Raw genomic sequence first — 142,362 nt, 5'->3', positions numbered from 1 at the left:
CCAGCTCATGCTGGGTGGTGCCATCCCTAGGCTGGTTGTCCTGGGTTCTATAAGAAGATAGGCCAAGCAAGCCATAGGAAGCAAGTTAGTAAGCAACACCCCTCCCCCCATGGCCCTCTGCATCGGCTCCTGCCTCCAGGATTCTGCTCTGCTTGAGTTCCTGTCCTGGTTTCCCCTAATGATGAACTTGCTTTCTGGTCACACAGTGTTTCATCACAGCTACAGAAACCCTAACTAAGATACCCACTAAACACCCACGAGTCAAACTCAATGTGTAAGCTCGCTAGTGTGTGGCACATACGACTTCAGCGATCACATGTCTAGGGAAATGTGGTCTTTGAATCTCTGGTCTACTGGGAATAGCATGCTGACCAGCTCTGGACAAAACAGACTGCCAAATGATTCTGTTTGGCCTGCATAGGACTGACAACTATCAACATTGAAAAATCATGATGTTACATTAAAAAAGAGAAGAAACAAGAGAAAAATGCAGTTACAAAGATCAAGATATTGTAAGGAAATTAGGTGATGAGAAAGGAATTTTCTGCTAACTTCTCAAGAACAGTATTTCTCTCGGGGAAAGCTCTACCCTGGCTTATAAATGTGCACACTCCAAGGGCTACAGCAGCAACTGCACCAGGCAGTTCACACACTCAGGCTATTTCGTTGAGCCATATACTTGGCAAGACCTACCTTTACCTAAATTACCTACAGTTCCCTAAAAGCCAGTCTTCAAAGAGATGAAAGAATGGGTTCCAATTAAGTTTGCTTCAAACTTTAGATTATTTTTCTAATCAATATTAGTTATAAAAGCTAGTGAAAACCAACAGTTCTATGATGCTGAAAACTGAATATGCTAAGATAGCCCTGAAATAATGAGAATTCTGGGGTGTCATAGTTACCCCAAATAAAAGCAAAGACTGCCTCCAGAATTTGAAGAAGCTTCATGTTTGAACAGCTGCTTTCCATTAAGGATAACTAAACTACAGCTCCTACCTGACCCTCAAGGCTCGCTGCCTGCCCAACATTAGCCAGAGGGGTCTCATCTGCTGCTCCTCCCAGCTTTATCTTAGTATAAAATAAAAGGATAACAGGCTCCAAAGAAGAAATAAAATAGAGGGACTTAGAAAATTCAATGTTTTAGCTATTTCTATTTTCAACTGTGATTTTTTTCACTTTAAACAATCTTACATTTTTATGCTGCTGTGTAGTTTAACAGTAATCTGAACCGGGCACTGTGGCATTTGCTTGCAATTCCAGCACTTGGGAGGGTGAGGCAGGAAGATCATAAGTTTAAGACTAGCCTGGGCTACAAAGCAAGTACAAGACCATCCTGGCTATAAAAAACGGACGTTTTGACTTTATTTATTTATTTGTTTGTTTAAATATGGAACGCTTCACCAATTTGTGTGTTATCCTTGCACAGGGACCATGCTAATATTCTCTGTATCGTTCCAATTTTAGTATATGCGTTGCCAAAGAGAGCATGATTTTATTTATTTTTTTTAAATTAATTTGATTACACTGACAGAAACCACAGGAAATGAATCCAGCCAGTTGAGTTTGGCAATCCTGTTGATACAAAGTCTTACATTATTAACCACAGAGGAGTTTGCTCATGGTAAGGACCAGGGATGGGAGACAATCTTTTCTTGGACCTCACTAGAGCAAAAGTGCTGAGAGCACCTGGGAGCCACTTCTGGTGAGCGCCTCTCCTTTGAAGGACACCCTTGGCTCTTCTTCACTCACCTCCACAGTTCCTTAGTCATTGAAACCTCATTCCAGACCTAGAATAAGGAGGGGAAAGACAGGATCCATCAGTCAATAACCACTTAGCACCCTGGCCTGCCAAATCCCATGGAGGGAACAAAGAACAAAGCCAGACTAGCATTCAACAGAGCTCAACCTGGAGCATTCAAAACAGACAATTAAAACCCACCAAATGGGCCAGTCAGAAGAAAAGACCTGAGCCTAGCATAACTGCCATCAGAGAGGCTTCAAACAGCGATTGATATGAGAAGATGCAGAGAGGCACAGCCAAACATTAGGTGGAGCTCGAGGAATCCTTCAGAAGGGGGGGAGGGGGGGAAGAAGGATTGGATGAGCCAGAGGAGTCAAGTACACCACAAGAACTGGCCAACAGAGTAAACTAAGTGGGGCTCATATGGGCTCACAGAGACAGATTAACAATCAAGGAGCCTATATGTGTTTGGCCCAGGTCCTCTGCATATGTTATGTGAATCTTGGTGGTCCTGTGGGACTCCTAACAGTGGAGTAGAGGCAGTCTCTGACCTTTTGCCTGCTTTGGGGATCTGTTTCCTCTTACCCAGTCTCCTTGCCAAGCTTGGTCTTACTTTAACTTGTTTAACTTGTTTAGTTGTTATCCCTGGGAGGCCTGCTCTTTTCTGAAGGGAAACTGAGGAGGAGTGGATATACGGGAGAAAGGAGGTAGGAGAGGAACTGGAGGAGAAGAGGGAGGAGAAACTGCAGTTGTAATACAATACAGGAAAGAAGAATAAATAAAAGGCAAACCAAACCACCAGCAAATGATGAATGAAAGGTTCAGTGGGGTTGAAGAGTCAGGGTCTAGGAACTTGGAGACACAAAGATTGGATCGCTTTTCTAAAGCGATGTAGGGAAACATAATGCATATGCAAATGAGTCATAAATATGAAAAGATAGTTGAGTAATTTGCCTCAGTGAGAGCAGGAGGTTCTGGTTGGAAAAGAAATAGGAAAGGACCCCACTGGGTGGCTTCTGCTCCCAAGCCTCCATGTAAAAATACCAATAAGCCACTTGAGAGTTTAGAATAGAGTCAGAGGTAGAGATCATTTACCTCACTGTGTGATTGTGGTAAGCCCACCAGGCAACAATAGGCCACTACTACTACAATTTTTGGGCCATTGTTGAAATAAGCTTTATCAAATACTGGCCAAGACATGCACACTGGCCAGGTCCATACCTGGTATTCCCAGGGTATGGCACTGGATTACATTAGACCAGGGATTATGAATGCACAACCCATGAGCTACGGACTTGTTGCCTTCATCCAATGAGGGCAAGCAGACATCCCTGATTTGCTTCCTGCACATGTACTTCCCACCTTTGTGTGATGAAGCACATCCCATGTAGCTGAGGCAACCAAATACAGAAGTGAACATATGTGGCTTGTTACCTTAATTGAACAACAGCCCCCAAGCATTCCAGAAAATTATGTGTCCTTGGGCATGTGGGGTTGCAAGAGAGAGGCACTTTTGGTTTATAGATCTCCTACCAACAGTAATTAAAACGTAAAATGTAAACAAAGATGTTAAATAGTCCCTGTAGACAGACTGTTCAGTCATGGCCTCCACTGTCTTTCCATGGTATGTCAGGAACAAGGTGTAGAATGATAAACTGTTACGATGTGAGGTAAGTTGTCCAACTCACAAAATTTTAGCAACTGATGCAAGGAAAAAAGATGCAGGCCCCAAGAAGTGTTAGAGCAAGAATAGTAGAGCAACAGGAAGTGGCTAGGGACACGGGTCAAACTACTACAGGATTAAAAACCCACAAAGGTAGACAGGAAGGTCCCTCAGCTAGTAAGAGTGTGTGGCCAACTCAAGACCCTAGGTGCATCCCCCAGAACTACAAAAGAAAAGAACAAAATTAGATGATGCCTTATCTACATATACATTCTTAGCCTAGGACCTCTAGCTTCACTGCCAGATGTCAACTCTGGGTCCTTTGATGAAGTCTGAAGTGAAAGAACTGAGTTAGCCAGAGCCAGGCTAACTCCATAGCAGGCTGCAAACTGGCTGTTTGGGAGACTAAACCTAAGTTTCTGTTTCCCAGAAATGAGAACTCAGATCAAATAACTTATGGTCAGCCAACCACAACAGTGGACAGCCAATCTGAGGACACCTTGTCATCTGTCCTGAAGTAAGAATAGGTAGTTAGAATGAGTAAGCAAGCCCCTGGGAAGTCTCCAGAGCCTAATGAATTGTAGAATCAGTCAGTCAGGACCCTAGACAGACAGACAGACAGACAGACAGACAAGACAGAGGCACATATACCATACACCTTCCTGAATTCCCCTGACAATAAAAGCTGAGCTTGGGAGTCCACCAGGAGACTCCATTCCCATATGGGGAGACCCCTGCATGCAGGAAATTCAGCTCAATAAAAAATAAAAGCTCTTTGCTTTTGCAAACTGACTGAGTCTCGGGTATCATTCTTGGGTGATTCTTGGACCCTAACAGAAGAGTAAGACATATATACTTGCAGTGTGATGGTTTTGGCAAAGTTGATAAGTTTGGAATGAATGGTATTGGTCTCTTTCTGTGAGTAAAAGTTTTAAAACTGAACAGGCTTGACACTGCAAATCTAAGTGCTGTGTTCAAGCAACTAAGTGTCTAACCTTTTGAACACTTTTGAATACTTAATGAAGAGACACTAAAACCCAAGGCTTGCACTGGGTACTTGGAAAACACATTAAGGGGGGGGGGGATTTTAGCGTCTTTTTGGTTACAGTTCATTAGTTGAATCTGGAAGGAATAAACAAGTACCTTGTAACAGTGATTTAGTGGCCCTTGCATTGAGTCTTTGAGAGGAAGCAAACAGCGGGGAAGAGAGAACACCCAGCAGATGACCAGGCAGGAGCCTGGTCAAGAAGGCAGCGGGAAGGGTAGGGCGGTGCCTCCCAAGGCCACCGGCCAAGCCAATCCCTGGTGGAGATACCCCTTCGCCCCCGGGCCGGCGGAGCGCTGCGGTGCAGCGACCCCGCCTGGGACTTCACCTTGTTAACCTGTGCAGCACTGAGCAGGTCCCGGGCATCCAGGAAGGAGAAGACATGCTGCAGTTCGTGCGGACCAAGCTGCAGCACCATCCTGCTCGCCAAGCCCCAGCCACGCCACATCCACTTCCTCCTGGTTAGATAAGCCCGCCCACAAACGGAAATTGTGCAGTTACTTCCGCTCCTCCGCTCTCCTCCCTGGGCTAATCATCCCAGCCGCTGGCTTTTGACTTGATCCTGCTCTGACCTAGAGAACACTGAAGTTGGAATACCCTGATCTTGACCTTGTTTTTTTTCTCTGCCTCTCCTCTTACAATCAGTCTTTGTCCTTGCCGGGTTCTGGCTTCAGCCTCCTCCCTGCTTATGATTCTGCATTGTATTTATTATCGATTATGCCAACACATATACATTTGGTCTTTTCCAGAAACGGGCTGTGCAGTAAGACAAAGAGTTGGAAGCATACATGTTCTCCTGTAATCCACTGCTTCCTCTACTATTTACTGCAATTTATAGCTGCTGTTAAAACCACGCACAAATAAATTTAACCTTAGAAGAGCAAAAGTCTTGACTACTGTGTGTCTGCAATGGATGCTTCTGTTCTCCTATGGGAGCAGAGGGACGAACTAGAGATGCTGAAATCCCTGACAGGGCAGCTACTAGTGCATACCTCCCATCTTTGGCCATTACTGCCACTGGTGTGTAGGTGAAGACATTTTGCCCAGACAGGGCAGCACCTTCCCTAAGCAGGGTGAGGTCTGTGTGGTTCTGAAATGATTAAGGGAGCATCATCTTGTTTTGACTCTACTTCGTGTTTGCTTAGATAGCTCTCAGTCTGTCTTGGTCACACATTTGAGACTTTCAGTGGTCTTGAATTTGGTCCAAATATAATAGACATGCAAAGTCTGAAATAATCAGTATGCTTTGCCAGTAATGAACACGTCAAGGTGACTTGACCCTCATCTGACTTTGATGTAAGTTATGGTCTTTGTGAGTTTTGCCTTTAAAGAGTCTGCATGCTTGAGGTTAGACACCAGGAGACTTTTCAGAAGCATCTGGCTATCAATAAAAAGGGCTTAAAACCTTTAATTGGCTTAATCAGCATGGTTGCCAATAACTGTCTCATGTGGATCACTTCAGTGCACTGCAACCAAGATGTCTGAACATGGAAAGATCTCTGAATTCTCCAGGGACAGAAACGATTGCTTTGAGTTTATGCTAAGTAAAGCATAACATGAGGTGATCTAAGGCTGTGCAGGAGGGGTGGCCAAGAAGAGTGTGGAGCAGAGAGCTAAGCTGATGGTTGCCCTAGGCCAGGCACTTGGTCATCTTCCTAACAAACTCGACTCCCACTTTCACTGTGGAGCTCCTAGAGCTGGGATGACACACATGGCCTCCCCTCCCATGCCTGCACATGAACCAGCTGTAGAGGGATCTGGAATTGCATACCTAGAGTAAAGAGATGGACAAGATCTATAAATGTCAAATTACTACAGAGTTTTAGAGCCCAGGTCATAAGACCATTGAAGCACCTACATTCACTTTGTAACTAGTAAACTCCAGTGCATTTATCCCAGGGAAGCACTAAGATTCCAGAGTCTGTCATTAGCAGGACTGCTACTGCTTACATTAATAAAGTGAAAAGGGTCTGTTTTATGATAATGTTAAATGTCCTTTTCTTTTTCATGTGTTTGAACCATTGGTATCCCAATGGTTAGCACAGTTTTAGAAAGCTGGAAAACCCTTGAATGTGGAGCCATCTGGTAACATTGGGCTTCTAGGAGGCCTGGAAAACTGTCAATGCAGTGTTAATCAGCTGACTCACACCTTGCTGCCAGTGACACCAGCTAAGCCCAGCACCACACTGTACCTGCCCTCAGAAAGCCTAAGCTGAAATAAACTCTTCCTTCTCTGTGTCACATTTTGTCAGAGTGAGGTGAACAGCCATGAGAAAGTAACAGGAGAAAGAAGAAAGTCATGTGGGTTATAACTTGCCGTGTTTTGTCTATTTTTGGTGTGACCACATAAGGATCCATCATGAGTAGCTAGTGGTAGCTGCTCATATGCGACACTGGCTCTGGTTGGCTTTGTGCTTGTACTTCAGAGATGCGGTTGGTTGTGTGGAGTTGGACTTGGGTGTTGGTTTGATGAACGTGAGCTTTCCTGATTGATCAGTTGGACACTGTCACAGTGCATTTGCCAGCTCATTGATTTTGGATGTTGTGTTTTTGCTTTGTTTTCTTGTCTTTGAGACTCTAGTTCCTGGGCTGGCTTGAACCTATGTAGACCAGATTGGCCTGGAGCTCACTATGTAGAGCAGGCTGGCCTGGAGCTTACAGCTACTCACTTGTCCTGCTTCTAGAGTGATGGGATTAAATAAATGAACCACTGTGGAGGTCCAGGCAACATTAAAATGAATGGCCATATGCTCGTCCTTCAGCCTGGAAGGAAAGCTGTGCTCTCCTGGGTCAGCCACTGCATTGCGTCATGTGGTCCAACCACAACTGTCAGGTGAGTCCCATGGGGGAAACAGAGGTAGAGACACTGAGCAGCTAGCTCAAGTGACCAGAGAGGGTTTGACTAAGCAGATGACTGCAGAGGCAGGCCTGTGGCCCTGTTCACTTTAGTGAAACCAGGGCACGAGGAGGGAGAAGAGGGCAGCTATTGCCCTGCATGGAGCAGGCCGGATGGACGAGAGCATAGGATGGTGGTTTCTGGGAAAGTGTTTTAGTCTCTGTCATGCATAGAGCTGCTTGCGTAGCCTTGTATGACCATCATGTCTGCACTGCCTGGGAGACTGGGCTGGTAGCTTTGAACTCCTACCTGAGGGAAGAGAGGATACCAACAGGCCCAAACCCCAGCATACTCTCTTATGCCCTATCCACGTGTTCCTCACCTGACAGTTGGGAGTGAAGATGTCATTTGAGCTCCTACCTATCAGCCTCCACATGTATCCTAGGATAGCCCACTGAAGCCTAACCTCAGATGGGAACATGCTCTGGAACACCTAAGGGGAGGGGATAAACAGTTAGCTTCTCGAGGAAATACATGCTTTCCATGATGGCACCGTGGAGCCTATCAGTCAGCCCTTTTGGCTGTGATTTTCTGTGTGGCCTCTGACTAGGTTTTGATGTTCAGAATTCAACTCCAGAGATTCTCACAGGCCGTCTTTGTCATCAGTTCTATTGGTTCAGTTGGTTCATGTGATACATGGAGGAACTCATTCTCTCAATGTGCTTCCCTTGTCCCAGTGGACAGATGACAGTCAATTGAGGGATGGCAGTAGAGGGCCCAGGTCCAGGCATGTTGGTGGGAGCTGTTTGTTGCCACTTGTTCCTAGAGCCTGGAACCTAGAACAGCAGCAGAGCTACCCAGGCAACATTAATCACTTCAAATAATGACCCCCCAAGAAGCCCCTGCAGATAATGCACAGAGGTCACAAAGGAAGTCACAAAGGAAGGCCACAGACAGGGTTTATGCCTGTCTCTCTTTAGTCCCTGGAAACCAGCCAAACTGAACTTGCTCTGCTCTGCAGAGAAAGCTGATCTCAGTAAGTTCTGACCATTTATCTACTGCCTAGAATGTTTTCCTTCCCTCACTCTGGTGGTTTTTCTCTTCCTCATTCCCCCTGAAGGCAGGTTAGCCGCAACATCAAATGCTCAGGACAGAATCACTGATACCTGCTGTTTCTGGCTACTCAGATAATTTAGAAAACATGATAGTTGAACACCAAGAGCTCTCCTGTTGGTGAGTACAAAACCAAAATAAACACAGGAGACATAAAGGGAGATGTGTTATCTCAGGAAGGGAAAGCATGGGCATCATTCAGGAGGCAGTGTCCTCCTCCAAGGAAAGCATAAGGATCTTACTCAGGGAACTTATATATCTCAATAATGTGCAAACCATTCCTTAGCTAGATCAGTGAAGCTACCTGCAACCTACATTCTGTGTCTGCCCACAGCCTTCCTGAGCACGATCAGTTTAAGGTGATGGAGGGCCTGCTTGAAGTATTTAAATGATGGACAGAACACCTGTGGGCACACTCAGTGCTCAGCTTGCACTGTGATACTGAAGCTGAATAGGGAAGGGACATGTAAAAGGCTCACTGATGCAGGAGTCTGCCCAGACACTGTGAGCCACACTTTGTGGACTCAGACTGGGTTTTGAAGTTCAGATGTCAACCCCAGAGCATCCCATGGCCACCTTTTCTGTCATCAGTTCTGTTGCTTCAGTTGGAGTGAATATTGTGGCCCCAAGGCTGGTGTTGCCACATTCTTAACACCGAGCTTACAACTTTTTGAAGAATGAGCAGGGCTTGTCCTAGACTTCATATCCCCAAGCTACTGGCCTAAATCTGAAACTTGAAATACACTGTAGCCAAGATGTGGCAAGAAGAAAAATTTACTACAAAAGAATATGAAGGGACTCACTCCTATCCTGCACCCCCATCATACCTGGTCCCTTTTATCTGAACAGATATTGCAGGGATATGGGGCATGGCCCCAGAAGCCCCCCTTTCCCATTATGGCCTTGTTCTTACCATGCAAGAAACACTAATGCCAAGGAGTGATGCCCTGGCCAAGGTCACAGCCCTGCTGAAAAGTGGCCCTGCATGCTACTTCCTATGGATGGCTCCATGCTTGCAGAGGACAAAGGTGTCCAGGTGCTACTAAGTCTCCCCTTTTTCTCCAGATTCCTTCACATTGTTGCAGGACACTGTTCTTGTTTGTTCTGTCTGGAAGCTTCAAGTTTCCTCCTGGTCCCTGGATGTTTGTGAACTAAATGAAAAGTCATATCAGTAGAAATGCTGTGCCATGGCTCTGGGTTCCTTGAAAATGAGGCTTACACTGTATCTGCCTATATAAATAAACCTTCCACTTACAGGCACAGGGTGAAAAGGCCACTTGACTTAGACTACAGATAGTAAAGTGTAGATGGGGAGTGTCCAGGTATTCTTTGGGTCTCCTCCAGTCATTTTTTGAGGCATGGTGTCCCCTCTCTCTGCTCACAGTTGGCAACACTTTTTCTCATAGTTACCTATCCTGCAGCGTCCAACATCCTCATGAGGAATGGTGACAGCTGGGCGGTGCAGCATGTCAGTCTTTCTAGAGAATTACTACAATGCAAAAATAGGTGCCAATTTCCTCAGCAGACCTACACTGATGGTATGTGTCAGTCACAGCCCGAGGTCCTAGTCATTCTATAGTGACAAAGATGCTGTTCTGCCCATGGGCTGAAGTCTAGTGGGTGGGAACACAGAACGTGAGTTTACTGCTTGACGACAGAGCTCACACATGCTGAGCATGAAAGAAGCCCTGGTCAGACTCTGGAACCTATCAGCACATGTGTGCACACCTGCTTGCATGTACATGCACACACAGGGAGAGACAAGGAAGAGCATGTGGGTAAATGCTATGACTTTGAAGGCAAGAGCAAGGGAGACACTTTAGAGAATAGAGCTGCTCAGCATCTGGAGGAGGTCCTGGATAGCATGACATGTCACCTCAATCTGGAGCAGGGTTGGTCTCAGCATAGACAACAAAGAGCAAGAGGTGGGCTCTGTGCTCATGTTCATAGTGTTCTCGGAGGCAAGAAAGTTCAAGGAACACAGAGAAAGAAATCCTCAGCTCAGAGCCCTCCCCCCACAAACACATTTGTGAAGTGTGCAGATGCAGTGCTGGGGCAGGGATGAGGAGCTGTCCTGAGGTGAGAGCCTGAGGAAGAGGGGCTGTGAATCCTCAGAGGGCTGGGTTGTCACCTTTTCTTTGGTGCTTGTGATAAAATGGAAGTCCTTGTTACTCTGTTTCTGAGATACACACACACACACACACACACACACAGCTAAATCTGATGTTTGTCTAAAGACACACTGCCCAAGCTGATCTTGAAATCCTATGCTCCGAAATCCTCCTGCTTTATCCTCCTGACTAGTAGGGACCACAGGTACATGCAACACTACACAGGCCCAGTGGGAAGACCTTACTTGAGCCACTGGGGCTGGTCTTTGTGCCTGGGGCTTGTGGGAAAGGGGTGGGGCATGCTCAATGGGACCTATCTGATCAACTCAGGCTTTGCTTCTGAGCCAGGGTGAGTTCTCATGTGTAGAAGGTAGTAGGGGCAAGATTTGTTTGCCAGGGCCAAGGCCCAGACAAATGTACACAAGCCTGGGGCCGGATGGTACAATCAAGTGAAGCCTCAAAACTAAAGAAGAATTGACACATATCTGCCCCTCTCTCCCTGTACAAGTATCAGTTCAACCTAGAGAGAAGACCAGAATTTAAACCCTGAATGCTGAAGCTCTTGGAGAGGGAAGAAGGATAATGCTGTATACACAGGCATAGGCAGAACTGACTGGAGCACCTATAGCCCAGGAGAGGGTCCCATGTGTTGAAAATGAGATGATAGGAAATGAAAATGCTTCTGCACAAAAAGATGCTATCATTAGGGGATTCAGACCTCCTAGAGCATGGGGTAAGATCATCACTGTGGGTGTTAACTTCTATAATGCACAAAGAGTTGCAAATATTAAACTCTTAAGACAAGTGGTCAATAAATGACTAATGAACTGAACAGTTTTCAAAAAGAAACACAGCACAAGCATGTCCACTGGAAATGGTGGGTGTCATAGAGCTAGCATAATCGCTTGGAACAGTTCCAGCAAGGCTGAGCAGAAAGCTGCAAATGCTGTCGCTCTGTCTCTCACTTTGGGGTTTGGTCTCTGTGTGTGCCATTTCTGGGGACTTTCTGCATGACAATTCAGTTCATGTCTTTTCATGACACAAATTATGTCTGAGTCCCTTTAGGAAAATCCTAAAATTAAATTTATCTGGCCATGATTTGGAAGTCTTCCTTATGCCCTGGAGATCACTAAGAACATATAAACACACACCTAGATAAGCCATTACTCCAGGAACCTTCTTGGGCTTCTACCCTTGAGGAAATGCAAGCTATATCAATGGTGCCAGGTAAACAGAGACAACTGACAAACTCTGACTGGACAGGAGAATAGGTGACAGATTCAAGGCTTCCCTTTACGATAGCTTACTCTTCTTCAAAACTAGTTTATAGATAGGGGGTCATGCAGGGTACACCTCTGGAGGACTAGAATTCAGTAAATTAGATTAACTAAAATGAATGCTTCCTACTTTATGTCTTAGATGATGAAACATATAGTAAAAGGAGTTAGATTTCAGTATTTACAATCATAAAAAGACCAGTTCAGATATTTTTTGTTTGCCTGGAGTGTTTTCAAACTGAAACACTGCCAGCCTAAAATCAGGCTCTTGTAGCAGGTGAATTGTAACAAAACGGCATGCAAATTGGCTACTTTCTGAGCTGCTGCCACCTTGGTGCTCTGTGTCCCTGCTCCCACAAGGCACCAGCTAGCCACACAGGCCTGGGACCCAGGAAAAGCTCTTGTGGCTGACGCCTTTGGTGGCCAGCTTCGTGGACTCTACAGCTCTAAGCATGGCCCCTGCTTCAACTCTGCCACCCTCACAATTCTCAGCTCAGAGCAGACAACGCCCACTAACCTCATGGCACCGGGTAGAAAGAGGACTCTTAAAGCTTAAAGATTATTCAGTGGATTTATATATTTGGAAAGAAAATGCACAATGCACAAACTGCTCACACAATTATAATTGTTACCTAATATCTAACCTTTAATATGAATTGTTACTGGAGCCTGCTAGAGACCCCCACGTCTTCCTCCATGTTGGTAGCCTCTCCTTCTTCTCAATTTCCTCTTCATTTCTCCTCCTTTTCCTTTCTCCTCTCTCCTCACTCTGCCTACCTCTTCTACTGCCCAATCACTGAGCTCTACTGGAAATACAATGCAGCAGGTGAAAAAACTCAAAGCGGGATTCTCACTCAAGTCTCAGGACGGTGCCCACCCACAAACTCACCAGAGATCAGCTTGCTGCAAACACATGAGGCAGTGTAATATCAGAGCTCTGGGCCAGCCCATATCTCTATATCTCACGTAGGAGATGGACTGACCCCGAGGCTCACAGGATTAGGACTTTTTATATGCAAGGGGTGGAGGAAATGGGAGATTTTTATGTGGGTATGAGGTTTTACATCAGCAGACTGTACCAGTCAATGGGGCAGAGGGCAGTTCTTGCAGGCAGAAGCTTAGTATGTAGTTAAATTGTAGTTTCTGGGACCTTGAGAAGACCTCAAAGGGGGGAGGGGAGGGCTTGGAGGAACACCAGATGGCCCATTACTCATTTGGACATATCTCTGTTCTTCTAAGGATGTCCTTGTATACTTTTTATCTTTCATGGTCCAGCCAGGTCCTTGGAAGGCTTAACATGTCTTTGTCCTTTGTCTTATAACTCTATATTTTCTGTAACTAATTAACTGGGCCCAAACCTGCTGACAGGTTTAACTATTTAACAGGTTTAACCATTTTTAACTATTTAGGTTAGGGAAAAGGAATCACAGGGCCCTGCTATTTTATTAGTTTTTCGTGGGACCCATAAAATTTTCTTTCACAGGAAAGTATCCTGCTACATATCACCCTTCCTGTTAGAATAAAAAAAAAAAACTTTTTTCAAAATATAAATGCAGCACAACTATTACCAATTTGCAGTAGTAAATTACAAGATAGACCTAACACTCAGTCCATCATTGTCAATAAAAGACCATTGTCAACTATCTTAACAAAAAAGACTACAGTTCTGTATCTAGCTTATGTCCTGGCTTTAGAATGAATGCCATCTGAAATCACCCTCTCAAATCTATTATCTTAAAAAAGAAAATAGCCTGGGTTGGCTATGAGACTATAAGTCTTCAACCCTGTCAGAAATCCAAGAACAAGTGAATTAACTAAAAATACAGGAAGCACAATGCATAGCTTCCAAAACTTAGCCAATTTATAGAAACCGCTGAACACCTGGACAGTCCCTTATATTTTCAACGGTTGGAGCATCCAATCTTCAGGATCATCTGACAGACCTTTAACGCAGAATATTTAAGGGCTGATCACTCTGTCTATGCAGCTATAATCAGTCGACTATTCTGCAACTGTGTCCTTTTTCTGGACAGTGTTTTGTCTGGAGATGAAAAGAGGCAATTCTTGCCTAGTGGCTGTCTCACCACAACTGGAGTAACTCCAAAGATGCTCAATTTCTTCTTAGAATCTAAGACAGGGAAGCTGTCAGGAGCAGACAGGTCTCTAGTCAAATGGTCTTAAATAAAGATATTTCTATAACATCAATTCTATAGATTTCTGAAGGTTTTGAAAACCAACTATCTATGTAAAGCAACCTGGACTGTTGTCTGTTAATTAATCTCAGCTATTTCTAATTAAAATCTAGAAAACACCCTAACAATAAACTCAGAGACATGAATTTGCTATAGGCCCTTAACTCACAGGCTACTCATCTCAGGTCAGTAAAAAAGGTTAAAGAAGGACTGTGTCTAAGCCTTGTACCCACAAAATTATGAACCAATAGAGGAAATTATCCCAATGAAATCCTTGAATTTGTATCAAAATAAATTTTGCACCATTTAAGAAATTATGAGTTCAGCTTAGTAACAATTATACAGATTTCTACCAATAGATTATGCCTATATAACCAATTCTAGTTATTCAGCCTTGTTCCAATAAAAAAAAAAAAACATTACTAAAATCTCTAGAAAGACAACCTAATAATAACCACCCCAAGCCCCCAAGCCCAGGGAATTGGGATGCTGACTCTTCATTAACTTCTTAAACTGAATTTGGGTGTTGAGATAGTTGAAGAGGGGCAGGGGGAGGGTATATAGGGGACTTAGGTGGCCTTAAGAAGGTCACACTAATGATCGATAAGCCTCTAATGTCTGTGTATAAGTTGGATCCAGCTGGAAGTCCAGGACATCAGGAGTTCAAGCAGGTCAGTTCAGCTTTCCTGACTTGGAGATTCATTCACCAAGGCTGTATATTCTGTAATATACAAATCTCAAAACAAATTTTAGTATCATCAAGATGATTTTTGTTTGATTCTCTGGAATCTTGTCTTCTGGAGGCCTACTTCTGTCATGTCTAATTCATATAAATCTCATCTTTTCTGAAAACACAAAGACAGAAACTTTTTCCCAAATCAGCATGTCCTTGGGCCAGTAACCAGAAAACCTTTATATTGACCTCTTTTCCAGAGGAAAAACATAATAACAAAACTGAAAATCACACCCATTTTGAAATGTAAAACAATCTAAAACAAATGAAGTCACTAAAGTACTGCATCTGCCTATTCTAGGCCTTTGCTATTTTGCCAAGCAGGATTTAAACCCAGAAAAATCTGTTTATAAATCTTTCCTAAAAGCAAATAATTCCAATATTATAAATTCCCAGTTAAATCAGTATCTGCCCCAAGATGGAGGCTTTTTCATTTGGCTCTCTGACTCAGAGCAGCCAACTCTGTTATACCTGTCTGTCTGGAGGCCTCTTCTTAGAGCCACAAATTTTCCCTACCTATCTTTGTTCCAAACCCAGGGCTAGAAACCAAACACCACATGAATTGGACAAAACTGTTTCTAAATCTTTCCTAAAAGCAAATAACATCAATTTTAATTTCCAGCACAAACCTCTCTGTCCTAAAAGAAGGTTAATTTATTCTTTTTGTAACAAGAAATCAGCTTGCAATTTCTCACAGCAGGGGGCCTCTGCCTGTAAGCAGGTTTGTTTTTGTTTCAATGTTTCCTCCTTCCCTAATCCCACCACCTACCCAACTCTACTCCCAGCCCCCATCCTCCCAGTCCACCCCCCACCTGGCTGGAGTCATGTGACTTGTCCCAGCTCTACCCACTCACTTTTTAAAAAAAGAAATAAAAATACGTCTATAACTCTCAGGTAAATAATCTTACATTTTTACTGAGTTTTACCCAAAGTTGGTGTGCCACCTGACAAGGCACATATTTATTAAGGCTACAGTGTGGTCCTATTAGCTACCTGGACCTCCCACCATGTTCCCGCACTAGAAGAGGCCAGAGACCAAGTGTGCAGCAGATAGACCCCCGAGACATTAATAAAGATATGCCTACACACAGGAGTCCTGGAGCTCAGGGGTAAGGACAAGGCATGGACCAAATCTACTTGTGATTTCAGCAGCAGAATTGGAAAGAGGGAGACAGAGAGGACACAGGAGGGGACATTGAGCTAAGGGGCTGGGGAGAGGCTGTGGCACAAACTCCCCTGCCAGTTTGTTCAGTAGTTGTGTGCAGAGAAGAGGAAGAAAAAGAAATTTGGTATCGTGACAGTGAAGATGAAGGTTCCCAGGGAACTCAACCCTCCAATCATCAGGAAGTACTCTAAGAACGCTGTCTCCCCATCTCTCCTCTATCCTTTGAGTCTCTTCTATCAAATGTTAGGGAATAGAATGGCTGAAATGAAAAAAAAAACGGAGAAGAGTGGAAGAAAGACAACCTACAAAGTAGCTAATATCTAGCTACACACAGGTGAAGAGAAAGCCCCACAAAGAGTCTGCAGGAGCTGACAGGCAGGGCAGAAGTGAGAGTGGCCCTGAGGTGTCTGCCTGAAGCTCTCAGAGCATCTGTACAAGGAGGCAGAGAGGCCACTAAGGATGAGTGACACTCCATGGACAGACTGCATTTCTAAGTTGGTGGAACACAGGACAAGCTCAGAGAAAGATCATCTGTCCTCTGTTCAGGTGCTTGTTTTTGTTGGGGTTGAGCTGATGAAAAGCAGGTGAGGAGACCAAGGGTCTCAGATCAGGGCTTGAATCCCCCTTGGTCTGAGGAAACAGATATCACAGAGTAGCCCAGAGGCAGCTATAGAGCTCAGAATTTGGTAGGACTCTGTATGAGGAACCCTGACTGAGGACATCCATGGTAACTGTGACATAGACAGTGCCTTCTGTTTTGTCAACACAGTGACAGGGAAAGGTGTTTATGCAGTGTGATGAGTCAAGGATGGATGAGAGAACACTTCCTGGAAAATGCAGGTTTCATGTTCTCCATGACCACAGAGAGCAGGAAGCTTGTCTACAGAGAGGAAGGAGGGTCGCCTCTTTGTTTCAGGAGTCGGACCTGTGCAGTGTCATGTCCTACCACGCAGAGAAGGATAGAGGCTTCCCTACCAACTGAAAGCCTACCCTGGAAACAGGGACCATATTCAATAACTCTCAAAGGTTATGTTGACCCAAACCACCTAAATCCCATTAGGAAGCACACTGGGAACTTGCCCAGGGTCAGCCTGGATACTAAAGCTATCAGGCCTGCCTCATCCTTACTCAGCACTGTCGGATGCTCCAGCACCATAAGGAGCCACAGGCAACTACTGTGGGAGAACAACAGGGAACCCCCATCAGATTCCTCCCATCCAGGAAACTGACCCAGCTTCAGGGACAAAGCCATGATCATTATTCCAACAGCAGGCCTCAACTCTCTCAGCCTGCCCAGTCCTCCATCCCCAACCCGGAAAGCTGCAACTGCAGCAAAATGATGGGGCCTGTGCCCACAGGGCTGCCTTTAAAGAAGAACAGAAGGAGCTCCTATATACATAATACAATCAGGGAGGGCGTTTGTATTGGGGCAAAAAAAAGGTGGGTTGCCTTTTATGCAGCACTTCTGGAAATGGGCTGAAACCCAGGAATACTGCACTGACAGACAAACTGTCTGATTATGAGCCCTGCTGGGCATCATTCCCTGGTGGACTCAGAGACTGAAAGGAAGCTGGCATCAGACATCATAGAGCCTCCAGGAAGAGACAGAAGGAGATGATATTCGCCCATGCTTGAGCAAGGGATGTCATGCCACCTGGCGTTCCTTACTCAAACCTCCCCCAGGCTGTGTGTCCTTCCTCACTCATCTTTGATCCAGTGTGAACACTATACCAAGACTGTCCCAGTCCTGGAAAATTTGCATCACAAAGATCCAGAGGGACATTGTTAGAAAGTGCACCAGCTGATAGGATGAGGGTGCTGTGTTTATGGATTGGATTCCAGAGGTTCTGAAATCCAAAAGAACCCCTCTACCTGCTGCCAGCCATGGAGCCTCAAAGGCCCATCCAGACCCATTGCAGAGATACATTTCTATTTCCAGGTCGAAAATCCCCAGCAGAGCAGGACTATCCAAGGCACTGGAACAGGCATCCTGCAACCACCTACCAACCCCCAAATGGACAAGCATGCACCACAGAAGAGTTTCAGAAAGTAGACTCAGGACATTTACCCAGGAGTGTGAGGAGTGGAGAAAGGGCTCCAACTTCAGCAGCCAAACAAATTAATACTGTTGAGGTAAAAGAAGAGCCACCTCCTGCTTGGAGAGTGAGTCTGGGATCCAGTGAGATTCACGAAGGCCAGGACATCAATATCAGTCCCAGGGTCTTTGGGTCTTTAGGGGCCAACAGAAGCCCAGGTCACCCCCAAATACCTATGCCACAACACATACAGGACTCAACTCCAAAAACACAAGGGTACAGTAAAATCATTTTCAGTGCAAACAAGCGGCCAGAGGCCTGGTCTTTGAGACAGCATCCTGATGGCCCCAGTAGAGTACACCTTGTTAAGGCCAGCTTGTCTTCACAGCAGTCTGCCCAGGTTCCAGACTAGATGCCAAAGCCCCAAGTCTTCCCTGTCGGGCCTACCATCTGACGAGCAGACACAGGTAGTCTTACCAAGGATAAGAGTCATCTACAATACGGTAACTGAACTGCAATCCCCTGCGAATGTTGTGTTCCATATCTTGGAGAACACTGAAGGGGACTCATCAAAGGTACAAGGGTATGAGATGAATCAATGACATCCTAGCAAGGTGACCCATCCCACTCTTCTGAGAGTCTGTGTGACACAAACCATAGCTGAGCAGCAACCAGAATGAGCTGTGGCCACGCCAGCCCTGACATGCATAGCTATCCCTTCAGATATAGGGGAGCTGGAGACAAACTGCAGTAGGGGATTAAATCCCAGAGAGCCTGTGACCAACATTTGAACCAAGAGAAGAGAGGGATGTGCTTTGACAGCTCCACATGTCCAAGGGGGAAGAACTTCCATGTGAGTACAGGGGAACTGGGGACAAGCAGATGCCAGTTCTTGCTGTCCAAAGACCCATGATCCATGTAGAAGAAAGACTGTAATACACCACTGTCCACCTAGAATCCCTGGGGGGACCAACAATTATTTACATACAGAGATATTGGAGACTTACAACAGCCAGGGTTTGACCATAAAAACCTTGACTCACATCAAATTACAAGGAAAGGTGACAAATGACAAGGAAAGGTGTTTATGCAGTGTGATGAGTCAAGGATGGATGAGAGAGCACTTACTGGAAAATGCAGGTTTCATGTTATCCATGACCACAGAGAGCAGGAAGCTTGTATACAGAGAGAGGAAGAAGGGTTGCCTCTTTGTTTCAAGAGAGGACCTGTGCAGTGTCATGTCCTACCAACTGAAAGCCTACCCTGGAAACAGGGACCATATTCAATAACTCTCAAAGGTTATGTTGACCCAAACCACCTAAATCCCATTAGGAAGCACACTGGGAGCCTGCCCAGGGACAGCCTGGATACTAAATCTATCAGGCCTGCCTCATCCTTACTCAGCACTGTCAGATGCTCCAGCACCATAAGGAGCAACAGGCAGCTACTGTGGAAGACCATGGGGGAACCCCCATCAGATTCCTCCCATCCAGGAAACTGACCCAGCTTCAGGGACAAAGCCATTATTCCAACAGCAGGCCTCAACTCTCTCAGCCTGCCCAGCCCTCCATCCCCAACCCAGAAAGCTGCAACTTTCTGCCACGGGGCTGCCCTTACAGAAGAACATAAGGAACCCCAATTTACAGAACATCATCAAGGAGGGCCTTTGTATTGGGGCAAAAAAGGTGGCTGGCCTTTTATGCAGCACTTCTGGGAATGGGCTGAAACCCAGGAACACTGCACTGAGGACAGAGAAACTGTCTGACCCAAGTCCTGCTGAGCATCCTTCCCCTCTTAACTCAAAGACAGAAAGGAAGCTGGCATCAGACAACATAGAGCCTCCAGGAAGGGACAGAAGAAGACCATATTCGCCCATGCTTGAGGCAAGGGATGTCATGTCACCTGGACTTCCTTACTCAAACCTCCCTCAGGCTGTGTATCCTTCTTCCTCACTCTATAATAAGACTTCCCCAGTCCTGGGAAACTTGCATCACAGAGATCCAGGAGGGACATTGTTAGAAAGTGCACCAGCTGATAGGAAGAAAGGTGCTGTGTTTATGGATTGGATTCCAGAGGTTCCAAAAGCCAAAACAACCCCTCCACCTGCTGCCAGCCATGGAGGCTCAAAGGCCCATCCAGACCGATTTCAGAGATACCTTAATATACAGCGACCTGCTTTTTATTTCCAGGTCGAAAATCCCCAGCAGACCAGGACTATCTGAGGCACTGGAAAAGGCATCCTGCAACCATGTACCCCAGCTCCCACAAGCCAGGGAGAAAGACTTGGGAGAGTAAAGCCTTCTATCTCGCCCTCCACACAGCTCAAGGATACAACAAAGACTTGCATAACAGGAAAAGGGCAGAGTACTTCTAAGAGTTCTTGGAAGAACATTCCAAGGAATGATTTCAGAGATAGAAACGGCAGCACGCCATACAGTGAGACAAGAGATAAGTTTAAAAATGTTCACCCTCCAGCAAGTAATGACCAGACACAGGAATTCTTAACTAAAATCCTCATAATAAATAATATGTTAGCTGAACTGCAATCCCTTGCCAATGTTTTATTCCAGATTTTGGAGGACACCAAAGAAGACCCATCAAAAAGAGAAGGGTGTAAAGAGGAATCACTGATGTTCCAGCAGGGTGACTCATCCCAGTCTTCTGAGAGTCTGCATAACACAAATCATAGCAGAGGTGAAACCAGAATGAGCTGTGGCCATGCCAACCCCAAGATGCATAACCAGCTCCCCATCCCCAAGGGGAAAGAACTTCCATGTGGGTACAGGGGAATCTTGGACAAGCAGGAGCCAGGTCTTGTAGACCCGAGAGCGTGTGGTGCAGGTAAAATTAGACCAAAAGTAGGAATGACCCACTGTCAACATAGGAGCCCTGAGGGGCACAAGCATTCATTGCGAAACAGAGAAATTGGCAACAAACAGCAGCCAGGTGTTGACCATACAGCTTTTGATCCACATCAAAGTACAACAAAAGGAATGGGCTGTGGCTGCTTTCTGAGTCCGGAAAAGAACCATCCTGTCAAGCACTTGGGAAATGACTACTTCTGGTCTTCAGCTGTTGCCCAGTGAGCTTCTGATCCCAGGTAGAAATTACCAGAATAGGTCATGGGGCAGGTGGCTCAGACCATCCTTGCACAGCATCCACAGCAGGACTTTCTAGAACAAGTCCCATCTGCCCAGACATGTTTCCCCCATGCCTCCTGGTAATAAACTTGTTTATTTTCCTACAAAGAAACTCTTTTCCTTCCTGGAGCTCTTCCTTCCCTGCTCATGGCTCCTTCCCAGATAGGAGCTGCTTCCTGGTTCATGCTCCTGCCTTTCAGCACAGTGGTTTCTGTCCTACAGTGATGGAGCAGGGGAAGGTCAGCATTGCTTCTGCCTCAGTGTAATTTATGAAGAGACAGGGCATGTGGGAAGAAGGCACAATAATTAATTGCTGTGAAGTTAGTATTATTCTTTCTGTCCTGACAGAGACAACAAATGGCTACATGTTTTTCAGAATGACCCAGCCATATAAAGACCTTACCTATGTCTGTGTCCCAATGTCTTCCTTTCACTGTCCCACCTTGATGATTTGTCACTGTACAGAATGTTGTACAGAGACAATAATCATAAACTGTCATTCCCAGGTCCAATGTAGGAGAATCTCTACCTGCATTTCTAGAACAGACATGGAGGTCACCTATCCCAGGAGCCCCTATTCACCTTGATGTGGGCTGAGCCCCTGTCATCATTATCTCAGCCTGGGTGATAGGGTAGTGACTGTCCATAGCCTGCCATCCCCTCTGACTGGAGCAGGGTCCGGAAAAGAACCTGCAGTGTGTGGACATGGGTGGTTACTGAGGGACTTGTCACACAGGCCTGCACAGTAACAGAGCAAAGCCTGCAGAGAAACTACAAACATCCCAGTGAGACCACTCTGTGCCCTCCCTGGAGACCTGGGTCCATACTGCCCATGCCATCACCTTGCTGATATGTGGACATGCAGCCCACATGATGCAGCACCAGTGTCACTCCACTTTTGCACAATGTCTGTCAGCTTGTAGATTGTTTTCTGGAGGAAGGTTTCTTTGTGGATAATTTGGAAACCTAAGTTCCTACTTTATGATCCTCCTTTATGGTAGAGATCAAAGTCTCCCAGCATCAGCTGTCTGTCAAAGTTCAACCTCCCCTCTTTCCTCCCATAATATCCTTTCAATTATGCACCCTCTGCCAAGTCCTGAATGAAACAACACATTCTTCATCTCCCACTTCTTCAGCAGATCTCAGCTACATTACTTTTTGCATTTTCTTCATATATTTGTTTACAGTGTAAAATGAAGTTTATACCACAAAATGTATATGTTATGTCAACTCATTAGTATAAAACAAACAAATGTAAAAACACCCAGAGTAACAATGCAGGGTTCTGTCAGATCCTCAAATCCCATGTGCTCCTCTGTCATCTACCCTCCCTCCTACAAAGAAAGCCACCTTGCTGTAGGAACCTTCTCCTCACATTTAAGAATAATCTTGATAATCCTGAGTTTGTCCTGCTCATCTCAGCAGCCTGGCTCGCTCATACTGTGTCTCTTCTCTGTCTGGCATCTCCCATTTAACATGGTAGCATAGGATGATGCAGCCTTGCTCAGTCAAGGATGGATGAGAGAACACTGCTTGGAAAATGCAGGTTTCATGTTATCCATGACCACAGAGAGCAGGAAGCTTATATACAGAGAGAAGAAGAAGGGTTGCCTCTTTGTTTCAAGAGTAGGACCTGTGTAGTGTCATGTCCTACCAACTGAAAGCCTACCTTGGAAACAGAGACTGTATTCAATAACTCTCAAAGGTTATGTTGACAAAAACCACCTAAATCCCATTAGGAAGCACAATGGGAACCTGCCCAGGGTCAGCCTGGATACTAAAGCTATCAGGCCTGCCTCAGTCCTTACTCACCAATGTCAGGTGCTCCAGCACCATAAGGAGCAACAGGCAACTACTGTGGGAGAACAACAGGGAACCCCCATCAGATCCTCCCATCCAGGAAACTGACCCAGCTTCAGGGACAAAGCTATTATTCCAAGAGCAGGTCTCAACTCTTTCAGCCTGCCCAGCCCCCCATCTCCAACCCAGAAAGCTGCTGTAGAGTGAAAAATTATGAAGATTATTTTATAAAATATATACAGGCTTTTCTTTAGACTTTTCTTTAAAGGGCATGGAAAATATAGAAAGTTTTTATGATCCCTAGACCTGAGCAAAAGAATGCAGGTTCACTAGTTCCAAGAAAACAGAACTAAATGTAAGATTTTGGGCCTTCACTGCCCTGGGATACATTCCACATCCTGGGAGGGGTACATTGTCCCTGAGTCAGAGGACACTTGCTAGATTAACATTCAAGTGAGAAAGGGAGGGATTAATTAACATTCCTTAGACCTCAGGGAAGAGAACCCACCTGTGGGTTGGGAAGGCCCAAAGCAGAAGACACATTCCTGACCACAAAGAAAAATGCAAGTCATCTAGGTGGGGCTGAGAAACTAGTAACCATGATGATAGGATGACAGGATGACAGGGCAACAACTGAGAAATAGTTGAGCAAGTGACAAGGCAAGACGACATGTTTGAGAGGAATGGGTATACAGAGTGTTTTCCACATGACCCTGACTCACTTAGGTTGGGTTCCTCTGGAATTCTCCACTATTTTTATGTTATATTTCCTTAGCAACCCCTCACCCCCTTCTCACTCCCCTGGTTTATGGCTTTCCCCTTTTAAAAAGCCCCTCAGCCAACCAGTCTTTGTCAATTCACCTCCTATGTGAGCAAATAAATTGACCATTGACCAGCCAAGTCTCCCTAATAAAGCCTCTGCTGATTGCATCCAGGTACAGTGTCTTGTGAGTTTTTGGGTGACCATGACTTCCTGAGACTTGAGTGAGGGTCTCCCGAGTTTGGGGATCTTCATTGTAACTGTAGCAAAATGATGGGGCCTGTGCTCACAGGCCATCAGAACATCAGAACAGAACAGATATACATATCATCATATGGAAGGGCCTTTGTATTAGGGCAAAAAAGGTGGCTTGCCTTTTATGCAGCACTTTTGGGAATGGGCTGAAACCCAGGAACACTGCACTGAGGACAGAGAAACTGTCTGACCCAAGTCCTGCTGAGCATCCTTCCCCTCTTAACTCAAAGACAGAAAGGAAGCTGGCATCAAACATCACAGAGCCTCCAGGAAGAGACAGAAGGAGACCACTGTAATACACCAGTGTCCACCTAGCAACCCTGGGGGGACCAGCATTCATTTACATACAGAGATATTGGAGACTAACAGCAACCAGGGTTTGACCATAAAAACCTTGACTCACATCAAATTACAAAGAAAGGAATGGGCTGTGGGTGCTTTCTGAGTCCCAAAGGGAACCATCAAGTCAACTACAGGAGAACTGACTGCTCCTGGTCTTCAGTTGCTGCCCAGTGAGCCTCTGACACCAGGTAGACCTCACCAGAATAGGTCAAGAAGCAGGTGGCTCAGACCATCCTTGCCTTCCCACACCAGGATTTTCTAGAAGATGTCCCATCTGGCCAGCCATTGTTTCCACAATGCCTCCTGTTAATAAACTTGTTTTTTTTCTTACAAAGAAACTCTTTTTCTTTCTGGAGCTCTTCCTTCTGTGATCATGACTCTTTCCCAGATAGGAGCTCTTTCCTGGTTCTTGCTCCTGTCTTTCAGTACAGATGTTTGCTTCTGTCCTACAATGATAGAGCAGGGGAAAGTCAGCATTGCTTTTACCTCAGTGCAGTTTATGGAGAGACAGGGCATGTGGGAAAGTGACTATGAGGTGTCACCCTCACAGAGTCCCATTGCTGTGCAGTTAGTATTAATCTTTTTGTCATGACAGAGACAACAAAACATTACTTGTTTTTGAGGATGAGACACCCTTGTGAAGACCCCACCCAGGTCTGTTGCCCAATGTCTTCCCTTCACTGTCCCACATTGATGTGTTACTGTATAGAATGGAGCACGAAGACAATAATCACAAACTTTCATTCCCAGATCCAAGGTAGGAGAATCTCTACCTGTATATCTAGAACAGACATAGAGATCACCTCTCCCAGAAGCCTCTACTCACCTTGATGCAGGCTAAGCCCCTATCACCACTTACCTAAGCTTGGGTGATAGGCAGTGACTATCCACAGTCCACATTCCTCTGACTAGAGCAGGAATAGAACCTGCAATGTGTAGCCATGGTTGGTTACTGAGGGCCATGTCACACAGGCAGGTCCAATAACACAGCAAAGCCTGCAGAGAAACCACAGACATCACATTGAGTCCACTCAGTGCGCTTCCTTGAGACCTAAATCTATGCTGTCCAGGCCATCACCTTGCTGACATGTGGACATGCAGCTCACGTGATGCTGTGTCCGTGCCACTGTGGTTTACACAATATCTGTCAGCTTGTAGATGGTTTTCTGTTGGAAGATTTCCATGCAGATCATTTGGAAACCTGCTTTCCTACTTTGAAATCCTTCAAGCTCTGAGGAGATCAAAGACCCTATCTGCCCCCATTGACTGTCAAATTTCAACCTCCCCTCTTTCCTCCCACATTTTTCTTTCAATTCTGCATCTCTCCCACAAAGCTCTGAATGAAACAAGCCATTTTTCGTCTCCCACTACTTCACCAGATCTCAACTCCACTTCTTTCATGTTCTTCACATATTTGTTTATAGTATAAAATAAAGCATAGCCAAACTTATATGTGATGTCAACTCATTAGTACAAAACAAACAAGTACACAAACACCCAGGGTAAACATGCAGGGTTCTGTCAACCCCTCAAAGCCCATGTGCTCCTCTGTCATCACCCCTCCTCCTGTAAAGGATGTCACCTTGCTTTAGGAACCTCCTCCTCACATTTAAGTAGCATCTTTATACCCTGAGCTTGTCCTGCTCATCTCAGCAGCCTGGCTCACTCATCCTGTGTCTCCTCTCTGTCTGGCATCTTCCACTTCACATTGTAGCATAGGATGATGCAGCCTTGCTCAGTAGAGCCACATCTGAGTCATTTGTATTAAGTAGTTTCAAATTATTTTAATGGGTCCAGATTTCTCTATTCATTACAATGTTGACAGATGTTCACATACCACATTTAATTGCTGTGACTCCCCTGGAATCTGCTTCCTCCATGCCTGATGCTATAAATAGCTTGTACAGCTTTGGGCTCCAGCTCCAGTGTACAAAGTTTTCCACTAGCATATGAGGGGACTCATTTTGTGTCCCTCTGAAACCTCTTTCCCAATATCATCCACTTTAGTAATTTTAGTATTAGCTGATGTGGTCTGGGACTTTATTATGTTTGGTGCCTGTTTATATTTCGGTTTTATTACATGCAGCTGAGCCATTCTCCCACTCTTAACAGCCTTTCTCTTCATTGATTTATAGGAACGTATATTCTGGATGTGAGTATTTATTGGTTGTACATCTTGGGAGGAAATTACTGTATGCCAAGCACTTTCCCCTGGAAATCGAGTTGCACATGGCTGTGAGCCTCCATTCGAGTGTTGGGACTCGATTCCTGTTCCTCTCCTAGGCAGCCAGTTCTTTTAACTACTGAGCTACCTCTCCAGGCCCACAGGTCCTAACATTGTATGGGAGGACATTAACTAGTTCCTTTCTCAAAATAATTTCATTTTCCACTATATTTTTGTATAGCTGCCAAATTCCTAAAAGAAAAAACCTTAATTTTTACCCTGATATTACTGAATCTGAAAATAGTATATTGAATTTTAATTTTCATCAGGTTAGAATACATTTTGATTCCAATAACCAGTACCATTATAAGATCGATTATTTTAAACTGTGAAGACAATGCTACTCTGTTAGTTTAGGACTATTAAATGTATCTTTTTGTAATCATGCATAACTTTACCTTCAAGGCCTTTCTACTTGTATTAGATATTTTTCTAAATGCTAGTCATGTTTTAAAATTCTGACTACTAAACCAGTATTTTTTTGTTTTTGTTTATTTGATTTGCTTTCCTTAAGACTAAAATAGAAAGTTGGGTGGGTAGTGAGGGAGAATTTTTGGGAAAAAAAGAATAGGAACAAAATATGTTGTAAGAAATACTTAAAAACTGAACAAACAATACTTGGGAAAATAAAACCAGATGTGTTAGTAGACCCTGGTCAAATGAAGACAACTAAGATTTCTTTTTGATATATGGAAAAACATTGGATGGCTGCATATTAAACAGCTAACCAGCTACTGTACTCACTTCTCAGAGCTTGCCTCTCTGTTCATTTTCTTATAGATTCTTCTGTTAGGAACGGCATGTGCTATCCCTGCTCCACCCCACTTCAACTGAAACTCCATTCCCTGATGTAAAATGCGCTTGGAACATAATTTAGGAGCATGGAACCTTCTAATTAGAACGATACCCATGTACATAGACATAGAGAACTTCTATGTGTTCTATCATCTATGTGTCGTGGACGTTTGTGTGATATGTGTATTTGTGTATATGGTGTGTGTGTGTTTGTGTGTATGTGTGTGTGAACACCTTTCTCTTTTTCTTCCTTCTATCAGGTGAGTGTATAAATACAAGAGACCCATCTGCAAACCAGGAAGAGAGTCTTCACAACCAAATAATGTTGTATGCAACTCTTCCCTAAATTCACATGGCCTTGCACAGGTGCTCAAGTGTATAGTCAGGAAAGACAAGAGAAGGGGACCTCCATATTGCATAGATGTATGTGGAGGACATCAACCTCCCTGGCTACTAACTTTTCTAGTCATCTTGGCAAGGAGAAACACCGGTACCTCTGTGGGTAACCACTGACCACTGCATTCTAAGTTAACCCTATACACTCATTGATTCCCAGCATGGATCCTGTCAGTGTGTGTCACAAGGACCTTAGGAAGAAGGGTAGATGCTAAGTCTCCCCCTGGGAAGAAATTTTATTGCCACCTAACTGGTAAGCTTTTATTTCCTGTTCACGGGGTGGAAGGTGCTTATTCAGCACATATTTAAGGCTCTAGGTTATCAGGCCCTGTTGTTACCACATCCAACTGTACCTGCCAATATAATGCTGTGATCAGATCCAGCTGGAGAGACCCTCTGTGCCACACATAATATGTTGGGGATCTGACCTCACCACACCACACACTAAACCACCACCATCCATGAACATCTGTGGAGAGGTGACTTGATGGCCAGGACAAGGTCACACAGTTTGATGTCCCTTTCTGAAATACTGTTCTCATTGCTTAGTGAACTGAACAAACCATCTGTGGGAAGATGTGGTAAACCTGTTCCCCCTGTAGACAGCTGACCTTCTCAATGTGGCTCACCAGATCTAGCAATTTACAGAACCTTGAAGATATGTTTTCTGGTGTGGCACAGCTTCATGACTGTGATGATTTGTATATGCTTAGCCAGGGAGAGGCAATATTGGGAGGTGTAGCCTTGTGTCACTGTGGGTGAGGGCTTAAGACCTGTTCTTGCTTTGATGATAATGGACTGAACCTCTGAATCTGTAAGGCAGCCCCAAATATGTGTGTCTTTTGTAAGAGTTGCCTTGGTCATGGTGTCTGCTCACAGCAATAAAACCCTAACTAAGACGATGAAGTCTGGATCCTTCAGAAATTTAAGGATTTCAATTTTAGTCAAGTTGAGTGAGTCATTTTTGTCACCCCTTTCCAGGGTCCTGAACGTGAACATCACCTCCTTGTGAAGGTGGCACAGATCTTGAAAGCTGCTCAGTGGAGGGTCCTGAGGATAACAAGATGATCAGAAAGGGTCACATTTTCAGAGGACCTGCCCTCCAGGTCCAGCTGCATCCTTACTAAAAGCAAGCCTAGCCTTAAGAAGAACATTTTGTGCTAGCCCAAGGTCATTTTCATATCTGAAGCCTACTTCCTTGTTCTAGCCTAAGTTTTAGATTCCTGCCTGAAGTTCCTTCTTTTTTGTAGCCTAATATCAGATTCCTGCCTGAAGCCTACTTCCTTGTCCTTGCCTAAAGCTTGGGCTAGGACAGGGAAGTTGGCTCAGATATTTTGGTCCTCTTGATAAGCCCTTAGAAACAGTGAACAAGGGAGTATTCATGTAATTGTGTTTAATGCCTTGCTTGTTCTTTGACTATTTGTGTTTATTGTCTTGCTTGTTCCTTGACTATTTGCATCTATTGTATTGCTAGACACCCAACCTAGAACTGACCTTAATATATGCATGTAAATAAAATGGTATGAAAGCAAAAAAAAAAAAAAAAAAAAAAGTGGGGGGGGATGGGATAGGAGGTTCAAGGAAGGGAAAGCATGGAAAGGGGATGACATCTAAAATGTAAAATAAATTATATATATATAAAAAAAAAAACCAGAATGACATTTTGCCATTTCCCAGAAAATAAGTGGAAAGACAGATAACGTTATATGTCACAAGCCAAGTCTCTAAAGACAACTGTGGTGTGTTTTCTGTCCCTTCAGAATCTGCACGTTTGGAGGAACCTGAATATAAAAAGGGGACATGAAAGAGGGCAGGGCTCTGCTTCCCTGGAATTGCCCACATGGCATGAGTCCTCTAGGGGGCTGAATGTCTCAGTCACCACAGATTGTCTAGGAAGTGTGTTGCAGGTAATTTTAAACCACAATACATGCTTTCCCAGGACTGGGGCCCACATTCTACCTCTGGTCCAAGATCGGCTGCCATTGGTCCCACTCCTAACTTGTCCCTTACTTCTGGCTTAGCTTAACCAATGGTGTACATCTGATACTAAAATCTGGTTCTCTAATTGGTTCTTGATTTGGTCAGTGAAGAAGGTAGCAACAAACTGCTAGGCAGAGGGTAAAGGTGGGGCCTCGAGGTCCCAGGAGGAAAAGGGGGATGAGAGAAAAACAGAGAGGGGGTTTTGGAGCCACACATTGGGAGGAGTAGAAATAGAAAGCAGTGCTTATGGAAGTCCTTGGGGTACGAGGGCCTGTGGCCTTCACCCCAGGCAGGTGGTTCTCAGATGCTAGCTAATAGCTGATAAGGTTGGGACAAGAGATTCATTCAGTGCCTGGCAGTTGTGCTAGTAGGCAAATTCTAAAAGAGTAAGGCTGAGTGTGGGTTTTTATCTGTGAATTCAAAGGTCTCTGGTGGGGCTGGTAATGTGGCTCCCAGGCAAAAGCAGCAGCTGAAAGTTTGGTAGAGCCAAGCAAAGAGGAACAGGCAAGTCGGGAGTGGGAGCTGATGGTAGCTCAACTCAGAGATAAGTCAGGAGCAGAGGCCACAGTCCCTGGCAAAAGAACAAGCATGCTTCTGAAATTACAACAGGAGGACTACACAGTGTCCTGCATGCTTCAGAATCTAAACTTCTGCAGCTCAGAGGCTTCCATTAGCCAGGCAGTGGGAAGAGAGGGTCGGTGTCTACAACCCAACCAAAGTGACTCAGACAAGCTGGAAAGGCAGGGTGAGGACCCTCCTCACTAGCAAGACTGATATGGGTGGTCCTCTTCTCTCCTCTCAGGGAAGCTCCTTTCCCCCACCTCTCTGGGAGGTTGTTCTCTCTCCACCTGGGTTCACAGAATGTAAAGAACATTGTCACATGATCCTCAGGACAATCAAACTCTGTTCCCCCATTGAGAAACATCCCCAGTGTCTGGAATCCATCTTATAACACAGGTCCAGGCCTCTTCATTTTCAAACACTGTGTTCTGGGGACTCTCCTTGCTGCTGCTCAGTGTTTGACAGGAGTAAAGCTGTCCTTACAGAAGACGTCTCAGGGGCCTGCCTTACTCTCCTCATGCTCTAGTGTGCCTAGAGATTCTCCTGAATCTCCTTTTATTCTTTTATTGTCTTACTTGCACTCTTTGTGTCAGCACAAGGTCTAAACCACATTGCCATCTTTCGATTGGAGCACTCTGTCTCTTACTGCCACCTGCTGTGTGAAACAGTGTAGTGCAAGATGAAAGAATTAAAAACAACAACAACAAGAAAAAAAAAAACAAAAAATTAAAAAAAAAAAAAAGAACAACCGAGAAAGAAAAAGGTGTCCAGAAAGCCTTACCACCAGAGTCACTGAAGATGGAAGATACATTTTCCTCTGAGTGTAGAAGCCAAAGTGACACACACACACACTGCAAGATCTCAAGATGCCATGACACTACCCAGATAGGAGCAATAAACATTTTGTTCCATTTCTTGGATACATCTAGAGCAACCTTCAGGCTGGCAAACCTTCCTGCATGACACTAGGGCCTGGCATACAGTAGAGTTAATGTGTATGGACCATCCAAAGCAACAGGAACTGTCACTATGCCCCTAGGTATGCCCTGATAGCTGCTTATATTCCTGGGGTCACACAATGTCATCCAAGACTGCTTCCAGGGTGCTTGCCCCTAAATTTGAATACCCCAGCAAGATCCATGTATTAAATTCATTGCCAGGCAAACAGGTGACTGTGGACTCTGAGGAAAGACTCTCTACCAGACTTGGCTCTGAGAAAGGGGTTCTGAGTATGGAATCTGCAGACCAACACCATCTCAGACTGCCTTCTGTCAGGGCAGAGAATAGGACTCAAATGTGTGTATGTTGAGAAGTGGGCATTACTAGGAGACCTGGTTCTTACTCTGTTGCTCTTTAATTGTTGGGAGGAATATGAATTCTTTGCTTGTGGGCAGATATCTGGGTTTCATCAGAAAAGATGAACCTGGAAACAATACCACCTGGATGTTGTTGCATAATAGAATTTTTTTTTTTTTTTTTTTTTGGTTATTCGAGACAGGGTTTCTCTGTATAGGCCCGGCTGTCCTGGAACTCACTTTGTAGACCAGGCTGGCCTCGAACTCAGAAATCCGCCTGCCTCTGCCTCCCAAGTGCTGGGATTAAAGGCGTGTGCCAACACTGCCCAATAGAATTTTTCAACACATAAGAGTTGAGTCTCCCGGTCCCTTTGCAAACATATCTCTGGTGTACCTGGCATTGCCAGCACAGAATGCTTGATTCAAATCCACAGCCACACTTTTAGATGAGGAAGTCAGGAGGGAAATGAATCAGCTACAGAAGGCTAGATACAGACCTGAAATGAAAGAGACCCTGGGTGAGTCCTTTTCTGATCTGGACTTTTTTTTTTTTTTTTTTTTTTTTTTTTTTTTTTTTTTGATAAATGTGGCACAGGAAGGAAGACCAGTCTCTTCCAGAGCATGAAAAGATGGTGGGCTCCTTCCAACCCAGAGCAGAGAACTGGGGTTCCCCAGAGCTATGCTACCTTTCCAGGTCCAAAGGACTAAAAGAAACCCTGAGGATGAGGGTGACCAGAGGCATGGTGATCCCTATATGAGGACACTCCAAGTGTGGCTTACATCCTGGCTCCACTGCAGCCTGACAGCTGACTTCCTCGGCCTATGCTCATGAAGATGAGGTACAGCCTAGGTAAGTCCTAGCCTCTTTTTATGACAGTTAAGAAATAATCGGGCTTGCAGGGAATGGAATAGCCACTGACACAAAAGTAGAGACAGGAATAATTAGCATTTGGATGAGTGCATAGCCTGCTGCAACAGCTGTTAGTGCCACCACATCTCCCAGAGCAGCTAGGACCAGGGTCTAGTGACCAGCCTTCATGCATCTCAGGTAGACAACCTCTGTGCAGGGTTTTGTCCCTGGCATGTACCAGACGACAGCACCCACCACTTGTCAAAGAGCCTCCTGGTCTTTCTTAGTTACTAGTCAGCAAATAAGTCACCAGAATGGTACTTCCCAAGTTACATCTATGGCAGAATGATCTGGCCAGGCCTGTTCCCACCTCCTTATCTCAGCTTTCATTAAGACTAGTCATATTGCATGTCAGGAGAGAGGCAGAGGCTGGCTTCACTCCTCCCTCCTGAGTGAAAAGAAAGATATATAATTCTTAAAAGAACCTCCATAAAATCTGATTCCCTAAACTGAGCTCACATGTCCAGGAAGCCAGCTCTTTGAGGATTGCAGAGAAAATGCAGCTGGCCCCACCCCAACATCTAGTAGTTGCAAAAATGCAAAACACACTCCACACTTTCAAAAACAGCTTATCTAGGGAGAACAGATAACAACCCCACCCTGCCTCTCCAAAACCCCTTCCCCACTTCCTGATCACTAACTGCAAAACTCCAGCTTCACATGCAGGTAAATCATCTCGACTTGACATGCTCTGCTGTCCTCCAGCTGCACGTACTATCCTAAGATCCACACCCTCCATCCACATGATGTACTAGAAATCAGGCCGATTACACACAGCAATGGGGGCAGCCAGCACCCTGGTGGTTCACTGGACTCTGATGGACACCTCCACGTCTGCACTACATACTAATAGCTTCCAGTGTATATGGGGTATCTGCGAGGGAGACACCAGCAAGGCCTGATGCCTAACACTTTGTGACCTCCACTCTCCCATGCTGCTCAACCAAATTCAATGATAATTTTCCCACAGGGTTAGACACACTCTTCTAGATCCTCATGAAATCTTTAAAGTGTCTGGACTCAAGGAGAACACACCAGAGTGGCCATACCACTTAATACACTGGATAACAGATATAACTGGACCATGCTAACTCCCAGCTGCTTTCTGAAAAAAACAAGCTAGCTATCAGACCCCGAACCCCATGCCCTGACAAAGCTGCTCATGTATTGACTGCCATATTCAGACCGTTCTGGAAACTCTTCATCATACACATCACATACACCGATGTTTAGATGGCCCAGAAGCTTAATTGATTGATGCCAGTTTCAGTCCTGTTGTCTGTGTCATTTTTGTCAACCTTTTTCAGGATCTTGACAGAAGCCCACACCTCTTTGTGGAGGTGGCACAGCCATGTAAAACTGCCTTTGCCAAGGATCCTGAGGTGACCCAACAGGGTTACACTTTCAGAGATCCTGGCCTCCAGGTCCAGCTGCATCCTCACCCACTGTCTTCACTTGCCTGCAAGTTGCTTTACAATTTCCATCCTAACACAAGCTGACAAAACAATGAGATGAAAACCATGATATCACACACAAGAGAAGCATGTCAGCAAGAAGATTTACAGCTCTCAATTCCCAAATGGAAAAGTTGGAGAATGGTGAGAGGGTCCTACAGTGCACTTCAGGGTCACAGAAGAATAACAATGAATACAACCCCAAGGCAGTACACATATATGTGTGTGTTTGTGTGTGTGTTTGTGTGTGTGTGTGTGTGTGTGTGTGTGTGTGTGTATAAAATGCTTGAATAGGTTAATAAGAAGCAATGAAATAGAAAAGTTAATCAAAAATAAATCAACAAACAATTCCAAGGTCAGACACATACATAAAGCAAATTCTACCAGACATTTAATGAACACCAATATTCCTAAAATAATTTCATAAAATAGAAGGGAAGGGACACTTTCCGATGTGTTCTGGAAGCCAATGTTACACTATAAACAAACCCAGACAAACAGAAAGCTGGCTGCTTCAGTGGGTAGAGCTGCTGACGACCAGACCTGATGACTGAAGTTTTATTCCAGGAGCCCACATGGTGTATGGAGAGAAATGGCTTCACAAATTGTCCGCTGACAGTCACACTTGTGCACACATACCTATACAATTAAAACTACAATAAACCAAATACTAAGCCAATATTTTCATTTAAAAGATGCAACAAACCTAAACTAGAGCCCTTGATACTTCACACTAGTTGAACAACACATTTAAAAGCTCATGTTCACCATCAGTTCACTCGTGAATATACGGTGAGTTTGAAATGCACAGAAGTGTGTATGTGAAGACTATACAGGATAAAAACATGCCTAGCCTTAAGAATGACATATAGCCATTTTCCAGAAAATAGGTAGAACCAAGGATAACACTACATTTAACAAGCCAAGTCTCCAAAAACAAATATGGTGTTCTCATTCCTATGCAGAATCTGCTTGTTTGGAGAAGCTTGGGCCTAACATGGGGACATGAAAGAAGACAGGGCTCTGCTTCCTTGTGATGGCGCACAAGGGTTGTGCTGGGCCAGGTCCTGGGTGTCGCAGTCACCAGAGACTGTCCACTGTGGGCTGCAGGGTCCTGGGAGGTTCAGAAGCCAGACTCCTGCAGCCCAGAGGCCTCCATTAACTAAGCAGTGGGAAGACAATGTCAGTGCCTTCAACCCAATGAAAGTGGTTCCGACAAGCCGAGAAGGCAAGGTGAGGGACCCACATCATTAGCAAGACTGGAAAGACTAGGCTGTACCTGAGTGTTGGAAGAGTAGGCAGGCGCTGCTCTCCTGAAATGGCATGCACCGCCCAAGTTCACTTTCTCTGCCACCGGAGTCCTAGTGAAACCTTAACCTTAGATATAGCAGCCAGGCTACCAACTGTCTCAGCCACCTGACACCAACTGTAACTCTCAGTCTAGGACCTCACTGGTCACATGGCCAGAACTTGGCCAATCAGACTGGCTAGCGAATCGGGACTCTCCTGACTGGTCATGTTGAGGTCATGGGACTCCTGCTTTCTAGTGAGAAGAGACACATCCAGACCACAGGTGGACAATCCTATTACCTCAGAGTTAAGGAAAGCATGCTCTCTGCTCCTTTTCCAGAGCTGTGCCAGCTAGGGCGCACCTCCCCCACCCCACTGCCTCTGTCCACAGGAGAACTCGCCATTGCACTTCCTTTCTCAGGTCCTGAAATACAGACTTGTTTCTGAAGGTCAGATTTTGGGTTTACTCCCGGCTGTGGGTCCCCCTGAGAACCAGGTACTTCAGTCAGGTGTTCAGTCAGATATCAATCCCTGGGGATCACCTACTGGTGCAGAGGTCAACACGACTAATGAATGTTCCTGTCTTCAGGAAACTCGCAGTCTAAAAGAAAATGTGAGTCTCTTTCAAGCAGAGTCTGTGTCTACAGTCTGTTCTGTCCTTTACCTCAGAGAGGGGGCTCTTCCTTAATGCCTGTGCTTCCATGTGAGTTAATACCATGAACTAGTGAACTCCAAAGGTGCACCATAAAATTGTCATGGCTTGTGATATTTGATTTTACTCTCAAGATAACTTAAAATTAGACAGTATTTTCCACTGTCTTTTCCCATCATTTCTTTCACTGCTTTAGTGATGGATCATTTTAATCCAGATTTTTTTTTCTCAGCTTTTGCAACTTTCCCAAATGTTTCATGATTTCTCTGTTTTTCTGGAAAAAATTCAATCACTTACTATCTAGCCCACACAGTCCCTGTGCACCTTCTAGTTTCCTTCAAAACTTCAATTCTAGGTTTTGTCTAAATTAATGATTTCATATATTTTTGAGAACACCAAATAGGAGAATTGTGTCTACTTCAGTCATGATCCTAGCCCTCAGGTTCTCCTATTCCCCATCCAGCTCATGACTTCTTTATTGTTGTGTGTGTGTGTGTGTGTGTGTGTGTGTGTGGGGGTGGGTGGGTGTTAAGTACAGGGTCTGACCTTCCAGTTCTGGGAGACAACAAAAAACAATAGTGACAGCCCGTCTTATTTACAGAGACTGGTGAGCTTGGATCTATCACACAAAGAGAGCTTTCATGGGCATCAGGATTGTTTTAACTGTGGCTCCTCGGATAATCATCAAGTGAAGTGTGATAACTCTTCTTAAGTCAGGTATACACTTGGGCACATAAATGTGTCTTGGGGTTCTGAGATACCAGGCCCCAGTGTCTGTCAGATAAATGATTCATAATCCACACACCAATCTAGACTCAGCAGAAAGGCAATCTCTCATCCTTGGAAGATCCAAACCCAGAAACGGAGCTGCTATTGTTGGCTACAGAGAGAATGCTGGAAAAGGCATTCTTCCTCAGTTTCTCTGGTTTCTGGAACTTTCCAGTGATGAAGTTACCAGTCATGAAGGTGACTTCTCCAGGGAAGCTTTACTCAGCTTCCACAGGGACCAGCCATCCTTACCATGATGTTATCAAAATATGGCAGTGCCACAGAGAGAATGACCTCATGGGAGAGCCTGCACTTAAACTCATCCAACACAGTTACACTTGGGAAGGAGAGTAAACCTTGGGCTGAGCAGACAGTGCAGACTTACATCTCTCCAACCTCTCAGGAGCTGGGAAGTTGGCCATCTTTCCTCTTTCCACTCAACCTGGGGATTCTGCTTATTTTCCTCTGAACCTTCCTCTTTCCATGGGATATCCAATGTAGGTTGGCTCTCTGCAGGGTTCTTACCATCAAACCACATATTCCTCTCAGACATCCCTGAAATGGGGCTGCTTAATGCAGATGAGGAAACTGCAGTTGGTCCTGTATGGAAGGCCAGCAGAAAAGAAGGGCCCTGACCTGTCATGGAGCCACCAGGATGCAGAGAACTGTGTTGTCAACCAGGGTCACTTGACTGTGTGTTGGGAACATCTTCAACAAATATGAGTTACCCACATCCCTAGGATTTCCCTCACCATCTTCTCTGCAACTTCAGTGGGCTGTGTATTGTGCATGATGCTCAAGGTGAGGACACCCAGGCGCCGGCTGGAGAAATGGTGTCACTATCACCAAAGCTCACTCACTACACAGCCAAGCTGCTGCGTCTGCCTGTAGCTCCCCATCGCTCAGGTAAAGGGGTGGCTCTGCTCTCAAAGCCACAGAATTCATCTTCACTCTTAAATGCTGAAACCCTATGCTCAGGAGTTTGCTCAGAAACTCAGGGCTTCTGTTGGATTAGACAAAGTAGAAAAGGGATGCTGTGGAGAACACGTGGCCTGAGCCCTGCTCCACTGAGCAGAAATAAGGACTGTGAAATCTGGAGTTTTCAGAATCTGTGTAGAGTGGACACAGGGTTGGGGGCTGTCTTTGCTTCCACACAGTCCTTTATGTGTCTCTACATAAACAAGAAATAATGTTTCTCTGGATTTTTTATCATCCTTGGTGGTGTCCTCTCTAAGTGTTTCCCTTCCTCTCTCCTTCATCCCCAGAGATCTTCACAGTCACCTCCATATTTCTTGCTGTTTCCCCTTTTATGGCACCTGGTTCCTACCATCCCCCTCTCCACAGTCCCTCTCCTCCCAGTCCCTTTGTACCTTCCTTTTCTAGGGTTTCTCCACTTGAGAGGGAGGAGGGGACAATGCATTTGACAGGGCAAGTTTCTGGGAAGTAGGGTGCCCATTCCTTTGGTAGTAAATCAGTGGGTGGTATGGCCTTGTCATATCTGCATTTATTGTTAGCCTTTTGTGAGTTCTCTTCACTGACCTGCTGAGTAGTTACAATTTGCTACCTATTTTGTTTTGTTAAAGACAGCTTTCCTGTAGCCCAAGCTTGCCTCCAGTGTGCTATGTGGCTGAAGCTTGCCTTGACCTCTTGAACATCTTGCATCCACCTCTCCTATGGTAGGATTTTAGGGGAGTAGGAAGAATTTTTATTAAGAGCTACCACTTGCAAACAAATGTGAGCTTTTCAATTGTTCCAGAGATGAGGAACTCAGCAGGCTCATGACTGCAGATAAAAAGATACTTGGTTACAGCCCTCAACAGGATGAAGCAAGAGTTCCCAGTCATTGTGTTCCATTCTGTGCACCACACATGGCTTGCTTGGTGGTATATACCTGTATCCCAGCACTCAGAGGAGACAGGAGGAACAGAAGCACAAGGTTTCAAGGTAATCTTCTAATATGTAAGAGAATTTAGGCCAACCTGTGACACATAGAGCTCTGTCTTTAAATAAATATTCTTACTCAAGTATGTAAAATCATTGAGGATGACTAAGTCAGATCACCCTTATCTGAGTGATTGAGGAGGACTCAGTGGCCCAGCTCCTTCCTGTAATGCATGGGATGCCAGCTTAGATTTCACAAAATCTAAGAAGGAGGGCATGGTGGATAGTGACCCATAAAGTAGGGCCCTCAGGTGGTGATTGCTGTGAGTATATTCAGTACCATGCATGCAATATCCATTTACTACAGTTATATAATGAGACAAAGGATATCATCAAGCAATGCTTATCTTTTACAGTAACTTGCAAAGTCCCTGCAGATTTAATAATCATTAGTGATAGTTTGGTTATATTTTCTAACTAAGGAAATATATCATTGGCTTCCATACCTGATACTCTATTTTAATTTTACTACTGAGGCTGGGACTGTGGCTTGTGGTAGAGCAATGCTTAGCATGCATTGAACCACAGATCAAATCCCATGCACTAAAACAAACAAAACAAAACAAAACAAACAGGATTCTTGTATTCCTGCTTTAGCAGGCCAGCAAACCCTAGTTACTGGTGGACGCACATCTTCTCTCCTTTCACTGGAAGCTTCTTTCTTTCCAACTCTCTGGGCAGTTGTTACCTTTCCTCCAGGGATCACATAATGTAAATCACATGGTCACATGATCCTCAGGAAAACAAAATTCTGTGGCTCCTTTGAGAAACACCCTCAGTACCTGGAATCCATCTCATAACACAGGTCCCGGCCTCTTCATTTTCCAACACTGTGTTGTGGGGGACTGTCTCTTTGCTGCCGCTCAGTGTTTGAGAGGAGTAAAGCTGTCCTTACAGACTTCTCGGGGCCTTCCTTAGCCTCCTCATGCCCCAGCACCCCTAGAAATTACCCCGAATCTCTTTCCTTTTTTCCTTACTTGCATCTTTCTTCTGAAAACACCAGATCTAAACTTCACTGACATCTTTGGCTAGTGTCTCTCCATCATAGCACCCCATCCTGGTTGGTAGGATGTACTACATGTTCAACAAAGGTGAAGGAGAAGGAGGAAGAGGAGGATGATGAAGAGGAGGAAAGGAAGAATGAGAAGAACAAAAAGAAGAGAAGGAGGAAGAAGAGGACAAAAAGAAACAAAACAAAACTTAGTGGGACCAAGCTGTCCAGAAAGCCTTACACCAGCTTCACTGAAGAAGCAAGACACATTGTCCTTTGAGAAGAGTACTAGATAGGAGGAAAAGTGCTACACAAACATTGTCTCACACACATACTCACACACACAGAGTCACATACACACACATTCACATTCACACATACACAAAACAAACAAACAAACAAACAAACACACCACGTATTTCAAGATCCAAGATGCACTGAATAATTACCAGGAAAGAGCAATAAACTTTCCCATTGTTGGATGCAGCTGGAGCTCACTTCAGGGTGGCATACCTTTCTGCATGACCCCTGGGCCTGGGCACTCAGGAGCATTAATGGGTACCCATTATCAACAGCAGCAGGAACTGCCACTATGTCCCCAGGATTTCCAGATGCCTTCTTCTAAGCCTGGGGTCACACATGAAATCCAAGTGTGCTTTCAGTACATAAACCCTTCAGCTTTAGGAACCCAGCAGGATTCATACATAGAATTCCTGCCCAGGCAAAGTGGAGGCTATTGACTCTGAGGAAAGACTCTCTAACAGGTCTGGATCAGATGCAGGGGGATCTCCAGACCACCACAGTCCCAGCCTGCCTTTTGTCAGAGCCACTAACATCAACCTAGAGGTAGGAATAATCAGCATTTGGATGAGTGCAGAGCCTGCTGCAACAGCTGTTAGTGCCACCACATCTCCCAGAGAGCTGAGAGCAGTGTCTAGTGTCTGTCCTTCAAACCTCTCTGTAGTACCCTCTCCATGCCTTGCTCCAGGAGAAAGCACCCACCAAATATCAAAGAGCCTTCTTGACTTTGATAGATTCTAGCCAACAACCTCGTCATGGGAATGCTATTTCCCAAGTCACATCTATGCCAGAATGATCCAGCAAGTGCAATTCTCACCTCCCAACCTCCCCTTTGCCTATATCCAGCCTCAAAATTGGCAGGCAGGTGCTTGAGCCTGTGAGACAGAGCACATGAGTTGAGAGTTATGGAGAGGACTCCGGTTCTGCCTGCACTCCACCAACAGCTGTGTCGGTTATTGTGCTCCTGAAATGGAAGCGTTCAAAATGGAACGTCTCAGAAAACCAAGCACCAGAAATTAATGAGTGAAAGCAAGAATAACAGAATTCAGTGTATAAAAAAAGCAAGTTTTGCAGGGTACATTCCCATCGGTCCTGTCCCTGCCATCCCTGGCCTGTGCATTGCTCAGCAATGGCACACCCAAGATAGAAGTGTGTGTCTCAGAGAGACCCATTTCGCCCTGTATCTAGTCTATGGTGACAGACAAGGTGTAAGAATATGCATAGGGGTATAATCATTCCAAAAACCTTACAGTCTTCTAGAGGAAAACACAGCAGCATTCTTCACGTGGTCCCCTGGCCAGGAACTCTCTGAAGACTTCACCTTCAGACATCAACCCATGACACCTACTCTTCTTTAGGTCCTGCTTTATGGACCACCCAAACTGAAACCTTTGCATTCTGATTTCAGGGTGGAGTGAACCACCACCTAGTTTATATTCTGACTATTAGCAAACCTCCAGCATTATCTTTCAGTCCTGTTTCACGACCCTGAGCAGGCCCATGTCCTGTTCTGCATGCCCTATTTTAGGGACAGTTTGTCAGTTACTCCAGGAGCTAGCCTCCTACCTAATTCAAGGAGGATATTCTGAAATAAAAGCACAAGGATCCTGGGACTTGATCCCCTGCTTAGTGCCATCTGTGCTCTCTGAGCGTGGAGGCTCAACACACAGAAATAAACCACATGTGGTTCAGAACAAGTGTACACCATGAAACTTCAGCAGAGCATTTCCCTATTACAGAGGGTGAGGGTTCAGGAAGCCATGTGTCCATGGGATGGGTTTGGGCAAGGGCCATGATAAAAGAGGTGCAATCTTTACCTGTAGAAAGAGTCGGAGGGAAGGGGAATAGATATCATTGCAAAAGGACTCCCTAGGGCCACATCAATATCCTGTACAATTGCAGAGGAATAAGGAGACCAGATCTGAAGGCCAGAAGAGTCACAAACAAACATGTTACATTCATCTCACGTAATGCTCCCACTTATCTCATGCAGAGCTCCCACTCATTTCATGCAGTGCTCCCCTCATCTCATGCAGTGCTCCCTGGCATGTCATAGCTGTGTTCACTCCTTCCAGTGAGTGGACAAAGCTCATTGTAGTTTTTCAGTGTGAAGAATAGTAAAAGTGTTCTTCCATGTTCTACCAGATCCCTGTGACCCTGTGCCTAAGAGGTGACAACAGGAACCCCAGTGTCCACTGTGGTGGATTCAGCCAGAAAGCAAAGCTCTTGCCTCCCAAGGCAAAATGTTCTCTCAATATCCTAAAAAAATCTTGTCAGTGGTTTCCAGCTTCACTATTAATAGTGTCAACTATGCGTGCTCACAGCATATTCTGCCCATAACTTAAATATCTTTGAAAAATGCATTTGTGTGTGTGTGTGCGTGTGTGTGTGTCTTTGTATGCATGTGTTACTATGGACACTAGTTTGGCTATTTAGACAACTTTAGATATTACTGGTCTTCTTCCATCGTTTCATTCTGGAGCCTAATCAAGATGCCAAGTTATAGCTTGGCTGCTTTTGCCTGCTGAGCCAATTTGACATCTGTCCCACAGCTTTAACTTCTGGAGCTGCGGTTCCATGGACTTAAGTTGACCAAGCTCAGCATGGTACAGCCTTCCTTCCCTGAGCATGCTCAAGATCACACACTCCCATCTACCCCTGGATAAAACCCACATGCATTCTGTGTTCAGGAAAGATGCTGCCATTCAAAAGAGGTACATACTCCTTGTACCTGTGATAGACAATGTGTCTTCACTCTCTATGCCCCATTTTTGTTATTTTGCTTTTGTACTCACTAACACAAGAGCCACTGTTGTTCAGTTACACCATCTCCAAACAGAGTTGCAGCAGGCAGCACCACTGGCAGGTGTGTGTGCTCATGTGATCATCCACATCCCTAAAAGAAACTTTACTAAAGCCCAAAACACTCTTTGAACCTCACACAATAATAGTGGGAGACCTCAACCCCACTATCACCAATGGACAGCTCTTTGAAACATACAGGAAACAAAGACACAGTATCACTAACAGAAGGTATGAACCAACAGAAAGCCCACACACTCATGGAAATTGCACAATACTCCATGTTAACTTGGTCAGGGAAGAAATAAAGAAAGAAATTTAAGACTTCCTAAAATTTAATAAAAATGAAGGCACTGGATACCCAAATTAATGGGACACAATGAAAGCAGTGCTAAGAGAGAAAATTTCAGAATAGCAAGTGCCTACATGAAAAAATTAGAGAGATTCTCCACTAGCAACTTAACAGCATACCTGAAAGCTCTAGAAAAAAGAAAGCAAACATGCCAGCAGGGGTAGACTGTAGAACATGATCAAACTCATGCCTGAAAACAACCAATTAGAAACCAAGAAAATGAGACAAAGAATCGACAAAACCTAGGGCTACTTCTTTGATAAAATGAACAACATAGATAAAGCACTTGTAAAACCAAGTAAAGAGCATAGAGACAATATCCAAATTTACAAAACCAGAAATGAAAAGAGATACAAAACAACAGAAATGGAAGAAATTAAAAAACTCATCAGATCTCACTACTCAACCTTGTACTCAACCAACCTGGAAAATCTAGATGAAATGGATGATATTTGGTATGTGTGACAGTTATCACATAACAAAGTTAAATCAAGATCAGGTAAACTATCTAAACATTCCCATAACATCTAAGAAAATACAAGCAGTCATTAAAATCTCTCAACCAAAAAAAGCCCTGGGACAGATGCTTTTAGTGCAGAATTCGACCAGACCTTCAAAGAAGAGCTAATACCAATACTCCTCAAACTGGTCCACTAAACAGAAAGAGAAGAAACCCAACCTAACTCATTCTATGAAGCCACAGTTACTCTGATATCTAAACCACATAAAGACCCAACAAAGAAAGAGAACTTCAGACCAATTTCACTTATGAATATCAATGCAAAAATACTCAATAAAATTCTAGCAAACCAAGTTCAAGAACACATCAAAACCATCATTCCCCCTACACATTTATAGTAGTTGTACAACTCAGGCTTCATGTGGGTTCTGTAAAATTGCAGCAGGAGCTGCCTCTGACTCTGTTGTCTGCCTTTGGATTCCCTTATCCCAGCTGGACTGCCTGGGTAGACCTCGGTGGGACAGGATGTACTTAGTCCTGCTTCCAGTTGATTATTGGGGCTGGTTGTTACCAAATGTGGGGTGTCTCCTTGAAGGAGAAAAAAAGAGTATTGTGGGATGGATTTCTGAGGGTGAGACTAGAAAGAGGGACTAAGATCAGGATGTAAAGTGAATAAAAATATACTGGAAAAAAGAACAACAATAGCACATAAAAGAGCCCTATCAACTGAAAATGAGATTCCATGGAATTAAAAGGCTCTGTGCAGATAAAGATGCATCACAGGCCTAGAGGATAGAAAGTCATTCTCCAGTGAAATTCCACTGTGGAGCCTTAACATTTAGAATGTACAAACAATTGCTATTTAAATATCAAAAAACAATAAAAAATAGGCTAATGAACAGTTTTTAAGAAGAAACACACATAGTATAATAATAGTTTTACAACTTTTCAGTATTCTTAGCCTTGAAAAAAAATTCAAGTTAGGAATGTATGAAGAATTCAAGAAAATAGGCACCGTCAAACAAAATAACCCAACAAATAATAAGGTACAGAGCACAACAGAGAATTCACAAAAAAGGATTCCTCAATGTTTTAGCCATCAGATAAATTGAAATTAGGGTAACATTGAGATTCAATTTTACCTTACAGCACTGACTGAGATCAATGCAAATGAGAAATTCTACAAGAGATGAGGGAAGGGACCTGTCAGGAACTGCTATAGGCAGGTAAACTGAAGCAGCATGGTGAAAGTCAGTACAGAGGTTCATGAAAATTAGAACTATCATGGTCCCAGGTGTACCATTTCTGAGATTGGACTCAAAGGATGTGCTATACTTCCTGCCAAGGAGATACCTACACATCTATGTTTGTTGACGTAATACTCCCAATATTAAGACAACTAGGTATTTTAAAACACCTAAATAAATTCTATTAGAGTTTGCTAATTTAAAAAAAATGAACATGTAAAGAAATGAAGCAAAACTCTACCAAGTATTTCAATTATCATGGAAGGTTTAGTTAAAAGTCAGCCCATGCATTCAATGGTTAAGAACTGAATTTCAGTTTCCTTACCATTCTATACCTGAGGCAAAAAAGTACATTGTTTTAGGTTATATTGAATAATGACCAAGCTAAATAAATTAGAAAGATAAGCAAGTTTTGTGTTTGACTTGAGACAAATTGTGATCACATAATGAACAGACAGGGATCTGCAGACAGAAGACAACCTGAGAGCAGCAATCCTGAAGACACAGCTCAAGTTCCACAGAGAAGTCCACTTTATCAACAACTAAGAACCTGATTGACTCAAGTAGATATCTTCCAGGAGGCAAAGACACAATGTCAATTTCTGGGTTCTTTAGAGACTCGGTTAGGTTATACTGAAGTTTTGCTTGGGCAGACAGGTGAAAGAATGTTTGGCTAAAGCAGACAAGTGAAAGAATACATGGTGTTTAGAAGGAACATTACTATGACCCCACAGGCAGAGGGAGCTCGAACTTTGGTTGGCCTTGCTCTAACTTGCTGCTCATTCTGGGGACAAGCTTGTATTAGTTCACCTTATGCTGCACTGCTGAGCTTCACCTGCCCGGTCTTCTTAGAGAGAATCTCATCAAAGGAGTTCTACTGAGATTGCTGAAGCTTTTTGCTGCTTCCTGGGACTCAGGCCCCATTGGTGAGGCTCACAGATTCATCTGCATTGAACTGCCCTTGCTGATTCATGTGTGCTGTCTGCCCAGTGGACTGCTCTGAAGGGGCTGATTCATGTTTGGTCCTTGCTAGGGGACTGGAATGAGAATGAGAAGATTTTAATGGCCCTGTAGAACTATTTCTATACAGGTTCACTTCCCTTATTTCCTAATAACTTTTCTGTCCAACTTCTGCTGGTGGGTGAGATATAGGGGAGTTTAACCCTTAGAAAGTAGGTTGAACAAAACATATGCCCACACAGAGGAGTACTGCAGCTCAGGGATGAGGAACAAAACATGAAGGGAGGTTTATTGTGCCTGATGCAGCAGCAGGATTTGGAAGGAGGGAGCAGGGAAAGGACACAGGAGGGGGACACTGGGCTGGTGGCTGGGGAGGGGCTGTTGCATCCTCTCTCCTGCCTAGAGGCCTTTGTGATGAGGAGGCCACAGCTGTGTGATGTGGACTGAGCCCTCCTGACACATCTCACACTGCACTCCAGGACTCAGTAGCCTGAGAGCTGCACTGGGATTCAGAAGATGGAGAATTTTCTTGCTCTTAAGAACAGCATTAGTGACTCATAGAGGCCCAGCACCATGGACTTAGCAATGGACATGAGCATTGCAATTATGTGTGGAGTGGGGCTCTTTATCTTACTACTCCCCTTCCTGAAGGAGTACCCAGTGTCATTACCACCTGAGAGTGAAAGAGACATCCTAAAGGTGAGGAGACCTTGGTTCACACACAGTGGAGCAGTATCTGTTGTTCATGACTGTTACTCTCACATTTCATAGGAAAACAGGTTTAGAGTCAGTTTTGGTATTTTTTTTTTTAAATATTAACATAAGAACATATTTTTTTATTTTAATCTCAGGTATGAGATATGGGACCACTTCAAATTGTCCACAGCAGATGAGTGTGACTTGCCTCATGTTCAGGCTGGGGCATGATTTTGCCAGCAGCTGATATTTTCTCTGTTCCTGGGACTTTTGGAAATCTGGGGATTTTTTTCAGAGAATACATAAATGCTAGGTCCTTAGGAGTCAGTGTGGGTTGTACTTTGTTGCCGGTTGATATCCCTTGCTGGTGTTTGTGGTTTGTTCAGTAGTTGTGTGAACACAAGAAAGAAAAAATAAACACATTTGATATCTGGGCAGTGATGGTAAAAAACTTCCCCCAAAAAATTCACTGCCCCCACTCCCTGTAATTCAGAAACTAGTCTAACCATAACATCTCCTCCTTTCCACTCTGCCCTTCTGTTCTCTCCTATGAAGACTTTGTTGATAGAATGGGTGGAAGAGAAAGGTTAGAGAAGGGTGGAAGAAAGAAGAACCTACAAAGGAACTGAAGTCTAGCTGGAAAGGGGAGAGTAAATCTTTATAAGAGTCTGCAGGGCTGACGGGCAGGGCAGAGGTGAGAGTGACCCTGAGGTGTCTGCCTGAAGCTCTCACAGCATCTGTACAAGGAGGCAGAGAGGCCACTAAGAACTACTGTGCCTCCATGCAGACTACACTTCTGAGATGTTGAGAACATAGGAGAAGGTCAGAAAAAGATCATCTGTCCTCTGTTCATGCCCTTGTTTTGTTAGGGTTGAGCTGATATGAAGCAGGTGATGAGACAAAGGGCTTGAGTCTCCTCTGGTCTGAGGAAGCACATATTGGCTTACAGCCCAGAGGCAGCTGGAGAGCTTAGGCTTGGGTAGGATCCTATCTGAGAACCACTGCAGATATCCAAGGTAGTTGAGGCACAGACAGTGCCTTCTTCTGTTTTGAAAACAAGGTGACAAGGAAATGTGTTTATGCACAGTGTGAATGAGTCAAGGATGGATGACAGAATACTGGGAAATGCAGGTTTCATGTTCCCCATGACCACAGAGAGCAGGAGTCTTGTCTATCAGAAAGAGGAAGAAGGGTCACCAGCTCATTTGTATTGTTTCTAACTGGCAGGATGTGAAGAGGGAGCAGAAGGAGACTGGGGCGAAATCTGCTGCTGGAGAAGGTAGGCTTCTGCTTTCCTGTGGAGAGAAATTTCTTCTGGCCTTTCCTTTACTGAAGAGGACATGATATGCAGAAAAGAAGAGGGGGCTTCTAGGAAAGAAATTAGAATTATAGAATTTCCAGGTTTTGTGATAGAAAGGAGCTGTGGTTGGCTGGGCTGGGCGCTACACATGAGAGTGTGGTTCAAGGCACTGGAGTGATGCAGTGCCCAGGTATGGGGGACTTTCAGGTCTTCCTGACAGAAGATAGGGTCAATTTTCCCAGCTACATTTTTCTTTCAGATAACTGACCCTGTGGCCATTATAATGTTGTAAGTGGAATAGCACACGTTGAGGGAGGAGCAAGGAAAGTGTAAATGGAGACATGAGGTCCCTCCATACCCCTTGCTCACTCTCAGTGATCTGTCCTTGAAATATGGTGGTTGAGCATTAGAGTCCTAGCATGGATAGTCATAAGAGAGATGCCTCAGTCCTGTGTGTTCTCATTCCTTGTCTGATCCTACATAACTCTCTCCAGGTTATAGAGATGGAGGAAACACTATGGAAGAGACCAAGACTCCATCACGACTTAAGAAAAAGTAAGAAATCTTTGTCTTATGGAATTTTGCATACCAGAATGTGAGCTCAGGGTCTGGGGATCTTCATACTGAAGACGATATGCAGTATGGGATTTGTAGGCAGCCCTGTTGGATGTGACACTAAGGGACATGTGATATGGAGGCAATGGAGGGACTCTAAGAGCACAAGTGCCACATTTACACAAACGTAGGGGACTCAGGATCCTCTGTGTGGGGCTGATGGTTCTGCTTCCTGTCTTTTCAGTGTCACCAAGCAACATGTTGAGGAATCCACAGCAAAACAACTTTGGGACCCTACCCAGAAATTGGATCACCTTCCTCTTTCTCAGCTGTTGTTTCACCTCAAGGTCTTGGAGGACGTTATACAGAACAAACTTATTGAACTTTTCTGGGGCATATCCTTTATTTTCTCTGAATCAGTTGTGGCAACTGCCCATGTCTTCAGAAATCCGTTCTTGGGAAAACATAAATCTGTAAGGTTTATTGGTACCTCTGGGCCTGCCCAAGCTCCACCCCAGGCTAAAGGACCACCACAGCATTCCAGGTATCAGCCATTATCTCACCAACCTGTGAAACCAAAATTTGTCAGTGTGAAACCAGTCCAAGAAAAGGAAATCCTCCCAAGCTCTACACCAAAGCAAATATCTCCTTGTTTGAAATGCAGGACCTGTGCAGTGTCATGTCCTACCACTGAGAGAAGGATACAGGCTTCCCTACCAACTGAATGCCTACTTCAGAAACAGGGAATGTATTCAAAAATTCCCAAAAGTTATGTTGACCCAAACCACCTAAATCCCATTAGGAAGTACACTGGGAACTTGCCCAGGGTCAGCCTGGATACTAAGGCTATCAGGCCTGCCTCCATCCTTACTCAGCACTGTAGGATGCTCCAGCACCATAAGGAGCAACAGGCAACTACTGTGGGAGAACAACAGGGAACCCCCATCAGATTCCTCCCATCCAGGAAACTGACCCAGCTTCAGGGACAAAGCCATTATTCCAACAGCAGGCCTCAACTCTCTCAGCCTGCCCAGCCCTCCTTCCCCAACCCAGAAAGCTGCAACTGTAGCAAAAAGATGGGGCCTGTGCCCACGGGGCTGCCCTTACAGAACATAAGGAACTCCGATTTACAGAACATCATCAAGGAGGGCCTTTGTATTGGGGCAAAAAAGGTGGCTGGCCTTTTATGCAGCACTTCTGGGAATGGGCTGAAACTCAGGAACACTGCACTGAGGACAGACAAACTGTCTGACCTAAGTCTTGCTGAGCATCCTTCCCCTCTTAACTCAAAGACAGAAAGGAAGCTGGCATCAGACAGCATAGACCCTCCAGGAAGGGACAGAAGGAGACCATATTCGCCCATGCTTGAGGCAAGGGATGTCATGCCACCTGGACTTCCTTACTCAAACCTCCCCCAGGCTGTGTGTCCTTCTTCCTCACTCTATAAGAAGACTGCCCCAGTCTTGGGAAATTTGCATCACAGAGATCCAGGAGGGACATTGTTAGAAAGTGCACCAGCTGATAGGAAAAAAAGTGCTGTGTTTATGGATTGGATTCCAGAGGTTCCAAAAACCAAAACAACCCCTCCACCTGCTGCCAGCCATGAAGCCTCAAAGGCCCATCCAGACCCATGTCAGAGATACCTTAATGTACATCGACCTGCTTTTTATTTCCAGGTCGAAAATCCCCAGCAGACCAGGACTATCCGAGGCACTGGAAAAGGCAGCCTGCAACCATGTACCCCAGCTCCCACAAGCCAGGGAGAAAGGCTTGGGAGAGTAAAGCCTTCTATCTCGCCCTCCACACAGCTCAAGGATATAACAAAGACTTGCATAACAGGAAAAGGGGAGAGTACTTCTAAGAGTTCTTGGAAGAACATTCCAAGGAATGATTTCAGAGATAGAAACCACAGCACGACACACAGTGAGACAAGAGATAAGCTTAAAAATGTTCACCCTCCAGCAAGTAATGACCAGACACAGAAATTCGTAAAAAAAACCCTCATAATAAATAATATGTTAGCTGACTTGCAATCCCTTGCCAATGTTTTATTCCAGATGTTGGAGGACACCAAAGAAGACCCATCAAAAAGAGAAGGGTGTAAAGAGGAATCACTGATGTTCCAGCAGGGTGACTCATCCCAGTCTTCTGAGAGTCTGCATAACACAAATCATAGCAGAGGTGAAACCAGAATGAGCTGTGGCCATGCCAACCCCAAGATGCATTACCAGCTCCCCATCCCCAAGGGGAAAGAACTTCCATGTGGGTACAGGGGAATCTTGGACAAGCAGGAGCCAGGTCTTGTAGACCTGAGAGCCTGTGGTGCAGGTAAAATTAGACCAAAAGTAGGAATGACCCACTGTCAACATAGGAGCCCTGAGGGGCACAAGCAATCATTGCGAAACAGAGAAATTGGCAACAAACAGCAGCCAGGTGTTGACCATACAGCTTTTGATCCACATCAAAGTACAACAAAAGGAATGGGCTGTGGCTGCTTTCTGAGTCCGGAAAAGAACCATCCTGTCAAGCACTTGGGAAATGACTACTTCTGGTCTTCAGCTGTTGCCCAGTGAGCTTCTGATCCCAGGTAGAAATTACCAGAATAGGTCATGGGGCAGGTGGCTCAGACCATCCTTGCATTCCCACAGCAGGACTTTCTAGAACAAGTCTCATCTGCCCAGACATGTTTCCCCCATGCCTCCTGGTAATAAACTTGTTTATTTTCCTACAAAGAAACTCTTTTCCTTCCTGGAGCTCTTCCTTCCCTGCTCATGGCTCCTTCCCAGATAGGAGCTGCTTCCTGGTTCATGCTCCTGCCTTTCAGCACAGTGGTTTCTGTCCTACAGTGATGGAGCAGGGGAAGGTCATGCTTCTGCCTCAGTGTAATTTATGAAGAGACAGGGCATGTGGGAAGAAGGCACAATAACTAATCGCTGTGAAGTTAGTATTATTCTTTCTTTCCTGACAGAGACAACAAATGGCCACATGTTTTTCAGAATGACCCAGCCTTATAAAGACCTTACCTAGGTCTGTGTCCCAATGTCTTTCTTTCACTCTCCCACCTTGATGGTTTGTCACTGTACAGAACGTTGTGCAGAGACAATAATCATAAACTGTCATTCCCAGTTCCAGGATAGGAGAGTCTCTACCTGCATTTCTAGAACAGACATAGAGATGACCTATCCCAGGAGCCCCTACTAACCCTGATGTGGGCTGAGCCCCTATCATCATTTATCTCTGCCTGGATGATAGGGTAGTGAGTGTCCACAGCCTGCCTTCCTCTCTGACTAGAGCAGGGTCCAGAATAGAACCTGCAGTGTGTGATTGTGGGTGGTTACTGAGGGCCTTGTCACACAGGCCTGCACAGTAACAGAGCAAAGCCTGCAGAGAAACTCAGACATCCCATTGAGTTCACTCTGTGCCCTCCCTGGATAACTGGAACCATACTGGCCATGCCATCACCTTGCAGATGTGTGGACATGCAGCCCATGTGATGCAGCACCAGTGTCACTCAGGTTTTGCACAATGTCTGTCAGCTTGTAGATTGTTTCCTGGAGGAAGGTTCTTTGTGGATAATTTGGAAACCTAAGTTCCTACTTTATGATCCTCCTTTATGGTAGAGATCAAAGTCTCCCAGCATCCGCTGTCTGTCAAAGTTCAACCTCCCCTCTTTCCTCCCATAATATCCTCTCAATTATGCACCCCCGTCAAGCCCCGAATGAAACAACACATTCTTCATCTCCCACTGCTTCAGCAGATCTCAGCTACATTACTTCTTTTGCATTTTCTTCATATATTTTTTATAGTGTATAATGAAGAATATCCAGCAAAATGTATATGTTATGCCAACTCATTAGTATAAAACAAATGTATAAACACCCAGAGTAACAACACATGGTTCTGTTAACCCGTTAAATCCCATGTGCTCCTCTGTCATCCACTCTCCCTCCTACAAAGAAATCCACCTTGCTTTAGGAACCTTCTCCTCACATTTAAGTAGCATCTTTATACCCTGAGCTTGTCCTGCTCATCTCAGCAGCCTGGCTCGCTCATACTGTGTCTCCTCTCTGTCTGGCATCTCCCATTTAACACTGTAGCATAGGATGATGCAGCCTTGCTCAGTAGAGCCACATCTGAGTTATTTGTATTAAGTAGTTTCACACTATTTTAATGGACCCGGATTCCCCTGTTCATTCCAAAGTTGACAGGGGCTCACATTCCAGTGCTTAATTGCTGTGACTGCCCTTGAACTGCATCCTGCATGCATGATGCTACTAATAGCTTGTACACTTCTTGGGCTCCAGCTCAGATGGACAGAGATTCCAATGGCACGTCTGTTGGTTTATTCTGTGTCATTTTGAGGCCTTTTTTCCTATGCTCAATCACTTCAGTAACTGTAGTATTAACCAAAGGGTCAGGGACTTTAGTGTGTTTGGTGTCTGTTTATTTCTGTTTGATTTCATGCAGCCGAGACATTCTCCCACTCGTAACAGACTTTCTTTTCTATGATTTATAGGAACATATAATTTGGATGTGATCCCTTTATTGGCTGTATATCTTGGCAGGAAACTATTCTATTAAAAGTATTTTTCCCCTGAAAATTGAGTTACATATGGCTGGGAACCAACATGTGAGTGCTGAGATTTGAACTCTGGCCTTGTCCAAGGCAGCCAGTGATCTTAAATACAGAGCCACCTCTTCAGTCCCATAGGTCCAAATATTGTATGGAAGGACTTCAGTTCATCCCTCAAAATAATTTTATTTTGCCCCATTATTTTTGTATATCTTTTGAAATTCAGGTGAAAAACCCTTAAAATTTATCATTTTATTTAATCTTAAACTAGTACATTAAATTCTCATTTTAATTAAATTATATCAATTACTATAGCCATTACCACTATTAAAATGATTCTTTTAAACTATGAAGATGATATTATGATTTTAAGTTTAGGAATATTATATGTATCTTTTCATAATTTTGTAAAACTTTAACTTGAAGGCTTTTCTACTTGTATTACATTTTTTTCTGAATGCATGTCATGTTTTAAAATTATAACAATTAGACCACTATAATTTTGTGGGTTTTATTTTTTTTGTTTTCCTTAAGATAAAACTATGAAGTCATGTGTGTAGTGGGAAGATTTAGGGAAAGCTGGAGGAAGGAAACAATATAGACAAAATATATTGTAAGAAATACTTACAAACAAAAAAATACACAATGCTTGGAAAAATAAAAACTGACATAACATACCCTGTTCAAATAAAGATAACTAAGATTTTTTTTTCTATATGGAATTCCTTTTTTTTCTCCACATCGAACGACTAAGCAGCTACTTTGCTCAATTCTCAGAGCTTTCCTCTCTGTTCATTTTATTATAGATTCTTCTGTTACATGACATGTACTATCCCTGCTCCACCCCACTTCACACTGAAACTCCAGTCACTCCACTGATATAGGCTTTGGGACATACATAGGTTACTAAGAGCATGGATACCCTCGAACATAGAAACAGAAGATTTCTATGTGCTCTATCACCTATGTACAGTGTATGTGTGTATTCTTGTGGTATGTATGTTGTATGTGTGTGAGTGCACACACACTCTTTGTTTTCTTGGTGGGTGGGTGTACCAATACAAGAGGCCCATTTGCAAACCAGGAAGAGAGTTCTCACTACAAACAAGTTATGTTTGCAACAACTTCCTAGTTGAACTTGACCTTGGAGATGGGCTAGAGTATATAGTCCAGAGAAGACTAGGGTAGGGGACCTCCATCTATGTAAGTTGTCGAAGACATCAGCATCACTGCATAATAACATTTCTGGTACAACTTTGCAGAGAGGAACACCTGAACCTCTGCAGGTAACCCTTAACCTATGCTCTGTAAGTGAGCCCTGTGCACTCATTGATTCCCAGAGTGGATCCTCTCAGAGTTTGTCAGTGAGACCTTAGCAAGAAGGGTAGAGGATAGGTCTCCCCTTGGGAAGAAATTCTATTGATACATAAGATGATTTTACTTGCTTTCTTATATCAGGGTAGGAGGTGTCCAACAAGATCTAAATCTAGCAGAATATGTGGGTAAATGACAGGAGGTGGAATGTCCAGCAGGACCTGATACCTATCCCTGTATACACTAGGGTCAGAAGGTTGTCTAGCTGTTTCTGGTACCTGGCATTGTATATGCCACAGTAGAAGAGATGCTGTCTAGGCAGGACTGATATCTAGAAATCTATATTGTAAGTGTCCTAAATATTGTTCACCTAACCATGTCTATACAGTGTTAACAGTGAGTGACGTCCATGTTCACTAAATATATAGGACTCTAGGTTAATAGGCCATGTTGTATACCACATCAAACTGCACTTGCCAATACAGTGCTATGATCAGATCCTCCTGGAGAGCCCATCCCTGCCACACATATGTTGGGAATCCAGCCTCAGCACTTCACACACTATACAAGTATCACCCTTGAACTTCTCTCCAGAGATGATTTGATGGCCAGGCCCAATTCACAAAGATTGATGTTGCTGTGTAGAATGCTGTTCTCATTGCATAGAGAACTGCACCCACTATCTGTGTTAGGAAGTGCTGAGCCTGATCCTCCTGTAGACAGCCAGACTTCTCAATGTGGCTCACCAGATCTCCCTCAGCAGCACATTCTAGCACCATAAAGATATGTTTTGTACTTTTGATGGTATGAAACAGCTTCATTATATTTGGATGGCCCAGAAGCTTATTATGTCAATTTCAGTCAGGTTGGCTGAGGCATATCCAAATTTACAAAATCAGAAATGAAAAGAGATACAAAACAACAGAAATGGAAGAAATGAAAAAACTCATCAGATCTCACTACTCAACTTTGTACTCAACCAACCTGGAAAATGTAGATGAAATGGATGATTTTTGGTATGTGTGACAGTTATCACATAACAAAGTTAAATCAAGATCAGGTAAACTATCTAAACATTCCCATAACATCTAAGAAAATACAAGCAGTCATTAAAATCTCTCAACCAAAAAAGCCCTGGGACAGATGCTTTTAGTGCAGAATTCGACCAGACCTTCAAAGAAGAGCTAATACCAATACTCCTCAAACTGGTCCACGAAATAGAAAGAGAAGGAACCCAACATAATTCATTCTATGAAACTACAGTTGCTCTAATAGGTAAATCACATAAAGACCCAACAAAGAAAGAGAACTTCATACCAATTTCATTTATGAATATCAATGCAAAAATATTCAATAAAATTCTAGCAAACCAAGTTTAAGAACACATCAAAACCATCATTCTGACATATTTATAGCAGTTGTGCAGCTCAGGCTACATAGGGTTCTGCAAAACTGCAGCAGGAGCTGTCTCTGACTCTCTTGCCTGCCTTTGGATTCCCTTCTCCAGTTAAACTGCCTGTGTAGACCTCGGTGGGACAGGATGTACTTAGTCCTGCTTCCAGTTGATTATTAGGGCTTGTTAGTACCAAAGGTGGAGTGTCACCTCAGAGAGAATGAAAGAGAATATTGTGGGATGGATTTCTGAAGGTGGGACTGGAAGGAGGGACTAGGATCAGGATGTAAAGTGAATAAAAATAATGAGAAAAAAAGAACAACAATAGCACATAAAGGAGCCCTATCAACTGAAAATGAGATTCCATGAAATTAAAAGGCTCTGTGCAGATAAAGATGCATCACAGGCCTAGAGGATGGAAGCCATCCTAACAGTGAAATTTCAATGTGGGGCCTTAACATTTAGAATGTACAAACAATTGCTATTTAAATATCAAAAAACAATCAAAAACAGACTAATGAATAGTTTTTTTTTAAATAAAACACAAAGAGTATAATAATGATTTTACCAGTTGTTTAATATTCTTAGCCTTGATATAGTTCAAGTTGGGAATGTGTAAAAAACCTCAAGAAAATAGACACTGTCAAACAAAATAACCCAACAAATAATAAGGTACAGAGCGTAACAGAGAATTCACAACAAAGGATTCTTCAGTGTTCTTAGCCATCAGATTAAATTTAAATTAGGGTGACATTGAGATTCCATTTTACCTTACAGCACTGACTGAGACCAATGCAAATGAGAAATTCTACCAAAGATGAGGGAAGGGACCTGTCAAGAGCTACTAATGGGTGTGTAAACTGCAGCTGCTTGGTGGAAGTTGGTCCCTAAAAATAGAACTACCATAAAACCAGGTGTACCATTTTTGATCATGGGCTCAAAGGATGCACTACTTCCTGCCAAGAAGATATCTGCACATACATGTTGTATGTGGTAATATTTCCAACATGAAGACAATGAGATATTTTAAAATACCTAAATAAATTCTATTAGAGTTTGCTAATTTATAAAAGTGAGCATGTGAAGAAAAGCAGCAACACACTACTAAGCATTCCAATTACTATAGAAAGTTTAGTTCAGACTATGCATTCTTAGGGTTAAGAAATGAGGGTCACTTGATCTTTGACAAAAGAGCTAAAACCATCCAGTGGGAAAAGAACAGCATTTTCAACAAATAATGCTGGCTCAACTGGAGGTCAGCATGTAGAAGGATGCAAATCAATCCATTCTTATCCCCTTATACAAAGCTCAATCCAAGTGGATAAAGGACCTTCACTTAAAACCAGATACACTGAAACTAATAGAAGAGAAAGTGGGGAAGACCCTCGAATACCTAGGCACAGGGGAAAAGTTCCTGAACAGAACATCAATGGTTTATGCTCTAAGATCAAGAATTGACAAATAGGACCCCATAAAATTGCAAAGCTTCTGTAAGGAAAAGGACACTGTCAATAAAACAAAACAGCAACCAACAGATTGGGAAAAGATCTTTACCAATTCTACATGTGATAGAGGGCTAATATCCAATATATACAAAGACCTCAAGGAATTAGACTCCAGACAACCAAATAACCCTATTAAAAATGGGGTACAGAGCTAAACAAAGAATTCTCAACTGAGGAAACTTGAATGGCTGAGAAGCACCTTAAGAAATGCTCAACATCCTTAGTCATCAGGGAAATGCAAAAAACAACCTGGAGATACCACCTTATACCAGTCAGAATGGCTAAGATCAAAAACCCAGGTGATAGTAGATGCTGGCGAGGATGTGGAGAAAGAGGAACACTCTTCCATTGTTGGTGGGAATGCAAGCTGGTACAACCACTCTGGAAATCAGTCTGGTGGTTCCTCAGATAATTAGACACAGCACTACCTGAGGACCCAGCTATACCACTCCTGGGCATATACCCAAAACATGCTCCAACATATAACAAGGACATATGCTCCACTATGTTCATAGCAGCCTTATTTATAATAGCCAGAAGCTGAAAAGAATCCAGATGTTGTTGAACAGAGGAATGGATACAAAAAAAAATGTGGTACATTTACACAATGGAGTATTACTCAGCTATTAAAAATAATGAATTCGAGAAATTTATAGGCAAATGGATGGATCTAGAAATTATCATCCTGAGTGAGTTAACCCAATCACAAAAAGAACACACATGGTATTTACTCACTGTTAAGCGGATGTTAGCCCAAAAGCTTGGAATAGTGAAGACTCAACCCGCAGAACACATGAAGCTCATGAAGAAGGAAGACCAAGAGGGGATGCCTCAGTTCTACTTAGAACGAGTAACAAAAATGCTCAAGGGAGCGAATATGGAAACAAAACATGAGACAGAAATTGAAGGAGGATCCATCAGGAGACCATTCCACCTGGGTATTCGTCCCATGTACAGTAACCTAAGCTAGACACTGATGTAGATGGCTGGAAGTGCATGCTGTCAGGAACATGATATAGCTGTCTCCTTAGAGGTCTGCCAAAGACTAACACATTCAGAGGACGATGCTCACATCAGGGGTTTCCCAATGGAGAACTTAGAGAGAAGAAAGACTGAAGGAGCAGAAAGGGTTTGTGACCCCAGGAGGAAAGCAACAATACCAAGCAACCAGAGCCCCCCAGGGTCTAAACCACCAGCCTGGGAGCACATAGGGAGGGACCCATGACTCCATCTGTATATGTAGGGGAGGATGGCCTTGTCAGGCATAAGTGGGAGAGGAGTTTCTTGGTCCCATAAAAAAGGAACACAGAGTGGAGGGGGGAATGTGAGGGTGGAGAGGGAGTAGTGGGGGGGGTAGGTGCGGGTACTGCCTCATAGAAGCATGAGGAGGGGGGATGGGATAGGAGGTTTCTGGGTGGTGGGAGGAAATGGGGTAAGGGGATAAAATCTGAAAGTTAAATATAATAACCATTTTTTAAAAAAGAGATGGAAAAGAGAAAAAACAGAAAAAAGAAAAAAAAAGAAAGAAAAAAATAGGAGACTTAATAACAAAAAGGGAAGGATTTAGAAATTTAGGAGGCAGTTTACATTAATGGAAACAGCATCATAGAAACTGGAAAATCACACCCTCATAGAAGCACAAGGAGTGGGGATGGGATAAGGGGTTCCTGGGTGGTGGGGGGAATGTGATAAGGGGATAAAATTTGAAATGTAAATACTACAACCAATTTTAAAAAGGGTAAAAAAAAGAAAAGTTGTTAGAACCAACATTTTTAAAAAAATGTCAGCCCTCTAGGGAAAAAAAATTTTTTTTTCTGATACTAAAACTTGTTCTGAGAATTGTATATTGCAGAATACACAGCATCAGTGTATCTACTCATCAAGCACACTGAGCAGACCTGCCCAAACCTCCGATGTCCTGGAATTCCATCTGGATACAGTGAAGACACAGCGTCAGAGGCTTATCAACTTACTCTTCCCCCTACCCCTCTTCTAATACCTCAACGCCTGTAATCAGCTTGAAGAAGTTAAAGAAGAGTCAGTGTCCCTATTCCCTGGGCTTGGGGACTAAGGTGGTTAATATTGGTCTGTCTTTCTAGGGAAAAGTAGTGGTTTTGTTGGAACAGGGAGGACTAGCTAGGACTTATTGCATAGCCATAACCTATTGGTAGAAATCTGTATAATTAATATCAAGATGAAGCTATAAAGTCTTAAATGATACAAAATTTACTTTGATTTCAAATTTAAGGTTTTCATTGGTATGAGCTTCTTATTGATATAAAAGTGAGATGAATATTGATACTCTCATGGGCATTGTGCCTGTATAACACATTTAAGAATACAAGGCTTAGACCCAGTCCTTCTTTAACTTTTTTAACTGATTTGGGACAGTTAGCCTATGGGTTAAGGGACTATAGCAAATTCAGGGCTTTGAGTTTATTGTTAGGGTGTTTTCCATATTTTATTTAGAAATAGCTGAGAGGAGTTAACAGACAACAGTCCAGGTTACCTTACATGGATAGTTGGTTTCCAAAACGTCAGAAGTCCATAGAATTGACATTACAAATATTTCTATATTAATGTTCCTTTTGATTAGAGATCTGTCTGCTCCTGACATCTTCCTGTCGTTGATTCTAAGAAGAAATTGAGCATCCTTGGAGATACTCCAGTTGTGCGTTGACAACCACTAGGCAAGAATTGCCTCTTTCCTTCTACAGACAAATTACTGTCCAGAAAAGGACACACCTGCAGAATAGTCGACTGATTACATCTGCCTAGACAGAGTAATCAGCCCTTAATAATTCTGCATCACTAAGGTCTGTCATATGATTTTTGGCCAGAAGGCTGAAGATTTGATGTTCCAACATTCGGTAGTATAGGGTGTTTAGCGGTCTCTATAAATTGGCTAAGTCTTAGAAGCTATATTTAGTGCTTCCCATACTTTCAGTTAACTCAGTAATTCTGGATTTCTGACGGGGTTGAAGACCTATAGTCTCATAGCCAATCCTGGCTATTTACTTTGAGAGAAAAGATCTGAGTGGATGGTTTTGAGCTGACATTCATTCTAAAGCCAAGAAAAAAAGCCAGGTTCAAAACTAAGTGTTTTAGTTAGGAGAGATGACAGAGGTTCTGGTTAGTCAACAAAATGATGGACTGGGTATTAGGACTATCTTGTACCTCACTGGTACAATTAGGAATAAGTATGCTCTAATTATATTATGAGAAATAAGCTTTATTTTAACAGGAAGGGTGATATGTAGGAGGAGCTAAGGGGGAAGGAGTACTGAGAGGAAGAGATGGAGTAAGGAGAGGAGAAGATGAAGGAGAGGAGAAGCTAGGTGATGAGAGAGAAAAAGAGGGGGGCATGGAGGCAGATGTTCACGAGTCTCCACCAGTCAAAGATAGTTTATATATTTAGGTTGGGTATTGGCTTACACCTCTGATTGAGCAATACCAAACTTATAAAGCCTTTGATTAACATTTTAAAAAATTGTATAAAAGCAAAAAGGAAAAGAGATCATGGGATAGGGGTTTTCTAGGGAGGGGAACTGGGGAAAGGGGATGGCATCTGAAATTTAAATAAAATATTAAAAAAATAGATTTTTATTATCTTATTCAATCTTTGACAATCCATATACGAGCACTGTATTTACCTCATTCACCCTGCCTTGCTTCCTGTGTTCTCTGCTACTCCTTCTCAAAGGCCTCTTATGCTGTAATTATTATTGTTGTTTTCTAGACAAATATATATGTTTATACGTATTGTATATGTTTAAATATGAAAATAAAAAAATAAAAACAGTGAATTCGAGAAATTCTTAGGTAAATGGATGGAACTAGAAAATATCATCCTGAGGGAGGTAACCCAATCACAAAAGAACACACATGGTATTTACTCACTGATAAGTGGATATTAGCCTAAAAGCCTGAAATAGCCAAAATTCAACTCACAGACCACATGAAGCTCTTGAAGAAGAAAGACCAAGTATGGGTGCCTTGGTCCTACTTGGAGTAACAAAATACTCAGGGGAGCAAATATGGAGACAAAGTGTGGGAAAGAAACTGAAAAGGGGGCCATCTGGATACCATTCCACTTGGGTATCCATCCCATGTACAGTCACCAAAGGTAGATGCTGATGTGGATGTCAGAAAGAGTATTCTGACAGGAGCCTGATATAGCTGTCTCCTTAGACATCTGCCAGAGTCTGACATATTCAGAGGCAGATGCTCACAGCTAACCACTGATCTGATCAAGGAGTTCCCAATGGAGAAGTTAGAGAGAAGACTGAAGGAGCTGAAAGGGTTGGTGGCTCCATGAGGAGAGCAAAAATACCAACCAACCAGAGCTCCCCAGGGTCTAAACCACCAGCCTAGGAGCACATAGGGAGGGACCCATGACTCCATCTGTATATGTAGGGGAGGATGGCCTTGTTGGGCATAGGTGGGAGAGGAGATCCTTGGTCCCATGAAGGCTGAACACCGAGTGGGGGGGATTTAAGGAGGGGAAAGTGGGAGTGAGGGATTGGTGGGGGCACATCCTCATAGAAGTAGGAGGAGGGGGAATGGGATAGGAGGTTCCTGGGTGGTGGGGGTAATGGGGTAAGGGGATAAAATCTGAAATGTAAATATAATACCCAATTAAAAAAACAAAAAGAAATGAATTCATTTTCCTTACCATTATATACATGAATGCAAAAAAGCACATTGTTTTGGATTATATTGAATTATGACAATGCTAAATAAATAAGAGACAAATCTAAGTTTTGTGTCTAATTTCAGATGAGATATATTCATGTAACAGACTATTAGATATGAAGAGAGAAGACCCAGCTTCAGAGACATTTCCCAGCACACAGTGGTAATTATTGCAAGAGCAATGCTCAACACTCCCAGCCTGGCCAGCCCTCCATCCTGAACTCCAAAAGCTGCAAATGTAGTAAAATGAGGGGTCTGTGCCCTTGGGGTACCCTTAAAGAAGTTCATAGAAGCCTGTGATATACATAACAGCATCAAGAAAGGCCTTGCTTAATCTACAGGGCCAAGACCTGCCTTGCACTTCAAGCAGAAGCCCTGGGAAGGAGCTAAAGCCCAGGACCACTGCACTGAGGACAGACAAGCTGTTCCACAGGAACCCTGCTGAGCATCATTCCTTCCTTGACACAGAGACTGAAAGGAACCTGGCATCAGACATCATGCAACTTCCAGTAAAACAAAGAGGGAGGTCATATATGCAAATGCCTGAGGGAAGCAATCTGACCCCACCTGGGCTTCCAGACTCAAACCTCCCCCAGGTTGTGTATCCCTCCTCACCCATCTGTGATTCCAAGGCTGAACACTATTCCAAGGCTGCCATGATCCTGGAAAATTTGCATCAGGGAGATCCAGGTGGAACATTGGTAGAAAGTGCATCAGCGGCCAGGCTAGAGAGTGATGTATCTATACATTCACTTACAGAGATTCAGGAGACCCAAAGAGCCCCTCCACCTGCTGCCAGCCATGGGCCCTCAAAGGCCCATCCAGATCCATGGCAGAAAAACCTGGGTCTCCTGCAACCTGCTTTCTGCTTCCAGGTAAAACCTCCTGAGAGCAGGACTTTCTGAACAACTGGGACAGGCAGCCTGCAACCAAATTCCACCCTCAATATGGCCAAGCATGCACCACAAAAGGGGTTTCAAGATGTGAACTCAAGACAACCCTGCTGTCATGTGATAGTGATTGAACCTGAAGAAAGTGACCCACCTCCCACAGCCAAATAAAGACATACAGTTGAGGGCAAAGAAGAACCACATCCTGCGTGGAGAGTGAGTCTGGGATCCAGTGAGGTTCACAATGGCAAAGTCATCAGTATCAGTCCCAGGGACATTGTGTCTTTAGAGGCTAACAGAATACCAGGCCACCTCCAGACACCTACCCCACAGCACACACAGGACTGAGGTCTAAAACCACAAGCGTACAGTAAGACTGAGTTGATATCAAAGGAGCAGTCACAGCCCTGGCTTGTGGGACCTGATCCAGATGGTCCCAGCAATATACACCCTGCCAAGGTCAGCTGGCCTGCACAACACTCCCTGCCTATATTCCAGAATACACACCAGAACCCCAAAACTTCTCAGGCCTTAAGTGATGTCTGCATGAGGAGACGTGAGAGGGTAGAGACTGAAAACATCAGTGTCCTGAAGGATAAAATTGAAGTGATTTAATTCAAGGAGGGTTCAGCCCAGTGACGAGAGGCAGAGTATTACACAATCTAGAGGCATAAGCCAGAAAGAAACGTGTGGTAGAGAAAGGCCTTCCATCCCAAGTTTCCCCCACCTCAAAGATACAGTCAAGACTTGGATACCAGAAAAAGAAGACACCAGGAAAAGAGTCCTCATTACAACCATAAAATGTTGTAAGCAACTCTTCCCAAATTGCACATGGCTCTGCAGAGGGTATTAAATGTATATACCAGGGAAGGCTGGAATAGAGGACCTCCATATGACATAGATGGATGTGGAAGACACCAAACTCACTGGGTACTAACTTTTGTGGTATAACTTTGCAGGGAGGAACACATGCACCTCTGTGTGTAACCACTAATCTAAGCTCTATGAGTGAGGCCTGTGCACTCATTGACTCCCAGAGTGGATTCTGTTAGAGTGTCTCACTGGGACCTTAAGAACAAAGGTAGATGCTAAATCACTCCCTGAGAAGTAATTCTATTGACTACTAATCTGGTAAACTTTTATTGCCTTTCTTATGTCAGAGCAGGAGATGTTCACCATAATCTGAATCTAGCAGGCAAAGTGGGTCAATGACAGGAGGTATAATGTCTGGTAGAAAATGAAACCTATCCCTGCAACTCAGGTGACACTGAGGTCAGAGGGCTGTCTATCAGGTTCTGGTAACTGGAATTATATATGCCACAGTAGAAGAGTTTTTCTACGCAGGACTGATATCTAGAAATCTATATGGTGATTGTCCTGCATGTCCTTAAGCTACAAATGTATACAGCATGTTAACAGGGAGGGAGATGCTTGGGTTATCATGCCCTGTTGCATATGACATCTAATTGTACATTCAAATATAAGGCTATGATCAGATCCAGCTGGAAAGACCCTCTGTGCCACACATAATATGTTGGGGATCTGGCCTCACCACACCACATACTATACCACCACCACCCATGAACATCTGTCCAGAGGTGACTTGATGGCCATGCCAAAGTCACACAGTTTGATGTCCCTGTGTTCAATAGTGTTCTCGTTGTTTTGTTAATTAAATATACTACTTATGTGAAGATGTGCTGAGCCTGATCCTCCTGTACACAGCTGACTTTTTCAATGTGGTTCACCAGATCTCCCTCAGCAGCAAACTCCAGCACCATAAATATATGTTTTCTGATGTGGAACCGCTTCATGATGTTTGGATGATCCAGAAGCTTAATCATATCAATTTCAGTCCTGTTGTCTTAATCATTTTGCTCACCCCTTTCCTACATCCTGAAAGTGGCCCACACATTCTTGTGGAGGTGGCACAGCTCTGTAAAGCTGCCTCAACCAAGGGTCCTGAAGATGACAAGGTGTCCTGAAAGGGTCATATTTTCAGAGGACCTGCCCTCCAGGTCCAGCTGCATCCTTACTAAAAACAACCCTAGCCTTAAGAATGACATTTTGTCATTTTCTACAAAATAGGTGGAAAGAAAAATAATTTTATATATAGCAAGACAAATCTCTAAAAACAAATGTGGTGTGTTTTCTCTCCCATGCAGAATGTGCACGTTTAGAGGAGCCTGAACATAAAAAGGAACATGAAATAGGGCAGGGCTCTGCTTCCCTGGGATCGTCCACTGGGCTTGAGCTCAGTAGGGGCCTGGGTGTCTCAGTCACCACAGATTGTCCAGGGAGTCTGTTGTATGTAATTTTAAAACCCTGCTACCTTCTTTTCCAGGACTGGGGCCCACATTCTGGCTTAGCTCCACCAATGGGGTGGAACTGATACTAAAATCAGGTTCCCTAAGTGGTTCTTGCTTAGGTCAATGAAGAAGCCTTGATTTGGTCAATAAAGAAGGTGGCAGCCAATTGCTGAGAAAATGGTAAAGATTGGGCATCTGGGTCCCAGGAGGAAAAAGGGGATGTGAGAAAGGAGAGAGGGGCTTTTTGGTGCCATACACTGGAAAGAGTAGAAAGCAACATTCCTGTAAGTACTCGGGGCAACGATGGACTGTAAACTTCAGGCGGGGCTTTGAAGATGTTGATGGGGTCTAGCTGACAGTTGATAAGATTAGGGCAGGAGATTCAGTGCCCAGCAATTGTGCTAGTAGGCAAATTCTAAAATAATAAGGCTCTGTGTGTGTGTGTGTGTGTGTGTGTGTGTGTGTGTGTGTGAATTCAAAGGTCTCAGATGGGGATGGTAAAGAAGCTCACAGGCAAAAGCAGTAGCTGATGGTTTTGCAGAGCTAGGCTAAGGGGAACGGGCAAGATGAGAGTGGGAGCTGATGGTGGCAGACCTTGGACCTGACTCAGGAGCACAGGCCATGGTCTCTGGCAAAAGAACCAGCATTTTAAAGGACTTTCTAGAATTCAGTGAAAATGAAGGCACAACATACATAAAATCATTGCACACAATGAGAGTGGTGCTAAGACAAAGCACAATGAACTAAGTGTCTTTAGAAAGGAATTAGAGAGACCTCCTGCTAGCAACATAAAAGCAAATCTGAAAGCTCTGGAACACAAAGAAGCAAATGTAAGAGAAGTACACAGTAAGAAATAATCAAACTCAGGACTGAAATCAACCATAGAGAAACAAATAGAACAATATAAGAACCAATGAAACCAAACACTGCTTTTCTGAGAAAACCAACAAGATAGAAAGACCCTTAGCTTAATTAAGGAAAAGGCAGAAGACAGTATGCAAAACAAATTTAAAAATTCAGAAATTAAAAGAAGACCATGTCAACAGGCTGAGGAAATCTGAAGAATAACTGGATTGATATGAAAACCATAAATGTCACAATATTTTAAAACCTAAATGTAATGGTTGGTTTTCTATACATACCATTTAACACGATTAAATCAAGACAAGGTAAACAATTCAAACAGTACTATAAACCCCCAAGGAAATAAAAACAGCCATTAAAAGACTCTCAACCAAAACAATCCCAGGGCCAGATGATTTTTGCATAGAATTGTACCAGATTTTCAAAAACCAGTCACTCCTTAAACTACTCAAGAATATAGATACAAAAGAGCATTTCGAAACTCGTTCTGTGAGACCACAATCACACTAATACTTAAACCACACAAAGGCTCAACAAAGAAAATTTCAGAGCAATTAACTTTATGAAATTAATGTTTAAAAACATTCAATAAACTAGAGGCAAACTGGATCTAACTACATATCAAATATTTAATCCACTATGATTAAGTAGGCTTGATTCCAAGGATTCAGGAATGGCTCAATATATGGAATTACATCAATATAAGGTAATCCACCAAATGAAAACACTGAAAGGAAAAACACCCCACAGGATAATCTCATTAGATGCTGGAAAAACCCTTTGGAAACATCCAACAACACTTCATGTTAATGGAGACATCAGGGACACAAAGTGCATACCTAAACCTAATGAAGACAATAGACAGCAGCAAGCCAATGTCAAATTAAACGGAGAGGAAATTAACCACTTCCACTAAAATCAGAGACAAGACAAGGCTGCCACTTCTCTCCCTATTTATGCAACATAATACTTGAAGTTCTAGCTAGAGCAGTAAGACAACTAAAGGAGATCAAGGAGATACAAATTGGAAAAGAAGAAGCCAAAGTGCCATTATTGGCAATGATATGATAGTATACATAAGTGAGCACAAAAACTCTACCAGAGAACTCCTGCAGCTGATAAACACCTTAACAAAGGGGCTGCAAACAAAATTACCTCAAAAATATCAGTAGTCATAACTTATTTCAAAGCCTACTTTTACTAATTGTTCTTAAGTGCTTTAATCTTTCTTTTAGCCCACCAGCCAGAAGAGGTAGTGAGAAATAAAGGATAGGGGGGAAGTGCATCTGTTTAGAAATAGTTCTTTGGAGCAAATCCCATCTCCTTTGTCAGGAAATCAGCAGTTCATTGCACAGGTCAGCAGTAGAAGCTTGATCCACTCACCAACACTTCCCAGATACACGGGCAGACAAGCTCAGTATTGTCAGGATAGCAGCAGCAGTGGCACACCCTAGCAGGAATAGCTAGGCTTCAGTAGAATCAGCAGGAGTCAGCAGGAGGGATTTGGAACCAGAGGGTATGCCAGGAGCAGCTGTGCCTCTCTGGACTGAGTGAAGATCAGTGAAGACACAAGACCAAGAAGAGTTTAGCTGTGCAAGCAAGACAAGCTCTTCTCACAGTCCATGGAGTCCTAGTTACACTCCCTCCAAACATCACATGTCCTCCCTGGTTTTGCCTCACCATGTGTCTTGACTCAGCTCTTGAGTCTGTCTCAGCTGTCATCACTCTGACAATTGGCTCAAGTCCTCAAAAAAGCAAGAAAATGAAGCACAGCACACAGCCAGAAATTCTTTGGAGAGTTTTTCTCTATGGAGCCTTGACAAATGAAGCTCAACTAAGAAATGTACGGTGGACCAATCATGTGGGTTGTTATCAAAGAATCATTCATCACAGGTCCTTTCCTGTGCTTGATTTGTCCAAACATCCTTTCACCTGTGTCTACTTCAGGAACTTTTCCTTCATGTCTTTGCCCCAGCAAAACACCATCCAAAGCAAATGTCTTTTCACAGAACCCTTATGCTTCCTCATCGTACCCTCCTGTTTAACAATTGTCCTCTGCTCCAATATTAACAATTAATTCACAATAGATACAATTTTAAGAACCATCACATTTTTAATAAAGGGCTTATGTACAATACAGTCAAAACCAGGCTAACAAAACAAGCTTATATTTCTATGGATATAAAATGACTAAATAAAAACCTTACATTTCTTTCAATAGAGAAGACAATAATTATACAAAACCCTTAAATTTCTATTAATATACAAAAATTCAAACAAAGCCATCTACAACCCTAGATGACAACAACCATAACACATCAAGTGACTAAAACTACCCACCCCAACTTAAGGGATTAGGACAATAGTCTTCTTTTCTTGCTGTATTGGGGCACAAAATTCCTGTTTTGGGCCCCAAGGCTGAAAATGGTTATTCTGAATAAAGATAGCTGTAACGTTTATTGCCTGGTCTCTGGGTTTATCCAGGCTCTGTATTGTCTGGTTTTTGCCACCCACCCCCACACCCCCAAAATGGTTAATCTGAAAAAAAAAAAGTGCCTAAAACATTTAATTTACAGACACTGTGTTTATCCCGTTTCTGTATTGTCCTTCCAGTCTATATAGTGTCCAGTCTTTGTGTTTACCCAGTGTGTTAGGGTACCCTAGTCCCTTGGGCTAGCCCTTTTGAAGTTGATTTGCATGAATTTTTTTAAAAAATTCAAACACTGAGAATGTTTGTGAATAACTTGAGCTTTTTGCTTTGTGAAGACCTTCATGTCTGTGGTGACAATAGGATTTCCCTGGTTTGATCTAATAAGTTTTGTTGGTAAGCATAGTTTTTCATTCCCTGTAGACACATAACTATAAACATGCCCCCATCGTGAAGCATTTGCATGTTCCACTCAATTGTCAACACATTCTTACAGTACATTGGTTGACCTAGCGAGTGGTGGATTGAGCTGCCCTTCCTGATTTCTGTGCGGTGTCTGCTCAATAGACTAGACTGCATCTGATTCATGTTCAGTGTTTGTTAGGGGACTGGACTGAGAACAACAAGGACTGGAATTTGCCCTAAAGAACCATTTCTGAACAGCTCCACTTCCCCATATCGCAATACCCTCCCTTTTCCACTACCTCTTGTGGGTGGTAGTACAGAGGGGAGGTTGAACCATATTAAAGTAGGTTGTGAAAAATATAAGTCTATACCAAGAAATACTGGGGCTCAGAAAGAAGGAACAAAACATGGACAGAATCTACTTCTGACTTGTTCACAAGCAGGATTTGGAAGGGGGAGCAGGGAAAGGACACAGGAGGGGACACTGAGCTGGGGGCTGGAAAGGGGCTGTGGCAGCCTCTCTACTGCCAGGACCCCTTTGTGATGAGGAGGCCACAGCAGTGTGATGTGCCAGGAGCCCTCCTGACACATCTCACACTGAGCTTTAGGACTCAGTGGTCTGAGAGCTGCACTGCAATTCAGAAGCTGGAGAATTCCCTCCTTCTGAAGAATAGCATTAGAGACTCGTGGATGAGCCCCAGCTCCATGGACATAGCCATGGACATGAGCATTGGGATGTATGCAAAGGAGGGGCTGTTTTTGCAACTATTCCCATTCTTCAAAGAGTATCTACTGTCACCACCAGATGGGAGCAAAGGGGACATCACAAAGGTGAGCAAACACATCGTTCACACACAATGGAGCTGCAGTTTGTCGTTCACAAACTTTACTCTCACATTTCCTAGATAGACAGGTGTACTGATAAATTTTAGCATTTTTGTTCTTTTTAAAAAGTAATTACAAAAATATGTTTTTATTAACCTCAAATGGGAGATATGCTGCTACTTAAGATTTTCCACATCAGCTGACAATGATTTGTCTCATGCTCTAAGAGGTGTGTGATTCTGCCAGCAGCTGATATGTTCTGCATTTCTGTGATGCATGGAATTCTCAGAGGGTATTTTTTAGAGGGTATATAAATGATTGGGCCTTGGGAGGCATGGTGGGCTGTTTGTTGTTTGTTGTTTGCTATCAGTTGTTGGTGTTTACCATTTGTTAAGTAGTCATGTGCACAGAAGAAAGAAGAAAAACTTGGATATCCTGATGGCAAAGATCAAAGTTTCCCCCAAGGAACTCAACCCCCTAATCATCAGGAAGTAGTCTAACAATAATGTCTCCCCCTTTCTCCTTTATATATGTTTTCCCTCCTATGTAATTTTATTGGATTGAAAGAGTGAAAGAAAAAGGGGTGGAGGAGGGCGGAGGAGAGAAAAACATTGAAAGTCTAGAAAGTGACAGGTGAGAGAACTCTCTAGAAAGAGCAGCATCTCAGGCTGCAGGGACTGGCAGGCAAGGCCAAGATGAGCATGTCCCTGAGGTATCTGCCTGAAGCTCTCAGATCATCTGTAGAGAGTGGCATAGAGGCCACTAAGCACAACCATGGCTCCATGGACAGAATGTATTTCTGAGTTGGTGAGGACACAGGACAAGTTATCAGACAAGGCATCTTTCTTTCCTGTGCTCAAGCAGTTACTCTTGTTTGTGTTGGGCTGATGTGAAGCAGGGCATGAGATCATTAATCTCAGATCAGGGATTGAGTTAAATCTGCTCTGAGGTATTAGGTATCAATAGACAGGCCAGAGACAGCTACAGAGGTCAGCCTTGAGTAGGATCCTATCTGAGGAACACTGACTTGAGGACATCTGTGGTACCTGAGACAGTGCCTTCTGCTATTTTTCCAACAGGGCCAAAAGTAACTGTGTTTATACTCAGTGTGGGTGAGTCGAGGATGGACTGGAGATCTCCCTGGGAAATTCGGATTTCATGTCATCCATGAACACAGAGTGCAGGCAGGACATCTACGAGAGAGAGTAAAGAGGGACCCCAGCTCATCGTTTCCAACTGACAGCTGCAGAACAGGGGGCAGAACAAGACGAGGAAGAAACTTGCTACTGTAAAAGGTAAGCTTCTGCTTTCCTATAGAGAAGAATTCTATCTGGTTTCACATTGTTGAAGAAGGTCATGATAAAAGCCATGCTCTTTGGACATGAGATGCACAGCTCCAAGAAGAAAGTGGGAGCTGCTGGGAAGAAAATCATAGACAGGGAAACCCCAGGTTTTGTGATACAACATAGCTGTGGCTGGCCTGGATGAACATAGCTGTGGCTGGCCTGGATGGGTGCTACACTTGGGAATGTAGTTCCAGTCAGTGGAGTGACTCTGTGCCTGTGTATGGAGGACTCCAAGGTCCACCTGCCAGCATGTAGCTTCAATTCTCCCAGGTGTAAATTTTTCCAGATAACAAGTCCTGTGGCCCTTGCAGAATTGTAAGGGGAATGACAGGAGAGGGAAAAGCAAGGAAAGCCTGAATGGAGAGATGAGGTCCCTCCACTTCCTTGGCTCAATCTCAGTGCTCTGTCCTTGCACTATGGTGCTTGAGAGTTAGAGTCCCAGCATGGGGAGTGACTAGAGAGATGCCTCACACCTGTGTGTTCTCATTCCTTTCCCTTATCCTACATAACTATCTCCAGGTTGTACAAACGGCAGAAAAAATGTGGAAGACACCAAGGCTCCATCACAACCTATGAAAAAGTAAGAAATCTCTCTGTCTTGTGAAATTTTTCATACAAGAATGTGAGCTCAGGGCCTGGGGATCTTCATACTGAAGACCCTATGCAGGGAAAGATTGGAACACATCCCTGTTGAACATGACACTAAGGAGTATGGGATATGGGGACAATGGATGGACTATATGGCTACAGGTGGCATATTTACAGAGACTGTTGGGCCTCTTAATCTTCTGTTTGGAGCTGATTCTTTTGCCTCCTCTCTTTGACAGTCCCACCAAGGAACTTTTGCTGAACTCCACACCACAACATTTCTCAAACTCTAATAAGAAAATGGATCACCTTCCTTTCTTTCATCTGTTGTCTTACCTCAAGGTCTCAGAGGATCCTATACAGCAGAAATTTAGTGGACTTGTCTGGGGCACATCCTCTGTATTCTCAGAGTCAGTTGCAGCTGCTACTCAAGTGTTCAGAAGCCCTTCTTTGCCAAGACATAAAACTGTGAGATTTAGTGATGCATGTGTCCCTGTCCAAGGACTATGCGAGGCGCATGGACCTCCATAGATTTCTCAGGACCAACCATTGCCTCAACAATATATAACACCAAGCTTGGTAGGTTTGCAAGAGATCCATGAAATAGAAGAACTAACAAGTTCTACAGCAACCTAATACCTTTTTGTTTCCAGAGTAGGGCCTGGAGGAGATCTGGTACTAGTACTGAGACAGAGATACTGGCATACCTTCCAACTAAAAACTACCCTGGAAGAATGGACTGAAATAAAAAGGCATGACAGCTGCTAATGAACAAAAATATTAAGCAGCCATTAGCCAGGCCACTGGAAACATGTCCGGGGCACCCTGTGCATTAAACCTATCAGCCTCCATCCTTCCTAAGTGTTGTCAGATGCTCCAGCACCATGAGGAGCCACAGAATGAAGACAAGGCACCCAGTGTGGGAGAAAAACAACGAAGCTCTGTCAGATTCCTCCCATCTAGGAACCTGAATCAGCATCATGGACATTTTCCTGCCAACACTGATCATTACAGGCACCAACTCTCCCAGCCTGTCCAGGCCTCCATCCTCAATTCCAAAAGCTACAAGTTGAGCCAGATGATAGAGAGTGTGTCCAGGGAGATGGCCCCACAAAGTCAAAACTAAGTGTAACATCCACCATGCCTAAAATAAGTGCCTAGGTGTTAGGGACAATGAAGTGCCTTGCCCTTCAGGCATCATGCCTAGAAAGAGGCTGACATCCAGCAACCCTGTACTAAGGACAGATAAGCTATTTGATGTGAATACTGCTGAGCATCGCTCTCTGATTGACACCAGAGACTGAAAGGAATCTGGAATCAAACATCACAGAGCTTCCAGTGAAACACAGAAGGAGACCATATCTGCAGATCCTTGAGGCAAGGGATCTCCATCCACCTGGGTTTCCAGCCTCAAACCTTCTCCAGGTTGTGTATCCCTCCTCAACCATCTGTGATTCCAAGGCTGAATACTATTCCAAGGATGCCATGATTCTGGAAAATGTGTATCACAAAGATTCAGGAAGGACAAGGGTAGAAAGTATAACTGCTGCTAGGCTACAGTGCTGTATTTATACACTCATATGCAGAGGTTCAGAAGACCCAAAACCCTGTCCACCAGCTGCCAGCCATGGGCCCTCAAAGGACAAATGATATGCAAGAGATACATTAGTGTTCAGAGCTGTGCTTTCTACTTCCAGGCAAAGCCGCAGCAGAGCAGGACTATCTGAGGAACAGGAAGAGGCAGCCTGCAACAAAATACCACCCCAGAAAAGGACAAGCATGCACCATAGAAGACTTTTGAGGATGTGGCCTCAGGACATCTGTAGTGACATGTGATAGTGGTTGGCCCTGAACAAACTCTCCAACCTTCAGTGACCAAACAAAATAATATATGAGAGGGGAAAGAAAAACCACCTCTTGCCTTAAGAGTAATTCTGGAATTCAGTGAGATTCCCAGTGGCCAAGCCATCAATATCAGTACCAAGAATTAGAGTTTTTAGAAGCCCACAAATCACAGGACATCTCCAAACACTTACCCCATAGCACTCAGGGGACTCAGCTCTAAAAACACAAGGGTATATAATAAGGTTAACTTGAGATGAAGCATGCAGCCAAAGTCTTGAACTGTGAGACATATCCTGATGGCTCTGGAACAGTATACCCTGCCATGGTCATCTTGTCTTCAAGCACTTGTACCCAAGATTCAAGAACACATGCCAAAACCCCAAACTTCCAAGGGTTTAGCTGATGTGTCCATGAGGAGACATCAGCTGTTAGAAACTCGAGGTCAGAGTCCCCAAGGATAAGAACAAAGTGAAGGATCTCATGGGGTTTCATCCCCATGAAGAGAGGCAGAGTATTATAAGATATAGAGGTATAAGCCAGGGAGAAAGGCTTGAGAGGGTAAGTTCTTCTATTCCAAGCTCCACCAAGCTCAAGGTTACAGCCAAGGCTTGGAGTCAGTCTTCCCTTTTTAAAGCAGGAAAAGGAGAGGCTCCTCCTAATACTTCTTTGAGGAACATCACAAGGAATGCTGTACAATATGAAAACCTCAACACAAAACACAAGATAAAAAACACAAGTGGAAGGGAAATTCTTTGAAGAAGAAAAGCTCTGCACCAGCAACTAAACAGAGAACTCATTAAAAAGAGAAAAGCCCGTCTACACTATGGCACCTGAACTGCCACCCATCATAAATGTGCATATCCTGGTGCATAACATAGGGGACCAATCAAAGGTTCAAGGATGAAAACTGGAATCACTGACACCCAGCTGGGTGACTCACCCAATACTTCTGAGGGCCTCTATGACCCACACCACAGCAAAGGGGCAAACAGAATAAGCTGTGCCCACACCAGCCCCGAGGAGCACAACCACCCATTCACATTCAGGGGAATTGGAGGCAAACTACAGTCAGGCATTGATTCCAGAGGGCCTGTGATCATCTTCTGAACCGAGTGAAGAGAGAAATGGCCTTTGACCAGTTCCACACTTCCAAATGGAACGGCCATTCATGTTGGTACAGGGGAATTGGAGACAAGAGGGAGCCAGGTCTTGCTGACCAGACGGCATGTGACCCAGATCAAATTAAAACAAACATTGGAATGGGTAGCTGTCCACATAGAATCCCGAGATGCACAACCATTCATTGAGATACAGAGAAATTGGAGACAAACAGCAGCTTGGAGTTGTGCATATATCCACTGATGCCAGGAGCCATCGAGGATACACTAACACCATGCAGGTGATCTTCCCCAGATGCTTCCCTCATGAACTGTGAAGTATGTTGAATTTGCTTCTTTAGGCAAAGCCGAGAAGACTGAGTGGAGGAAAGATTCCTGCTTTAGTATACTATCAGTTAAAATTAAATTTATATAACAAACACTAGGTATTAGCTCACCCTTTTTAGCACATTTCTGCAGAACCACAAAAATGTACTGTATTGTAGGGATGCTATATAGACAAATAGATGGTTTCTCAATTCTTAATGATGATCATAAAAGAATTCCTAAAATTGTATTAGGAATTATTAAGATCTTTAGCAATAGGACTGCCACTAAGTACTTTCTCATGTCAAAACTGCAATGAGAACTCTGCAAGTCTTCAAGGTTCAGAAGAGTTCATTATTTCTGAGATAGAAAGCAGGCATTTACAACTGAGAGTATATTCCAAAAGGTTGTAAAACAATTAAGTTTATAAAAATTGCAGTGGGAATATACTATAGGTGTAAGGAGAAAAGATAAAAAAAGTTGACTGGGTTGACTTGTAGAAAACTTCAATAATAACTTAGTCACTAAAATTATGGTTTTTTACTTTCAATGAACCTGTTGTGCTAGTGACAGATAATGTTTATTGAGATAATTACTCTTAATTGATATTCATCTAAACATTCTCTGTTGTTAACTTATTCAACTTATGATTTGAATCTATGTGTAAACTTATGGTGAACTTTTTACCATGTGATTATATATTCTGAAAGATACATAAGTGCTAAGGACAAAGAGAAGACAGAGAATTTTTTTGAGTGTATGGATTCAGATAATTTTTTGGATATAGAACTTGCAATTAAAGATTAAAATCCCTTCTTTTTCTGGGACTCCACAAGCAGGCTGGGTGTTAGATCTGAGAGGTTTCTGCAGAGAAGGAGAAAAGGCTATTTTATGAGTGTCCTGCCTTTATGCTACAGGTGTTAATTGCCTCAAAATGAGGAAGAAAGTTTTTTTTGGACATTCTAGAAGGTATCAGCAAGAATTCAGTATAGTCAGAGAGCAAGAACTTCTGGAGACCCTCAGTCTTTAAAGATATATCTGCATCAGATTCTGTGCCCACCTCGCAGGCTCCTAGCAAATTGTCCCACACCAAAGGACAAAGAAAGGAATGGGCTGTGGCTGCCTTAAAAGTCACAATGGGGAAGGAAAGTCCTAGTGTGGGAAAAAATGGTACCAGATGGTAAATCAAATTCAAACAGACAATATGGAAAGGACAGGAGTGATAGGGGCTGTGTAGAAATGAACAGACTCAAGAGGTCTGGGTGTCCTATGAAGTAATGAAACAGTGTGTGGATGGGTTTCCACCATAGAGATGTAATAGACATGGCCATCATGGCACAGAGGAGGGAAAGAAACCAGCTGATTTGAAACAGTTTTTCTATGTTATCAAAGCTAGATTACTACTAATCTGAAATAAGTTTGGGACATCATTAGAGCATCTAGTAACTATGATTACAAAACCAACAAAATAATTAACATGACACAATAAAGAATCTATAGAGAAAAAAAAAAGGAAATAAGCGAGTAACAAACATAAGCTAGAGCATGAGACAAATGCAAGGCCAACCCCATCAGGGAACAGCCATGACCATGCGCTTTAGAGGGGAAGGCTGATAAACTTAGGAAGGAACATGTTTGTTTGGTTTTTTTTAATTGTTGTTAAGGTTGTTCTTGTTTTGTTTTGTTTGTTTTGTTTTGTTTTGTTTTGTTTTGTTTTGTTTTTAATGCAGGCCAGGTTGGCCAATAATGTCAGGATTCTCCAACTTCAGCTTCCTTGTTTTTGTTGGCATTGCTACCAGGCCAAGGTAAAGATGGTAATAAATGCAATCTCCAGTGCAGGAGAGGGAGGTTGGAGACACAGAGGACTGGAAAAGGAGGAGGGTGTGTGAGAAGGAAGGAAAGAAGAAAGGGGGGAGAAAAGGAGGGAGGGAAGGAAGTAGGAGGGAGGATTAGTTGTTCATCCCACTGGAACTGGCATAGGAGATTCATTCATAGAGAACCTGAATCTCTATGTTCAAAATCCCAGGAAGCTCATCAAACGAAACTAAACAAACCATAAATAAATAAAATAACTGTAACTATTCAATGGTCTTACAGATTATAGAAGATAATATTATTATTATTAAAATTATGTTCCCAGCATGTTCTAGACACACACGCTGTCTACTTTCAAAGAGACTTTTAGACTTCACCAATTACTATCCAAGAAGCTACTCAGTAGAACATCACTGCAGGTCCCTGCCCTGGCAGAACGAACAGGCCAGCCAAGGTGCCACTCCTCAAGCCCCACTTTCCTGTGTCTAGAATCACAGATTAGGCATTTGAAGCCTGCTAGATAGAGTCAACGAGTGTTATGGAGAAGGCTCCAGTTGTCACTGCTCTCCGCCCTGCAGCAGGTTGGGGTCTTATGCTCCTGAAATAGAGGAACACATAACATGCAGTGTAAGATCAAACACTGAGCATTTAGTGAGTGAGGAGGGAAAACTGATACACACTTAAAAACAAGTGGACCTAACAGAATGAACTCACATCTCTCCTGTCACTGTAACCTTTCCCTGTGCCTCCCTCAGAATGGGCACATGAAGGTCAGGAGTGTCTTTCTCTTAAAGCCCCTTTTGCCATGAATTAAAACTGAATGTTTATATATAATGACATGTATGTGTAATATTCACATTAGCAGGGTCCTGGGAAGGGAACAGGAATATGGATGGCCCTTCCCAATGTTGCCCCATCCAGGGGACAGGCACAAAGGTATGCTCACCTCTCAAGGCTGAGCTGAAACACTTTTGCATTCTGTTCAGGAAGTTTGTTGCAGCATCAGCTAGGAAAAAGAGAACAAGACCTTTTAGCCTAATGTGCAAATGGGGCCAAAGGGTCCTATTTCCCATGGGTGGCTCACCTGGTGCTGGTTAAGGTTCCAGGACATGTTGCATATACAAGTCAGGAGCCGGGATGGATGTGCCATGCTTGACAAGCTTGGATGAAGGGTACAGGCACTCATATCCAGAGTTTCATTGGTGTCTGATGGGTGTACAGGCACACATCCCCATGAAGCTGAGCCTGGCTCATTCCCGAACCTCTCAATCCTAATCGGGATGCTCCCTGCTCCCTGGTTCAACATCCACAGAGATGGGCCTTTTCTCTTTCATCACTTGAGAGACACAGGAAACAGACTCTGTTGGAAAGGTTAAAATACCTCACTGACTCAGTACTGAGTAGCTCTGAGCAGTACCAACAGCACCCTCTAACCCATGTTGTAAATGTGTTCTGGGCTAGGAAATGCCAATACCCATATCCATCAGGCCAAAGAGAGGTGACAAAGCTCTCCTCTGGAATCTGACCATGCATGAGTAATTGTGAAGGCCTGATTGGTTTGTGCAAAGTCCAGCAACTGTGGCTTCCTCCACCTGGTCACAGAACTGTTCAGTTTACAGGAAGGTCAGGAATGCACCCAACTCTGCATTCAGTCCTTGCAAGCTTCAGTCCCTAGGAGATGGTCCAAACATGTCAGCAGGCTCTACCATCTTCCATGAATTCAATGTGTCTGACAGCAAGTTTGCTTCTCCTTACTGAACAGAAATCATTATGGCAATATTGAAGGCACAAGCACATACGTGGACATCCTGTACCTTGCCACTGCCCAAAGTCATGTCTAAAATATACCCTCTTCCAACGCAGTCCAGTACATATGAGGACCAGCAAGACAAACCTGCCAACACACACACACACACACACACACACACACACACACACACACACACACTGCTAGCTATGACACCATGCTGGATACCACCAACTGCTGCTGGCCCACTACATGCTGTAAATGGAGCTTTGAAGGAAGGAGGGAATAGTTGTCAGAAGATGCAACAACTCCTGAAACACAACAGTAACGTAGCAGAGGGTGGAGGTCTGCAGTGGGATGCCCAGTATGCTCTGACAGCTGGCCCTGGGTGTGAGTTCACTACAGAGATCAAGGGAGTCCAGTAGGGTCTGATGTATTAGTGTGCATGGGGCAAGCTGAGCAGCTGGGGAAAGGCCAGATATCTAGGAGTTTCTATAGGGAAACGGCAGGACACTGTCCAGCATGGCTTGACAACACACAATGTGCAGATGGAAATGACTGGGAAAAGTGGAACATGCATCCCTAGAGACTGTCCCTGCACACTTTGTGTATGGGGCAGGTCCAATAGGACCTGATACTATACACAGCACAGTGGAGGCAGGAGGAGGGGTGTCCTGTGTGTCCTGAGTCCTAAATGGGCCCTGAGTCTGGTAGTTGAGTACCTAACAGGACTAAACTTAGCAGCGAAACTAGGGTGTGCGTTAGGAAGTCAGAGCCTGATTTCCTGCAGTGTGTGTGAGGTGAGAGATCTCATAGGTGTAACACCTAGCCTTTTATGTGTGGTGAGGCACAGTGGGTTTATAAGCATAGACTGAAACATAGAGGCATCTTTATGAGTGATGAGGACAGTGAGGGAATGTGTCCAGTGAGGCTAGAGTTCCAGTAGCATGTTTTATAACAGTGTGTGTAGGGCTCTAACTGTTGTTCAGCAGGGCCTGGAATCTACCAGTTTATGTGGGGTAGGACCCAGCAGGACCTGAGTTCTGGAAGGTTGTATGCACCCAGGGATATGCAGCAGGAGTTGATAGCTTCCCATGTATATGGGGTATCTGTGAGGGAGATGTAAGCAAGGCCTGATGCCTAGAAGTTTGTAACTCTCACTCTCCCATGCTGCTGCCCCAAATACAGTGATAATATTCAGGCAGGATTAGACACTCTCTTCTCGAACCCCTTGTAATATTTAATGTGTCAGGACTCAATGGACAACACACCAGAGTAGCTACACCACTTACACCAGATAACAGATGTTACTGGACCATGCCAACTCCTTGCTGCTTTCTGAAAAACACAAGCTAGTTAGCAGGCCCCACACCATGTGCCCTGAGGAGGCCCCACATGTACTGCCATGTTCAGCTCCTTCTGGACACTCTCCACCATCCACATCACATACACCGGGTTTGAAGCCATCTAAGACATCCCCCCGACTACCACAGACAACTGCTAGGCACTAAGTCCCGAGGCACTTGCCTTCCCCCATTCCCACAGCCCTAAGTACACTGCTTTTATCACTCCCTGCTGGATGTCCTCACAGTGCTATTTTCAGACAACCAAGGCCACCTAACCACTTAATACTCGGGTGTTTATGCCTTTCTAAACAGCTCTTCACTGAGGATGCCACTCCGCACACAGTGATAGGTAAGTGACATTACTGGAAATCCCATAGACACTGCCACACAGCTTGGCCTGGTGGACAGTGTGCTAGCATTACACATACATAGACTGGTGAGGGGATGTCCATCAAGACTGATGTCCTAAAAGTTTATCCAGCAGGGCCTAGGAGATAGTAGATTACTGTGTGTGACAGAGGTACACGAGTGTCCATGAAGGCCTGGTAACTATCATAGTAGTATGTACTGATGAGGGCTGATGTCTAAGGGAGTCCTGACACCCAGCCATATGTGTGGACTTCAATAGTATGAGGCTGTCAAGCAGGGCCTAGGACATAGCAGTGTGTTGAAGGTACAGGGGCAGGGGAGTATCCAGCATGGCCTGATGACTATCAGTTAATGTGAGGTTTTGTCAGGGATCAGTTAGGACTGGATACCCAGAACTAATGTGATGTGTATGTTGGAGACCTATTCAGCATGGGCCACTACCTAGTAGCCTGGTTCCTGGTTGAGCTAAGGTTAGAAACCCTGATGACCCTAAAAAGATGGTAGATGTTTTGCCTGGTTCCCAGACCCTAGGCTCCTGACAGGAGACCACAGCCCTCCATAGATTTGTGGCCATCAGTCAAATAAGGGCAACACTCAAAGCAGCTCTACAGGTAGAGGGTATGACCTGTGGTCACAGACCTTCCAAACAGGTTTCCATTTCAATGAGGTATCTAAAGGCCTGGAGACTTAGGCAATAATGTCCCTTTCCCAGAAACTCCTCCCTGCAAAAGGTATTCAATCTCAGGCCCGCCCTGAGAAGTGGGGTACTGGGGTACTGTAGGAGGAGCTAAGGTGGGAGGAGTAAAGAGAGAAAGAGGAAAAGAAAATAAAGGAAGAGGCAGAGATGCAGGAGCAATGGAGAGCCATGCAGGCATGGACAGCAGTCCTGGGTAACAACTTTTATTTAGGTTAGCTAATTGGGAAACAACTCTCTTTCTATGGGCATATTGTTATTGAATGTTACTAAATATATAAGCTTTTGATTAATATTTAAACATGAGAGTCTCATTTTCTTATTGGGCCTTCATGGATGGCAGGATGGTCTGGGCAATGCCCAGCCTTGCAGAGACAGTGTGAAAGATTGGCAGAGCCATCTCCCACGCTGGCATCTCGTGGGTGGCAGAGCTGGTGTTCCTGGCTGGCTGGTTTCTAGTTGCTGCGCGCAAGTGGCCTCTGGCCACAGAACATGGCAGCTGAGCTAGGCAGAGCCACCACAGGTTAGATAGTCAGCTTTACCAGCAGCCTATTTAAATAATTACTGCAACAGGGTACAGTTTGACTCATCCACTTTCCCCCATAACAATAAATGCCTTAAAACTATGAACTGTCTCTTTTCACTGGGATCCAGCATGGGGAGCCATAGAGAAGGTTTTCACCAACCGAGCCCCATCTAATCTCCTCCCTGTACATGGCCTCTCTACGCTCCAGCCATAACCACCAAGCCAAGCCAGCCGCCCTCCCACAAGTCAAGGACTATACTCACAAGATCCAACCTGAGCTTCGCTCTTCTCCCCCTTGGCCCCAGGCTACATCGATCCTGCAGACCCACACTTCATTCTCAGCTCTTTCACAGCTTCCAGTGCTGCCTGGGTGTCTAAGAGCCAGAGAACCAGAAGGCCCCGGCGTCCTTGCAGGACCAGGGACCCCAGAACCAGCTCTGGCTGTCCCAGGGACATCAGTCTGTGCTTCCCCATCCCTGGAGCAGTGTCCCCATGACTGCTTTATGGTCTGACAACCACCTGGCACTGGCATGGGGTAAGTGCAGTCAAAACTGCATCCTGTCTCCCTGAGTGGTCCGAGCAGACACAGGACCCCACTAAACCTACAGAAAACCATGATATTACAAACAAGAGAAGCAGGTTCAGAAGAAGCTTTACTGTTCTCAGTTCCCACATAGGAAAGTGAAAGAGAGGTGAGATGGTCTCATAGTACACTTCAGGGTCATAGAAAAATAACAAGAAGAGAGCAACAGTGTACTTACTTACATAAAATAAATAAATAGATCTTAAAGAGAAAAAGAACGAGTTGAACAGACCTAAGAATCTTTGAAACAGATATAGGAAACCTATACTGCAACCAATTGTGAAACAGGGAAAAATAGGAAAATTTCCAAATACATATAAATTGCTTGAATTAATCAATAACAAGTAATGACGTTAAAAGAATAATAAACAGAAAAATTCAAAAAGGGTCCAAGGTCACACATATTCATAAATGGAATCTACCAAACTTTTAAAGAAAACCAATGCTCCTAATATAAGTCCATAAAATAAAAGGGAAGGGACACTTTCCAATGAGCTCCAGAAAGCCAGTGTAGGCACACATTTATCCATCCCTTCGGGAGCCAGGAAAATGGCCATTGTTACTCTTTCCACTGAGCCTGGGGATTCTGCTTATTTTCCTTTGAACCCTCCTTTCCGTGGGTTATCCACTGTAGGTCAGCTTTCAGCAGGCTTCCTGGCATGAAAGCTCACCTTCATCTGAAGACATCCATGCTCTTGGGCTGCTTAATGAAGATGAGGAGACAGCAGTTGGTACTGTATGAAAGGCCCGGAGAACAGAGAGCCCTGAACTGTCATGGAGCCACCAGGATGTAGAGAACTGTGGTGTCAACCAGGGTCACTTGCTTGTGTACCAGGAAAGCCCTCAACTTTAACTGGATGACCAGCAGCCCCAGGATTCCCCTCAAGACCTTCTCTGCAACTTGAGTGGACTGTATACTGTGCATGACGCTCAAAGTGAGGACACCCAGGTGCTGGCTGGAGAAATGATGTCACTATCACCAAAGCTCACTCACTAAACAGCCAAGCTGCTGCCTCTGCCTGCTGTTCCCCATTGCTCAGGTAAAAGGGATGGCACTGCTCTCAAGCACACAAAATTCATCTTCACCCTCAAATGCTGGGACCTCATGCACGGGGAGTTTGCTGAGAAACTCAGGGCTTCTGTTGATTTGGCCAAAGTAGAAGGAGGATGCTGTGGAGAGCACGAGGCCTGGGCCCTGCTCCACTGAGCGCAAAAAGTACTGTGAAATCTGGGAGTTTTCAGAATATGTATTCAGTGGGTGCAGGGTAGGGGGAGTGTTGGGAGCCGACTCCTAGCAGAAAGCGGCTATCATCTTTGCAGCCATCTAGAGCCATATACCATGACAAGAGACTTGTTTTCAACAGCCTACAACAGCTGAGCACACTCTGATAAACATCTTGTTTTCCCCACATATCTTGTTTTGTTGTTCAATGTCCCCAGCTGCAAGGTGCCCGTGGTAAAGTGTCTTCAGCTGTGTTCCCCTGCTTGTGCTTATAAATACCCAGGGATTTCCTTGCAATAAACGAGACTAGAGACTTGATCACACTCTGTCTTGTCTCCATTCTTCACATCTCTTGACCCTCCATCCCCACTCTCTCTCTTGCTAGACCCTGACTGGCAGACCGGAGCAGCAGCTTGGGCTGAGACACAGTGGCCCTCAAGCCAGGCAGTGCATTCCTCAACATAGTGGCACCAAACATGTGGCACCCTGGAGCAGCTCAGACTAGGTTGGGACATGACACAGTGGCCCTCAAGCTGGGCAGTGTGGGCCGTGACATAGTGGCTCCCAAGCGTGGGGCAGTGCATTCCTCTACAGGGGAGGGCTGTCTGTGCTTCCACATAGACCTTTATGTATCTTTACATAAACACAAAGTAATGTGTCTCTGGCCTTTTCCGCCATCTTTGATGGTGTTCTACCCCAGCGTTTCTCCCCCCACCCCCCACACCACAACCCTCCCACATCCCCAGAGAACGCCATGCTCCCTCCATATGTTTGCTGTTTCCCTTTTTACTGCACTTATCCCCCTCTCCGCAAACCCCACCTCCCAGACCCTTGTAATTTACTGTTTTCTGGGGTTACTCCACTTGATGGTCTCACATCTGAAAGTTTGGAAGAAAAATCCAAAACTTACTGAGAGCTGCAGCTATTGAGTTTCTAGATCTGAGTCTCTTCAGTCAGGATCATATGTGCTGGTTCCAGCAATGTACCTGACATGTCATGATTCCGTTCTTCTTGGCAGCTGAAAAGGGCCTCATAGTGAATAAGTACCAGGCTTTCACTACATCAGTAGAAGGACACTTCACCCACTCCCCCACAAAGGGGAGAGTAGACAATGAATTCAACAGGGCAAGTTTCTGGGAAGTAGGGTGCCCATTCTTTTGGGAATGAATTAATGGGTGGTATGGCTTTCTCATATCTGGATTTATTGTTAGCTTTTTGAGAGTTCTCCACACCAACTTGCAGAGTGGCTACACCATGGTATCTATTTTGTTTTGTTCAAGATGGGTTTCATGTAGCTCAGGCTTGCCTCTAGACTGCTATGTGTCTGATGCTGGCCTTGAACTCCTGATTATCCACCTCTCCAGCATGGATTATAGGGAGGAAGTACTAATATTCCCAGCCAGCACTTGCAATTAAATGTGAGCCTTTCACCTGTTCCAGAAATGAGGAACTCAGCAGGCAGATGATTAAAGATAGAGAGAGACTTTGTTACAGCCCTCAACAGGATGAAACAAGAGTTCCCAGACATTGTGTTCCATTCTGTGCACCACACATGCCATGCTTGCTGGTACATGCCTGTAATCCCAGCACTCAGAGGAGACAGGAGGAACAGAAGCACAAGGTTTCAAGGTCATCTTCCAATACTTAGACGGTGTACACCAGCCTGTGACACATAGAGCTCTGTCTTTAAATAAATGTTCTTACTCAAGTATATAAAATCATTGAGGATGACTATGTTGATGGTAAAAAGACATCACTGACAAAAGTCTTTCCAGGGCCATATCAACAACCTGTACAACTGCAGACAAATAAGGAGACCAGATCTGAAGTCCAGAAGGGACACAAACAAACATGTTATACTCATTTCATGCAGTGCTCCCACTCATCTCATACAGTGCTCCCTAGCATGTCATAACTGTGTTCACTCATTCTTCCAGTGAGTGGACACGGCTCACTGTAGTTTTTCAGTGTGAAGTTTACTAGAAGTGTCTGCCCATGTTCAACCTGCACCCTTTAACCCCAGTGTCCACTTGGTGGATTCAGCATGAAAGCAAGTCTGGTGCCTTCCAAGGCAAAACCCTCTGTCAATTCCCTATAAAGTCCTGTTCACTGTTTCCAGCTTCACAATTAACAGTGCAAACTGTGCATGCTCACAGCACTTTCTGACCATAACTTAAATATCTTTCAAAAGTATAGTGTGTGTGTGTGTGTGTGTGTGTGTGTGTGTGTGTGTGTTTATGTCTGTGTGTGTGTTTCTGCACCTTGTGTGCACGTATATGGCTGTTTAGACAACATGAAGCATCATTGCTCTTCTTCCATCATTTGGATGTGGGTCCTCATCTGGTTGCCAGGGCCCCACAACTTATCTCTGATGCTTTTGTTCCATGGCCTTAAGCGGAGCAAGCTCAAGACGGTCCAGCCTTCCTTCACTGAGCATGCTCAAGATCACACTCTCCCATCTACCACTGGATAAAATCCACATGCTTTGTGTGTTCAGGGAAGATGTTGCCCTCCAAAGGACGTACATGCTCTCCTTACCTGTGATAGACGATGCGTCTTCACCCTCTATGCCCCATCTCTGTTATTTTGCTTTTGCACTCAGTAACACAAGAGCCCCAGTTGTTCAGTTACACCATCTCCTAACAGAGTAGCGACACACAGCACCACTTGCAGGTGTGTGTGCTCATGTGTGCATGTGAGAACATCAGGCATTTTGCTCTGTAATTCTCCACCCTTTTCCTTTGAGGAAGGTCTTTATGGACCCTATAGCTAAACTGGCAGATAGCAAGCCCCAGAAATCACTATGCCTCCTGGTGCTGGATATATAGGGCAGGCATGGCCACATTCAGCTTTTGGCATGACTGTCAGGCCTCAGGTCCTAAAGCTTGCACACATGCTCTTACACACTGAGCCATGTCCTAGCCCATAGAACATGATTTCTGAGTATTCACATGCCTCAACTTTTTTCTTCTGTAACATGGGATGATATGCTGGAGTGACATTTCCAGGTTCACCTAGGATACATGAGAACTGTCAGTACCTTCAATTTCTCTACCTTTGTTTCATCCTAAGGTTAAAAATGAAGTCAGAAAAGATCCCCTCAAATAGCCACCTGCAAATGCTTGCATTACACATTCCCTAGATTGTATAAGCAGATTCTCCTAGGTGACACTGAGTCAACACAGCTTCAGGTGTAGCTAAATCTTCTGAGGGTGTGGCCTGATGACAACTTTTCTGTCCTCCAGGTTGAAACATTATGTCCTACAGAAGGAGGAGAAGGGGGAGGAGGGGAAGAGGGAGAAGAGGGAGATGAAGAAGGCAGGAATCACTAAGCTCAGGGAGATTGCAGAACTTACTTAACCAAGGTCATATGAGCAGTAAATAATGGGAGACTCTTCAGTGGAACTGCCTACAATGTGTGAGGGGAGCTCCGAAGACGCAGCTCTAAAGAGCTATGAGCCATGCTGGGTGGGATTCTGGGTAATGCACCTGCAGAGCCCACGACGCTCATATAGGTAAGTACTCACCCGTGCTTCTGTGTGACACCACAATAATAAACACAGACTCACCAAGCTACACTCAGGTGGAATAGTTCCTTTGATCATTCCTCACTGCTCTTTCTGAGGTGACAGGATGTTTGTTCATCAAGGAAAAGTCATTCAACCTCACCACCACATAATAACCCGGCATCCTCTACTAAAGCCAAACACATGAGATTGGCTCAGACACTTCCAGCAGGATTGTTCTTACCTAATACAAACAGACACTCCAATAAAAGTCTTGGTGTTATACAGAGAGAAAAGAAAGACATGTCATCTGGAAAACTGATTCCTAAACTGAGCTCACGTTTCCAGGAAGCCAGCTCTTTGGGGATTGCAGAAGAAAAGCAACTGTTTCTATCCCAGACACCTGGTGATTGTAAAAAGAGACAACAGACCCCACACTGTCACAAACAGCTTATCTAAGGAAAACGGCTAACTGCCCCATCCTGACCCTCACAAACCACCTCCCCACTTCCAGATCATTCGCTGCAAAACCCCAACTCTGCATGTACTCTAAATAATTTGGCCCTGATAGGTTCTGCCCTACTGCAGGTGCATATCCACACCCCTCCACCCTATGTAACATGCTAGACATCAGGACCTATTACACACACCACCGGGGCAGCCAATAGCCTGGTGACTCATCAGACTCTGATGGACACATTCATATCAGCACCACATACCAACCTTTAGATTCCAGGCCTCCAAGGCACAGACACTGACTCCTAGCAGTGTAGTAAAACAGTAGCAGTCTGAGGGCATCCAGCAGGGCCTGTTACATAGCAGTACAAGTGGGATTCACCGTGGGTGAGTAGGAAACATATCAGGGATATCTGGGCACCTTCTGCAATCCACATAAAAAGCTGGATATTGAGAACTGTTACACTCCTCGGCCCACATAAACTCCTAGATATCAGACCCTCTGTTGTCCTCCCCATTCTGCAGGCACTGCTAGATACCAGGTCTTGTTGCATAACCACTCCCCTTTTGATGAAACTCCACTTGCACTGTTATGTATCAGGGCCTGTGGCACCCCAACCCCCAGCCTGTACTCACTGCTATTTCCTGAACTACTTCACAGAACAATCTCTGGACTGTCTCAACCCACCAGCTCCCAAATAATGACACAAAGATTATAGTGATTTATGGTAGCTTACGCCTTAGCTTGTGTGATGGGTTTGTATATACTCAGCCCAGGGAGAGGCACTATTAGAAGGTGTGGAGTAGGTGTGTCACTATGGACGTGAGCTCTAAGACCCTCATCCTAGCTGCCTAGAAGCCAGTATTCTGCTAACAGCCTTGAGATGAAGATGTAGAACTCTCAGCTCCTTCTGCACTATGCCTTCCTGGATGCTGCTATGTTCCCGACTTGATAATGGACTGAACCACTGAACCTGTAAGCCAGTCCCAATTAAATGTTGTCTAAGACTTGCCTGGGTCATGGTGTCTGTTCACAGCAATAAAACCCTAAGATAGAAACTGGTACCAGCATACTGAGGTATTCCTGTGACAACTTGACCATGTTTTCGGGAGAGCTGTGGAAGGATTCTGGAACTTTGGGCTAGAAGAGCCATTGGGATGTTAAGAGCTCTGTGGGATGTTCTGTAGGAGCTTGGAAGATAATGTTGAGAACAGTGCAGAAGATGGAGACCTGGCTTGTGAAACTTCAGAGGGAAAATTAAAGCCTCTTATTAGGACTGTTAGTGATTTGACTGTGAATACTTCATGGTTTTGGTTAATTGGGGCAGAAAAATCAGCTGTGATTAACAAGATATCAAAGCAAAGTACTAAAGCAAAACCTTTGCATTACTGGGACTATTGATGCTGGATAACTGTAGCTGAGAAATTAGTGGTGATTAAGAAGAGACTAGAGTCATTGACAAGAAATCTTCTGGAAAGTTTTCAGAGAGCACAAAGAGGCTGTGTTCCAGAGATGGCCAAGGTTGTACCTCATGCTGCAGCTGGACTTGGTAATGTGTAAGAGTCACCCAGCTGGTACTGGTTTTGAAAACATGAAATGGTCATGAGAGCAGCTGAGACTCTGCACTGTGAGAGGCCATGGAAGGCCATTGGTGAAGGTGCAGCCTCAGTTGCAATCAATGGTGCAGGATGGAAGGAGTCATGCAAAGGAGTTGAGGCTTGGCACCATGAAGAGAGTCTATGAGAGGCTATTGGTGAAGCCTAGTTACAGAGGAAGACAGCAGTGTTTTGGAGATGCCAGAACCATGAGATGACCACCAGGAACAGCAGCAGTGGAGTACAGGCAGCTCGAGCTTAGAAGACAGGGTGTGCGCTGCGAAGGGCAGAGCTGAAGAAGTGACCCAAGCCCTTGGAGGAGCCCAGAAAATCGTGAGTGGATCCCAGACATTGGACAATTGGAGTTTGATTTTCACTGTGACTGTGCCCTGATGGTTTTTCCTTTTGAAGTAAGAAAGTATTTTAATGGAGCCCACAATTAAGAGACTTTGAATTGTAAAAATACTTTGAATTTTAAAAGACATTGGAATGAAAATTTAACGTGTAAAGATTGTGGGACTTAGAAAAGGTTGAGGCTTAATAGTGATGCGTGTGCGTGTCAAGTTGACACAGCTGGAGTCATCACAGAGAAAGGAGCCTCCCCTGAGAAATGCCTCATGAGATCCAGCTGGAAGGCATTTTCTCAATTAGTGATCAAGGGGGGAGGGGACAGCTCATTGTGAGTGGTGCCATCCTTGGGCTGGTATCCTGGGTTCTATATGAAAGCAAGCTGAGCAAGCCAGTAAGTAACACCCATCCATGGCCTCTGCATCAGCTCCTGCTTCCTGACCTGCTTGAGTTCCAGTTCTGACTTCCTTTGGTGATGAACAGCAGTGTGGAAGTGTAAGCTGAATAAACCCTTTCCTCCTCAGCTTGCTTCTTGGTCATACTGTTTTGTGCAGGAATAAAAATCCTGACTAAGACAGCTTGCTACCTCCCAACTAGTGTGTATAAGTTAATTAATCTGTTTATTCTAATCCACACTTGCTACCTGTCCTATCACCTCTCACTCAGTACATCTGACTTACTGTGTCTGGCTAGTAACACCCCCAAACACTTCTGAAAAATAATAAAGAATAAAGAGCCTGCAGCTCTATATTAAAGCCAATCAGAGAATTCCTTAGGCAGACAAGGAAGGACAGAGTCCAAAATATTCTTCCCCATCACAGACCCAGCTGGGTGTCAGTCTCTCTAGCAAACTCCATCACCACAACCACTGCTGCTAGAAAGCATTCCCTGCCTGACACTCCCTCCATGCTGTCCAACACCATCTACACTGCTGAGTCTAAGTACGAGGTTGGCCTGAACAATCTTCTGGAGCCGTACATACATCACGAGGTGCCAGACCCCACTGACCTTTCCCAAACCACACATATTGTGTTTGCTGATAGTCCCTCACCATTGCCACACAATGTACACTGGTATTGTTTGAGACATGCAGGGCTCGCACCTGATGCTCTCTCATCAAAACATATAGATATCAGGCTTTGCTGGATGACACTGCCAGGCTGACATTTCACATACAATGCTAGATGTCAGAGCCTTCTAGATACATGTTCACCTCTTCTGCCACCCCACATAGACCACTAGGCATCATGCCCAGATGGACACACAGGGGACATTGCCACATACACACATCTAGGTGTCAGGACATGTAGTGCTCTTACCCCACATACACTGTTAGAAGCAGACCTTGCAAGATATCCTCCTATGCTGATGCCAAAGTCACATGTGTTTGGCAGGCCTTGCTTGGATCACCCTCCCTGGAAGCTGCAAACTCAAATACACCTCTTGGTATCAGGTCCTGTTGCACCTCCATCCCCAACTGACATTTACTCTTAGGTATTGCCCCTGCTAGTAGTCCTCTGCCACATCCCAGGTACACATTGGGTATCCCACCAGCACACACACACACACACACACACACACACACACTCCACAAAGACTGCTAGGAATCAGGTCCTCCTGGATACCTTTCCCTGATCTCTGCCACCACATCCACACTGTATGGACTGCGCTCAGCTGGACAACCTTCACCAACCCTCCATACATTGCTATCTTGCCTACTGGACACTACCCACATACTGTGCTAAGAACCAGGTCCTCTTGAGCAAGATCCTTGCAATACTGACACCAAATCAAGCTGAGGGCCAGAAGGTTTTCAGACAGAATTCTACCAGTCTTTCAAAGAAGTGCTAATACCAATACTCTTTAAACTACTTGGCAAAATAGATACAGAAAAAAGATTACAAATCTAATTCTATGAGGCTACAATCACCCTGATACCTAAATCACACAAGGACTCAACAAAGAAAGAGAATTTCAGACCAATTTCATTTTTCTACATTGACAGCAAAATCCTGAACAAAATCCTTGTAAAATGGATATAAGAACACATCAAAGACCCCATCCACCAAAATCAAGTAAGCTTCATCTCAGGGACTCAGGAATGGTGCAATGTATGAATTCCATCAGGGTCATCCACCATATAAAAACACTGAAAGGAAAAATAACCCACAGGATCATCTTATCAGATGCTGAAAAAAACCTTAGACAAAATCCAATACCACCTATGTTAATGGAGACATGAGAGAACAAAGTGCATACCTAAACACAATGAAGACAATAAATAGCAAGCCAATAGCCAACATCAAATCAAATGGAGGGGAACTTAATCAATTCCACTAAAATCAGAGACAAGACAAGGCTGCTCACTCTCTCCCTGTCTATTCAACATAGTATTTGAACTTCTAACTAGAGCAACAAGACAACTAAAAAAGATTAAAGAGATACAAATTGGGAAGGAAGAGGCCAAAGTACCATTATTTGCAGATGATATGATGATAGTATACACAGTATCATCACATGACCACAAAAATTCTACCAGAGAACTCCTGCAGCTGATAAGCACCTCAACAAAGTGGCTGGATACAAAATTAACTAAAAAAAAAAAAAATCTGTACTCTCTAACTTTAATTTTTTCAAAGGCTACTTTTAATGATGGTTCTTAAATGCTTTAACCTCCTTTCCAGCCCACCAGACACCAGAGGTAGTGGGAAAGAAAGGATACAGGGGAAGTGGACCTATTTAGAAATGGTTCCTGCCTTGCCAGGAAATCAGCAGTTCAGTTCACAGATCAGCAGCAGCTCCATCCTCTCCCAAACACTTAAAGGATACGCAGTGTGGTCCAGTTCAGTATTGTCACGATAGCAGCCTCGAACAGCTAGGCCTCAGCTGAATAGGCACAAGTCAGCAGAAGGGATTTGGACCAGAAGGGATGCAAGGAGCATTTCTCAACTGTACCTCTCTGAACACTATGAAGATCAGCAAAGATGGGAGATCAAAAGAGATGAGCAATTCAAGCAAGCCAAATCCTCTCACAGTCCCTCGAGTCCTATTTACACTGCCTCCAAACATCACGTGTCCTTTACAGGTCTTCCCTCACCACACATCTTGCCTCAACAACAACAACAACAGTGTGTCTCAGCTGACATCACTCTGCCAACAAGAAGCCACTGCAGACCACCACAAGTTTTTGGAGCGTTTCTCTCCATGGAGTCCCAACAAATGGAGCTCAACTCCCCAACATAAGGAGGACCAATACATCCGTGTCCTTAGCAAAGGCTCCTTCACCACGTGTCCTTTCAGGAGCTTGCTTTAGCAAAACATCCTTTCACCTGTGTCTGCTTCAGCAAAATATTTCTTCACGTGTTTGCCACAGCAAAACACCATCCGACACAACTGACTTCCCAAAGAACCCTTGAGTTTTCACTTCCTATCCCCTTTCTGTTTAAGAATTGTCTTTTATTCTCACGTTAACAATCTATACACAATAGAAATAATTATTAGAACCATCACATTTTCAATTAATGGGTCATATACAGTATATTCAAACAATAGTCTAACAAAACAACCTTAAATTTCTGTCGATGGAGAATGATTAAACAAAAAGCCTTACACTTCTATCAATATAGAGTACACTAATTAAACAAAATCCTTATATTTTAATTAAGATATAATAAAATCTGAAAGGTAATAATCTGAAAGGGGATAAAATCTGAAAGGTAATAATCTGAAAGGGGATAAAATCTGAAAGGTAAATATAATACCCAATTTAAAAAAAGAGATGAAAAAAGAGAAAAAAAGAAAGATAGGAAATTTAATAACACAAATGGAAGGATTTAGAAATTTAGGAGGCAGTTTATGTTAATGGAAACAGCATCATAGAAACTGGAAAATCACACCCTCATAGAAGCACAAGGAGTTGGGATGGGATAAGGGGTTCCTGGGTGGTGGGGGGAATGGGATAAGGGGATAGAATTTGAAATGTAAATATTATAACCAATTTTTAAAAAGGGAAAAAGAAAGAAAAGTTGTTAGAACCAACATCTTTAAAAAAATGTCAGCCCTCTATGAAAAAAAATTTTTCTTGATACTAAAACTTGTTCTGAGAATTGCATATTGCAGAATATACTGCATAGGTATATCTACTCATCAAGCATACTGAGCAGACCTGCCCAAACCTCCGATGTCCTGGAATTCCATCTGGATACAGTGAAGACACAGCATCAGAGGCTTATCAACTTACTCTTCCCCCCACCCCTCTTCTAATATCTCAACGCCCTTAATCAGCTTGAAGAAGTTAATGAAGAGTCAACGCCCCTATTCCCTGGGCTTGTGGACTAAGGTGGTTAATATTGGGCTGTTGTTCTAGGGAAAAGCAGTGGTTTTGTTGGAACAGGGAAGATTAGCTAGGATTTATTGCATAGCCATAACCTATTAATAGAAATCTGTATAATTAATATCAAGATGAAGTTATAATTTCTTAAATTGTACAAAATTTACTTTGATTTCAAATGTAAGGTTTTCATTGGTATGTGCTTCTTATTGATAGAAAAATGAGATGAATATTGGTACTCTCATGGGCATTGTGCCTGTATAACACATTTAGGAATATAAGGCTTAGACCCAGTACTTCTTTAACTTTTGTAGCACTTACCGGAGCCTCATTTTGGGTGCCAAACTGTAAAGGCCCGCTCTGTTCCGCAGGTCCGGGTTGAGAGAGAGAGAGAGAGAGAGAGAGAGAGAGAGAGAGAGAGAGGTGAGACAAAGCATGGAGACAAGACAGAGGGTCTGATCAAGTCTCAAGTCTCGTTTATTGTGTCTCTCTCTCCTTTATTGTCTCTCTCATTGTCTCCTGTATTCTCTCTATTGAAGGGAAATCTGGGGTATTTATAGGCTTTTGCCACGTGCCTTGTAGGCGCGTGAATACCACGTGCCTTGCAGGTGTGGATATGACGTAAGCCTTACAGACATCTATAGCATGGATAGCACGTGCGCCTTACAGGCATGTATGGTGTGGATAGCTCGTGGATAGCACGTGAACCGCATGCCTTGCAGGCGTGGCTACCACGTGCGCCTTGCAGCTGGGGGCAGTAAACAGCAAAACAAAATATGTGGGATATCAGAGTGTGCTTCAGCTGTTGTAGGCTGTTGAAAAACAAGTCTCACGTCAGGGTATATGGCTGGAGATGGCTGCAAAGCTGATAGCCGCTTTCTGCTAAAAGTCGGCTCCCAACAAACTTTTTTAACTGATTTGGGACAGTTAGCCTGTGAGTTAAGGGACTATAGCAAATTCATGGCTTTGAGTTCATTGTTAGGGTGTTTTCTATATTTTATTTAGAAATAGCTGAGAGGAGTTAACAGACAAAAGTACAGGTTACCTTACATGGATATTTGGTTTTCAGAACGTCAGAAGTCCATAGAATTGACGTTACAAATACTTCTATATTAGTGTTCATTTTGATTAGAGACCTGTGCTCCTGACAGCTTCCTGTCTTGGATTCTAAGAAGAAATTGAGCATCTTTGGAGTTACTCCAGTTGTGGTGAGACAGCCACAAGGCAAAAACTGCCTCTTTCCATCTACAGACAAATTTCTGTCCAGAAAAGGACACACTTGCAGAATAGTCGACTGATTATATCTGCCTAGACAGAGTAATCAGCCCTTAATAATTCTGCATCACTAGGTCTGTCAAATGATTCTGGGCCAGAAGGCTGAAGATTTGATGCTCCAAAGTTCAGTAGCATAGGGGCTTTCCAGGTGTTCAGCGGTCTCTATAAATTGGCTAAGTTTTAGAAGCTATGCTTAGTGCTTCCCATAATTTCAGTTAACTCAGTCATTCTGCATTTCTGACAGGGTTGAAGACCTATAATCTCATAGCCAATCCTGGCTAGCCTCACAGCCTCAGAGTTCCCCCACCCACCAGTTCCCCAAGAATCTCCAGGGGTGTGACTCACTGGGGATTTATTTTCTCTTTGCTGAAAGTAGGTCTGGCTGTGAAGCTGTCACGGCCCGTACTGCCCAGCTTTGTGGGCCAAAATGTTGCGGCCTGCTCCACTCCATGCTTGGCGGCCAGTGTGTCCTGGCCCAAGCTGCCGTCCGGTCCGAGGGTCAGGGTCTAGTGAGAGAGAGAGAGTGGGGATAAAGGGGAAGAGACGCGAAGAATGGAGACAAGACAGAAAGTCTGATCAAGTCTCGTTTATTGAAGGGAATTCTGAGCTATTTATACGCTTTTGCCACGTGCCTTGTAGGTGCGTGGATACCACGTGCCTTGCAGGTGTTGATATGACATAAGCCTTACAGGCGTCTATAGTGTGGACAGCCCGTGCACCGCAATGCCTTGCAGGCGTGACTACCACATGCACCTTGCAGCTGGGGTCACTAAACAGCAAAACAAGCTATGCGGGATAAACAATATACTTATCAGAGTGTGCTTCAGCTGTTATAGGCTTTTGAAAACCAAGTCTTTCATCAGGGTATATGGTTCCAGATGGCTGCAAAGTTGATCTAGCCGCTTTCTGCTAAAGTCGGCTCCCAACATGAGGCTAAGACAGAGGGAGTTTAGTGCCTTGGGCCTTTGATAGGTCCACCAGGCCTTCACACCATGAACTACAGATGGAGAATGTGCAGGTATTTATTTTGTGTACTCTGTAAATGTATCTTCTGCATTCAATAAACAGGCTGCCTGCCCTCAGGGAAGGCTGCCATTTTTTCTGAAAAAAAAAAAAAATGACATTTTGTCATTTTCTACAAAATAGGTGGAAAGGTCATGTTATATATAGCAAGCCAAGTCTCTACAGACAGCTGTGGTGTGTTCTCTTTCCCATGCAGAATGTGTCGGTTTTGAAAAGCCTGAACATAAACAGAAGACATGAAATAGGGCAGGGCTCTGCTTCCCTGGAATCGTCCACTGGGCTTGAGCTCAGTAGGGACCTGGGAGTCTCAGTCACCACAGATTGTCCAGGGAGTGTGTTACATGTAATTTTAAAACCATGCTACCTTCTTTCCCAGGACTGGGGTCCACATTCTGGCATAGCTCCACCAATGGGGTGAAACTGATACTAAAATCTGGTTCCCTAATTGGTTCTTGATTTGGTCAATAAAGAAGGCAGCAGCCAATTGCTGGGCAAAGGGTAAAGGTGGGGCCTCTGGGTCCAAGAGAAAAAAGGGGATTCGAGAAAAGAGAGACAGGCTTTTTGGTGCCATACACTGGGAGGAGTAGAAAGCAACATTCATGTAAGGACTTGGGGCACCTAGGGACTGTAACCTGCAGGCAGGGCTTTGAGGAGGTTGATGGGGTCAAGCTGATCACTGGTAAGATTAGGGCAGGAGATTCAGTGCCCAGCAATTGTGCTAGTAGGCAGCTTCTAAAATAATATGCTGAGTGTGTGTGTGTGTGTGTGTGTGTGTGTGTGTGTGTGTGTGTTTCTGTGAATTCAAACTTCTCAGGTGGGGCTGGTAAAGAAGCTCCCAGGCAAAAGCAGCAGCTGAAGGTTTGGCAGAGCTAAGCTAAGAGGTACAGGCAAGATGAGAGCGGGAGCTGATGGTGGCTGACCTCGGAGCTGACTCAGGAGTGCAGGCCATGGTCTCTGGCAAAAGAACAAGTATTTTTATGAAATTACACATGACAGGAGTACTGTGCAGAGTCTTGTGTGGTTCAGAATCTAATCTTCTGCAGCCCCTAGGCCTCCATTAACCAGGCAGTGGGGAAAATGGGAGAGTGCCTAAAACCCAAGCAAAGTGATTCAGACAAGCTAAGATGCAGTGAGGGACACACCTCACTAGCAAGACTGATGTGGATGCTCACTTTCACTCCTCTCAGTGGAAGCTCCTTTTCCCCACCTCTCTGGGAGGTTATTCCCTCTCCAATTGTATTCATAGTATGTAAAAGACACTGCCCTATTATCCTCAAGATGAGAAAACTTTGTTCCTCCATTGAGAAACACTCCCAGTACTTGGATTCGATCTCGTGACAGAGGTCCCAGACTCTTCATTTTCAAACACTGTGTTGGGAGGACTCTTCTTGCTACAGCTCAGTGTTTGAGAGGAGTAAAGCTGTCATTACAAAACACTTCTCTGGTGCCTGCCTTACCCTCCTCATACCCCAGCCCCCCTATAGGTTCTCCTGAATCTTCTGATATCCTTTACTGCTTACTTGCCTTCTTCTTGTGTCAGAACCAGGTCTAAACCTCATTGCCATCTTTGGCTAGTGTCACTGTATATCTTAGTGCTGCCTACTGCTTCCTTGGAGGTAGTGCATGGGGAAAGAATTTTAAAAAATAGAAACCAAAAGAAGGATAAAATGCAAAAACCTGAATGAGACAGAGCTGGTCTGAAAGTGCCTCTACCAGGGTCATTAAAGATGGCAGACACATTGTCCTCTGAGAATAGTGATCGGTAAGAACAAAAGTCATACACATACACACACACACACACACACACACACACACACACACTGCATAATTCAAGATCACAAGGTACAATGACAATAACCAAGCAGGAAAAATAAACCTGTCATTCCCATTGTTGGTTGCGTCTTGGGCTCCCTACAGACTGGCAAGCATTTCTGCATGACCCTTAGGCCTGGGCACAAAGTAGAGTGAATGTGTATGCACTATCCAAAGCAGCAGAAACTATCACTATATCCCTGTATTTCTGATACCTGCATATTAGCCTGAGATCAAACATTATGATTCAAGACTCCTTTTAGAAGGTTTGTCCCTCAATGGTAGAGATTAGCAACACCCAGATATAGAATTCCTTCCCAGTTTTCTCTTCGCCTATGGACTCTGAAGAGAGACACTAACAGGCCTGGCTCTTACCCAGGATCCCTGTGTGTGTTATCTCTAGACCATCAGAGTCTCAGAATTCCTTCTCTCAGAGCAGAGAGTAGGCCTCAAATGTATGTATGTTGAGGGGGTGGGATTACTAGGAGAACTGGTTCTGCCTCTCTTTCTCTTTACTTAGGAGGTGGGAGGAAATCAAATGTTTTGCAGAGTGGGCAGGAGCATGATTTTCATCCAATGACCCTGGAAGCAATACCACCTGTATGCTGTTGTATACAAGAATTTTGCAACATGTAAGAGCAGAGCCTCCTGGTCCCCTAGCAGGCAGATCTCTGGCACACCTGACATAGCCAGCAATGAATGATGGTTTGGAATCCACAGCTAGACTTTTACACCAGGAATTCTGGAATGAGATGAGTTTGCACCAGGAGACTAAGTACAGACCTGAAATTTAAGAGACCCTGGGTGAATCCTTTCCCTGCTCTGGACCTGGTTTTGTTTGATAAATGTGGGACAAGAAGGAGGAAGAGGCTACTGCAGAACATTGATGCTGTCCCCAGGAAAAGGCTGTAAGTCCCCTGAAGACCTAGGACAGAGAGATGGGGCTCCCCCAGAGCTATGCTAACTTTCAGATGCAGAGGACTCACAGAAAGCCCTGAGGATGAGGGTAACCAGAGGTGTGGTGATCTGTATACTAGAAGATGTCTAACATGGCTTACAGCCTGGCACCACTGCAGCCTCCCAGCTGGACTTCCCAGGCCAATGCTCATGAAGAAGAGGAACAGGCAAGTTGGGGCCTCTCCTCTTCCCATGAAAATTAAGGATAGATCAGGTTAGCAAGGAACTCAGTGTATAGACATTGACACCAACCTAGAGACAGGAATAATCAGTATTTGGATGAGTGTATAGCCTGCTGAAACAGCTGTTTTTTGCCACCACATCTCCCAGAGCAGCTAAGAGCAGGGTCTAAGTGGCTGCACTTCATGAATTCCCAGCTGAAAAACTCTCTGCAGGCTCCTCTCCCTGCCAGGCTCCAGAAGAAAGCATATATTTGTCAAGACTCTCTGGGTTTGTTAGATACCAGTCAAAAACCTAGTACAAGAATGCTATTTCCCCAGTCACATCTATGGTAGAATGATCCAGAAAGGCCAGCTCCCACTCCCAAACTCCAGTATCATTATGTCCAGTCTCATTGCTTGTTAGGAGAGAGGCAGAGGCTGGCTTCACTCCTCCCTCCTGAGTGAAAAGAAAGATATATAAAATTTTAAAGTCACCCCCATAAAAGCTGACTCCCTAAACTGAACTCACAGGGTCAAGAAGCCAGATATTTGGGGACTGCAAATGAAGTGCAGCTGACCCCCACCCCAGAGAGCTGGTAGTTGCAAAAATGCACAACACTTTCAAAAACAGTTTATGTAAGTAAACCAGCTCGATATCTCATGCTGTCTCTCACAAAACTCCTTTCCCATTTCCTGATCATTACCTGCAAAACACCTGTTTGCATGAACACTAAATAATCTGGCTCTGATATGACTTGTACTCATGTACCTGTATACACCATGCTATGCATCCATGCCCCATAATATTCTATAAATCAGGCCCTGTTATAGTGCAGCCCAAGCTACCCCACATTTGGGGGCCAAAATGTCGTGGACTGCTCTGTCAAATGTTGGAACCCACACTGGAAAAAGCCTTGGGGGCTAAATTGTTAGAGCCCACACTTCCCCAAGCTGCTCCGGTCAGCAGGTCGGGGGTTAAGCAAGAGAGAGAGTGAGGATGGACAGGAAGAATGGAGACCAGACAGAGTGTGATTCAATCCCATTTATTCTTCAGTCTCTCTTGTTCTATCCAAGTCCCAAGTCTTGAGTTCCTAATTTCTAGTTCTAGTTGCTAGTCTCTTTCCCAATTCCAAGTTCTTTCTCCAAGTACTAAGTGCCTAATAATACTTGCCTGTCTCGAGTCTCAAGTGCCTACTCCCTGGGCCTAATACTTAATAATAATTACGCAGAACCTAACAAAACACAAATGCCAGCTCACGCTACTATATTCTGCAAAACTCTCAACCATTATAGATGGGAGAAACAAAATTTTTCAGAACAAAACCAAATTTAAACAATATCTATGTTTTAATCCATCCATACAGAGGAATTCCAGAAGGAAAACTTCAACATAAGGAGAGTACCTATACCAAAGAAAAAACAAGGTATCAGTCATTTCAGGACACAGCAAGAAGGAGAGAATCACATACTCATAATACTACCTACAACAAGAAAAATAACAGGAATAATAATCATTTGTCTTTAATATCTCTCAATATCAATGGACTCAATTACCCTAATAGAAAGCCATAAGCTAACAGACTGGATATGCAAAGAGAATCCAGCATTTTTCTGCATATAAGAAACACACCTCAATAACAAATACAGACACTACCTCAGATTAAAAGGCTGGAAGAATGTCTTAAACACAAATGATCTCAAGAAACAAGCTGGATTTGTCATCCTACTATCCAATAAAATAAATTTTCAACCAAAAGTTTTCAAGCAAAATGGGGAAGGACACTTCATATTTATCAAAAAAAAAAAAAAAAAATCCATTAAGAGAATGCCTCAATTCTGAATATCTATGCCCCAAATGCAAGGGCACCTCCATTCATAAAAGGAACCTTACTAAATTTCAAAACACACATCAAACCCAACACAATGACAGTGAAAGACTCCAACAACCCACTCTCACCAATCGACAGGCCATTGAAACAGAAACTAAACAGACACAGTGGAACTAGTACAGGTTATGATCTAAATGGATTTAACAGATATATACAGAAAATTTCACCCTAAAAGAAAAAGTATACCTTCTTCTCAGTGCTGCATGGAACCTTCTCCATAATTGGCCATATAAACTCTCAAAAAACAATCCTCAACAAATAAAAAAAAAAAGACTGAAATAATCCCATGAATTCTATTAGATCACAACGGATGAATGCTAGGTTTCAATAACAATGAAAATACAGAAAAATCACATATCCATGAAACGAGAATAACTCTATTCAAGGATAAATTGGTTAGAAAATAAAGGAAGAAACTAAAGACTTTCTAGAATTCACTGATAATGATAACACCGTATACCCAAACATATGGAGCACAATGAAAGCAGTGCTTAGTGGAAAATTCATACCACTAAGTTCACACATAAAGAAGTTGGAGCGATTCCACACTAACAACTTAACAGCACAACTGAAAGTCCTAGAACAAAAAGAAGCAAACACACCCAAGAGGAGTAAAAGGCAAGAAATAGTCAACCTCAGGGCCAAAACAAACCAAATATAAACAAAGACGATGATAAAAAAGAATCAACAAAACCAAATGCTTATTCTTTGAGAAAATCAACATGATAGATAAACACCTAGCCAAACAAATTAAAGGACACAGAGGCAATATCCAAATTAACAAATTCAGAAATAAAAAGGGAAATGTAACATTAGAAATTGAGGAAATTAGCCGGGCAGTGGTGGCGCACGCCTTTAATCCCAGCCCTTGGGAGGCAGAGGCAGGTGGATTTCTGAGTTCGAGGCCAGCCTGGTCTACAGAGTGAGTTCCAGGACAGCCAAGGCTATACAGAGAAACCCTGTCTCGAAAAACCAAAAAAAAAAAAAAAAAAAAAAAAAAAAAAAAGAAATTGAGGAAATTAAAGAAATGTTCAGATCCTACTACAACAGTCTATAGTCATCAAAGCCAGAAATTCTAGAAAAGCTGATGATTATCTACAGAGATACCATGCACCAAAGTTAAATCAAGAGCAAGTAAAGCCAGCCTGCGTTGGCACAAGGCTTGGGCGCCCGCCCTCTGATGGCGGACCCTGTCCACGTTCCGGAGTTCGAATCCCATGTGACTCCCATCGAGTCTCATGGGAAAAAAAAAAGAGCAAGTAAACCATCTAAACAGTCCCATATCTTCTAAGGAAACAGAAATCATTAAAACCTCCTAACCAAAAAAAAAAAAAAAAAAAAAAAAAAAATCTCAGGGCCAGATGGCTTGAAAACAGAATTCTACCAGACCTTCCAACAAGAGCTAAATAGCAAACTCCTCAACTATTCAATAAAATAGAAACAGAAGAAACACCACATATTTCATTCTATGATGCCACAATTATGCTGATAACCAAACCACACAAAGGTCCAACAAAGATTTAAAACTTCAGACCAGTTTTGCTTATGACTACCAATGCAAAAATACTCACAGAAGACTGAGTCCAAGAACACATCAAAACTATTATTCACCACAATCAAATAGGCTTCATCTCAGAGATACAACATTGGTTCAGAATATGAAAATCCACTAACGTAATCCACTACGTAAACAAACTAAAAAAAATTTACATGATCATCTCATTAGATATTGAAAAAGCATTTGGCATAATACAATAGCTCTTCACGATAAAAGTACTAGAAAGATCAGAAGCTCAAGGTCCATAACTAAACATAATACAGTAAGATACAGCAAACCAACAGCCAATATTAAATTAAATGGAGATATCCTTGTAGAAATCCCACTAAAATCAGGGACAAGGGATAGAATGACCACTCACTCTCCAGGTATCTATTCAATATAGTTCTTGAAGTTGTTGCTAGAGTAATAAGGCAACAAATGGAAATTAAGTAGATAAAAATCATCAAAGAAGTAGTGAAGGTATCACTATTTCCAGATGATACGATAGTATATATAAGTGATCCTAAAAATTCTATCAATGAACTTCTACAGCTGATGAACATCTTCAGCAAAGTGGATGCATAGAAAATTAACACAAACAAATAAGTAGCCTTCCTTTTTGCAAATGATAGATGGGCTAAGAAACAAATTAGAAAAACAACAGACATTTCGATAGTCACAAATAATGTAAAATATCTTGGAGTAATTCTAAGCAAACAGGTGAAAGTTCTGTATGGCAAGAACTTCAAGTCTCTCTAGAAAGAAATCAAAGAAGACCTCAGAAAATTAATATCTCATGCTCATGGCTTGGTAAGATTAACATAGTCAAATGGCCATTCTACCAAAAGCAATCTACAGATTCAATGCAATATCCATCAACATTCCAATACAATTCTTCACAGACATGGAAAGAGCAATTCTCAATTACATATGGAAAAACAAAAAACCCAGAGTCATTTAAACAATTCTTAACAATAAAAGAACCTTTAGTGGAATTACCATCTCTGTCCTCAAGCTATACCACAGAGCAACAGTGGGAAAACAGCATTGTATTGGTTCAGAGACAGGCAGGTCAATCAATGTAATAGAACTAAAGTCCCAGAAATATACTCACACACTTATGGACACCTGAACTTTGAAAAAGAAAGCAAAATGTACAATGAAAAAACAAAGCATCTTCAGCAAATGGTGCTGGTCTAACTGGTAGTTGGTATATAGAAAAATGAAAATAGAGCCATATTTGTCATGTTGCACAAAGCCCAAGTCCAAGTGGATCAAGGACCTCAACATACAACCAGATACACTGAATCTAATAGAAGAGAAAGTGGAAAAGAACCTTGGACTGATTGGTGTGGGGCAAAGTTTCCTAAACCCAACTCAGACTCTAAGGTCAAGAATTGATAAGTGGGTCCTCATGAAACTGAAAGGCTTGTTTGAGGCAAAGGATGTAGTCGATAGCACAAATTGGCAACCAAAAGATTGGGAAGAAAATCTTCACTAACCCCACATCTAATAGAGGTCTAATATCTAAAATATAGAATAGTATTTAAGAAGCTAACTTCTGAAAACCCAAACAACCCAATCAAAAATGGGGTATGGAGCTAAACAGAGAATTCACAATTCTGGAATAGCTGAGGAGCACTTAAAGAAATGTTCAAAGTCCTTAGAAATCAGTGAAATGCAAATCAAAATGACCCTGAGATTCTATCTTACAACAATCAGAATGACTAAGACCATAAACTAGGGTGACAGCACATGCTGGTGAGAATGTGGAGAAAGTGAAACTCTCCTGCATAGCTGGTGGGATTGCAAACTGGTAGAACCACTCTAGAAATCAATCTGGAGGTTCCTCTGAAAATTGAAAATAGTTCTTCCCAGCTGTTCCATTCTTGGGGATTTACCTAAGAGATAACTCACCATGCCACAGGGGTACCTGTTCCACTATGTTCATAGCAACCTTAAATGTGATACTCAGAAGCTAGAAGCAACCCAGATGGTCTACAATGAAAAAATGCATATAGGAAATGTGGTTCAATTACAACATGGAATATTATTCAGCTATTAAGAATGAAGACCTCGTGAGTTTTACAGGCAAATGGATGGAACTAGAAAATATCCTGAGTGAGGTGACTTAGACCCCCAAAAATGCATGATATGTACTAACTTGTAAGTGGATATTAGACAAAAAAAATCACAGAATACCTAGGTTACAACCCACAGAAATCAATAAGGTCAACAAGCATTAGATACCTCAATCCCATTTCAGAGGTAGAAGAAACAATCTCTGGTCAGGGGTGGGGAGGCTGAGAGAGGGAGGGACTTGTGTCATAGAGGAGACAGGGACTACAAAATGAAACATGATCACATATTGGGGGAGCAAGAAAGAGGAATGAAGCCTTGAGGGCCAGCAGCATGAATGGAAACAGGCAATCTCAGAAGGTAGGAGGTGGGGTTAGTCTCCAGAATGTACCAGAGACTTGGGATATGAGAAGCACTCATGATTTAGATGGAGGGAGTTTAGATAAAATGCCCAACAGTGAGGGGAGGAAACTTTTAGAGTCCACCTCCAGTAGAATGGAGGGATGGGGTTGCCATCTCACCATCAAAAACTCTGTCCTAGAATTGTCCCTCTCTAAAAGAACTGAATGAACAAAAATGGAGAAAAGACTGAGGGAAAGGAGATCCAGTGACTACCCCAAATTGGGATCCATCTCAAGGAGAGGCTTCAAGGCCTGACACTATTACTGATGCTATGTTATGCTTACACACAGGAGCCAGCATAGCTGCCCTCCGAAAGGCCCCACAAACATCTGAAAGCATCAGATACAGTTACACCCAAACAAAGGACAGATTCCAGGGACTCCTGTGGTTGAATTAGGGAAAAGTTGAAAAAGCTGAGGAGGAGGGTGGCCCTACAGGAAGACCGGTAGTCTCAACTAAACTGGACCCCCAAGATCTCTCAGACAATGAGCCATAAATCAGGCAGCATACACTACCTGTTATGAGGCCCCTGGCACATATAAAGCAGATGACTGCCTTGCCTGGCCTCAGGAAGAAGAGGAGCCTAACCTCAAAAGATTTGAGATCCAAGGAAGTAGGGAGGTGTGGTGGTGTGTGTAGGCATAGAGGTAATTGGGACATCTTCTTGGGGATGTGGAATGAGGAATGGGAAGAGAAACAATCAGAGGGAGAAACAACTGGACATTGAACTGCCCTTACTGATTCATGTGTGCTGTCTGCCCAGTGGACTGCTCTGAAGGGGCTGATTCACGTTTGGTGCTTGATAGGGGACTGGAATGTGAACAACAAAGATAATAATGGTCCGGTAGAACTATTTCTATATCAGTCCACTTCTCAAATATCCAAATAAACTTTCTTTCCCACTTCTGGTGGCTGGTGGGCTAGAAGGGAATTTAACTCTTATTAAAGTAGGTTGAAAAAAATATATGCCCACACAGAGGAGTACTGTGGCTCAGGGATGAGGAACAAAACAGGAACAGAGGTCAATTTGTGCCAGATTCAGCAACAGGACACTGGGCTGGTGGCTGGGGAGGGGCTGTGGCAGCCTCTCTCCTGCCAGTAGGCCTTTGTGCTGAGGCCACTCCTGTATGATGTGGCCTGAGCCCTCCTGACACATCTCACACTGCACTCCAGGACTCAGTAGCTTGAGAAATGCACTGGGATTCAGAAGATGGAGAATTTTCTCACTCTGATGAACAGCATTAGTGACTCATGGATGAGCCCCAGCTCCATGGACATAGCAACGGACATGACCATTGCAATTATGTGTGGAGTGGGGCTCTTTATCCTACTACTCCCCTTCCTGAAGAAGTGCCCAGTGTTACCACCACCTGAGAGTGAAAGGGACATCCTAAAGGTGAGGAGAGCCTTGGTTCACACGCAGTGGAGCAGCAGTCTGTTGTTCATGACGGTTACTCTCATATTTCATAGGAAAATAGGGTTAGGGACAGTTCTTGTATTTTTTAAAAAATATTAACATGAGAACATATTCTTTTATTTTAATCTCAGGTATGAGATGTGGGGCTGCTTTAAATTGTCCACAGCAGATGAGTGTGACTTGCCTCATGTTCAAATAGGGGCATGATTTTGCCAGCAGCTGATATTTTCTCTGTTCCTGTGACTTTTGGAATTCTGGGGACTTTTCAGAGAATACATAAATGCTAGGTCCTTAGGAGACATGGTGGGTTGTCCTTTGTTGCTGGTTGCTATTGCTTGCTGGTGTTTGTGGTTTGTTCAGTAGTTGTGTGAACAGAAGGGGGAGGAAAAAGAAATTTGATATCAGGACAATGAAGATGAAACTTCTCCAAAGAACTCAACACTCCCCTCTGTAATCGCAGAAACTTGTGTAACAATAATGTCTCCCCCTTTTCCCTACATCCCTTTTTTCTCCTATCAAATGTTAGAGGTTATAATGGGTGGAAGAAAAAGGGTGGAGAAGGGTGGAAGAAAGAAGAACCTAAAAGGGGGCTAAAGTCTATCTAGACAGGACAGGGGAAATCTCCACAAAGTGTCTGCAGAGGCTGACAGGCAGGGCAGAGGTGAGAGTGCCATGAGGTGTCTGCCTGAAGATCTCAGAGCATCTGTACAAGGAGGCAGAGAGCCCACTAAGGACTACTGTGCCTCCATGCGCAGACTACACTTCTGAGAAGTGGGATACACACAAGAAGCTCAGAGAAAGATCATCTGTCCTCTGTTCAGTCTCTTGTTTTCTTTGGGTTGAGCTGATATGAAGCAGGTGATGAGACCATGGGCCTCAGATCAGGGCTGTATTCTCCTTTGTTCTGAGGAAGCAGATATCACAATATACTCCAGAGGCAGCTGAGGAGCTCAGACTTGTGTAGGATCCTGTCTGAGGAACACTTACTGGGGACATCTAAGGTAACTGTGGCATAGACAGTGCCTTAGTCTGTTTCGAAAACAAGGTGACAAAGATATGTGTTTATGCACAATGTGAATGAGTCAGGATGGATAAGAGAACACGTCCTGGAAAATGCAGGTTTCGTGTTATCCATGATCACATAGAGCAGGAAGGTTGTCTACCAGAGAGAGGAAAAAGGGTCATCAGCTTATTTGTATTGTTTCTAACTAGCAGAATGTGAAGAGGCAAAAAAAGAAGACCAGGAAGAAAACTGTTACTGGAAAAGGTAGGCTAATGCTTTCCTGTGGAGAGCAATTCCCTCTGGCCTACCCTTTAGTGACAAGGACATGATATGTGTGAATTAAGAGAGGGCTTCTGGGAAGGAAATTAGAATGTTGGAATCCCCAGATTTTGTGATAGAAAGGAGCAGTGGTTGGCTGGGCTGGACGCTACACATGAGAGTGTCATTTAAAGCACTGGAGTGATGCTGTGACCATGTTTAGGGACTCTCAGGTCCTCCTGACAGCAGGTAGCTTCAATTCTCCCAGCTCATTTCTCTTTCAGATAACTGATCCTATGGCCATTACAATGTTGTTAGTGGAACTGCACAGGTTGAGGGAGGAGTAAGAAAAGTGTAAATGGAGACATGAGGTCCCTCCATACCCCTTGCTCACTCTCAGTGATCTGTCCTTGGAGTATGGTGGTTGGGCATTAGAGTCCTAGCATGGGATAGTCATAAGAGAGATGCCTCAGCCCTGTGTGTTCTCACTCCTTGTCTGAATCCTACAATAACTCTCTCCAGGTTATAGAGATGGAGGAAAAAATATGGAAGAGACCAAGACTCTGTCACAACCTATGAAAAAGTAAGAAAACTTGTCTTATGGAATTTTGCATACCAGAATGTGAGCTCAGGGTCTGGGGATCTTCTTACTGAAGACGATATGCAGTGTGGGACCTGAACAGCCCTGTGGGATGTGACACTAAGGGACATGTGATATGGAGGCAATGGAGGGACTCTAAGAGCGTAAGTGGCATATTTACAAACACTTAGAGCCTCATGATCCTCTTCTTGGGGCTGATGCTTGTTAAGGACTTCACAGCACACCCCTCTTGGAACCCTAGTCAGAAATTGGATCACAGTCCTGTCTCTCAACTATCGTCTTACCTCAAGGTAAGAGTTTGCTGTGTCTGTATACTCACCTGAAGAGGTTCAGGAGACCCAAAGAGCCCCTCTAACTGCTGCCAACCCTGGGGCCTCAGAGGCTCATCCAGATCTATTGCAGAGATAGCTGAGTTTTCATCGACCTGCTTTCTATTTCCAGGCTGAAAATCCCAGGCAGAACAGGACTACCCAAGGCACTGGAAAAGGCAGCCTGTAACCAAATACCCCAGCTCTCATAAGCCAGTGAGAAAGGCTTGGGAGGGTAAGGCCTTCCATACTGAGCTCCACACTGCTCAAGGATACAACCAAGACTTGGGTAACAAGAAAAAGGAAAGGCTATTTCCATGAGCTCTTGGAAGAACATCCCAAAGAATGCTATCCAAGATGGAAACCTCAGCAGAAAATACACCCTGCAAGGGGATTCTTTAAAGAAAGATCACCTCCCACCAGGTAATGAGCAGACACAGGAATTCATAAATACACAAGCCATCATCCACAGGATGCTAGCTGAACTGCAATCCCATGCAAATATATTGTTCAAGATCTTAGGGAACACTGAACAGGAATCATCAACAGTTCAAGGGTGTAAGGTGACATCACTGGAATCCCAGCATGGTCACTCATCCCAATCTTCTGAGAGTCTGTGTGACAGGAACCATAACAGAGCAACAACCAGAATGAGCTGTGGCCATGCCAGTGCTGACATGTATTGCTATTCCTTCAGATATAGAGGAAGTGAAGATAAACAACATTCAGGGACTAAACCCCTGAGAGCAGGTGAAAAACATTTGAAACAAGAGAAGAGAGACATGTGCTTTGAGAAGCTCCACATGCAAAAGGGGAAAGAACTTCCATGTGGGTACAGGAGAATTGGAGGCAGTCAGGAGCTAGGGCTTGCTGACCAGAGATTCTGTGACTGCTTTCTGAGTTCCAAAGACAACCATCCAGTCAAGCAAAGGAAAACTTTCTGCTCCTGGCCTTCAGTTGCTGCCTAGCCAGCCTCTGACACCAGGTAGACCTTACGAGAATAGGCCACAGAGCAGGTGGCTCAGGACATCTTGGCCTTCCCACACCAGGATGTTCTAGACGATGTCACATCTGCCCTGCCATTGTTTCCCCATGCCTCCTGGTAATAATCTTGATTTTGTCCCTGCAAAAAAAAAAAAAAAAAAAAAAAAAAAAAAAAAAAAAAATCTTTTTTCTTTTTGGAGCACTTCCTTCTATATTTCTGATTTTTTTTTTTTCAGATAAGAGCTGCTTCCTGGTTCTTGTTCCTGTCTTTCAGCCAAGATGTTTCTGTCTTACAACAATGGAGCACAGGAAGGGGCAGCATTGCTTTTACCTCAGTACAGATTATAGAAGAGATAGGGCATGTGATAACGTCACTATGAAGTGTCATCCTCACAAAGTCACATTGATGTGCAGTAAGTATTAATCTTTTTGTCGTGACAGAGACAACAAAAGGCTACACATTTTTCAGGATGAGTCAACTGTGTGAAGACCCCACCCAGGTCTGCGGCAAAATGTTTTCCCTTCTCTGTCCCACATTGATGTGTTACTGTATAGAATGGAGCACGAAGACAATAATCACAAACTTTCATTCCCAGATTCAAGGTAGGAAAATCTCTACCTGTATTTCTAGAACAGACATAGAGATCACCTATCCCAGAAGCCCCTACTCACCTTGATGCAGGCTGAGCCCTTATCACCACTTAACTCAGCTTGGGTGATAGGCAGTGACTATCCACAATCTGCCTTCCTCTGACTAAAGCAGGGTCCAGAATAGAATCTGCAATGTGTGACCATGGGTGGTTACTGAAGGCCTTGTCACACAGGTACATCCAGTAACACAGCAAAGTCTGAAGAGAAACCACAGACATCCCATTGAGTCCAGTCTGTGCCCTCCCTGGAGAACTAAATCTATCCTGTCCAGGACATCACCATGCAGACATGTGGACATGCAGCTCACATGATGCTGTACCAGTGCCACTGTGGTTTACATAATGTCTGTGAGATTGTTTCCTGGTGGAAGATTTCCATGCAGATCATTTGGAAACCTGCTTTCCTACTTTAACATCCTTAGAGCTCTGAAAACAAAGACTCTGTCTGCATTCATTGACTATCAAATTTCAACCTCCCTTTTCCTCCCACAATTTTCTTTCAATTCCGCCTCCCTCCTGCCAAGGCCTGAATGAAACAATCCATTTTTCATCTCCCCATGCTTCAACAGATCTCAATTCCACTACTTCTTTTGTATTTTCTTCAAATATCTTTTTTTAGTGTAAAATAAAGTAAATATAGCCAAATGTATATGCGATGTCTACTCATTAGTAGAAAAAAACAAGGGCGCAAACACCCAGGGTAAAAACCCAGGGTCCTGTCAGCCCCTCAAAGCCCATGTGCTCCTCTGTCACCACCCCTACTCCCTGCAAAGGAAGCCACCTTGCTTTAAGCACCTCCTCATTTAAGTACAATCTTGATACCCTGATCTTGTATTGCTCATCTCAGCAGCCTTGCTAGCTCATACCCTCTCCTTCTGTCTGGCATCTTGCATTTAACACTGTAGCATAGGATGATGAAACCTGCTCTGTAGAGTCACATCTGAATCATTCATATTAAGTCATTTGACATTATTTTAATGAACCAAGATTTCTCTGTTCATTACAAAGTTGACAGATGTTCACATTCAACCATTTAATTGCTGTGACTTCCTTGGAACCTGCTTCCTCCCTGCATGATGCTATTAATAGCTTGTACACTTTTGGGCTTCAGATTGGTTGTACAGAGGTTCCCTCTGGCATATGGGTGGGATTATTTTGTGTTACTTTGAGACCTCTTTTCCGAATTTCACTCACTTCAGGAACTTTAGTATTAACCGATGTGATAAAGGACTATATATGTTTGGTGCCTGTTTACATTTCTATTTTATTACATGCAGCTGAACCATTCTCCCACTCTTAACAGCCTTTCTCTTCATTGATTTATAGGATCATATATTCTCCATGTGAGTATTTACTGTTGTACATTTTGGGAGTAAATTACTCTATGCCAAGCACTTTCCCCTGGAAATCGAGTTACACGTGGCTGTGACCCTCCAGGCAAGTGTTGGGACTCGATTCCTGTTCGTCTCCTAGGCAGCCTATTTCTTCTAAGTACTGAGCCTAGCCTCTCCAGTCCCATAGGTCCTAACATTGTATGGGAAGGACGTTAACTAGTTACATGTCTCAAAATAATTTTATTTTCCCCTATATTTTGTATAGTAATCAAATTCCTAGTAGGAAAAAAACTTAAATTTTACCACGATATTATTGAATCTGAAAATAGTATATTGAATTCTCGTTTTTGTCATGTTAGAATATATTTTGCACAGTGTGAATGAGTCAAGGATGGATGAGAGAACACTTCCTGGAAAATCCAGGTTTCATGTTCTCCATGACCACAGAGAGCAGGAAGCTTGTCTACCAGAGAGAGAAAGTAGAGTTCCTTCCTTGTTTAGGAGGAGGACCTGTGCAGTATCATGTCTTACCAGTGAGAGAAGATACAGGCATCCCTAACAATTGAAAGCCTGCTCTGGAAACAGAGACTGTATTTGAGAGATACCAAAAGTTTTCATGGCCAAAAATATCAAAAACCCATTAGCAAGGACACTTGGAAACTGCCCAGATGCATCCTGCTTACTAAAGCTATCAGGCCAGCCTCTCTCCATACTGAGCATTGTCACATGCTCCAGCACACTAAGGAGACACAGAATAAACACATGTCAACTACTATGGGAAAACAAGAAAGAAACCCCATCAGATTCCCACCACCCAGGGAACAGACCCAGCTTCAGGGACATTTCCCAGCAAACAGTGATCATTTAAAAAAAAGCAGGCCTCAATCTCCCAGCCTGCCCAGGCCTCCAACCTCAACTCCAAAAGCTGCAAATGTAGAGAAATGATGGAGTCTGTGCCCACAGGGGTACCCTTAAAGAAGGACATAGCTAAGTCTGATGTGCATAACACCATCAAGAAGGGCCTTAGAGTTGGGGCAAAAAAGATGGCTTGTACTTTAAGCAGCACCCTGGGAAGGACCTGAAACCCAGAAATCCTTCACTGAGGACACAAAAACTGACATGAACCCTGCTAAGCATCATTCCCTGCTTGACTCGGAGACTGAAAGGAAGCTGGCATCAGACATCACTGAGCTTCCACTGGAAAGCAGGAATCTATGTCTGCAGATCCTTGAGGCAAGGGATCTCACCCAACCTTGGGTTCCAGCCTCAAACCTTCCCCAGGTTCTGTATCCATCCTCACCTATCTGTGATTCCAAGGCTGAACACTATTCCAAGGCTGCCACAGTCCTGGAAAATTTGCATCACCAAGATCCAGGAAGGACATTGGTAGAAAGCGTATCAGCTGCCAGGCTAGAGAGTGATGTGTCTATACACTCACTTCCAGAGATTCAGAAAACCCAAAGAACCCCTCTACCTGCTTCCAGTCATGGGGCTTCAAAGGCCCATCTAGATCCATTGCAGAGATAAGCGAGTATTCAGCGACCTGCTTTCTACTTCCAGGGAGCAAATACCAGCAGAACAAGACTATTCTAGTAATTGGAAAAGGCAGCCTGCAACCACATACCAACCCCCAAGTGGCCAAACATGCACCACAGAAGAGCTTACAGGACGTGGACTCAGAACATTGCACCAGGAATGTGACAATGATAGGCCCTGGAGAAAGGGTCCCAACTTCAGCAGCCAAACGAAAGAATAATGTTGAACAAATTTAAGAGCCACCTTGTGCATGGAGAGTGAGTCTGGGATCCAGTTAGATTCACAATAGCCAGGACATCAATATCAATCCCAGGGTCTTTGTGTCTTTAGGGGCCAACAGAAGCCCAGGCCATCTACAAACACCTATGCCACAACACTTACAGGACCCAACTCCAAAAACACAAGAGTACAGTAAAATCATATTCAGTGCAAACAAGCAGCCAGAGGCCTGGTCTGTGAGACACCATCCAGATGGCCCCAGTAGAGTATACCCTGGTAAGGCCAGCTTGTCTTCACAGTACACTCTGCCTAGCTTCCAGACTAGATGCTAAAATCCCAACTTTCCAGGGCTTATGTGATGTCTTCATGAAGAGACTTGAAAGGGTGGATACTCAAGAGAACAGAGTTCTGAAGGATAAGATCTAAGTGAAGGATCTCAAGGGGGTTCATCCCCATGAAGAAAGGCAGTGTATTATAAGATCTAGAACCATGAGCCAGGAAGAATTGCTTGGAAGAGTAAGGCCTTCTATCCAGAGCTCCACACAGCTCAAGGATACAGCCAAGCCTTGGATACCAGAAAAAGCAGAGGCTATTTCTAAAAGCTCTTGGAAGAACCTCCCAAGGAATGCTTTATAAGAAACCTCAGCAGAAAATACAAATGAAAAGAGGTTTCATTAAAAATTGATCACCCCCTACCAGCTAATGAGCACCCACAGGAAGTCCTAAAGAAAACCATCATCTAAAGTATGATAGCTGCTAATGTTTTGTTCCAGATGTTGGACAACAGAGAATGGGACCCATCAAAGATAGAAGGGTATAAAGTGGAATCATTGACATCCCAGCTGGGTGGCTCATCCCATTCTTCTGTGTGACACAAACCATAGTTAATCAGCAAGAAAAATGGGCTGTGAGCATGCCAGCCCCAAGATGCATAACTATCACTCTACATATAAAGAAACTGGAGACAAACCACAGTCAGGGATTAAAGCCCAGAGAGCCTGTGACCAATGTTTGAACCAAGAGAAGAGATGCATATACTTTGACTGTTGGACTCTTAGATCCAAACCAGGAAACGCATTCCCGAAGAGGCCCTCACGGACAGCAGATTTGATGCAATAACAAGAGGTTTATTGATATTGATAAGCAGTACACTGGGGTTTCCTCGCACACAGGCAAGAGGAACCCTGAACTGAAGCTAAGGGCAGTTTATATACCATTTTCACAGAGTTCATGAAGGCAGTTATACAATTACCTCTTAAACAATAACCACAAAGGCTGATCTCAAACAGCCATTCCCAGGCCTGGTTTCTAGGTAACTCAGATTTGCACATCATCTTTATAAGAATGAGTGTTAGCTAAGTGGTTTCCATTTGCCCAGGTTTATTATGTTAAGGGCCCAGCTTCCTGATTATCTCTTACCTTGGACCCTTCTCCTGGAATGTGTGTTTAAGTCTTTGGAATGTGCTCCTCCCGGGATGTGTCCCTGGGGCAGTTAATTTTTAAGTTTAAACCGAAACCTGAGATTCTTTCAATTTTAAGTTTAAACTGAGACCTGAAATTCCCACATTCCCCCTTTTCTTGTGGCTGATTTCAATCTTGGAATCACCACTTATCATCTTGGTGTACAGTGGGATATTGTTGTCTAAGCATAAGCACTTGTACAGTACTAATGCGATCTTTAACAAATTTAACTAGGCGATTTAAAATGCAGGGGCCAAAGGTGAGCAAAAGAAACAAGATTATAAGGGGTCCTGTTATGGCAGAAGCCAAAGTAGTAAATCAGGGAGATTTATTAAACCACGACTCGAACCATCCTAGATTCTGTTCTCTTTCTCTTTGTCTCTTAGCTAGCCTTTCTTGGATATTGGCCATGGAATCTTTGATTACTCCTGAGTGATCCATATAAAAACAACATTTTTCTTTCAAGGCTGCACACAACCCGCCTTGTTGGAGAAAAAAGAGATTTAATCCCCTTCTGTTCTGCATGACTACCTCAGAAAGAGAGGCCAAGGACTCCTGTAATTTAGAGATCAAATCTTCCATAGCCTGAATATCTACATCAATAGCCTCTCTAAGTCCCCGGTAGTATTCAGGCTGTAGAGTTAAGGCTGTTCCTCTGCTGGCTACCCCTGCAGCCACCCGCCAAGCACAAGAGGACTGCAAGAGTCATGCTAACATGTTTTCTCTTGGACCTGAGGAGTCTTCCTTCCCAGGCATCTAGGAGATCATTTTCAGCATGGTATATTAGCCTAGGCACTAGCTGGACCATGACACAGAAGTCTTGGGATTAGTTCAGCACCCTGGAATTAACACAGGGGGTAAGTCCTGTTTTACATGTCCACCAGCCATCTCTGGGTGGGCAGGGAGTTGGTAACTAATGCTGTCTTCCTGTGCTACATGGATGGTGGGATTGCACAGGTGAGAGTGCATGTGTGGGACCTTTCCCAGGCAGAGCGCTCATCCAGAGACCATTGTCAATGTGATCTTGGCACCTCAAGAGGTCCAGTGGCAGCTTGCTGGTGAGTTAGAGGTTGAGTAATTACCTATGAGCCCCACAGCCTCATAGTAAGGGGGAGGGTTGCATCATAACAGAACCAGCAAGCCTTAGTGGCCTCTGGGTTAGAATTTAGTACCTCAAAAGCCCGCTCTATCATCTGGACCAATCTGGGTTCCTCCCCATCTGAACTCTACTGAGTCTCCTCTGCCATAGCTCTCTGGGCAAGGAGTACCATGGGCTGAGGAGACCTGGTAGGCATCAACTTTTGTGGGGCATGAGGGTTACCCCCAAGGGCTAGTCCAGGCCTTCCCACCAGGAACAGGATCACAATCCAGACTAGGATTACCTCCGGTGGAATCACATTAGTCAGCCTTAGTCTGTCTTTGGATCCTTATCTTGAGTGGGCTTTGAGACCCTCTGTGCCACACATAATATGTTGGGGATCTGGCCACACTACACCACACTAAACCAACACCATCCATGAACATCTGTCCAGAAGTGACATGATGGCCAGGCCAAGGTCACACAGTTTGATGTCCCTGTATGCAATGCTATTCTCATTGCTTAGTGAACTGAACAAACCATCCGTTGGGAACATGTGGTAAGCCTGTTCCCCCTGTAGACAGCTGACCTTCTCAATGTGGCTCACCAGATCCAGCAAGTTACAGAACCATAAGATATGTTTTATGGTGTGGAACAGCTTCATGATTGTGATGCTTTGTATATGTTTGGGCCAGTGGGAGACAATATTAGGAGGTGTAGCCTTGGAGGAGTAGGTGTGTCACTGTGGGTAAGGGCTTAAGACTTGTTCTTGCCTTGATGATAATGGGCTGAACCTCTGAATCTGTAAGCCAGCCCCAAATATGTATGTCTTTTATAAGAGTTGCCTTGGTCATGATGTCTGCTCACAGCAAGAAAACCCTAACTAAGTCCATGATGTTTGGATCATTCAGAAACTTAAGGATTTCAATTTCAGTCAAGTTGACTGAGTCATTTTTGTCACCCCTTTCCAGGGTCCTGAACATGAACTTCACCTCCCTGTCTAGGTGGCCCAGCTCTGTAAAGCTGCTCAGTCGAGGGTCCTGAGGATAACAAGATGATCAGAAAGGGTCACATTTTCAGAGGACCTGCCCTCCAGGTCCAGTTGCATCCTTACTAAAAGCTAGCCTAGCCTTAAGAAGGACATTTTGCCCTATCCGAAAGTAATTTTCATATTTTAAGCCTACTTCCTTGTTCTAGCCTAAAATTTAGATCCTGCCTGAAATTATTTCTTTGTTCGAGCCTAAGTTTTAGATTCCTACCTGAAGTTACTTCTTTTTTGTAGCCTAATATCAGATTCCTGCCTGAAGCCTACTTCCTTGTCCTTGGCTAATGCTTGGGCTAGGACAGGAAAGTTGGCTTAGATATTTTGGTCATCCTGATAAGCCCTTAGAAACAGTGAACAAGGGAGTGTTCATGTAATTGTGTTTAATGCCTTGCTTGTTCTTTGACTATTTGTGTTTATTGTCTTGCTTGTTCCTTGACTATTTGCATCTATTGTATTGCTAGACACCCAACCTAGAACTGACCTTAATATATGCATGTAAGTAAAATGGTATAAAACCAAAAAAGGAAAAGGGGATGAGATAAGGGGTTCAAGAAATGGAAAGGGAATGACATCTGAAATGTAAAATAAAAAATTATATTTAAAAAACCAGAATGAAAAAATAAAAAAAAAACCAGAATGACATTTTGCCATTTTCCAGAAAATAAGTGGAAAGACAAATAACGTTACATGTGATAATACAAGTCTCTAAATAAAACTGTAGTGTGTTTTCTCTCCATGCAGAATCTGCATGTCTGGAGGAGCCTGAACATAAACAGAAGACATGAAATAGGGCAGGGCTCTGCTTCCCTGGGATCGACACATGGCATGAGCTCAGGAGGGGGCTGGGTGTCTCAGTCACCACAGATTGTCTAGGAAGTGTGTTGCAGGTAATTTTAAACGACAATACCTGCTTTCTCAGGACTGAGGCCCACATTCTACCTTAGGTCCAAGATCGGCTGCCATTGGTCCCACTTCTAACTTGTCCATTTCTCCTGGATTAGTTTCACCAATGGTGTACATCTGAATCTAAAATCTGGTTCTCTAATTGGTTCTTAATTTGGTCAGTGAAGAAGGTAGCAACAAATTGCTGGGCAAAGGGTAGAGGTGGGGCCTCGAGGTCCCAGGAGGAAAAAAGGGATGAGAGAAAAACAGAGAGGGGTTTTTGGAGCCACACATTGGAAGGAGTAGAAATAGAAAACAATGCTCATGGAAGTCCTTCACCCCAGGCAGGGCCTTGAGGTGGTTCTCAGATGCTAGCTAATAGCTGATAAGATTGGGAAAAGAGATTCATTCAGTGCCCAGCAGTTGTGCTAGTAGGCAAATTCTAAAAGAATAAGCTGAGTGTGGGTTTTTATCTGTGAATTCAAAGGTCTTTGGTGGGGCTCTTAACGCAGCTCCCAGGCGCAGCTCCCAGGCAAAAGCAGCAGCTGAAGGTTTGGTAGAGCTAAGCTGAGAGGAACAGGCAAGTCGGGAGTGGGAGCTGATGGTGGCTGACCTCGGAGCTGACTCAGGAACACAGGCCACAGTCCCTGGCAAAAGAACAAGCATGCTTCTGAAATTACAACAGGAGGACTACACAGTGTCCTGCATGCTTCAGAATCCAAACTTCTGCATCCTGGAGGCTTCCATTAGCCAGGCAGTGAGAAGAGAGTGTTGGTGTCTACAACCCAAACGAAAGTGACTCAGACAAGCTGGAAAGGCAGGGTGAGGACCCTCCTCACTAGCAAGACTGATGTGTGTGGTCCTCTTCTCTACTCTCAGGGAAGCTCCTTTTCCCCCACCTCTCTGGGAGGTTGTTCTCTCTCCACCTGGGTTCACAAAATGTAAAGGACATTGTCACATGATCCTCAGGACAATCAAACTCTGTTCCCCCATTGAGAAACATCCCCAGTGTCTGGAATCCATCTCATTACACAGGTCCAGGCCTCTTCATTTTCAAACACTGTGTTCTGGGGACTCTCTCCTTGCTGCTGCTCAGTCTTTGAAAGAAGTAAAGCTGTCCTTACAGAAGACGTCTCAGGGGCCTGCATTACCCTCCTCATTCCCCAGCACCCCTAGAGATTCTCCTGAATCTTCTTTTATTCTTTTATTGTCTTACTTGCATCCTTTGTGTCAGCACAAGGTCTAAACCACATTGCCTTTGTTGGCTTGGAGCACTCTGTCTCTTACTGCCACCTGCTGCTTGAAACAGGGTAGTGCAGGAGGAAAGAAGTAAAAACAACAAAAAATAAAAAAACTGAGCAAGACAAAGCTGTCCAGAAAGCCTTACCACCAGAGTCACTAAGATGGCAGATACATTTTCCTCTGAGTGTAGAAATCAAAGTAATACACACAAACATACACACACACACACACACACACAAACACACACACTGTTTCTAGTAGTTGCAAAAATGCACAACACACTCCACACTTTCAAAAACAGCTTATCTAGGGAGAACAGATAACAACCCCACCCTGCCTCTCCAAAACCCCTTCCTCACTTCCTGATCACTAACTGCAAAACTCCAGCTTCACACGAAGGTAAATCATCTCGGCTTGACATGCTCTGCTGTCCTCCAGCTGCACGTATTATCCTAAGATCCACACCCTCCACATACATGATGTACTAGAAATCAGGCCCAATTACACACAGCAATGGGGGCAGACAGCAGCCTGGTGGTTCACTGGACTCTGATGGACACCTCCACGTCTGCACTACATACTAATAGCTTCCAGTGTATATGGGGTATCTGCGAGGGAGGCACCAGCAAGGCCTGATGCCTAACGATTTGTGACCTCCAATCTCCCATGCTGCTGAACCAAATTCAATGATAATTTTCCCACAGGGTTAGACACACTCTTCTAGATCCTCATGAAACCTTTAAGGTGTCTGGACTCATGGAGAACACAACCAGAGTGGCTAAACCACTTAATACACTGGAGAACAGATGTTTCTGGACCATGCTAACTCCCAGCTGCTTTCTGAAAAACACAAGCTAGCTATCAGACCCCAAACCATGTGCCCTGACAAAGCCACTCATGTACTGCCATATTCAGATCATTCTGGACACTCTCCACCATCCACATCACATACACCGGGTTTGAAGCCCTCTAGGACATCCCCTCCACTACCATAGACAACTGCTAGGCACCAGGTCCTGAGGCACTTGCCTTCCCCCATTCCCACAGCCCTAAGTACACTGCTTTTATCACTCCATGTTGGATGCTCACACACACGGTGCTATTTTCAGGCAAGAATGGACACCTGAGGCCATCTTGCCACTTAGCATTCAGGTGTCTAGGCCTTCCTAAACAGCCTTTCCCTGAGGAAGTTCCATATACAGTGCCAAACAGCTTGGCCTAGTGACCAGTATGCTGCTGGGCAGTGGGCTGTGAGAGGCAGCCTGCTTCCTGGTCGAGCTCAGGCTTGAAACCCCAGTGACCCTGAGGGACTGAAGGTGTTTTGCCATGCAACTGTGCCCCTGGCTCCTTTCACATAGCTATAGCATCCCCAGCCTATGCACAGTGAGCTCTGCACCCATCATCATGCAGGAGCAGTGTGTCAAGCCCTTCCACATGTAGACAATGTATCCCCAAACTCTCAGACCAAGCCAATAAAAGGCACCTCCTGCCAGGCCCCTGCAGGACCCAGGACATAGCAGTATGTTGAAGGTACAGTGGCAGGGGAGTATCCAGCATGGCCGGATGACTATCCGTTAATGTGAGGTTTTGTCTGGGATCAGTTAGAACTGGATATCCAGAACTAATGTGATGTATATGTTGGGGACCTGTTCAGCAAGGGCCAATACCTAGCAGTCAATGTGGTGTTCGTAGGAAAGTTATGCATGGCCTAATACTTCAGAATGTATTTGAGGCACTGGGGAGGTTGTACAGTAAGTACACCTAGCAGTGCAAGTGCTATTTAACAGTGGATTACCCCTGGGGGTATATGTCAGGAGATGTGGTGTCCAGCAAGATGTGAATCTAGCAGGTTTTGTGGGTCAATGACAGGAGGTGCAATGTCCAGCAGGACCTGATACCTCAGTATCCTATCTCAGGTGGCAATGTGGTAAAGGGGGTTGTCTAACAGGTTCTGGTACCAGGCTTTGTATATGAGACAGCAAAAATGCTGCTGTCTAGCCAGGATTGATATCTAGAAATATATATATATATGGTGATTGTCCTTAAGGTCCTTGAAGTAACAGTGTATATGGGGTGTTAAAGTAAGAATTTAGAAGATCAAATCCTGTTGCTCACCCCATCCTACACTCCTGACAATACAGTGCTATGATCAGATCCAGCTGATGAGTCTCTCCCTGCTACACATAGTATTTGGAGATCTGGTGTCACCACACCTCACATTATACCACCAATACACTTGAAATTTTGCCCAGAGGTGACTTTGATGGTCAAGCCAAATTTATAAAATCTGATGTCTCTGTGTTCAATGTTGGCCTCATAGTTTAGTGAACTGAACATACCATCTGTAAAAAGGTGTGATGAGCCTGTTCCTCCTGAAGACAACCACCTTTCTCAGGGTGGCTCACCAGATCTCCCTCAGCAGCACATTCCAGCACCATAAACACGTTTTCTGGGTTTGATGATATGAAACCACTTCATGATGTTTAGATGGTCCAGAAGCTTAATTGACTGATGCAAGTTTCAATCCTGTTGTCTGTGTCATTTTTATCAACCTTTTTCAGGATCCTGACAGAAGCCCACACCTCTTTGTGGAGGTAGCACAGTCATGTAAAGCTGCCTTTGTCAAGGATCCTGAGGTGACACAACAGGGTCACACTTTCAGAGAGCCTGGCCTCCAGGTCCAGCTGCATCCTCACCCACTCTCTTCACTTGCCTGCAAGTTGCTTTACAATTTCCATCCTAACACCAGCTGACAAAACAATGAGATGAAAACCATGATATCACACACAAGAGAAGCATGTCAGCAAGAAGATTTACAGCTCTCAATTCCCAAATGGAAAAGTTAGAGAAAGTTGAGAGGGTTCCACTGTGCACTTCAGGGTCACAGAAGAATAACAATGAATACAACCCCAAGGCAGTACCCGATAAAACACACTGAAGGTTACAGCTGATCCTAACCCCCTAAAGACACTGACCATAACAAACAATCAGAAAAAAATCATGGTCCTTAGAAAGGAGAGACAAACCTGAGGAAGCATTGCCAAAACTAAGCAAATGAGCAGATACAGAGTAAACCTAGAGACATGATAAATGATTGTGATACAGTAGCAAATACAGCAAGGCTCTGAGAACCTTTAGAACAGGACTGGAGACGTGGTTCAGGGGTTAAGAGCAGTGACTGCTCTTCCACAGTTCCTGAATTCAAATCCCAGGAACCACATGGTGGCTCACAACCATCTGTTACGGGATCTGATGCCCTCTTCTGGTCGAGAGCAGCAATGTACTCACATACATTAAATGAATAAAAAAATCTAGAAAGGAAGCAAGAAAGAGAGAAAGACAGACAGAAAGGAAGAAAGAAAGAGAGAGAGAGAGAGAGAGAGAGAGAGAGAGAGAAAGAAAGACCATTAGAACATATCTAAGATGATACTCAATAGATATTGGAAACCTATACTGCAATCAATTGTCGAGGACAAATGTGCAAATTTCTCTCTCTCTCTCTCTCTCTATATATATATATATCTATATATATATATCTATATATATATATATATATATATGTGTGTGTGTGTGTGTGTGTGTGTGTGTGTGTGTGTGATGCTTGAATAAGTTAATAAAAGAAGCAATGAAATTGAAAAATTAATAACCAAAAATAAATCAACAAACAATTCCAAGGTCAGACACATACATAAAACAAATTCTACCAGACATTTAATGAATACCAATATTCCTAAAATAATTTCATAAAATAGAAGGGAAGGGACACTTTCTGATGTGTTCCAGAAGCCAATGTTACACTATAAACAAACCCAGATAAACAGAAAGCTGGCTGCTTCAGTGGGTAGAGCTGCTGACGACCAGACCTGATGACTGAAGTTTTATTCCAGGAGCCCACATGGTGTATGGAGAGAAATGGCTTCACAAATTGTCCACTGACTGTCACACTTGTGCACACATACCTATACAATTAAAACTACAATAAACCAAATACTAAGCCAATATTTTCATTTAAAAGATGCAACAAACCTAAACTAGAGCCCTTGATACTTCACACTAGTTGAACAACACATTTAAAAGCTCATGTTCACCATCAGTTCACTCGTGAATATACGGTGAGTTTGAAATGCACAGAAGTGTGTATGTGAAGACTATACAGGATAAAAACATGCCTAGCCTTAAGAATGACATATAGCCATTTTCCAGAAAATAGGTAGAACCAAGGATAACACTACATTTAACAAGCCAAGTCTCCAAAAACAAATATGGTGTTCTCATTCCTATGCAGAATCTGCTTGTTTTTGAGAAGCTTGGGCCTAACACGAGACATGAAAGAAGACAGGGCTCTGCTTCCTTGTGATGGCGCACAAGGGTTGTGCTAGGCTAGGTCCTGGGTGTCGCAGTCACTACAGACTGTCCACTGTGGGCTGCAAGGTCCTGGGAGGTTCAGAATCCAGACTCCTGCAGCCCAGAGGCCTCCATTAACTAAGCAGTGTGAAGACAATGTCAGTGCCTTCAACCCAATGAAAGTGGTTCCGACAAGCCGAGAAGGCAAGGTGAGGGACCGACATTATTAGCAAGACTGGGAAGACTAGGCTGTACCTGAGTGTTGGAAGAGTAGGCAGGCGCTGCTCTCCTGAAATGGCATGCATGGCCCAAGTTCACTTTCTCTGCCACCGGAGTCCTAGTGAAACCTTAACCTTAGCTATAGCAGCCAGGCTACCAACTGTCTCAGCCACCTGAGACTCCAACTGTAACTCTCAGTCTAGGACCTCATTGGTCACATGGCCAGAACTTGGCCAATCAGACTGGCTAGCGAATCGGGACTCTCCTGACTGGTCATGTTGAGGTCATGGGACTCCTGCTTTCTAGTGAGAAGAGACACATCCAGACCACAGGTGGACAATCCTATTACCTCAGAGTTAAGGAAAGCATGCTCTCTGCTCCTTTTCCAGAGCTGTGCCAGCTAGGGCGCACCTCCCCCACCCCACTGCCTCTGTCCACAGGAGAACTCGCCATTGCACTTCCTTTCTCAGGTCCTGAAATACAGACTTGTTTCTGAAGGTCAGATTTTGGGTTTACTCCCAGCTGGGTCCCCCTGAGAACCAGGTACTTCAGTCAGGTGTTCAGGCAGATATCAATCCCTGGGGATCACCTACTGGGTGCAGAGGTCAACACGACTAATGAATGGTCCTGTCTTCAGGAAACTCGCAGTCTAAAAGAAAATGTGAGTCTCTTTCAAGCAGAGTCTGTGTCTACAGTCTGTTCTGTCCTTTACCTCAGAGAGGGGGCTCTTCCTTAATGCCTGTGCTTCCATGTGAGTTAATACCATGAACTAGTGAACTCCAAAGGTGCACCATAAAATTGTCATGGCTTGTCATATTTGATTTTGCTCTCAGAATAACTTAAAATTAGACGGTATTTCCCACTGTCTTTTCCCATCATTTCTTTCACTGCTTTAGTGATGGATCATTTTAATCCAGATTTTTTTTTCTTAGCTTTTGCAACTTTCCCAAATGTTTCATGATTTCTCTGTTTTTCTGGAAAAAATTTCAATCACTTACTACCTAGCCCACACAGTCACTGTGCACTTTCTAAGTTTCCTTCAAAACTTCAATTCTAGGTTTTGTCTAACTTAATGATTTCATATATATATGAACACCATTAACACACACACACACACACACACACACACACACACACACACACACATATATATATATATATATATATATATATATATATATATATATATATGAACACCAAATAGGAGAATTGTGTCTACTTCAGTCGTGATCCTAACCCTCAGGTTCTCCTATTCCCCACCCAACTCATAACTTCTTTATTGTTACGTGTGTGTGTGTGTGTGAGTGTGTGTGTGTGTGTGTGTTGAGTACAGGGTCTGACCTTCGAGTTCTGGGAGACAGCAAAAAACAATAGTGTCAGGAGCCATAATGGGACAAGCTAATAATGAGCAGATGATCATCCTGAAATGCTTGCCTCGGATTATTATATAATCTGCGACGAATGTGCCCCATTAGCAAGGCTGTGGTGGATGTGATTTTAGGAAAGATTCCTGCTATTAACATGCTTTTCCCATTATTATTATTATTATACATATGTAACTATCACTGAGCTATAGCACTCCCCTTTGTAGCAGATCTCTGCAGATCCATGAAGATGTACTGTCTTGTAGTGATACTATATAGGCAAATAGATGACTTCTTAAGTCTTAATGATGATCCTATAAGAATTCCTAAAATTATATCAGTGATTATTAAGCTCTTTTATAACAGGACTGCTATTAAGTCCCTCAGGCATAGTCGAAACTGCAAAGAGAACTCTGCCAGTCTCCCAGTGTTATCAGTTAATTGCCCTTAGACCTTCTCCTGCTTAGAGCACATTCCAAGAGGTCATAAAACTATTAACCAAGGGAATTCATGATTTATTATAGGTACCAGGACAGAAGAGAAAATATTGCCTGGGTTTATCTATACAAAACTTCACTAATTTCTTAAGTTATAGTTTCAAACTTTCTTTGAACCTGTGGAGCTAGACAGGTGATGAATGTCTAGTTAGATAATTACTCCTAATGGATATTCATGTAAACATTCTGTGTTGTAAACTTCTATTTCAATTTATGACTTGAATTTTGGTGTGAACTTGTGATGAACCTTGTAACATGTGACCATGTACTCTGAAATATGTATAAGTTCTGAGGACAAAGAGATGAGAGGGCAGTTAGAATGGTGAGTTAGAATGGTCAGTTAGTTAGAATGAATGAGTGAGTGAGTGAGTGAGTGAGTTAGTTAGTTAGGAGCCCTTTGTCTTTTCCTTTTCTTCTCCCCCTGCCTAGAATTTTTCTCCCTTAGGTTTTTTACTTTGTTAGAATCTTTTCTTCTTCCCCACTCAGGACCTTTCCACGTTTCCCCTCAGATAGCTCTCATAGGATACTTTTTACACTTAATAAACTCTATACTAACTTTTCTAAAGTGTCTTTTCTTCCTCTGACCCAGCCGAAAGTTAGAGCCCAGCAGTTCCTGCTGAGATAGAACAAAGCCTACTTGCCTAATCCTCTGCTGTTAGGCTACAGGTGTTAATCACCCTAGCCTGTAGTCCCATTATTCTCAGAAGTTTTTAGGATAGCACAAGGCTATTTACTTAGCTCCTTGCTGGTCTTAGGGCAAGGATGCTGACTGCAGGTCAGCTACAGTAGCATAGGAGCTGCCTCGAGAAGAACCGGAAGGTGGGAGGAGGAGAAGAAAGAAGCAGCAACTGCACCTTTCTCTCCCCTTCTCCCCCAAGCCAGGGGCGGGGGAGTTGGCCCCCGGCACAATAGTGACAGCCCGTCTTATTTACAGAGACTGGTGAGCTTGGATCTATCACACAAAGAGAGCTTTCATGGGCATCAGGATTGTTTTAACTGTGGCTCTTGGAATAATAATCAAGTGAAGTGTGATAACTCTTTTCAAATCAGGTATACACTTGGGCACATAAATGTGTCTTGGGGTTCTGAGATACCAGGCCCCAGTGTCTGTCAGATAAATGATTCATAGTCCACACACCAATCTAGACTCAGCAGAAAGGCAATCTCTCATCCTTGGAAGATCCAAACCCAGAAATGGAGCTGCTATTGTTGGCTGCAGAGAGAATAGTGGAAAAGGCATTCTTCCTCAGTTTCTCCAATTTCTGGAACTTTCCAGTGATGAAGTTACCAGTCATGAAGGTGACTTCTCCAGGGAAGCTTTACTCAGCTTCCACAGGGACCAGCCATCCTTACCATGATGTTGTCAAAATATGGAAGTGCCACAGAGAGGATGACCTCATGGGAGAGCCTGTACTTAAACTCATCCAACACAGTTACACTTGGGAAAGAGAGTAAACCTTGGGCTGAGCAGACAGTGCAGACTCACATTTTTCCACCCCCCCAAGAGCTGGGAAGTTGGACATCTTTCCTCTTTCCACTCAGCCTGGGGATTCTGCTTATTTTCCTCTGAACCTTCCTCTTTCCATGGGATATCCAATGTAGGTTGGCTCTCTGCAAGGTTCCTTCCATCAAACCACATATTCCTCTCAGACATCCCTGAAATGGGGCTGCTTAATGCAAATGAGGAAACTGCAGTTGGTCTTGTATGGAAGGCCTGGAGAAAAGAATGGCCCTGACCTGTCATGGAGCCACCAGGATGCAGAGAACTGTGTTGTCAACCAGGGTCACTTGACTGTGTGTGGGGAACGTCCTCAACATATATGAGTGGCCAGCATCCCTAGGATTCCCCTCACCATCTTCTCTGCAACTTCAGTGGGCTGTGTATTGTGCATGATGCTCAAAGTGAGGACACCCAGGCGCCGGCTGAAGAAATGATGTCACTATCACCAAAGCTCACTCACTAAACAGCCAAGCTGCTGCGTCTGCCTGTAGCTCCCCATCGCTCAGGTAAAAGGGGTGGCACTGCTCTCAAAGCCACAGAATTCATCTTCACTCTTAAATGCTGAAACCCTATGCTCAGGAGTTTGCTCAGAAACTCAGGGCTTCTGTTGGATTAGACAAAGTAGAAAGGGGATGCTGTGGAGAACACGTGGCCTGAGCCCTGCTCCACTGAGAGCAATAACGACTGTAAAATCTGGAGTTTTCAGACTCTGTGTAGAGTGGACACAGGGTTGGGGGCTGTCTTTACTTTCACACAGTCCTTTATGTGTCTCTACATAAACAAGAAATAATGTTTCTCTGAATTTCTTATCATCCTTGGTGGTGTCCTCTCTAAGTGTTTCCCTTCCTCTCTCCCTCATCCCCAGAGATCTTCACAGTCACCTCCATATTTCTTGCTGTTTCTCCGTTTATGGCACCTGGTTCCTACCATCCCCCTCTCCACAGTCCCTCTCCTCCCAGACCCTTTGTACCTTCCTTTTCTATGGTTTCTCCACTTGAGAGGGAGGAGGGGACAATGCAATTGACAGGGCAAGTTTCTGGGAAGTAGGGTGCCCATTCCTTTGGTAGTAAATCAGTGGGTGGTATGGCCTTGTCATATCTGCATTTATTGTTAGCCTTTTGTGAGTTCTCTTCACTGACCTGCTGAGTAGTTACAATTTGCTACCTATTTTGTTTTGTTAAAGACAGCTTTCCTGTAGCCCAAGCTTGCCTCCAGTGTGCTATGTGGCTGAAGCTTGCCTTGACCTCTTGAACATCTTGCATCCACCTCTCCTATGGTAGGATGTTAGGGGAGAGGAAGAATTTTTATTAACAGCTACCACTTGCAAACAAATGTGAGCCTTTCACCTGTTCCAGAGATGAGGAACTCAGCAGGCTCATGACTGCAGATAAAAAGATACTTGGTTACAGCCCTCAACAGGATGAAGCAAGAGTTCCCAGTCATTGTGTTCCATTCTGTGCACCACACATGGCTTGCTTGGTGGTACATGCCTGTATCCCAGCACTCAGAGGAGACAGGAGGAACAGAAGTACAAGGTTTCAAGGTCATCTTCCAATATGTAAGAGAATTTAGGCCAACATGTGACACACAGAGCTCTGTCTTTAAATAAATGTCCTTACTCCAGTATGTAAAATAATTGAGGATGACTAAGTCAGATCACCCTTATCTGAGGGACTGAGGAGGACTCAGTGGCCAGCTCCTTCCTGTAATGCATGGGATGCCAGCTTAGATTTCCCAAAATCTAAGAAGGCGGGCATGGTGGATAGTGACCCACAAAGTAGGGCCCTCATGTGGTGATTGCTGTGAGTATATTCAGTACCATGCATGCAATATCCATTTAATACAGTTATATAATTAGACAAAGGATATCATCAATCAGTACATATCTTTTAGTGTAAACTTGCAAAATCCCTGCAAATTTAATAATCATTAGTGACAGGTTGGTTACATTTTCTAACTAAGGAAATATAACATTGGCTTCCATACCTGACACTCTATTTCAATTTTATTACTGAGGCTGGGACTATGGCTTGTGGTAGAGCAATGCTTAGCATGCATTGAACCACAGATCAAATCCCATGCACTAAAACAAACAAAACAAAACAAACAGGATTCTTGTATTCATGCTTTAGCAGGCCAGCAAACCCTAGTTACTGGTGGACGCACATCTTCTCTCCTTTCACTGGAAGCTCCTTTCTTCCCACCTCTCTGGGCAGTTGTCACCTTTCCTCTAGGGATTACAGACTGTAAATCACATGGTCACATGATCCTCAGGAAAACAAAATTCTGTGGCTCCTTTGAGAAACACGCTTAGTACCTGGAATACATCTCATAACACAGGTCCTGGCTTCTTCATTTTGCAACACTGTGTTGTGGGGACTGTCTCCTTGCTGCCGCTCAGTGTTTGAGAGGAGTAAAGCTGTCCTTACAGAAGACTTCTCAAGGCCTTCCTTAGACTCCTCATGCCCCAGTACCCCTAGAATTTACCCTGAATCTCTTTCTTTCCTTTTTTTTCCTTACTTGCATCTTTCTTCTGAAAACATCAGGCCTGAACCTCACTGGCATCTTTGGCTAGTGTCTCTCCATCTTAGAACCCCATCCTGGTTGGTAGGATGTACTGCATGTTCAACAAAGGGGAAGGAGAAGGAGGAAGAAGAGGAAGAAGAAGAGGAGAAAAGGAAGGATGAGAAGGAGAAGAAAAAGAAGTGAAGGAGGAGGAAGAGGACAAAACAGAAACAAAACCAAACAAAACAAAACTTAGTGGGACCAAGCTGTCCAGAAAGCCTTACACCAGCTTCACTGAAGAAGAAAGACACATTGTCCTTTGAGAAAAGTACTAGATAGGAGGAAAAGTGCTACACAAACATTGTCTCTCTCACACACTCACACACACACACACACACAGAGTCATACACATACACACATTCACACACATACAGAAAACAAACAAACAAACACACCACATATTTCAAGATCCAAGATGCACTGAATAATAACCAGGAAAGAGCAATAAACGTTCCCATTGTTGGACACAGCTGGAGCTCACTTCAGGGTGGCATACCTTTCTGCATGCCCCTTGGGCCTGGGCACTCAGGAGTATCCATTATCCATTATCAACAGCAGCAGGAACTGTCACTATGTCCCCAGGATTTCCAGATGCCTTCTTCTAAGCCTGGGGTCACACATGAAATCCAAGTGTGCTTTCAGTACACAAACCCTTCAGCTTTAGGAACCCAGCAAGATCCATACATAGAATTCCTTCCCAGGCAAAGTGGCTCCGAGGTAAGACTCTCTAACAGGTCTGGATCAGAGGCAGGGGCTCTGAGTGTGAGATCTCCAGACCATCACAGTCCCAGCCTGCCTTTTTTCAGAGCCATTGACATCCATCTAGAGGCAGGAATAATCAGCATTTGGATGAGTGCATAGCCTGCTGCAACAGTTGTTTGTGCTACCTGCTTTATGGACCACCCAAACCGAAACCTTTGCATTCTGATTTCAGGGTGGAGTGAACCACCACCTAGTTTATATTCTGACTATTAGCAAACCTCCAGCATTATCTTTCAGTCCTGTTTCAGGGTCCTGAGCAGGCCCATGTCCTGTTCTGCATGCCCTGTTTTAGGGAGTTTGTCAGTTACTCCAGGAGCTAGCCTCCTACCCAATTCAAGGAGGATATCCTGAAGTAAAAGCACAAGGATCCTGGGACTTGATCCCCTGCTTAGTGCCATCTGTGCTCTCTGAGCGTGGAGGCTCAACACACAGAAATAAACCACATGTGGTTTAGAACAAGTGTGCACCATGAAACTTCAGCAGAGCATTTCCCTATTACAGAGGGCGAGGGTTCAGGAAGCCATGTGTCCATGGGATGGGTTTGGGCAAGGGCCATGATAAAACAGGTGCAATCTTTACCTATAGAAAGAGTCGGAGGGAAGGGGAATAGATATAATTGCAAAAGGACTCCATCAATGTCCGGTACAATTGCAGAGGAATAAGGAGACCAGATTTGAAGGCCGGAAGAGTCACAAACAAACACGTTACATTCATCTCATGCACTAAGTTACATTCATGTCACCTCTTTCCTGCACAGTGAAAGTGACCCACACCTCCTTGTGGAGGTGGCAAAGCTCTGTAAACCTGCCTCAGCCAAGGGTCCTGAGGATGACAAATGTCCTGAAACGGTCACATTTTCGGAGGGCCTGCCCTCCAGGTCCAGCTGCATCCTTACTAGAAACAAGCCTAGCCATACGAATGACATTTTTCGTGACTTGTGGGTCAAATTTGACCCTGTACTTTGCCACCCTGGGCCTGCGTGGTGGTTCTGAGGGATGCTCTCTATGGCCAATAATGGGAACACCAGGGCAGAGAGGTGCACACTGATTGATAGCTGGGAACCCAGCTTTGGAGGGCCAACACTGTCCACCTCTGTGATGAGGTGCTTGTATACATCATTCTTAGTGACCAGATCCAGCTGGACATCCTTGTGTGGCTCAGGAAGGACCTTGCTTGTCCCACAGCCCATCACTGACATGGGGGCATCCTCTCCAGCGAGGCTGACAGGACCTGCTCTGTAGGCAGTGCCCTGAGTACACCTTGCGTGGGAGCTGGCTCTTAGGAGTCTTGGAGAATCGATCCCAGTCCATCTCCCAGCCCAGGCCATGGGTGCTACCACCATCCTTTATAGCTTCATTGCGCCACCTCGTGCCTCGTCTGGGTATAGGCGGCCAGGGGAAGGGGTGGTGATTGGTGCACAACTTGCAAACCCACAGCCCTCCACACAGAAGAGAAAAGTAAAGAGTTGCTGAATTGGGGGAGAGTCCTGGGCTGCTCAACTGCCCTTCTGCTCAGTTTCTCCATTCCTCACCCTGGAACTTAGCCATATTGTGTTACTGCCTCTGAACCCTGGGTGCCTTGGCTGCTGGCCTTGCTGTAAGAGCTGCCTTTGCCCTAGTTGCCCTGTGTCCACTTCCTTTCATAGCATTAACTTTCCGGGTTGGCCCCACTGAGTCTCAGGCTAGAGGGAGCCCTTCTGGGAGGTAGGGTAGGGTTGCAGGGGCTGCTCTCCCAGGGGACTGAGCCACAACAGTCCCTAAAGCTGTCATGATCTCCCCTACCACCACCAAGTTAGGCAGGAATATGACCTCCCTCGTTCTGTGGCTGCTTTCAGTGGGTAGGAAGGGGCCAGACAGAGCCCAGCTTAGGCCCAGCTAGATTAAGAGCCTATCAGCAGGAAGAGTCTGACTCCACTCAGCTCCTCTCAGGAGGCAGGTTTGGGCGAGACACTTTTCTATATATGCCACATCCACTGGGAAACCAAACCACAGGGATCACTCTGTGCCAAGTCAACTGTGCCTTCTATATGCTCTCTTTACATCCTTCCTCCTGGATTGGAGGCCATGGAGAGCAGAAACCTCACAGCCTCAGAGTTCCTCCACCCACCAGTTCCCCAAGAATCTCCAGGGGTGTGACTCACTGGGGATTTATTTTCTCTTTGCTGAAAGTAGGTCTGGTTGTGAGGCTAAGACAGAGGGAGTTTAGTGCCTTGGGCGTTTGATAGGTCCACCAGGCCTTCACGCCATGAACTACGGATGGGGAATGTGCAGGTATTTATTTTGTGTACTCTGTAAATGTATCTTCTGCATTCAATAAACAGGCTGCCCACCCTCAGGGAAGGCTGCCATTTTTTTCTGGAAAAAAAAATGACATTTTGTCATTTTCTACAAAATAGGTGGAAAAGTCCATGTTATATATAGCAAGCCAACTCTCTACAGACAACTGTGGTGTGTTCTCTTTCCCATGCAGAATGTGCACATTTGGAGGAGCCTGGACATAAAAAGGGGACATGAAAGAGGGCAGGGCTCTGCTTCCCTGAGATCGTCCACAGGCCTTGAGCTCAGTAGGGGCCTGGGGGTCTCAGTCATCACAGATTGTTTAGGGAATGAGTTGCATGTAATTTTAAAACCATGCTACCTTCTTTCCCAGGACTCTGGCCCAAATTCTGGCTTAGCTCCACCAATGGTGTGGTACTGACTACTAAAATCTGGTTCCCTAATTGGTTCTTGATTTGGTCAATAAAGAAGGCAGCAGCCAATTGCTGGGCAAAGGGTAAAGGTGGGGCCTCCGGGTCCCAGAGAAAAAAGGGGATTCGAGAAAAGAGAGACAGGCTTTTTGGTGCCATACACTGGAAGCAGTAGAAACAACATTCCTGTAAGTACTGGGGGCAGCGATGGACTGTAACCTGCAGGCAGGGCTTTGAGGAGGTTGATGGGGTCGAGCTGATCACTGGTAAGATTAGGGCAGGAGATTCAGTGCCCAGCAATTGTGCTAGTAGGCAGCTTCTAAAATAATATGCTGAGTGTGTGATGTGTGTGTGTTTTTCTGTGAATTCAAACTTCTCAGGTGGGGCTGGTAAAGAAGCTCCCAGGCAAAAGCAGCAGCTGAAGGTTTGGCAGAGCTAAGCTGAGAGGATCGGGCAAGATGAGAGCGGGAGCTGATGCTGGCTGACCTCGGAGCTGACTCAGGAGCACAGGCCATGGTCTCTGGCAAAAGAACAAGCATTTTTTATGAAATTACACATGACAGGAGTACTGTGCAGAGTCTTGTGTGGTTCAGAATCTAATCTTCTGCAGCCCCGGGGCCTCCATTAACCAGGCAGTGGGGAAAATGGGAGAGTGCCTAAAACCCAAGCAAAGTGATTCAGACAAGCTGAGATGCAGTGAGGGACATACCTCACTAGCAAGACTGTTGTGGATGCTCACTTTCTCTCCTCTCTGTGGAAGCTCCTTTTCCCCGCCTCTCTGGGAGGCTATTCCCTCTCCAACTGGGTTCACAGGTTGTTAAAGACACTGTCCCATGATCCTCAAGATGAGAAAACTTCATTCTTCCATTGACAAACACTCCCAGTATTTGGATTCCATCTCATGACAGAGGTCCCAGACTCTTCATTTTCAAACACTGTGTTGAGAGGACTCTTCTTGCTGCAGCTCAGTGTTTGAGAGGAGTAAAGCTGTCCTTACAGAACACTTCTCTGGTGCCTGCCTTACCCTCCTCATACCCCAGCACCCCTATAGGTTCTCCTGAATCTTCTGATATCCTTTACTGCTTACTTGCCTTCTTCTTGTGTCAGCACCAGGTCTAAACCTCATTGCCATCTTTGGCTAGTGTCACTGTATATCTTAGTGCTGCCTACTGCTTCCTTGGAGGTAGTGCATGGTGAAAGAATTGAATATATATATATATATATATATATATATATATATATATATATATATATATAATATAATCCAAAAACTTGAATGAGACAAAGCTGGTCAGAAAGTGTCTCTACCCAGGTTATTGAACATGGCAGATACATTGTCCTCTGAGAATAGTGCTCGGTAGGAACAAAAGTCACACACACACACACACACACACACAGCATAATTCAAGACCACAAGGTACAATGACAGTAACCAATAGGAACAATAAGCATGACATTCCCATTGTTGGATGCATCTGGAGCTCCCTTCAGACTGGCAAGACTTTCTGCATGACCTTTAAGCCTGGGCACTCAGTAGAATTAGTGTGTATACACTATCCAAAGCAGAATGGACTGTCAGTATGTCCCTGTATTTCTGATACCTGCATATTAGCCTGGGGTCACACATTATAATCCAAGACTCCTTCCAGTAGGTTTATCCCTTGACGGTAGGAGCTCAGCAAGACCCAGATATAGAATTCCTTCCCAGGTTTCTCTTTGCCTATGGATTCTGAGAAAAGACACTAACAGGCCTGGCTCTTACCCAGGAACCCTTAGTATGGTATCTCCACACCATCACAGTCTCAAAATGCCTTCTCTCAGAACAGAGAGAAGGCCCCAAATGTATGTATGTATTCTGAGGAGGATTACCAGAAGACCTGATTCTGCCTCTTTTTCTTTTTATTTAAGATGTGGTAGGATATCGAATGCTTTGCAGAGTGTGCAGAAGCCTAGGTTGCATCCAATGAACCTGGAAGCAATACCACTTAGATGTTGTTGTATAAAAAAAAATTGCAACATGTAAGAGCAGAGCCTCCTGGTCCCCTAGCAGGCAGATCTCTGGCACACCTGACATAGCCAGCAATGAATGATGGTTTGGAATCCACAATCAGACTTTTACACCAGGAATTCTGGAATGAGATGAGTTTGCTCCAGGAGACTAAGTACAGACCTGAAATTTAAGAGACCCTGTGTGAATCCTTTCCCTGCTCTAGACCTGGTTTTGTTTGACAAATGTGGGACAAGAAGGAGGAAGAGGCTACTGCAGAACATTGATGCTGTCCCCAGGAAAAGGCTGTAAGTCCCCTGACAACCAAGGACAGAGAGCTGGGGTTCCCCCAGAGCTATGCTAACTTTCAGGTGCACAGGACTCACAGCAAGCCCTGAGGATGAGGGTAACCAGAGGCATGGTGATCTCTATACTAGGAGATGTCTAACATGGCTTACAGCCTGGCTCCACTGCAGCCTCCAAGCTGTACTTCCCAGGCCAATACTCATGAAGAAGAGGAACAGGCAACTTGAGGCCTCTCCTCTTCCCATGAAAGTTAAGGATAAATCAGGTTAGCAAGAAACTCAGTGCATAGACATTGACACCAACCTACAGACCGGAAAAATCAGCATTTGGTTGACTACATAGTCTGCTGCAATAGCTGGTTTTTGCCACCATATCTCCCAGAACAGCTAAGGGCAGGGTCTAAACGCCCGCACTTCATGAATTCCCAACTAGAAAACCTCTCTGCAGGTTCCTCTCCCTTATATGCTCCAGAAGAAAGCATTTACTTGTCACAGATTCTCTGGGTTTGTTAGATACTAGTCAACAACCTAGTACAAGAATGCTATTTCCCCAGTCACATCTATGGTAGAATGATCCAGAAAGGCCAGCTCCCACCTTCCAAACTCCCCTATGATTATGTCCAGTCTTGTTGCTTGTTAGGAGAAAGGCAGAGGCTGGCTTCACTCCTCCCTCCTGAGTGAAAAGAAAGATATATAAAATTTTAAAGTCACCTCCATAAAAGCTGACTCCCTAAACTGAACTCACAAGGTCAAGAAGCCAGCTATTTGGACTGCAAAGGAAGTGTAGCTGACCCCACCCCAGATACCTGATGGTTGCAAAAATGCACAACACTTTCAAAAACAGTTTGTCTAAGGAAACCTGCTAGCTACCCCATCCTGCCTCTCATAAAACCCTTTTCCCATTTTCTGATCATTACCTGCAAAACACATGTTTACATGCACACTGAATAATCTGGCCCTGATACAACCTGCCCACCTGTACCTGCATACACCATGCTATGCATCCATGCCCCATAACATGCTATGAATCAGGCCCTGTTACGCACATCACTAGAGGCAGCCAGCAGCTTGGTTGTTGGGGCCCAAGCTTAAGTCCCTGTTCGGGCGCCAAAATAATGTTGGGGTCCACACTAGCCCCAAGTTGGGGTGGCCAAAATAATGTTGGGGTCCACACTAGCCCCACATTGGGGTGGCCAAAAACGTCGCAGCCCAGGCAAAATGTTGAGGCCCGGGCTGACCCACGTTTGGGCAGCCACTGTATCCCGGCCCAAGCTGCCACTCCGGTCCGTGGGTCGGGGTTCAGCAAGAGCGAGGGTGAGGGCAGACTCGAAGAATGGAGACCAGACAAGGTGTGATTCAATCCCATTTATTCTTCAGTCTCTCTTCCTCTAAGTGTCTCCTGCTGTGTCTCCTCTGTCTGCTGTGTCTGATTCTGATCTCAGTCTGATTCTGATCTGTTCTGTCTCTGCCTTTTATATGTCTCACTTCTAAGCCACGCCTCTAAGTTACACCTTTAATCATGCCCTTAGGTCTTGTCTCTAACTCTGATCTCTATACTTCTAAGTCATACTCTTAAGTCACACACCTTTAATCTCACACACCTTTAATCTCACGCACCTTTAATCTCAAGGTATCTAAACCAAGATTATCAGAGTGTGCTCAGCTGTTGTAGGCTATTGTAATCCAAATCTCACGTCAGGGTATATGGCTCAAGATGGCTGCAAAGCTGATAGCCGCTTTCTGCTAAAAGTCGGCCCCCAACACCTGGTAATTCATTGAACTCTGATGGGCACCTCTGTATCAGCACCACATACCAACCTTCAAATTGCAGGCCTCCAAGGCACACAGTAACTTCTAGCAGCGTAATAAAACAGTATCCATATGAGGGTATGCAGGAAAGCTTGTTACATAGCAGTCCATGTGGGATTTACTGTGGTTGAGTAGGATTCATATGAGGGCCAGCTGGGCACCTCCTGTAATCCACACACATGCTGGGTATTCAGTACTGTTACACACCTCGGCCACACATAAACTTCTAGATACTGTGCTCTCTGTCCTTCTACCCATTCTGCAGGCACTGCTAGACACCAGGTCTTGTTAGATGATGACCTCCCTTTTGATGACACTCCACATGGACTGTTATGTGTCAGGCCCTGTGGCAAACCAACCCACAGCCTTTACTCACTGTTATTTCCTGAACTACTTCACAGAACTATCGATGGAATGTCTAGACCCACCAGCCCCTGAATAATGACATGGTGACTTACATTTATTTATTTTAGCTTAGGCCATAGCTTACTACCCTACAACAAGCTAGTATAACTTCATTAACCCATTTATTCTAATTCACATTTGCCATGTCCCATTGCCTCTCACTCAGTACATCTGACTTCCTCCATGGCTGCTGAGTCCCTCCCACCTCTGAACTTTCCCCCAGTTCCTCTTTCCACACAGAGGTTCCAGCTTCTTCAGAGATATATGCCTGCAGCTCTTTACTACAGCCAATCAGAGAACGCCTCAGGCAGGTGAGGAAGGACAGAGATAACCTTAACACAGTGCGCAAAATACTATATCATTACAGACCCAGCTGGGTTCAGACCCTCTAGCAGACTCCATCACCACCACCACCCCTGCTGGAAATCATTCCCTGCCTGACACACCCTCCATGCTGTCCAGCGCCATGGGGTCTAAGTGTGAGGTCCAGCTGCACAAACCTCTGGAGCCACACATACACAACTAAGTGTCAGGCCCCACAAATCTACCCCCTTGACTAAACCACACATACTGAGTTTGTTGATAGTCCCTCGACATTTCCACCCAAACTACACTGGTGTAGGTGATGCCCTCCTATCAAAATTCACAGATATTGGGCTTTGCTGGACAACATCCCCAGGATGACATTTCACACACAAGGCTAGATACCAGAGCCTTCTAGATACATGTTCACCTCTTCTGCCACCCCACATAGACCATTAGGCATCATGCCCAGATGGACACACAGAGGACATTTAAACATACACACATCTAGGTGTCAGGACATGTAGTGCTCTTACCCCACATACACTGTTACAAGCAGATCTTGAAAGATATCCCCCTCTGCTGATGCCAAAGCACATGTGTTTGGCAGGCCTTGCTGGGCTTATCCTCCCTGGAAGCTGCAAACTCAAATACTTGGTATCTACTTGGTATCAGATCCTGTTGCATAATATTTATCCCTAACCGACATTCACTCTTAGGTATTAGCTCCTGTTGGTAATCTTCCAACAAATCCCACATACACATTAGATATCAGACAGCAGCACCCATGGGCGCTTGAACACACAGGCACACACACACACACGCACACATGCATACACACACACACACACACACACACACTCCACAAAGACTGCTAGAAATCCAGTTCTCCTGGATACCTCTCCCTGATATCTGCCTCCACATACACACTGTTATCCACTGGGCTCTGCTGCACAACTATTGGCCACCCTCCATACATTGTCGCCTTGTCTTACTGGACACTACCCCACACACTGGGCTAGGAATAAGGTCCTCTTGAACATGGTCCCTGCAACACTGACACCAAACATAAAATGTTATTCTTTAGGCCTTGCTAGCTAGACTCAGCACTGTTCACCTCCATTCTAAACTTACAGGTGTCTGGCCTCCTGGACAATTCCCTAACATACAGTGCTAGCTATCAGACCATAATTAATATCTTTCCAACCGCACTGCCATCCAAATTTATAGCCCTAAGTCTCAGCCTTCGTCACCCATTGCCACATCATATATACTAACAGGCATCAGGCTCTGCTCATAAACTCTTAGATGCCTGACACAGTATCAGACCCTGACATGATATCCTCATAGCTTCACCATCTGTGAACTTGTAGGTATCGATGGTCAATATCAAACATTCATTCAAGGTTTAGTGCCTTATGTAAAAATGAGTAAGATTATGCATCTTATTTGTATAAAAATGGTTTTTGTCTTTAAAAACTATTAAAGCAATATGCATACAATATTATCTTAAAACAAATGGACACTTTATTTAAAGAAATCATTTGATTGATACACCTGTATTACTAATACAGACATATTTTGGATCCTATGAAATTTTTCTTGGTTGAAAACTTTGGTCATGAATGGATGAAGTTTACAGCATCCCTGTTCTTCACCACAAAGAAAGACAGCCTTCTGCTGTTTGGATCAGAGAGAAACATTGACAATCTCATGATGGCCCTGGCAATCCACGGACATAGGGTGGGAAAGGGTGCTGCCATTGGTTTGCTAGGGTCCACAAGATCAGAATATACTACTGGAAAATATCTCAGGGAAACACACATAGCCCTGAGACCACCCAGCCTCTGGTTGTGAGCTATCTGATAGAACACAATGTCTCATACACAGTTATATATCAGGATTTACCAGATGCCCCACCTCCTGCCATCAAATCATCAAATATATTTTGAGGCACCAGGCCCTGCTGGACTTCCTTTCTCCCATTGCAGCAGCTCAAACTACACTGGTTGTAGTTCTTCCCCAATGGATGCTCACATGCACATTGCTTCCAAATATGCACTGCTATTTACAGGCACTGAGGGTCATCTCCAGACACCTCTACATTTAGCTTTTGAGAACCAGGCCTTGCTGAATCAGTTCCCTTTCTGGACATTGTTTCACATATAATGCTAGGTATGAGGCCTTAGTGGAGACACACTCCTTTAGTCAATTCGCATATACTGCCAGTTATCATGTTCTGTCTGACACCCAACCCAGCAATGCCCATGCCATGAGAGGGAGCCTCTCTCTGAAACCATCTGAATGACCAGGAATCAGAAGCAGGATAGCACAGAGATCTGAGGTAAAAAACAAACACAACTGCACCAGACCAAAAAAAAAAAAAAAAAAAAAAAATCAATGATAGTATCCCTAATGATATCCGGCTATATTCAGAGATCAACAGAATTGCACAGCCAAAGATTCGACAAAGAGATAGCCCAAAATGAAAGTTTCCATCAGATTTCTTCCCTTGGAGCTATGAGAATCCCATAGAAGAAGTGTGTGAGCAACTGTGAGAGACACTGGTTAAAGACACCAGAAGAACATGGTGCCCAGAATCAACTTGGCAGGGCTGGGGAGGGATTCATAGAGATTGAAGCAGTGCATAGAAGAGGGTGCACTAGGTCCTTGTTTATATGTTATTGTTGTTGGCTTAAGATTTGGTGGGACAAGTGGGTCATAACTGTGAGAATGGTGGCACCTCTAACTCTTTTCCCTCCTCTAGGGACACTTTTCTACATACATTCCCTTGCCTATCCTTGATGTGGGAGTTTGTAATTGGTCTTCTTGAATCTTGTGTTATGTTTGGTGGATAACACTGGGAGGCCTGCTTATTTGGGGGGCAGATGGATGGTTGACCTTGAGGAGAGGGGAAGTGAGGGAGAAATAAGCGGATCAGATGGAGGGGAAGCTGAGGGTAGAATGTATTGTATAATAGAAGATTAATGAAAATTAAAAAAAAATAAAAATGAATAAATAAATATGATATAAAGGAAAGGGAAAAGGTGACGACTCCAATACTACAATATCATTGTTAGATAGGACACTCAATGAAACCTTAACAAATTTCAGACTTATGCTGCACTACTACAAATTAAAAAGAACATAAGTGTATGTGCAGGATACTCTATCAACAAGTAGAAAATACACATGCTTCTAAGTAATCTCTAAGTGGATCATATTTTAAACCACACTAAAGTCTTAAAAATTAGAAAGAATTTGGTGTAATTTCGTGTATCATACCAAAGAAAAGTAGAATAAAATCAGAACTGATAACAGGAGAAATTACACAAATTCTTAGAGAATGACAATTACATTCTTGAATGTCTGGTGAGTTGTTCAAAAATTTCAGAGACACAATTTTAAAATTCAAAAATCAAACTAAAGCAAAACTATAGGGGTTTTTTTTAGAACATTTGGGAAATAACTAAGATGGTTTCAAGAGAAAAACATGAAGCAATGTGTGCTTGCATTACAAACAAAATCAAAAATTAACCAAACAAACAAAGAAACAAAAAAACCCAGCACAATCTCAAACAAATGACCTAATAGTACATCTTAAGATCTTAGAAAACCAAAATGAGCTGCCACCCTCTATAAGAAGTACAAGGCAAGAAATAATACAGAATGGGGCAGAGACAAGTGTAATAGAGACTAAACGAATAATTAGAAAAATAAGTCAAACAAGAGTTAGTTCTTGGCTTCTGCCAGGGAAGATCATCAGTATGTCTGCCCCTTGGAAGACCCAATAGTCTGAAGGTCTCCCAGGGGATCTGCTGCAGCCACGCACACAGATCTCCCAGGAGACCTGCAGAAACCCAGGGACACAGGAGGCAGGCTCAACACAGAGAAACACAGGCCAGTCAGCACCAGAGATAACCAGATGGTAAGAGGCAAGCACAAGATCATTAGCTACAAAAGCCAATATACTTTGGCACCATCAGAACCCAGTTCTCCCAACACTGCAAGCCCAGGATATAATAATATACCTGAAAATTTGGATTCTTGCCTGAAATCCTGTCTCATGAAGATAATGAAGTTCTTTAAGGAGGATATAAATAACTCATTGAAAGAAATAAAGGGCCGGTCTGGGCCAGAGCACTGAGCAGATCTTGGGTGGCAGCTCTGCCCCCAACCTCCAAGAACCCAGAGGAAGCGGGGATCCCAGGCGCTCTAACTCGGGCAGTATCTTAGGTAAGCAGACAGCAGGGCCCGCCCTAAACAGGGAGTAACCGGGACCCACGAGGACCCAGGAAGTCACTCCCGGCCCAGAACACTGGTTCCTTCCAGTCTGGGCCAGAGCACTGAGCAGATCTTGGGTGGCAGTTCTGTCCCCAACCTCCAAGAACCCAGAGGAAGCAGGGATCCCAGGCGCTCTAACTTGGACAGTGTCTTAGAAACTAGTTCTCAGATCTGAGGCCTGGACCAGACCTCTGCCAGGTCTGCTGTTGTGTGGACCCCGGATTCCACCTGAGACATACTGGAAGGTCCACTCAACCCAGAGCCACAGAGGAACAACTGAACTCAGAGCATCAGACAACATATCCTGAGATATTCTAGAGGAGACACTGCACCCAGAACAGCAGATACCTTGGAGGCACCATATCCTGAGGCATCCTAGAGGTACCACTGTAATCAGTGCAGCTGGAAAAGATCACAGAGACATCTGGACCCCTAGGAGATCAGACACAAGCTAGATAACTGGAAAGGCAGGCTTCAGTCAGAGGCAGTAAGTACAGGCAGCACTAGAGTTAACCAGATGGCAAAAGGCAAGCCCAAGAACGTAAGCAACAGAAACCAAAGTTACATGACATCATCAGAACCCAGCTCCCCCATCAGAGCAAGCCCTGAACACTCCATCACACCAGAAAAGCAGGATTCAGAATTAAAATCACTTCTCATGATGATGGTAGAGGGCTTTAAGAAAGACATAAATAACACTCTCAAAGAAATTAAGGAGAGCACTGGTAGACAGATAGAAACCCTTAAAGAGGAAACACAAAAATCCCTTAAGGAATTGCAAGAAAATGCAACCAAACCGGAGAAGAAATTAAACAAAACCATGCAGGATCTAAAAATGGAAGTAGAAACAATAAAGAAATCACAAAGGGACAATACCCTGGAGATAGAAAACCTAAAAAAAAGATCAGGAGTCATAGACACAAGTATCACCAACAGAATACAAGAGATGGAAGAGAGAATCTCATGTGCAGAAGATACCATGGAAAACATTGACACAACTGTCAAAGAAAATGCAAAATACAAAAAGCTACTAACCCAAAATATACAAGAAATCCAAGACACAATGAGAAGGCCAAACCTAAGGATAATAGGTAT

At 44.0% G+C, this 142,362-nt stretch overlaps 2 long non-coding RNA genes, 1 other non-coding gene and 1 pseudogene across 5 annotated transcripts; 1 reads left to right on the top strand and 3 right to left on the bottom strand.

Annotated features, from left to right (window-relative positions):
• Positions 1-1,353: 1,353 nt before the first annotated feature.
• On the bottom strand, positions 1,354-4,999 carry LOC143443262 (uncharacterized). The gene is made up of 2 exons (XR_013112070.1): positions 4,778-4,999; positions 1,354-1,787 (listed from the first exon to the last, which is right to left on the bottom strand). It is a non-coding gene; the product is annotated as an uncharacterized LOC143443262 (long non-coding RNA).
• LOC117714483 (U6 spliceosomal RNA) lies at positions 1,382-1,486 on the bottom strand. The gene has a single exon (XR_004607557.1). It is a non-coding gene; the product is annotated as a U6 spliceosomal RNA (small nuclear RNA).
• Positions 5,000-23,942: 18,943 nt separating the features above from the next.
• On the bottom strand, positions 23,943-109,805 carry LOC143443261 (uncharacterized). 3 transcript variants are annotated; one of them, XR_013112067.1, is made up of 7 exons: positions 109,462-109,805; positions 94,701-94,861; positions 93,402-93,440; positions 77,442-77,717; positions 77,304-77,363; positions 25,069-25,205; positions 23,943-24,655 (listed from the first exon to the last, which is right to left on the bottom strand). It is a non-coding gene; the product is annotated as an uncharacterized LOC143443261 (long non-coding RNA). The 3 variants fall into 3 exon arrangements; XR_013112068.1 differs by lacking the exon at positions 77,442-77,717 and having other exon boundaries at positions 109,462-109,800; XR_013112069.1 differs by lacking the exons at positions 77,304-77,363; positions 77,442-77,717 and having other exon boundaries at positions 109,462-109,799.
• On the top strand, positions 69,058-73,099 carry LOC143443411 (uncharacterized; annotated as a pseudogene).
• Positions 109,806-142,362: the final 32,557 nt, after the last annotated feature.

The sequence above is a fragment of the Arvicanthis niloticus genome, chromosome 8 (assembly GCF_011762505.2).
Source record: "Arvicanthis niloticus isolate mArvNil1 chromosome 8, mArvNil1.pat.X, whole genome shotgun sequence".
In the NCBI taxonomy this organism is placed as follows: Eukaryota; Metazoa; Chordata; class Mammalia; order Rodentia; family Muridae; genus Arvicanthis; species Arvicanthis niloticus.
This window is presented reverse-complemented; position numbering and strand designations above follow the sequence as displayed.